The following is a 144,179-nucleotide window of genomic DNA, read 5'->3' as shown; positions in this document are numbered from 1 at the left end:
AAAAAGTTTGTTTTATACATAGTGTAACGCCCCAAAATCCCAATTTAGAAAATCCTTAGATTTAGAGTAATTTTTTTTTAAAACATTGCGCAAGCAAAAAATCAAAAGGGGAAAACAGTTGGACATTCTGAGTGGTTACAGGAAGAATCAACAAATAGAAACATTTTATTATAATTGATTTACAAAAACATGAGACCAATAGGTATACATTATTTTTCTTCTTACAAAAGTCTGTCAGACAAGGGATTTCCAAAACCAACTGTCAAGATCACCAAGTTCTAGAGTGTAGGTTCAATTTTTTGACGCACATCGATCGCCATCACACCACAAGAAGTCATTCATCTGTATCTCCATAAAACGAGGTCAGGCCTCTTGAGAGGTGGTGAGATAAACCATTCACAATATGCCATTTTCAGGAAAGCATGAAAATGATAGCAATTATAACATGATTCAAAAGTACGTAGCAGAACTATGTCTAACATGATGAAACTGTTAAAGACATGCATGCGAGCATATATATGCATCGTGCAACAAGTACGAGAACTAGCAAGAGTAACAATACAAGCTATGTGTATCAAGATGAGACAGTTAGAAACATTTAACCAAGGTAAAGCGTCTCTAGAAACGTATCATAAGGTATATACTGAGGAAAGCACATGTAATTACACATTCCTAACATAAAGAACAAGAGTAATTGGTAAGTCTGAGTCAGTATGTAATAGTTTTCTACTTATGTTCTCTCTTGCTTACTCCTTCGGGTACGCGAAGGAAACCTGCATATGTAACCAATTTCAATCTACATTCTTCAAGGCGAATCGATTCGTGAAATGGGCGATCGGGCAGTGACTTATAGCAACATTCCCTCATTCCGAGGTACTTAGGCCTATCTAGCCTTGTATTCCCCACAAAGCAACACGAACAACACACAAATATCTAGCCCACCCATTCACGTGCTCTAACACAAGTCAAGAGTAACATTTCGGTGGTGAAGGCGACATAACACAATTTTATGTCTTATGGGTATTATAACGTGTGATCTCACTCACGAATGTGGGACAATCGTCCAACGCAACACATATGAAATTTAACATTATCAACTAGGAAATGTGCCAATGCCCTACGTGGTGTTCAATTCCCAACCCTTTGTAGGGATACATCAAGTGTGTACTGTGCGACATCCATCCATGTATTAATCCACATGTAACACACTAGACAAACATGAATAACGCACAAGGACAACTATGATACTTAATGATAAGTAAGCAATAGTTGAGTCTAGTGACATGGTGTGCTAGAGTGCGAGTGCAATGACGTACAACGTGTTTCCATTATCTTTGCACATATATAAATATGTAAATTTATAGCATCTACGCTTGTCGCATACAGTTTGTAATTGCATTTGTGAAAATATGTGCGAGTGTGAAGTGTCATTGGTCAACAACTAACGATACGCAAGCAACTACGCATTTTCACAAGTTATGACAATATAAGCATACGAAAAAAACCCATAGTGAACACATTTATTGCGATGTTGTCATACACATGTCAAGATGTGTCAGTGTACCAGTAATACGCAACAAATTTGTGAATGCCATAAGTCATACAAGTTGGATCGTGCCGTGACAAGCGCCCAAAACTAAACTTAAGCGAAGACCTTGATTGCCATACTTGCGTGCAAAGGAATGACACAAAAATCAAAACGCCAAGGTGCATGAATCTGAGAAATAATGGGGCAGTGTTCAGTTGTCACTGAACACTCACAACCCATTGCCAACATGGCAGGGAAACAGACTCCAAAGCAGCCCGCAACACAACTCCTTGGGGTTCACAATGACAATTTGGAAAGGTGTAGCTACCCTAACATGGTGTTCTTTGTCCCAACATCGAGACGCATCAAGTGTACGTAGGACAATATGTATTCATGTAGTGTGAAACGTAGATGAGTTGAGTTCTAATATAGCATGTTGGAAAAATACTATCATTTATTTCTACACATGAGGACGAGTATGTTTCTTTGAGCCATAGTGTGTTCATGTGCATGTGGTGCTCTAATGTCATAAAATAAGCTCCAATCTATTCGGCACACATGCGAGAAGAATATCTTACGCAATAAACATCATGCGTGCATCACACGTTGTATTGTGATGTTTGTGCAAAAGTGAGCAAGGGTGTAGCTACGACCGCTTACAAGCATTCTCGATTTTCAATACGCTCACGCCTCACCATGTATGCTATGCGGCACATATATTCTTTGCGCAATAATTTGTATAAGTGTCATGGTGTGCCAAGTGTGAGTTCACAAGAATATAATATATTCTAAATTTCCTCGCACAACCCTCAAACGTAAATGATAATATTTGCGTGTCTCATTTCCCTTCACAACATGTAATTATGTGCAAGTGCCAAATGACAGTGGTCAACCATAACAATACGCAAGTAATCACACCCTTTTTTTGATATTTGCAATTATGACAATTGAAGCATATCAACATGTGCCATATTACACGAATTTATGCATTGCATTTGGTGACAATATACGCAAGGGCAATTCACTAAGCACATCTCATGGTGATGTCATTCACATGCAATATAACGACGAATTTCGCATACCTATGTCATGATGTGCAAGTGGTGTAATTCACAATGACCTTGCAAAAATCATATTAGCGCTCATATATACATAATCAAACACGACACTTGCGAAATAACTAAGGAGAAACTCACGAGGTGTAGTCATGACGGTCTAAGAGTGGTGCAAATACCAACAATGGCCACAGAAACTTCTACAACGAGAGCAAACTAGGTGGGCAGCAAGCTGCCACTTGCTATCCACCTCCCTGTTGTCGCAACATTGCAGCAGAGAGCATCAAAAATGCCAATAAGGCCAGCACAACAGGCCCGGTTTGAGGCCAGCGTGCGACAGCCTTGACCTGACCCGTTCGGGAGCAAGCCACGGTCGGGGCCAACAACCTAGGTCTGGACAACTGGTCCAGGACTATGTTAGCAGCGCAGAGTATGTGCAGGCCACATGCACGGTCTGGACAAACCAGACTGGGTATGGCATTGCCACACCCAACAACTTCAACTGAACCGAACTCGGTTCAGTTGCTGCCGGCACGGGTGGTCTGGGTCTGGACCGACTGGTTTAGACCCACGCCAAGGTGCTCGGGCTCTGAGCCATGGTCTAGACTGGGGTGTCCAGACCTGAGGTGATGCTGTCATACCATTAAAAAAATGGAGAAGAGGACGCAACTCTCTTGCTGCAACCAAGTTGCAGCAGGCTACCAGGCGCCAGCCACGATGTCGCTGCAAGGGGAGGTGACCCCATTCGAGGCCCTGCTCGGTCCAAGGTGACCTCGTGACAAGTCTGGACCAAACTTGGTCTAGACCGTGTTAGGCCGGAAGGAACAAAAGAGCTACAACAACTTGGGTTGAGGAACGACTATAGCATGGAGAGGGGAGAAAAAGAGAAAAAGGGGTCAGCCTCCAAGCAAAAGAGAGTAAGGCAGCAACCCAGCCATTTTCCCTTTCAACTGGAGCTCCACACGGTAGCGAAAAAACTGTGGGAATCCCTATCTCAAGGGAGAAAAATGAAGCAAACTAAGAAGGAAACACACCATGCATCGTGTGTGTGTGTGAGCATGGGAGTGCAAAGGAGAGCATACGATGGATAAAAATGCTAAAATACTTCTAATCCACCACAAGAACCCCTTGCATGCAATGAATGCAATGCTATTTGGGCTTTGTGGCTAAACCACATGCTACACCTTCAAACTGATAACATGAAAATGAAAAATCTCACCTTGGTTCGATAGGAAGAGAAGAGACGTCTCTCTTCTCTTGGAATGAAGAAGCTTCCTCAAAATCGATTCACACACACCATAAACACTCAAGGAAACTCTGTTTCTAGAGGAGAAAGGAGAGGAGAGAAGAGAAGAGAAGAAAAGAGAGAGAGGCCAAAACGGCTAGAGTTTCTCTCTCTTTCCCTTTCTCAAAACCTTATAAAGCTTAGGGTTTGCATTAGACGACTGGGATTAAGAGGGAGAGATGGACGATCCAGCATGCTCACGCCCCCCCCCCCCCTTTCTTTAAAATTTGAATTCCTTTTTCAAAAATGCCCGCCCCCTCTTTTTGGGCGGTATTCACAGTTTTTTGACTTTTTACAATATTTTTTTTTAGTCTTTTCAAAGTGGCATGGGCTGAACTCTAGAGTGCGCCCATGCCCCTAGGCCTGACGTTGGCCTTGTGCCAACTTCTTCAAAAATTCTGAAAACCACCTTTTTTAGCTTTGTAAAATTTCATTTTGGCTTATTTTAAAAACCTCTTTGTTTTTTTTTTTTTTTTGAAATTATGCTTTGATCTTTAGAAATATCCCTTCTAATTTTTTATAAAACCTAAAAATTTTCATAAACCACATTTGAAGTACAATTTTATAATGAAATGGGTTTAAGCCCCTTTTTAAAAATCTCAATGGTTCGATTCTAATGAATATATATAAATATATATATATATATATTCACTCTAGGGTATCATATTCATATATATATATATATACATATACGGATATGTATGCATACATACACCTATATATATATTGAAATCCCACCATAATTTGAATAATTTTCTCAAAAAATTCATGGGTCTTACACATAGAATGACAAGTTTCTTATGAGTATAAAATTTGAAGATGTCCATAAGTACATTTATGATGATTAGTGTAACAACTAATATCATAATTCTCTGACATGCGAGTTATGTCCCATAACTAAAAAATTAATCTCATGTTTGATGCATGATATGAAAATGAAAAACAAATAGCAAGTGTATTTTTTACCTTCATGTGATATGAAAGGTGATTGAGTAAGATGGAAAATAAATGACCTTTAAGGCATGTGAGTCAAAGAAGACTTAATTATCAATAAATAAAAGTCTTACAAAGAACGTATGAAAAATCCGCAGAATGCATGACTTGTATATGGGTAATAAAAGCCTTATGAGGTATGTATGAAAAACTTGCATAATGCATGACAAACATACAAAGTATAGGAATGCAAAAACCCAAAAGTAGGAGCAAGCTTGGTAACACATAATGTCCCTTATGGCCAAGTGGGAGATGTAAGGACGTAGTTATAAGACAATCGTTGGGAGACCACTCTAACGATTGCATTCTTTCTTAATGGCCTTAATAATTTAGTGTCAAGGGTTGTGACTCTTAGGGTTGAAGGGACTTCTCCATTGGACATGTACTAATCCATCCCCCTTTTAAGAATATAAGAATAGTCCTAAATCCCAATTCTAAATATGAAGACAAATGTATGTAAGTGCATACAATTATAGATTTCTAAAAAATAAGAAATCAAGGAAAGACAAGAGGTTGTTAGAGAAATTAAGTATTCGTGGCAATCCTGTGCGTAACTGCTCACGTTCAACTCTGGGTTCGCTTGTCTAGTAGGAGCAGTTAGTGCACATCACCTTGTGTTGGGACGTTGCAAGTTCAAACCCCATGGTATGATTGTATAACTGGTAGGGGTCTGCCTAACCCAAGCTTTCTTTGTCGAAAAAAAAAATCTTACACTATTGGCCCTATCATGGTCATGATTTTTTCAAGCAAAAACTTACATGGTGCTTAATTTTTCACCTAATTTTTTCATGTAAGAAACTTAGAAACATGGTTTTGACCAAGGTGCCTAATTTTTTAGGCAACAAAAGGAACAAATTGTTATAAAAACTTATTTGGCTAGATTTGTCATATTTTCTAATTCACTGACAATCTCAGTATTATGCCCAAAAGCTAGTACCATCTATGTATTTATTGTTTTATTATATCTATAATCCACTAACAAATATGGTTATTACATTTAATGTCAGTACTCTATCAATGTTTGAACGTCACCTTGATCCTTAAATCACTCAATTTATCTTTGTTTAGTCATGTAAATCAACTATTTTTTTTCTTTAAGAATATAAGATGAGTAACTTATTATAAAAAAGATTAAAAAGTTTTATATACGTCGAGGTGCCCATTTGAAATGCATTAAGAAACTAGGTAGTTGAACGTAATAACTGAAAAGTTGATTGGATCCTTTAGTGATTTAAGCGAGCTATATTTTCCACTATATCCACCAAGGGACAAAAATTGCTATAGAAAATTCAACATGCATTTTTTCATTACTTGCAATTGAATTGGACTAGACTTTTTATTTACTTAGGGATACAAACTTACTTGGAACTTTAGAAATCCTTGAAACATCTTTGTTTTTTAACTGTTTTATGCATCTAGTTGAACTCGGCTAAACTAGAAGGGTTGCATGTGGTTCACTCAAGCTCCTCTCTACGTTCAACTAGTTGGACCAATACAATGTCACCCGTGCATGCTTGCACATGCTTTATGATGATTGGCATTTGCATGTCATGTCCATATAATTTTACATTAATATGATCATTAGTTGTTGCTCAAGAGTGCTCTGCTCATTTGGCTAGGAGACGACTCATAATATTACTAAGTTGAAAGGATGTCATGAGTTCAAAATTTACAGTGCATATCTCTCGCTGCATGGTTGGTGAATGCCTTTTTAGGGGACCATAAAAATGGTGGATGGTTACCGTTGTTGTTGAACTTGCTTTTGGGAAAAATGTATCAATAGCTTAGTTGTCATGAGAAGTTCGTAATTTTAAAGATATGGTATTTATTAGCAAAGGTCTAGTTTTTTATGATATATGCCTACTTCTTTTGTCATCCTTTGATAAAAAAAAATTCAGATTTAAGTGACAAGCCAACGACTTGAAAGAAGAATCAATAAAAGATCTCATGACTAGCCTGATTTACTTTGCAATTTAGACATAAATGAAATTATGATATTAATTGGATAGAAACTGGTGATGTTTTAATAGACCTTTACTATATGTTAGACAACAAAAGAATTAACCTATGCCTTAGAAGATAGAATATTAGATGCCATATTAGATTATTAGACATCATTCTTAGCATTATGATGTCTACCACTACAAGAAATGACCTCTTTAATGGTGTGCCTTATATTTGTGCCAATAACGAGGCACCTTTACTCGTGTAAAAAATATGCTCATGCTAGTAAAGAGTTGTATTATACTGACACAACATACATTGCTCCTTTATTGGCATGAAATATATTCGCGTCAGTATAGTTAACACCTTTACTGGTATGAAATATGTTCGCGCCAGTAAAGGTTTACTGGCTCCAAAAAAATTTGCATCAGTAAAGGCTTTAACAAACATTAAAAAAGAAAGAAGGTTTGAGGTCACATCACTCGAACCTTCTCTCTTTCTCTCTCTCTCACCCCGCTCCCTCTCTATGTGGCCCCTGCCCTCTCTCTCTTGCCCCCTCTCTGTTTCCTTCATGTTGTATTCACCGACAAGGTAATTTTTTTAAATATGATTTAGATTTTAGGAGTTTTACATATTAATGGTTTATTTTATGATTTATTTATTGAATTCATACTAAATATATTTTTCTCATATATGATTTAAATTTTAAGGGTCATATATATTAATTACTTATTTTATAATTTATTTATTGAATACATGCTAAATGTATTATTTTCATATATGACTTAGATTTTAGGAGTTTTATATATCAATTATGTTTTTTATAATTTATTTATTTAATATATACTAAATGTATTTTTTTTGTATATGACTTAGATTTTAAGGGAATTGCCTATATTGTAATTTATTTATTGAATACATACTAAATATATCTTTTTTCATATATGGCTTAGATTTTAGGGCATTTAAATATGAATTATCTATTTTATAATTTATTTATTGAATGCATGCTAAATGTGTTTTTTTATATGTGACTTAAATTTTAGGGTTTTACATATTAATTACCTATTTTATGATTTATTTATTGAATGCATGCTAAATATAATTTTTTCATATATGATTTAGATTTTAGGGTTTTACATATTAATTGTCTATTTTTTTAATTTTATTTATTAAATGCATGCTAAATGCACTTTTTTCATATATGATTTAGATTTTAGAGATTTTATTGAATGCATGTTAAATGTATTTTTAGTCCTTTAAGGATTTTTTTCTCAAATTTACTGAATATATGTATATAGTTCTTTAATATTTCGTACACAATATCTAGTTAGACAATAATCTTTGAACTTGCGTATATTTGAAGAAGTGTGCAGACGTTATGGACGATAAATTTTGTGTCCAAATTGAAAAAAAAAATGTAAGTATTTTTTTAAGTTGTTTTATATGCAAGTTAAGATGGAATTTGGATGCAATGGCTTGTCCTCGATGAAGCTCACTATTTGAATAGAGTTAAAAAATTCTTAGATACAGCTCAACACAATAATGTAGTGTAGAAAAGAAAGATTAAGTGTCCATGTCAAACATGTTTTAACTTCTTATGGCATTATGGCAGTCATTGCAAGATGTGTTCCATTATATAATATGCAATAGATTTTTAGGAAGATATGTGAACTGGCATTTTCATTGTGAACCTATGAGATCACAAGTGATTCGTCAACTAAAACACTATATATATAAAATACCAGTACAAGCTACACTGACACGGGCAACTCTGGCGCACTTACTGATGCTTCATCATCATCTATGATGACCTTTAATGGCATTTTCTCCACATTTACTTAACGATTTTTGTGCCAGTAAATGTGAAATGTTTTATAGTGTGCAAAGGAAACTTGTTTAAAGCTACCTATAGAACAAGGAAACTATGTTATATGATGTGAGATGAAGCCAGAAAAGTCAGGGTATGTGTGAATCAATTGTACTTCCAATTGATAGAAAAATGAGTGCTTTAAAAGAAGAAATAAACAAGAGAAACACACGTACAGTTAATTTTAACTTGGTTGGGCCCGATATATACCTACGTCCACCATGAGACTCCTCTCAACACTCAATGAGGAGCTCATAGATTGCCAAACTTTCATATATATGGCACAAGAGGTGGTTGAGATAAAGTTTTATCAACATGTCTAGCCTTTCCATTTTACAAGAAATCATATCTTTTATCTTTCTTTTCTAATAAACTTAACAATATATTTTTCCTTTTCATGCACGACTTGGCAGCCTCTTTCCTTAGCCGTAAGACTCCTCTCTAGAAAACCTAGCCTTCTTCATTACGAAGAATATCTCTTTCTAATCTGGACTTCATGAGATCTGGATTGTAGCCAATATAAACCCGGACCAATATTTCTAACAAGCTTTCCCTAGCTATCAAAAAAAAAACTCATTATTTGTTAGATCTACACACCCTTTTCTTGCCCCCAATTTCTGGTAAATTTTGTTGGCAGTCATTCCAACTTTCTAAGATGGTTGTCATTCCAAGGTGCCACTGATGCTTTTTTTTCTTGATGATGAGGAACCCTCGCCGAGAACCATTCAACTTAATGGACCCATCCTCAGCAAGGCAAACCCCAGGTGGGGCGCACGACTACCTTGCCAGTGTTGTGAGAGGCTTACGCCTCAGAGGCGAAGCACAAGCTTAAGGTACCGAGGCGTTGTATGAGGCCTTTGCAGGCTTGAAGTGCACGCCTCGCTTCTAAGGCGTGCGCTTCATGTACAACCCACAAAAATAAAAAACACAGGGGGGGGGACGAGGGTTTCTTTTAAATCTTCATTCCTCCCCCCCTTTCCCTTTTTGTGCCTCCCCCAAACCTCTTTAAAAATCGTAGAGGGGAGGGATAGCTTTGTCAGAATCTCAGCTTGCACCTCCCTCCTTCTTGTCTCTCACTCTCAGCACTGATGACCTCGCATCTGACGCCTCTCAGGGGAGCCGATGCCGCCTCCTTCCACGTGTTCTGATCAACGTCGCCTCCTTCCAGAGAGAGGTGGAAGGTACGCACCCTCTCTGCCTCTGTCTTTTTCTTCTCCTTCTCCCCCTTTTCTTTTATGTTCGTCGGAAGGTTGGCAGGGGGCCGACGGCCCCCTGCTGTGCCTCACCTCTCTCTGCATACATCAAGGGAGCGGCAGAAGGTTAGCGGCCCCCTATTGCACCTTCCACCTCTCTCTACCTTTCTGTTTTCGGCAGGCATGGGCTTGCCCCCTGCAGCTTTTGGAATCTTGGCAGGAGAGGGGAGGGGAAGGTACCTAGAGAAGAGTTTGTCGATAGTAGAAAAGATGATGACACCAACTTCAGCATCGCAAAGAATGGAGAGTTCTTGGGCTTTCTTGAACAACCCTCTCCTCCTCTTTGAGAAGGTCACTTGCCTCACTGTGATGTTGTCGATCTTCTTTATCTGGATCTACTCCCCCGCCATTTCAGGAACCACACAAACCCTGGAAATAGAGAAAGCAAACCACCACTCTAGAGAATAATAAACTGGCAATCGATGATACCAATACCACCAACAAAAGTCGTACCTCTTTTCTGAGTTGATTTGAGATTTCTTATTCATTCTCGATATTTATCAGCAGTGATGTTGTACCTCTTTTTTCTTTTCTATAGTTTTTGTTTTCTAGTTTTTTGTTTTCATTATTTTTTTAAAAAAGAGAGGAAGATAAGTGTAAATCAATAGAGATAGAGAGGGAGATTTCTATTGCGATGTAGACTGTCCAGTCCATATTTTCTTCCTTGCTGGCTTGGCAGAAAATGATATAATTACCGACGTACTAGCATTAATGCAACTACTTATCTCTCTTTTTTTTTTTTACAAAACTTTCTTACGATTTCAATTCCTATTATCTTAGATCACACACTTTGTTTAAAATATGTATTGATAAATAAACATATTAAATAAAATAAAAAATAAAAAAACATGAGAAGAGAAGCTTTTGACATTTTTTTTCCTTTACCTTTTTCTAGCATTGATCAAGATAAGCCTGTCTGTTATGAACATAGAGGAAACCAAATCCATCTAATGACTTGAGAGATATGGGTCACTACAAAAAAACTGTTAATTAGCAACGAAAATTTGCGACGGATTTTTTCCGTCGCAAATTTGCGACAGATTAGCTAGAGAAAACTTTCTTAATGAATCTGTCTCTAAGTAGCGACGAATTAGCGATGAAAGTTGTTTCATCGCTAATCCATCGCTAATTAGCGATGGATTAACAACAACAATTTTTTCGTCTCTAATTCTCAATACAAGAAAACATTTTAGCTAGGGAATTTTTCCGTCGCTAATCCATCGCTAATTAGCGACGAAAAAATTCTGTCGCTAAATCCCTCGCTAATTTTTTATTTAAACTGAGCGCAAAATTTTCCCTCTCTCCCCGTTCAAAATTTAAATCGACCGCGCTCGATTTAAACCGACTTCGATGATGCAGAGTGATTGCTGTGCAAGTCAGTTCATGGTGGACGGTGATGATGCAGAGTGATCACTGGAGGACGACGACGCCGATTCACGAAGAACGACGACGCCGATTCACGGAGGACGACGATGCCGGTTCACAGAGGACGGCGATGCCGGTTCACGGAGGATGACGACGCCGGTGTCAGAGAGCATGCCAGTTCACGGAGGATGGCGATGCCGGTTCACGGAGGACGGCGACGTCGGAGAGCACCAGTTCACGGAGGACGATACAAGTCCGACGACGAGGCAGAGCATTCGTTCTGTGCAATGCCTGTCGGGCGCGGTATAAGTTCGGCTTATTGCTGCCAGAATACCGCCCGACAGGGATCAAATTTTTTTTTTTTTAAATGTAGCGACAGATTTGCGACGAATAATGTTCGTCGCTAAGCTGTCGCAAATTAGTGACAGAATTAACGACATATAAGTTTTTTCACTAATTAGCGAGCAAAAATTCGCGATGGCCTCTATCCATCGCTAAACAGTTTAGCGACGGATAAGCGATGGATAGAGGCCATCGCTAATCCATGATTTTCTTGTAGTGGGTACACAAGAAATGGAAGCTACCCATATAAAATTTTCATTATTTTATTAATATTATATATTTTATTATTTTGATCATGAAGCTTACGCTTCAACGCCTCGAGGCTTATGCCTCGCTTCATAACAAGCTCAATGCCTCGCTTCGCTTCATCGCATTTAAGAACCTTGTACCTTGCCTTACGTGGCCCATATTTAAAAGCTACGGACACACCCATGCATCTGCGGGGTTTGATTCAGATTCTCCATCTCAATGCCTTCACAACCACCCCACTGGCCATGCTCGCGACCAATATGTGGCGCGGGCATAGGGCCCACATGGCCTTGGCATGCGGATACGTTCACAAGAATAGCATCTTAGGAGCTTGTGGTGTAAAATAACAGTGGGTGTTTTGATGGGGATATCCTCATCCACACTCAGATTTGCAATTCCCTGTTTGCACTTTTGTGAAACTTCCATGGTTTCTTTTTTTAATTAGTTAATTACCGAAGCAGGTTATATGTTCCCCCTCCGAACAGGGGAGTTAGCTACATCTCATGTTCGGGGGTCCCAAAGAGCACCATGTATGTAAGCATGTGCGTCTCGTATCCCCATGTTTGTCAACATTAATTAGTGTTGGAGTTTAATGCAATTACAAAGACTTAAGTACCCTCTCCTCCATTGGTGCAAAAAAAAATGACAATTCTTGAAAATGAGTGGTTGTAAAGACTTAAGTGCCCTGAAGATGATTATTTAAGACCCAGTCTCTGCACTGCAGGATTATCCGAGAAAGAAATCTCCCCTGGAGGAGGCCATGAACATCTCTCTCTCTCTCTCTCTCTCTCTCTCTCTCTCTCTCTCTCTCTCTCTCTCTCTCTCTCTCTCTCCCTTCTTTTTCTGCTTCTGTGCACATCCAGCAGAAGATCCTACATTGCTCCATTAAGCACCGACTGACCTGCACATTGACTGTTGTGGAGCCGGATTCAGAGTTTTTACCCTTACAGGAGGAGGGTTTGGGGGCTCCTCTCAACGTGGATAGCATCGTTCAACTTGATTCATTGTGGAGTCTGATTCAAAGTTTTTGCCCTTATAGGAGGAGGATTTGGGGGCTCCTCCCAGCGTGGATAACATCGTTCAACTTGATTCGTTGTGGAGTTTGATTTAGAGTTTTTGCCCTTATAGGAGGAGGGTTTGGGGGCTCCTCCCAGCGTGGGTAACATCGTTCAACTAGATTCGTTGTGGAGCCTGATTTAGAGTTTTTGCCCTTACAGGAGGGGGGTCCGGGGGATCCCCCCAGCACGGGTCCCGGGTGTCGTGGTCAAAAATTGCACAGGGTATCGTGGTGAGAAAGACATATTTTTGTTCCAAGCATGGTTGGAAGAAATCAATGGAAAATCCAACAAGGAGCATGCCATAATCAAGATGTGGATGTCAAGCGAGAATGGTGTTGTGCAACTCAAATAACACAGAATAATAATGGTCTGGTTTTAATTAAAATGGGGAATGAAATGACAATAAAAATCGCTGAAAATTTACAGGAATAAACTAAACTCAATAACAAAGACATCATTTTTTACAGATTTGAAATATGACCTCCAGTTAGGGAGATATGGCCCTGACAAGTTGGTCCTAATTCGGGTAACGATTTACAGCGATTTATTTACTGAATAACACTACAAATCGCTATAGCGATTTGCGAAAGACACTACAAATCGCTATAGCGATTTGCGGAAGACACTACAAATCGCTATAGCGATTTGCGGAAGACACTACAAATCGCTATAGCGATTTGCAAAAGACCCGAAAATACTACAAATCGCTGTAGGAAAGCCCGATAATACTATAAATTGCTGTTGGAAGTTCCAAAAAAAAATTGGTCCAGAGGGCGTTGCCCCCCGAGCCCCCCACCAGGGGCGCCCCCATTGGGATCCGCGCCGGGTGGGTGGGGGGGGGGAGCCCCCGGACCCCCCTCCTGTAAGGGCAAAAACTCTAAATCAGGTTCCACAACATATCAAGTTGAATGATGTTGCCCACGCTGGGAGGAGCCCCCAAACCCCCTCCTGTAAGGACAAAAACTATGAATCAGGCTCCATAACTCATCAAGTCGAACGATGCTACAGTTAGTTTGTTTCGTCGGATGACCATCGGATCGCCGACTCACCATCGGATCGTCGGCTCACCATCGTTTCGCCGGATTACCATCGGCGAAATGATTAAGGTTCGTTTCGCTGAGTAGACTTTGAAGAGTCAATATCTGAAATTCCACTAGAGGGGGGGTGAATAGTGAAATACGATGCAAATCGATAAAATAAAAAATAAGGCAATAAGGCACAACACAATAAACACAAGATTTATACTGGTTCGGCCGAGTTACTGACCTACATCCTGTCCCCAAGTAAAACACTTGAGCCTTCCACTATAACATCCGAGTCACCGGATAAATAGTACAACACCCTCTTCCTCAGAGGTCTACTTCTCTCAACAGAGAAGGGAAACACCATCTTCCTCAGAGGTCTACTTCTCTCAACAGAGAAGGAAAACACCCTCTTCCTCAGAGGTCTACTTCTCTCAACAGAGAAGGAAAACACCCTCTTTCACAGAGGTCTACTTCTCTCAACAGAGAAGGGATACAACAGAAATCAGAAAGTTACAACACTTTCCTATAGAACCTTCAGAATGATATGCAAAGTATGAATGCACGTATGAAGATTCTCAGAATGATCTTTTTCTTTTCTTACACACTCTTGTATTTTTCTGAGAGCTTTTCTTGACTTTTTCTCTTTCTTTTTCTCTTTTTTTTTCTAAGCTCTTTTCTCAGAGTGTCAAGCAGGAATTTTTCTTGTTGAAAGCTTGCTTGTCTTTTCACACTGTTGTGTTTGTATATATATAGTCTTTAGAAAACTAGTCTTTTTGAAATGATTGTCCTTTTGGGATATGAGAAGTCAGGTCATTTCAAAAACAACTTAGTGTGAAAAAGATAAGTGTACTATATTGCTTTTTCAAAAAGTCTTCTTTCCATACGAAGCATTTTTGGAGTACACTATTCGTTGGTGTATTTTAAATGAGTTATTCTTTGTATTAGGTCTTTTCTCATAATAAATGTTCTGTAGGATTTTTGAACGTTGAAGTGTAGTTTATCATGTAGTTTTGTCTTTACTCAATTTAATGGTTTGTAGTACATTGAACGTTGGAATATATTCTATCATGCAATTTTGTCTTTAGTCAATTTAATGAATATTAGTATATTAATATTTTTCTTACAAGTCGTCACTTATAATAAATGTATGTAAGTGTGATAAATGTTTGTTGAGTACTTTATTTATAAATGGTCATTTCTTAAAAGCTTTTTAGAATAACATTTAATGTTTACAGAAAGAATGATGACTTTAAGTAAGTCGACATTCTTGAGTGTGGGTTTTATTTATAAATAAATAGTCATTTCTCAAATGCTTTTTGAGGTGACATTTAATGCTTAAAGAAATAAATGGTCATTTCTTATTTTAATAAAATAATATTTATTTTCTCAAATCGTCAATTCTAAAATGAATGGTTGTGAAGTACACTAAATGCTTGAGTAATACTTATATTACAAATAGTCATTTCTCAAATAAATGCTTGTGTATTATCTTTTCATAATTCGTCTTTTCTTACATAAATGTTTATGTATTATGAACCAAATTTTCTTACGTAAAAATTTGTGTATTATGAACTAATGCATTTTGTCTTTTCTTACATAAATGCTTATGTATTATGAACCAATACATCTTTTCACATTTTGTCTTTTCTTCATAAATGCTTATGTATTATGAACCAATACATCTTTTCATAATTTGTCTTTTCTTACATAAATGCTTATGTATTATGAACCAATACATCTTTTCACATTTTGTCTTTTCTTACATAAATGCTTATGTATTATGAACCAAAATTTCTTACGTAAATGTTTGTGTATTATGAATTAATTCATTTTGTATTTTTCTTTCATATTTGAAATCATTAGCTTTTATATCTTTTCAAGTTGTCTTTTTCATAAATGCATGTTAGAAGGTACAATTAATGCTTTTGAAATCATGAGCTATTATATCTTGTCAAAATGACTTTTTCATAAATGCTTGTAAGAAAGTATAATTAATGATTTGTTTCAAAAAGGTGTTTTTTAAAAGTACAATAAATGCTCTGACTACTGCTCTTATTCTTCGATCTTCTGAGTGGTCAGTGTCATTTGAGATTATGTGTGACGCGTCAGATTACGCGGTTGGAGCGATTCTCGGTCAGAAGATTGAGCGACGATCTCATGTGATTTATTATGCTAGTAGGACCCTCTCTGTTGCGCAAATGCATTATACCACCACAAAGAAGGAATTACTAGCCATGGTTTTTGCTCTTGAGAAGTTTCGATCATATTTGTTAGGCTCCAAGGTCATCATTTACTCAGATCATGCAGCATTGCGATATTTGATGAGTAAAAAGGATGCCAAACCACGTCTCATTCGATGGATCCTTCTGTTACAAGAATTTGATCTCGAGATTCGAGATAAGAGTGGATGTGAGAATCTTGTAGCAGATCATTTATCCAGACTGACAGTGGAGACATCCACTGATCAGGGGCAGATTGATGATTCATTTCCGAATGAGCAGCTCTTTCATGTCAAGCATTTGCCTTGGTTCGCGCATATCATCAACTTTTTGGTGACTGAAGAGTACCCTTCGCACTGGAACCGCAATGAGAGAGATCGATTTTTCTCGCAGGTAAAGCACTATTTTTGGGAGAAACCAGAGTTGTTTCGATTATGCCCAGATCAGATGATTCGGAGGTGCGTTCCTGAGGAGGAGTATGACTCCATTCTATCATTTTGTCATTCCTTGGCTTGTGGAGGCCATTTTTCTAGTCGAAAGACCGCCGCGAAGGTCCTCAAGTCAGGATTTTGGTGGCCGACACTGCATAGAGATGCCCATGATTTTTGTAGGAGGTGCTTGCGCTGTCAGCAGACAGGACGCATCGCCAAGCGTGATATGATGCCCTTCTTTCCTATTTTGATTGTGGAGATTTTTGATGTGTAAGGCATTGATTTTATGGGTCCTTTCCCGCCTTCGTTCGGATTTATTTATATTCTAGTGGCGGTTGATTATGTCTCCAAATGGGTCGAGGCCGTGGCCACCCGAACCAATGATCATAAGGAGGTGCTCCGATTTATCAAGCACAACATTTTTAGTCGGTTCGGAGTCCCTAGAGCGATCATTAGTGATGGTGGTATGCACTTTCGTAATGTACAAGTAGCTTCTTTACTTAGGAAATACTCGGTACATCATCGGATTGCCACACCGTACCACCCACAGACTAGTGGCCAAGTCGAGGTCTCCAATAGGGAGATCAAGCGAATTCTTGAAAAAACAATCCGGCCAGACCGCAAGGACTAGTCTCAGCGCCTTGATGATGCCCTTTGGGCCTATAGGACTGCTTTCAAGACTCCGATTGGCATGTCCCCATATGTAAACACCCCAAATTTTCACTCACCTCCCAACATTTCCACAAAGAATCATCATTCAGCCTTTGAAATCGTTAGGAGGGCAAAATGGTCATTTTCTGAGCCCGGACCTTGCAAAAGTCTAAGTTTCATCTGCAACTCTCAAAATTTCTCTATTTTTAGCTCAGATGTTCAAAATTTTGTTCCTGACAGAAGACAGGAATCTCCAAGTCTTGGTTCAAGATTATATTGCATAAGACATGGCATTGCATATCATTGCATGAGCATTTCATATCACTGCATTGCACAGCATGTCATTTTGAGGTCCAGAACTCTTGATTTCAAAATTTTCAATCCAGATTAGAATTTTAACTCTTTTCAAAATGGATTTCAAAACCCTGGGTCTTCAAAGTTATCAATTCTTCCCATTTTACCCCTAGGGCTCTGAATTTCAAAATATTTCCTTAGGAAAACAATCTGGATAATTTTCAATAAATTTCAACTCAGACTTTGCCCTTTTGTCAAACAATTTCAAATATCTTCCTTTTACAAAATCACCCTACAGGGGCCAACTCTTTTCAAAATTTCCTGTTTTACCAATTAGTCCAGATTTTATGAAAATTCCAAAAAGAGGCTTATTGTCTTGTCTTTATTTCAATAAAGAAGCAATGTGGGACCCACACTGAGGTGGTGTCACACAGGCTTTTCTTTTGAAAATTTGAATTTTGAAAAACCCAAAAATATAGGAGCCTTGTCCCCTAGATTGGCGCCACTTGTCTTTTCTCTCTCCTCCCATTTACTTGCCATGTGTCAGCATAGGGTTCACCTAGAGTTGGCGCCACATGTCACCTTCTTTCTTCTGCCATCCTTTGACACGTGTCAGTGTGGAGCCACCTTAAGATGCCGCCACATGTCATTAGTCATCCTCTTCATTTTATGCCATGTGTCAATGTCTACCATCTTCACCCTGTGCCATATGTCATTCCAAGGTCACCATGAGATGCCACGTGTCATGTGTTGTCCTGTTCAGAAAAAGTAGAACTTGTCTCCCCTGAGGTGGCACCATTTGAATTATGTCTCCTGCAAGTGACACATGTCACTCTCTCCTTTCCTCAGGAAAAGCAAGCGACACGTGTCAATCTCTGCTCCTTTCAGAAAAAGCAGAGGACACATGTCTCCCTCCTATTTTTCTCAGAAAAGTAGATGACACATGTCATCTCCAGCTTCCTTTAGAAAAAGTAGAAGACACATGTCACTCCCTGCTTTTCTCAGAAAAAGCAAGTGACACATGTCACCCTCTGCTCTTCTCAGAAAAAGCAAGGGACACGTGTCTCTCTCTACTTTCTTCAGAAAAAGCAAGTGACACATGTCACTTTCTGCCTCCTTCAGAGAAAGCTAGAATTCAAATGTTCAAACACCAGTCTGAGATGGCGCCTTCTGGGAGTTCCCTGCAGAGAGAATCAAGCAAACTTTTAAAAAATTCCAAATCCCCCTGCTGAGGTGTCTCACCCACAAAATTTCCATTTTCTTTTATTTTTCTCAAAATCAAAACACCTTTTGAGGTGGCGCCACCTGAGGGTTCCCTGCAAAAGACAAATTCGAATTTCAAACCCCTCAGATGACACCCCCTGAGATGGCGCCACATGGAGGGCTCAGATCCAGCATGTTTGAATTTCAAAATTTTTCAGAAAAGTTATAAAAACAAGGGTTCACGCCCAGCCTAAGGAGATCATTTTTTTTTAGCTCTTGTGAACTTGGAAAATCCGACCTAGCCTTCCTAACATCTGATTTTGAACCTTGGAAATTGTGCCCCCTTTGGCGCATTGAAGAAGGTGGAGTAAAGTTCGTGCCGTGGCCAATCCGATTCCAACAGAGCTCGATTTTGGCGGACCATTCGAAGCTCGAAGCGAAGGACGAAGGAAGCTCGTGATAGCTGCCCCTTTCAAGAGCTCCTACGCTGCGTAACGAATCAAGGTGCACTTCTTTTCCCCTTGATGTGATTCTATAATCCGAATCGGGAGTCGTTTGAAGAAAGAGCTCATCCGAGGGATGGATTGAGCTATTCTCATAAAACGATATATATAAAAATGTTTTGTTATGCTTCCTTGATGATTTTTAACATTCATATAGTTAGCTAGGTTTAATTTGCATTTTATTTCATTCATTTAGCATATTTCATGAATTAATTAGGATTAATTTAGCATTTATTTCAATTCTGCTTATTTTCAGTAGGTCTCTGTTTTTGTCAGTCAGTCCACACGTCATTTCATGCATTTGTTTTTTATTACAAATCCCAAAAAAATCACGGAATGCGCCCTTAGGTGTCCCTAAAATTTTGCCAAAAATTCGGAGCCATTTAAATTTGTTTACTGCGGTAAACATTCAAAATGGAAAGTCGGGTTTTGTTACCAGGCATACGTTTTGAAAATCATTTGCCAACTTGTAAAATCGAGATATCCCTCATGGGAGATCCGATTTTCGATCCAAAAGATGTTATGAACTCAAGAGAATGTCTAGTTTTTAATATGATTTTTTCAGATTTTTATGATTTTTTTTATGTCTGACAAAAATCCGAGAGTTTGGGACACGTGTCAGAGCCTAATTTGGGCCTCTGAGATCTTGGATCGACTTAGGGCTATGGTTTCTCTTTGTGTGTTGCTCCAAATCCAAAACTGTAAAAAGTGAAAGTGGTGTCCGAGATGTCCTCTGTTTGAATCTGAAAGCCTGTAATTTTTAGAACAGTGTTGACCCCTGCTTCGGATTTTTCTTGTCAGCCCCCTGTTTTGCTACATTTGTCTATTCTGTTAGTTTAGGCAGAAATAGTTATATTTTTATCTGTGTTTCCGTTGATCAAATGCCAAAGTCATAAACATGAAAGTTGTTCATGTAGGTGTCGTGCATAGCTCTGATTAATTTCATAAATTTCCATAGCTGTTTTATATTTGTTTGGCATTTTACATCAGATTAGGGTGATTTTTACCTCTGTCAGAACTAAATCCCTGTTATTGAACTCACCATGGCTCAAATTCCGAGGCTGTAAAAACCAAAAATGTTCCATTTCGGGTCTTTTAGCATTCTGCAAAATATCATAAGTTTTTATGGTGTAAATCTTGCATTATCATATTAGGCATTGCATTTGGTTCGGATCCATAGGCAAAATCCATCATTTTTAGGACTTTCCTTGAATTTTAGCATTTAAATCATATCATTTCATGATTTTTAGCATTCTAGGTTGTTTATCAGAGTGTTTAGATGCTTCATACCGAATTTGGTGCAATTTAGAATCCATTTGAGGTTCGGATCATCCATAATACCAAAACAGGGTCCCGCAGGACCCGGATCCAAGCGAAAAACAAGCGAAATTCATTATTTTGGATAAATTGCAAAATGTCAAATTCTGATTTTACAGTCTTAGTGTGTTTAGCAGTATGTCATCATGTCTCTTACTGCATTTCATCATCATTTGATTCAATTTGAATTTCGAAATCTCAGTTTTACCAAGTTTTCCTTCAAAAAACCCTGATTTTAAAGGTGTAACTTTAATTTTAGGGGTATTTTGATCATTTTGACCACCAATTCCGAATTTCAAACTATTTTCTACTGAATTTCTAGCATTTTCATCATTTCAAAATATCAAGGAAGCATGAGAATAGGGTTTATATCCAATTAAATCCAATAATTTCATAATATTATTGGAAAATCTTGGAAAAACCCACATATTTGAGCTAACTTTATTTCAAGCTTGGCAGGGACATTCCAAAGAAGGAGCTGAAGTCTGCAAATTTCTTTTATTTCCTTTATTTAGTGATGTAATAATGTAAATTTTGGAATAAGAGATTTAATTTCCTGCTTAGACTAGGATGCATATCATATAGTTTGAATTTATGCAATATCCTGTTTCTATGATTCATGCATTTTATTTCAAAAGCACTATGGATGTTCACGAATGGCACGTGCACCAACTCTTAGGGAGTTGATGGACTCGGTGGGATCCATATTTACGGCCCTAGTCGGAATATGGACGAGACCCAGATCCATCATCTTTCTACTAGTCACATTGAGCCTACACTCTTAGGCTATCTTAAAATGCACATCATATTTCTAAAGTTTTCAAAATCATGTGCATCAAATCAACTAAATTTTGAACATATTCATGGCCACAGTCAGAATATGTGAAGGATTTATCTTGACTTAATGCATATTTTTCCAACAAATCTCTTAGAAAATCTTTTCAAAGTGCATTCATTCACTTATGTCATTTGCATCATAAAATCATAGATTTTCTCAAGATTTTCTCAAGAAAACTTCATTCTCAAGAAATCGATTTCTCAAGAAATTCTAAGGATTTTTCAAAATCGGTTTTCCAAAGACAAGTTTTTCCACAGTTTTCCCAGGAAAATGATATTTTCTTAAGATATTCAAAAGAGTTTTCCAATCTTTCTTCAAGATCCAAAATTGATTTCCAAGTATTTCAAAAGGTAAAATTCCCAGGATTTCGATTCCCCAAGTTTTGAATTTTTTTCTCCAATGAGTTTTCCTATAAATCTTCCATCATTTTCCTAAGAAAACTCTCAAAGTCCAAGTTTTCCTAAGAAGTGTTTCCCTTTTCAAAAGGTTCATCTTTTCTCAAGAATCACTCCCATTTTCCCAGGATTTTCAACTATTCCTGATTTTATCACATCTTTATAAGCTTTCTCATGTTTTCAAAAACCCTTTTATATGAGTTTCCTGAGAAATTGACTTTCAGCTTTTTCCTGAGAGAATCTTTTCAACTCCAAATATTTTCTAAGCATACATCATGTTTTCCAACTTGCATTTTCCAAAATCTCATAGCACATGCCTGAATTCTCTGTGCATTTAGGATAGAACATGATTTTGATGATTTAACTAAGTCAAGCACAATTTTGGTCCTTGGTTCGATTACCCCTGTTAAAGGCGGCAGAAACGGTCGAACCTCGTACCGACAGGTCGAGCCCCATCCCATGGATTTTCCCGCAAATTTAAAAAACGGAGGCGAGTATTTCAAAAGCAATTTCCAAAATTCGGTCAAGTTTGAATCGCGAAAGCGTTTCCTCTTTCTCTCTTCCGCAAGGAAGGGAAGACGGGGGAAAAATTTCGCGACGATAACACCATACCGATTAGTTTTTGGGAAACCATGCCACCTTCCTGTTGAATTGGAGCATAGGGCATATTGGGCTATCAAGAAGTTCAATTTTGATATGGTCCAAGCTGGAGCTGAGAGGAAGTTGCAGTTGAGTGAGCTTGAGGAGTTGCGCAACGAAGCCTACGAGAGTGCCAAAATATACAAGGCTCGAACCAAGCATTTCCATAATCAACATATTGTGAGGAAGCAGTTCGAGCCTGGTTAAAAGGTGTGGCTTTATCATTCACGTCTCCATCTTTTTCCAGGGAAGCTGAAGTCCAGATGGGATGGACCATTCATAGTCCATAGAGTTTTTCCACATGGAGCGGTAGATCTTTTGGACCCTCGAACGGGTAGCATTTTCAAAGTTAATGGGCAGCGACTGAAGCCCTACATTTCTGATATGGTGGTGCAACAAGACATTGAGGCTATTAACCTCGTGGATGCATGAGGGGGAGCACAGGTTTGTATGTTGTATTTTTAGTAGGATCTAGTAAATATCATAGATGGTTTTTCGTTATTTTGCTTTGCTTTCTTGTATCTCATGAGTGTTTTGTTAGATCAGGTATGCACTCTTGTGTAATCGTAGGACATGCATTCATATGTCATCTCAGGTGACTTCTGCTCTTTTCTCCCAATTATTTTGTTCTCAAGTGCAACCTCTTAGTTTCATACAAGCATGGGGGAGTGCCACTGAGGACAGTGTCATTCAAGCATGGGGGAGGGTGTAGTTTGCACACCTAAACTTTTCATGTCTTTATACTTGCATTTTTTTATGTCAACTCATTAAAATTAGGCTTTTAGGGAATGAGTTTGAACTTATATGACTGCTTTGCAACATCTAACATTTTTAGAGAATTTTTAAGCCCCACAAAAAACTTTTTCTAACACGAATCTAGAAAATTGTGATTGTTTATGTGGATTTCAAAGAAATGATTATAGATGCATGTTAGAGTTTATTTTGAAACACAAGTATGGATATGCACAGTTTTATTGAAAAACTAAGCAAATGAACAATATTGCGTTTATGAGCTCAAAAAGTGAAACGAGCATACGTTTAGTTGTTTGATATCTTTGTACTCCCTAGTAGCTGAGCTTAGACACAAGTTGAAGTGTTTGAGTCCATGTTGAAAAGGATAACGAAGGAAGTCAATTCTTTGTCTACGTTGATATCTGTGGCCTATTTTGTTCGAGCAAGTAGAGCCTGAGGGGTGTTTACACCTGGTGCCCTAAAGCCATCTGGTTTCGGAGTCATCGGCCTGAAAGCTCGTTACATGGACTTTATAGAGAGCCTAATAGATATTGACATTGCACATGACAGAGAAGTAGACTATACGTAAACTATAGAAAATTGAAGGTCTAGTGACTCGAGCAATTAAGTCTGAGGGATACTTTGTATCTGGTGCCCTAAGGTCGTCTGGCCTGGGAGTCACTGACCCAAAGCTCGCTACACAGGTCACAAAAACTGGAAATTGGGTATAGTGCTCAGAAAAAAAAAATTTTATTGAAAAATGTGGAAAATTGAAAATCAAGAAAGAGAAAAGAGCGTAAAAGAGAAAAGTTCATTGCTTAAAAGCAAATATTGAGAAAACCTGTGCAGAACACATATGAGTGAGGATAAGTAAATAATGATATGTATGTATTTGAATTTCTAAGGATGAAACATAAATGATTATGCTATTTAGAAAAGTGAAAGAAAATATTTTATTTTGTGGTGGCAAGTAGAAGACTCTAATCCTGTTTTGATGATGCAATGGCATGAAATATTTGTGGAAACGAACTCCTTAACTGCCTAATGCTTTGTGTTTTAAAATTCTTATGCATACTTGACACAGATGTTTGTGGGTAGCATCACTGCAAACCCTCACGAGACCTTACTCATCCACTGGGGTAACTCAGGGGTTGAAAGGGCTTGTTGCATATGCTAAATGCAACCGTGATTCCTACGAAAGTGAGTTAGGTTTTTATTGTGTCTAGTTTAGTATTTTTGCTTTTGCTTCAGTTTGCATGAGGACTAGCAAACAATAAGCATGGGGGTATTTGATCATGCATAATATTTGCATTTTATTAATCATTATTTATGCATGATCCGTGTTAAAAATCGCTCTAAAAACCCATTTTTATTGTTAGTTCTGAGAAATCGCATTGAATCAAATTTTATCAGAAAATCGAGTTTTCAACGCTTTCTCTACGGTTTTAGTATTTTTATTAGATTTAGATTTTATTAATGGTAGTTTAGTTAGCTTAGGTTTGTATTAGATAATTTGTAATTTTTAATTAGTTTAGAAAGTTTTCTTTTTAGTCAATAAAATATGTTTTGCTAAAAGTGAGTCTTTTGAAAACTATTGAAAAGTGTGGGACTGGTTTTGAAAAATTTGCTTTACCCTAATTTAATATTATAAGTAGTCTTCTACAGCAAAAAAAAAAGTGACGTCTCTCTCTCTTTGGGATTGATGCCTCTCTCTCTCTTTCTTGTTTTCCCCCTCTCTAAAGGTCGATTCCCCCCTCCTTCCTTCTCCCACTTCTTCTCCCTTTTCTTGTCTTCTTGCTGTAACCTCTCCATCACCGACTATCTCATCCTCTTCATTGGAGAAGTGCTGCAACAACCCAGGATCAACCGTTGTTCTCTCAAGCAGTCTAGCGGAAGCACACGGTGAGTGTCCTTTTGCTTTCCTTTCCTTTTCTTTTTACGTGTGTCAGCACATTCTATTTAAAATAAAATCAAAATAAAATTATATATTGAATTCTTTGTCAGTTTTTTTTTAGGGTTAATGTGTTTTTTTTTTTTTGATAAGTAGGTTTGATGTGTGGGCTGCAGTCATTAGTCTATTTTGTTCTTATTTCCATTGGTAGTTCGATCTCAGCCTGTCATAATCTTTTAATGTTCTCGTTGGTTTGCGTATTAGTCTTGATGTTTCTTAACCCATGTGTTTAATTGATCGGCTTGCTGTTTCTATATCTGTTGTGTTTAGGTTAGTCAGTCTTAATGTTAGTAGTCATGCGTTCTAGTGATTTGCATTTTGTGCATCGTCTGATTGTTTGTTTAGGTTAGTTAGAGTCCAAATCCCATGCCAGTTTTGTTAGTCAGTATGCATTCTTTTTAGATACAACCATCCATTATTAGTGGGTTAGTATTTTGCATCAGCGTTTTTTTTTTGTGTTGGGTGTGTTCCTGGTTCTTTCTAGTTTTAATATCATTCATCATCCACACAACAGCTAGAGTGAGTGGTGTTGACTGTTTACGGTTTAATCCACACATGCGTTACTAAATTAGGGTCTTGCATCTGTTTGAGTGATGGTATTTTGTTTTACTGTGTTAGCATGCTTGACGTTCCTTTGTTTGAGTGTTTTATTTCTCATTATAGTGTGTAATAGATAGTGTAAGCTAACATGTGATTCAGCATTTGTGATATTAGTTAGTCCATTGAAGTATGTGCTGCAATACACATGATTTTGTGAGTAGTTGATTTAATATTGGTTACATCAGTCACATTCATTTGATTGCATTAGTGAACGTCTTAATTGATTATTTCATCAGTTCATTTCTATGTAGGCAAATTCATTGTTAGGTGTTGTTTGCATAAGCTAATTCATTAGCTTGTAGTTGAATTGCTTTGTTCGCGGTTATGTGTCATATTAGTGGGTTCATGTCTTTACATGTTTTTTTGTGATTTTTCATCATACTTTCATTTCCTTGTAGATTTTTTTTTTGTTTTGTTTCTGCGTTGTGGTTTATTTTTGTGTCGCAGGAAATTGTTTAACGTGTGATAAAGCTCTTTGTGTGCCTTCGATGTACCCTCTGAGGTCCCTCCAGGCCCTCAGTTCAAGAAAACATGCATTATCTCAAAAAGAGACGAGAAGCATCGAAGCACTGAAGACTTTTACCTTTTCTTTTAGATTAGAATTTTATTTCATCTATTCAATTTATTGGGTTGTAATAAGGCCATTTTATTCTTTTATTCATTTAAGCCCTCTGCGTAGGGCAACACTCTTTAGTTAGTTAATTATTTAATTAATTTTTTTATTTTGACAATAAAGAGTAGTTTAGATTGTGTGTTTGAATACGAAGTATTTTCCGTTCCCTAAGATCGACCCGGACTCCACTACTTGTGCGAGCCGGTTTTTTTATTTTTGGTGTCTGGCTTTCACTGGATTTTCATTAAAAATATTATTTTAAAAAGGGTTTTCATAAAACTCACATCACTAGCAGAACCTGCTCTGATACCAAATGAAATTCCACTAGAGGGGGGGTGAATAGTGAAATACGATGCAGATCGATAAAATAAAAAATAAGGCAATAAGGCACAACACAATAAACACAAGATTTATATTGGTTTGGCCGAGTTACTGACCTACATCCTGTCCCCAAGTAAAACACTTGAGCCTTCCACTATAACATCCGAGTCACCGGATAAATAGTACAATACCCTCTTCCTCAGAGGTCTACTTCTCTCAACAGAGAAGGGAAACACTATCTTTCTCAGAGGTCTACTTCTCTCAACAGAGAAGGAAAACACCCTCTTCCTCAGAGGTCTACTTCTCTCAACAGAGAAGGAAAACACCCTCTTTCACAGAGGTCTACTTCTCTCAACAGAGAAGGGATACAACAGAAATCAGAAAGTTACAACACTTTCCTATAGAACCTTCAGAATGATATGCAAAGTATGAATGCACGTATGAAGATTCTCAGAATGATCTTTTTCTTTTCTTACACACTCTTGTATTTTTCTGAGAGCTTTTCTTGACTTTTTCTCTTTCTTTTTCTCTTTTTTTTTCTAAGCTCTTTTCTCAGAGTGTCAAGCAGGAATTTTTCTCGTTGAAAGCTTGCTTGTCTTTTCACACTGTTGTGTTTGTATATATATAGTCTTTAGAAAACTAGTCGTTGTCTTTTTGAAATGATTGTCCTTTTGGGATATGAGAAGTCAGGTCATTTCAAAAACAACTTAGTGTGAAAAAGATAAGTGTACTATATTGCTTTTTCTAAAAGTCTTCTTTCCATACGAAGCATTTTTGGAGTACACTATTCGTTGGTGTATTTTAAATGAGTTATTCTTTGTATTAGGTCTTTTCTCATAATAAATGTTCTGTAGGATTTTTGAACGTTGAAGTGTAGTTTATCATGTAGTTTTGTCTTTACTCAATTTAATGGTTTGTAGTACATTGAACGTTGGAATATATTCTATCATGCAATTTTGTCTTTAGTCAATTTAATGAATATTAGTATATTAATATTTTTCTTACAAGTCGTCACTTATAATAAATGTATGTAAGTGTGATAAATGTTTGTTGAGTACTTTATTTATAAATGGTCATTTCTTAAAAGCTTTTTAGAATAACATTTAATGTTTACAGAAAGAATGATGACTTTAAGTAAGTCGACATTCTTGAGTGTGGGTTTTATTTATAAATAAATAGTCATTTCTCAAATGCTTTTTGAGGTGACATTTAATGCTTAAAGAAATAAATGGCCATTTCTTATTTTAATAAAATAATATTTATTTTCTCAAATCGTCAATTCTAAAATGAATGGTTGTGAAGTACACTAAATGCTTGAGTAATACTTATATTACAAATAGTCATTTCTCAAATAAATGCTTGTGTATTATCTTTTCATAATTTATCTTTTCTTACATAAATGTTTATGTATTATGAACCAAATTTTCTTACGTAAAAATTTGTGTATTATGAACTAATGCATTTTGTCTTTTCTTACATAAATGCTTATGTATTATGGACCAATACATCTTTTCACATTTTGTCTTTTCTTACATAAATGCTTATGTATTATGAACCAATACATCTTTTCACATTTTGTCTTTTCTTCATAAATGCTTATGTATTATGAACCAATACATCTTTTCATAATTTGTCTTTTCTTACATAAATGCTTATGTATTATGAACCAATACATCTTTTCACATTTTGTCTTTTCTTACATAAATGCTTATGTATTATGAACCAAAATTTCTTACGTAAATGTTTGTGTATTATGAATTAATTCATTTTGTCTTTTTCTTTCATATTTGAAATCATTAGCTTTTATATCTTTTCATGTTGTCTTTTTCATAAATGCATGTTAGAAGGTACAATTAATGCTTTTGAAATCATGAGCTATTATATCTTGTCAAAATGACTTTTTCATAAATGCTTGTAAGAAAGTACAATTAATGATTTGTTTCAAAAAGGTATTTTTTAAAATGCTACAATATATATAACATATCCTTTTATGAAAGCTTAACTTTTTGTAAATAAATGGCTTGTATGATTTCAAAGCATATAGTCTAATATGAAATATGCATGCTTCTGAAGGTTCTGTTACATATGACTCTAAAGAAGAAAAAAGTCTTCATCTTGAGGAAGCCGATCTTCTTGGATAATCTTTATGAATGTATGGCCCATCAAGCTTTTTCTTCAAAGTAGTATGATTGCATCAAATAGTTGCACTTGATCAAGTTGTCTTCACTCTTCTTAAGTGAAATAACCTTGCATCAAATACTCGTTAAATACATAGCACATCATATCCAGTCATAATATAACATATTCAGTTTCACATATGAAAGCATATCATATTTATCATATCTCATGAAAGCATATCATGTATTTATCATGTATCATATATATGCATCATGAAAGCATATCATATTTATCATGTATCATCAAAACATAGTTTCTCAACAATATCATCCTTGACTTTCTGGATGGAGGACATGTTTGTCCTTTTTTTGAACTGTTTGTTTTTTCTTTTTTGAATGAAGAGCATTTTTGTCATTTTTTCAACTTTGAAGAGTCAACATCTTCCTTGACTTTCTAGATGAAGGACATGTTTGTCTTTTTTTTGAACTGTTTGTTTTTTCTTTTTTGAATGAAGGACATTTTTGTCATTTTTTCAAACCATCGCTTTATGAGAAGAATAGCAAGAAAGGGTACTTAAGTCTTTGCAATCACACCAGACTCCAATGCTAAGTGATGTCAACATACATGGGAATACAAGCCCCATGTGCTTGTATACGTGGTGCTCATTCAGACCTCCGAACACAGACGTGGGATTTAGTGAATCATCGGGGGCGAACATACGCCACCCTCTCTTTAATTACCATGACATTGCTGGCCTATGGCTCAATTGTAGGCCTCGTTTGTATCATGTAGAATTTATTTTGTGCACTTCTGTCAAAAGGAAGAAAAAGAATTATTTTGTACATTTTTTTTCAAAAAGAAAAGAATTATTTTGTGCACTGATGATGGAAAGTAGCCCTTAGACCTGAGCCTAACCGCTGGGGTGAAGGTCCTCATCAGATAAGGAAAATTTCAGCCCACCCAACCTTGTCTTCCATCTGCTTTTCCTGCATCTGTATAGGACAGGTTGGTGATGGCCTTGCAAATGTCCTGATAATGTCACAATATCTCATCTTTTGAAAACTTGGGTTTCAAACTTTTTAGTGCAGCCCCAAGGTGGTTGGCGTAGTGGGGTGGGGTCTTAGCTGAAGGTTCTATTTTCATTGAGTCGCCCTTCTGCGCAAGCCAGCACATAGCATAGACTCCGGAGGCAGGTGTCCTAGCCTCGGAGTTTTATGCTGCCGGCACGGTGACCATAGTTATGGCAGGCTGAGCCAGTGCAATCAGGTCTTAGTGCAGGGAGCAGTTTCTTTCGGGTTATAAATTAAAACAAAAAAAACTTTTAGTGCACCTTTCGGGTTATAAATTAAAACAAAAAAACTTTTAGTGCACCTTTCTGGTGCCAAATACAAAGACGTAGGGTACTTTTTTCTACTACGGAACACCTTAGTTTTCACTTATGCTTGAAATAGTTAATGGTCACACATAAGTCGTGAAAAGCCAAAATGGATGACTTCTGACCAACCTAACATTCTTTTCTGAACATACGTTATACAGCTCTCTCTCTCTCTCTCTCATACCACATGCAAACACTTAAGATTGTAGATCTAAACTAAATAATTAGAAGTGTACCTATTCATCCTTTTTCTTCCCGGAAATATATTCCTCCCTTATGTTTCCAAAAAAAATTATTCTCAAGGATTCGTTATAATTTGATCAAACAGGGATTCATATTATAGATGTATGATTCTCAAGAGATATAGAAGTATTGCATATTTATTTCTATATCTTAGTTAGGTTAGAGCATTTGATATGTAACAAGGGGGTTTCTTTGGATTTTCTTAATTTTGATTTCTCAAAAGACTTTATTTTGATCTTTTTTTTATCCTGCTTTGTTGCTAAAGGGTCCCTGATCTGATTACAAAAGATGAATCTAGAGAAAAAAATCCTCTTAAACTTCTGATTCTTACTAGCTTGTAAAGTACCTGAGCCTGAATCTGTCATGTATCCCGAGCAGTAACCTATAAAGTAGCATGCCTTTGGGAAAAAAATTCATTTAGGACCGACCTTTTGCTCCTAATTCAGAAAAAAAAAATACCTCACACTTCTGAATTTCCTAATATGATCCGACCTATTCTTACCATTCAAACTTAACTCGTGTTAAAATCAGTCAAATGATAATAATACCCTCAGATGAGATTACTTAGAGATGATTACTTAGAGATGTCAATAGATCAGATTTTATCTGATATCGGACTCCATTTAGTTGCATTTGGTAGACCAAAACCATATCTGATTATAATCGGATGCGGTTATGACTTTGATTTTTTTGCTACGAAATCCGACAAATATCTAAATTTGATGGATATTCAAATCTATTTACATGTAAAAAAAGCAGATTTGGTATGAGCTTTGACCCGTTCAAATATGAATCTGTTTAGCCAACAGCAGATTAGTCTGATATGGTATTGGCCACTTCCAATCCGAATCTGAACTGTTTACATCCCTAGAATTACCTATAATTATCTTTTCTATGATCATTTTCTCCAGAAGGCTACGCAAAAACTAAAAAAGAATCACGTTTATCAAGACAACGGAGATTAACCTGAGGTCTCTCTCTCTCTCTCTCTCTCTCTATATATATATATATATATATATATATTTATATATATATATGGTAGTTTTTAGAAAAAGAGAGGCTCGCAGGTCGGTTTGGTTCGGGACCCAGGTGAAACTAGGCTTGGACCAGATTTTCAGGTATGGTATTGGGTCTGGACTCAGGTTTAATCGGGTCTACTATAAGAGAAAGCACACCCAGATCCGATAAGAACTACGTGAACCAGAGCTAGTAAAATAAATTTTTTTATCATTTTTACATTGAAATTTTGTGGGTCTTAATCAGAACTTGGGTCAGGTATAAAATTTTACAAACTAAACCTGAATCCATGTATTAATCGGACCTTCGGGTCTAGACCCGGGTCTTAATCAGGTCTTCTTATTTGTCACCATACCCCGACCCTATAGGGTTTGGTCAGGGTCGAGTCCCGGTAAACCCAACCCGTTGACACCCCTACTCATATCAAGAAATCCAAAGATGTCCTTTTATAGGATTAGTGTAAAAGTTGGCCAATAAATGAAAATTTTCCTTTTACAAGAGAAGAAAATTGTGGTTGCCTCGGCAACTTAGGACAATTTCATTAATTGGTGGAGATCTAAATCACTATATACCTGAGTACCAATCTGCAGTAAATAGTCATAAATGCTCGTTGTTTCATGTGGTTGTAAAGGCACCAGCAAATGGTACACATTTTAATGCCAATCTAAGCCAAAAATGAGAGTGGTGACAAGCGATACGGTTTTGTGTTACGTGTGGATCATAGTGACAAACGTTTTTTTCCGGCAAAAATCTTGTTTTTAAACAACTCGCCAGAAATTAAAAAAAAATCATAAATCTTGCATTTTTTCCGGCAAAATCTCGGCAATAAAAATTAAATTTAAAAAATATAAAAAATTTATAAGAAAATATTAATAAAATGTATTTAAAAATAAAAACACATGTTTTTTCACAAAAAATAGCTGTTTAAAACATAAATATTGTGTGATCTTTATGTTGTTTTTCATAAAATCTCGCGATATTTTGAAAATCTCACACCGTTTTAAACTTTGAGGCAATTTCTTGTAATATTATTGCAAGATTTTCATAAATCTAGTGATATTTGTCACTATGGTGTGGATTAATAACCAGGCAAAAATACAACTTCAAAACTTTGCATCTAAAAAAAGTAGAATGTCCTCCAAAAAGTTGTCCTTGAGTTCATTTTTCACTATAAGCATGTAATTGAATGTCATGTAAGCTGGTAGGGTCTGCCTAGCCCCATCCAGCCCATGAAATAGAACAGAATACTCTCATTAAGATTATCACAGTGACAAACATGGTTAACATGCCTCTATTGGGTCCGATTTGGTTTGGACCCAGGTGAAAGCAGACATAGACCAGATTTTGGCTATGGTATCCAGTCCAGATTCGGGTCTAATCGGGCCTATCATAAGAGAAATCATACCTGGATCCAATAAAAACTGCATGAACCAGACCCGGACCATACCACGTAAAATAATATTTTTTATCATTTTTACATTGAAAATTTGTGGGTCTTAATGGGAACTCAGGTCGAGCCCGGGTCTGGCATAGAATTTTAAAAAATATACCCTGATCCATGTATTAATTAGACCTTTGGGTTTGAACCTGGGTCTTAATCAGGTCTTCTTATTTGTCACCGTACCCGGACCCGATAGGGTTTGGTTCGAGGCATGCCCAGGTAAACTGGACCCGTTGACAGCCCTACTCTCTCTCTCTCTCTCTATATATATATATATATATATATATATATATATATATATATATATATAGGGAAACTAAAATATGTTTGCTGATATAAGTAGATATTTTCATAGTTTTTTTTTGCAAATCAAACCCTGCAGATGCATTTAGCATGGTTCATTTTGCTAGGAATCGATTGTTGGATCATCGTAATCGAATAAAAAATGCAATTTTTATGCTTGAATATTTATACAAATTCTAAACCATTGATTTTCAACCCTTAAAAGATCTTTCTTATACATCATAATTGGATGATCCAAGAGTCTATTTCTATAAAACCAAGTGTCTAGATCATATCCACTAGGTAAAACTTAAAAAAAAAAAAAAAATCCTATAAAAATCTTGGTTCATACCATTAAACATATTTTAGTTATATATATATATATATATATATATATATATTATAAAAGTAGATACAACCGTATTCGGTCCAGGTTTGGTATAAAATTTCACAAACTATACCCGGGTCCATGTATTAATCATACCTTCAGGCCCTGACCATACCCATACCATATAAGGTTTGGTTTGTGTCAGGTCCGGGTAAACCAGGCCTCGTTTAATCCCATACATCCAACGGGACAACTTTTGGGTGTCGCACGGTGTTCCACCTTTGTCCATGGAGCGGTGGTGTTTGGAACAATTGGGACAAAACCCATAAAATAAAAGAAATTAAAAAATTAAAGAAGCAAGGCACCTAGGACAAAAACTTGATTATCCAGGACACCTCTGCACTCGACCAGCAATGTCCACTTAGGATTGTTCTACACAATCTTTCACTTGCAATCAAACACCCATGAGGTATTCAAACATAGCCTAAAAATGTTTAATTTTAAAAATTTATACAACTCGATCTTGACTCGAGTTCCGATTATGCCACAAATTTTCAATGTAAAAATGATAAAAAATATTATTTTACCGGGTATGATCCGGGTTTGGTTCATGTAATTCTTATTGGGTCCGGGTATGATTTCTTTTATCGTAGACCCAATTAAACCCAGGTCTGGACCCAATACCATACCCAAAATTCTAGTCCAAGTCTGGTTCTACCTGGAAAACTGCACTAAGCACGAAGACCTGGTCACGCAGGCTCAACCTGCCATACCTACGAACGTCTAAAACTGTGAATCTAGGACCATATCTACCTACTTAATTGCATATATATATATATATATATATATATATATATATATATATATATATATATATAGAGAGAGAGAGAGAGAGAGAGAGAGAGAGAGAGAGAGGTAGGGGTGAGAAACGGGCCCGTTTGGCCCACAAAATGATGGGTCAACTAACCAGTCAAGAAGTCATGCCTCAAATACGTGGCCTGTGGGAAAGGGATTTCTTGCTTTCTTGTTTTATACATTGAGGATTCGGTTCTTAGGACACGTTTGGAAGCAAGAAAGATGTAGAAAAAGTGATGCAAAATAGAAAATTCGTACAGATTTTTCAACTCTTCCAACTGAGATAAACTTTTTTGCTGAAAGAGTTTTTCTAAAAAGTACACTTTTTGAAAGAAAACATTCCTGCATGAAGGGTGGAGGAATGTTCCCTTGCAAGGGAAAAATTATTTTTGCACTCTCCGCCGTCCATCTCACCATCACCACCACCATCTATCCTATCATCACCCACCACCCTCCTCTATCTCATTTTTTCACATTTTCTCACTCTATTTTTCTCATGCTAAACAAACTAGCGAAAAATTTTCTTTTGAAAAACTTTTCTATAAAAAACTCTCATAGGCAAAACTTTTTTTTCTACTAGAGTTTTTTTCACTTCCAAACTTGCTCAGAGTGAAGAAGAGGAATTAAAGGAGAAATATCATTTGATTGGTCAATCTTCAATAAAAGAGATCAGCAAAATTTTGCAGCTACCTGAGAAACAGAAAATTCATGAAAAATTGTAATCCCCAATGTAAATGTGTATGTACTAGCTTGATTGGTGTTGCCTTTTGGTTGAAAGACCTAAAGCTAACTATTGAGACTTTAACCTCCCAGTCATGTACTCTACCAAATAGTCCATGCATGTTTTGATCAAGTTGGTTGGGATAAAAAGAACCCTTTTTATTTCTATTTTTTTTCTATGAGAGGAATCCCTTTTACCATTTTGTACAAAAAAGCTATAACAAGCATCCATAGAGTACATTCATGACATAGATAATGAATAAATAAAAATATCACTTCAATTGCAATTACAAACTAAATAGTGCCTTGACATTACAAGGTATTTTGGACTAATAATTATTCTCCAAAATATCACCAATTGTGCAACTACTTCATGTCAATGCTAAACTAGAGAAGAAATAAAAGAAATTTGCTTAGTTTCGTATGAAAACTATCACATATTTATGAACAGTGTGTGTATATATATATATATATATATTCAAATATTATTTAATGAATGAAATTTCACAGGCAAATATTTACTCTTTTATATATATATATATATATATATCTGCCTTATTGGTAGGGTTGCTTAATAACCTCTTTGAATAAATCAGTTCGCACTCAGTGTGTTCCGCCATTCCTACCAATAAATCATTAGGATTATTAATATTCAATCTAATCCTCTGCAGTCATAGGTTTCGCCGTTGCCATAGCTTCTCTTTTCTTAATGTTGAGGTCTGAATTATGCAATTGAGCTTCTAATTTATTGTCCTCGAGTCAATCTTCTGAGTCTCTATCGATGTTCTTTATTCTTTTTTTATGAAATCCATCTAAATTATGAATGAAATGAATTATATTTATTACAGTATTGATGACTTATCTAATTGCCCTTTCTAATATGATTTATAGACCATGCATATTGAAATAATATAACATTGCCCTTCCCCTTCTCCCTTTCTCTAAAGAGAGAAATTCACCTGCACCCTCTATTTTGGCTTCACAACTTACATAATCGATCAAGATTCTTTACTTTACTGAAAAAGAATTTTAGTTGTTATATATATAGAGAGAGTTGGGTAGGTGCTTAATGGGTTTTTCTGCACTTTCTGTGTTTTTTTTGCAGTACGAGGAATCATAAATGTGTTGGGCATCGATCGATTTACGAGGAATCATACCTAAATCATGTGTTTTAGATGAAAAAAATGATATTTGGAGCCTCAAAAATTTACAAAGATTTTGGACCATTGATTTTTCGAACCTTACAAAAACCCACCCATGTGTCAGACTCGAACACTTCAAGAGCTGATCCCTATAAAATCAATTACATAGATCACATCTGTACGGACAGAATTTAAAAATAAAATAAAATAAACCTGAAAGACCAATTAAGCATGTATCATTAAGCATATTTTATTAAGCACCTACCCTCACTATATATATATATATATATATATATATATATATATATATATATTTAAAGAAAAGACAACGTTTGTGGGCCCCATCTATGAGAAAACAAGCGAGAAAATTTGTTTCACATGGAGGGTAAGGGCTTTACGAAAACAGTGGTTAATGAGAAAATAATTATCAGTGATGAATTTTTACAATTTTCTTTACATTAGATTCAACCATGGGAAAGTGCAGTTTTATGTGAAAATGGATCGTTTTAGGGATGAAATAAACGTGCCCTTTAGAACCTTCAAGGTGTTTTTAGTATTGTATCTAGGGGAGGTTTGTGGAGTCAACCATTCCCACCAATTCCATCATGGCAATGCTACACTAGAAAAGGAGAGAAAAAAACGCAGAGAGACGACCTATGAAACAATTCCCTAACAGGGAAGTAAACCTAAGCATGACCATGGACATGTTAAATTTAACACCAAGATGACACGTGAAGAACAAGCTCGTCCAATCTTCTCACGATAAAATAATATATCTTGTCCATTGCTTTGTAGGAGCTATCATGTAGCTAGCCAGCAGGCAACTAGAAAGGCATTATGTGCACATAGAAAACCCACAAAGTTTCTTAAAAGTTGATGATTTGCGCTTAACGGTGATGCAACCTCTCATAGGAATCATCATTTTCCCATATTTGAATTTTGAATTGCTTTACAGTAGTGCATGTTTATTTCAGGCAATTTTCATAGGAAATTGCAGGACTGACATCCCTTTTTCTTTCTTTCCCATCATCATGAGTGAAACAAACATCAAATCATGGCAGGAGAGTGTCATGTTGGCACAAGTGGGCCACATTTTTTCCCTCCACTTACCATTTGAATTGAGCTAGCAGGATCTGTTAGAAATATGTGCCAATTCTCATGGGAATAAAACAAATAAGCCCTAAAGGAAATATTCCTAGGTAGGAATTGGAAAAAGATCATCATATTAGCATCAACTCATGTTCAGTATCTCTACATAGGCTTCCCTGCAAGAAAACCAAAAGTTTCATCAACTTTTAGTAAAGCATGTATAACTGTATAATCTATTTTGTTTCCAAACGTAGGGTGTGTTTTTTTTTCATCCAATCAATTGCACATTCCACTATTCCTTGTAGAATTGTGGTTTTTTGAAGGAATATTCCTTGTAAAATTATGTTATTAATTTCCAAATCTAGGGATACTTTTATTATTCAGCTTTTATGATGTTTATGTTCGTTAATCCAAACACACTTTAAGAGTCAGAAGTTCAGTGTAGAAAGTACAAGGAAATCCAGGGGTTAGTAATATCCCATTTTAAGCAAAGGGTCTTGGGTTGGAATCCATATTTGTGTTGACAACACCTACTTGACTAGGGCTGGTAAACAAGCGTCAGGGGATGTTCGGGCTCAGCTTGTTTACAGTCATATAGTGTTTGGGCTTGGCTCGTCTGGATCGTGTGAGCTAGGGGTGGCAATCGGGTCGGGTTGGCGGGTCGGGTTAGCGTGTCAGCATACCTCAACCCGAACCCGACCCGTTTATTAAACGGGTCGGCTGTGGCAAACACGAACCCGACCCGTTTAATAAACGGGTAACCCGACACGACCCGCCAACCCATTTAATAAATGGGTTGGGTCGGGTAAACGGGTTTTCAGGTTCGCGGGTCGGGTTGGCGGGTTGACGGATCGGGTTGGCAGGTAGGCAGGTTGGCGGGTCGGGTTGACGGGTCGGGTTGGCGGGTTGATGGGTCAGGCAGACGGGTCGGGTTGGCGGGTTGACCCACCCGCCTAACCCATTTATTAAACGGGTCAGACGGGTTGGCGAGTTGGCATACCCCCAACCCGAACCCGACCTGTTTAATAAACGGGTTATACGGGTCGACCCATTTATTAAACGGGTTGGCTTAAGCCCAACCCGAACCCGCCTAAGAGGTGGGTTGGCAGGTCGGGTTGGCGGGTCGTGTCAGAAATTGCCACCCCTAGTGTGAGCCAAGCCGAACTCAGCTCATATGGGCCAGAGCCAAATGAGCTGAGCCCAAGCTGGCTTGCATAAATAAAACATTGTTTTTTATCAAAGGGTTCATAGTGAGAATAGAACCCCTGACTTGTTAGATACAAGCATACCCAATCACCCAGCTGTGCTAATATGGCACTCTATATAACATATCTAAATGAGTCTATACAAGCCGAACCCAGATGAACACCCCTTGTTGATGATGCTCGACTCAGCTATATATAACAAGCGAGCTCATGCTCGGCTTGCCATCCAAACGAACTGAATACGAACAATCTTCGGACAAACCAAACCAAACTGAGCCAAGCCATGAGTTGCTCGGTTCGTTTAACTTCTATCAAATTTTGAAAAAAAAGTAATGGACGGATGTAATCCAGTTAGACCTTGGTCCCCAGCTCATCAAATGCTTGTGACAATTCGGTGGATCTAACTTAGCGTATGCCCTAATCCAGTTTTGAATCCATAAATTATATAAAATCGGGCAATGGTTGAGAGAAACAACTTGATAAATTGTTGGGAAATTTTCATGTAGGTCCCCATCAATCTGGGGCAGGAATTCAATAAAACATTTTCATGTATGTCCCCATTCAATGAAAGATTTGGCAGCAACCCCATCAATCTGGTATGCAGAAATTCAATGAAACAATTGAAGCATGTGAATTGACTGAAATGCTCAATTCTTCCACATCCAGGGCCAGTAAAATTGATCATGGATTTATCATCATGCATTGGCTCAATAGATTCCCCTTCTCAAAGATGGTGATCCACCCTAACACTGTCTTGAATCATAATGCCTTGATGGTCACTAGTCATTATTGCTGAAGTCGCAAAATTTCGTTCAAGTTTTTAAAATTTTGGTTGAGTTTACCAGGTTGTGCAGATGTAATTAAAGAGAAGTGGAACATAGAGGTTGATGGATGTCCAATGTTCATAGTCACCGTTAGACTTGACAATGTTAAAAGACTGCTAAAATCTTGAAAGGCAGCAAATATTGGGGACATGGGTCAGCGAATAAAGGCCATCTTAGCTACCTTGGAGAGCATTCAAGCAATGGTAGATGCGAGAAACAGAGGCACTCAATTGTGACCTTCACCTAAGAGAGGAATCGCAATCTTTAAGATCCATGGAGGAGTCATGTTGGTGGCAGAAATTTAGATGTAGATGGATCAAAGGTGTTGAATAAAAAAACAAGAAGAAAGAAGGAAAGAAGGCAGCCACAATTAACGTGGTTTGGATACGTGATCCTACATCCACGACCAAGCAATCACGCAACAACATGGTTGTTTCACTTCATTAATTCTTTGTGCACCGATTTTACAAGGTATATATAGAGAGAGGCTGACAACCATAGGAATGCCAACTATCAATACAAAGAAGGAAACTAAAAGTGTTGATAACATAATGGAAACACCTAAACTGCTCCTCCGTGATTGCCTGGATACACCATCGACTTTCCATCACTCCCTTTAACTGGGGTGTAGACATTGTAGTAGCCCCACTTGCTTAGGACAGCGGTTAATTGAAGTTTTGTAAGACCCTTACTCAACCTGTCATCTAATTGATCTGAGCTTTGTGTATATAGCGTACTAATTTCTTCATTCTGCACTTTTTTTCGTACAAAGTGGCAGTTAATTTCTATGTGCTTCATTTTTTTTATGGAAGACTGGATTTGCCGCTATATGGATCACCGCTTGATTATCACAATGCATGAGAACAAGAGACAAAAAGTTGAGCCCAATTTCTACCAACAGAGTTCTCACCCAAGTTATTTTACTAGTTGTAGTGGCCATGGCCCTGTACTCTACATCAACTCGATCTAGAGACAACCTTTTGTTGTTTTCTCCTCCATAAGACCAGATTATCTCCCACATAAATGCCCAATGGTAGATCTATGATTCAAACTCCCGGCCCAAACTGCGTTTGAATATCCTTTGATGTCAACATGATTATTTCTCTTGTACCATAACCCTTGTCCTGGCACCTTTTTGAGATATCTTAAGATCCTTTCTACTATATCAAAATGGTGTTTGCATGGTTTATGCATGCGCTGACTCATCCAACTAACCGTATAGGTAATATCTGGCCTGGTCAGTGTCAAATAAATGAGTCTTTCAACTAGTCGCTGATATTTGGATTGGTTCATCCTCGACACTTTTATCTTTGTAATTGTATTCAATAGGAGTATCCATTGACCTACATCCAAGTTTTCCTGTTTCTTTCAACAAATCAAGAGTTTACTTCCTTTGTGACATGAAGATCACATTTTTTGAATAAGCAAATTTAATCCCTAGAAAGTATCTCAGCCTTCTCAAATCTTTTATATTAAATAATTTTTGAAGCAACTCCTTGGTAGCTTTTATATAGCCTTCATTACTACCAGTGATGATCATATCATCTACATAAATAAGCACCAAAGCCACATCATCTCCATTTTTATAAATAAATAGGGAATTATTGGCTTTACTTCTAATGAAATTGTTTTGCTCAAGGGCCTTGCTTAATTTCAAATGTCATGCACGTGGTGACTGCTTTAACCCATATATTGACTTCTCTAGTCTGCATGCCATGTTGAAGACTCTTGAGGATGTCCTAGGGGCAATCTCATATATACCTCTTTATATAAATTACCTTGTAGAAAAGCATTCCTAACATCCAATTGAGACAACGACCAATTATAATTGCAAGCCATAGAGATAAGCATACACACCATATTTATTTTTGCCACCGACACAAATGTCTCCTCATAGTCCACCCCTTGAATTTGCGTGTACCCTTTGACAACAAGCCTTGCATTGTGCCTCTTCACAGAGCCATCACTATTATATTTAGTCTTGAACACCCATCGGCATCCCACAACTCATTTTCCTTAAGAAAGTTTTGTTATATCCCATGTATGATTCTTATGTAAGGCATTTAGTTCTTCTTGCATCTCCTTAACCCAGATGGGATCATTTTTTGCCTCTTCATATGTGGTTGGTTCTGACTGGTTCCCAATGAAACTTAAATAGGCAAAGTATTCACTTAAAATATTTTTGTAATTCATATGTTTCTCAGGTGTGAGACAACACTATAGGTAACATAATCACTCAAATAACTTGGAGGCTAGCTGACACGTTAAGATCTTCTTAACCCAGGCATGCTAGGCACGGTCTCATGACTTTCATTTATCCTAGGTTGACCTTCAGTGTTGTTGGGAACAATTTTAACCTATTCACTAATAACCGGGTCATACCATTTGAAAATTGTCAATATGTCATCATAAGAGTTCACGCTAGGGAGCATAACCTCTCCCTGTCACTGAGCTTCTTTATAGTAATTTTTGAAGAATGATATAGATTCGTCAAATTTCACATCTCTTGAGATATAAACACGCTTCTCCTCCATGTTGTAGCATCTATATCCTTTCTTACTTGTTGAATAGCTGACAAACTTAGACAAACATGTATTTCTAGGCTTTTATACTAAGTTTGTCACATTTAGTTTTATCAATCATTACATAAACTGTACTTCCGAAGACTCTTAGGTGGTTTATATTAATCTTGTGGCCTTTGAGAATTTGAAGAGGTGACTTACCTTTTAATCGGCTGCTAGACAGACGATTTATGAGATAGCATGCGGTCATGATTGCGTCACTCAAAAATTGTTTAGGTATATAGGATTGAAAGAACAATGACCAGACTGTTTCGAGAAGGTGGCGATTCTTCCTCTCGGCAACCCCATTTTGCTGAGGGGTTTTAACACAAGTAAACTGATGTTTCGTGCCACTATTGTTCTCAAAACATTAAAAAAGGTGTTTTTAAACTCAGATCTATTATTCATCCATAGGATTTTCATCCGAGTGTCAAATTGAGTTCTTATCATATTGTAAAAGGAATCAAATTTTTTAAAAACTTGATCTTTGGATTTCAACAAATAAAGCCAGATCACTTTAGAACAATCATCAATAAAAGTCAATTAATATTTGAAACCATTATACTCTAGAGGCGCTGAGCCCCAAACATCAACATGAATAAGATCAAACTATTTTTCAGCCACATTATTAGACAAAGTAAAGATGGTTTAGACATTTTTGAATACTGACATACTTCACAAATACTATGATCAGAAACAGAAATATGCGACAACAAAATTTAGAGAGTTTTATTTGACAGATGGCCTAACTGTGAATGCCATAGCTTGCCATCCTTGGACATACGAGTTATCAATGCCATGGAGTTTCTTTGATCTATCACGTACAAGTCATTTTTAATCTTTCCTTCACCAATCATCTAGTTCATTGACCTGTCCTGAAATATCACTCCAAAAGGTTAAAAAATGGCATTATAATTTAAATCTTGAGTCAACTTTGATGCCGATAGGAGATTTGAGGCCAGATCTGACATATAATAGACTCTCAACTTATTTTCAAGTAGACGAGTTTCACTTGTTTCCTTGACATTAACGGTGGATCCATTACCTATGGTTACCAGTTTATGGCCATTTACATCTTTCAAATTTTCAATGTTAGCATTTGAACATGCCATATGTTCTGAGGTGCCAGAATCAACTATCTAAGTATTTAAAAAAGAAGAGGATGAAACTATACCTAACTCAATATTATTGAAGGCCGACGCGGCTGTCATAACTTGTGAGTCATTGATGCCCAATCCAAGGTTTCTAATCATTTCTGTAATGGTAGCCGAAGTTACCTCACTTTCTTTCTCTTTTGTTCGGACCATATGAGCCTTTATCAATTCCTTAAATTTTTCATTGCTACCGTTGTTGGGTTTTTCATGCAATTTCCAGCACTGGTTCTTTATTTGGCCTGTTTTTTTGCAATATGTACATATAGGAAGTTTCTCCCTCCTAGCTGTGGTATCTTCACATTTTTGGTTTGAGCTAGTATAGGCATTAAAAACCACCTTTTCACTCTGATCTTCCACTGTTTCTTGTTTCCTGTTCATAACTCTTCTACGAGATTCCTCCCTCATAATCATAGAGCAAACATTAGTCAAAGAAGGAAATTCAGATGCCATTAAGATTTGGCTACGCAAATGTTTATAATTGGTCCCTAGACTAGCCATCACTTGGAATGTTTTCTCTTGCTCGCAAAGCCGTTTGAGAGACAAAATCATGATAAGAACTGGTAAGAACCTCTAGCATGCTTTTTAATGTTCCCAAATATGCACCAAACGACATGTCATTCTTCTTATGCTCATGAATACATCGTAAATTCTTCTGCTATAGAGATCTCCATGGCATTCAATATCCATGACATGACCAGATTATTAGAACTCTGTCATTCTTCATATTTTGGATCAGTATCGTCTGATTGTGGGCATTTTCAGGGATATAGCTTAATTTGGATTTACCACTGAGATAAAGCCTCACCGATTTCACCCATGACAAGTAATTTGATCCATTCAACAAAATAGACATGATCTTAATATTCAGCGTTACTTGCTCATGAATCAGAAACTTTTCACCATTGCTGCTATGATTATCCTCATATCAGCTATTGGAGTTTTCTGCAACATCCGAGTTTGGTGGAGTATTGTTTGTGATCGGAAGAAGAAGCAGATAGCAGCACCAAGAAAACGATTTGCCTCAGAAAACAACTTGCAGTTTTGATACCATGTTGAATAGAAAACAAGAAGAACGAGCGAAAGAAAGCAGCCACAATTAACGTGGTTCAGATATGTAATCCTACATCCACGACCAAGCAATCACGCAACAGCGTGGTTGTTTCACTTCATTAATTCTTTGTGCACCTATTTTACAAGGTATATATAAAGAGACTGACAACTATAGGAATGCCAGCTATCAATACAAAGAAGGAAACTAAAAATGTGGAAAAATAATATATTGTTGATAACATAATGCAAAAACCTAAACTGCTCCTCCATGATTGCCTGGATACACCACCGACTTTCCATCAAAAGGAGATTGTAACTCTTCCTACTTCCATACACATATGACCCACCTCTCCCATGATGATGGGTCAATGGCAGACACATACTCAGACAGTACGGAAAGCAGCTCCAGATTACTTCTCAAGTCTTTTTTTTTTGTGAAACCATTGACTTGAATGAATTCCAAGGACAAGCAGACCGATGTCTCTATGCATATGAAATTCAGCAGCTTATGGCTCCGGTAGAAAATAGTGAAATCAAACAGGTGGCGTTCAGTATGGATGAAGACAGTGCGACAAGGACTGATGGATTTTCTGGGTCCTTCTATCAAGCCTTCTGGAGTGTTATTGAATATGATATTTGCATAGTAGTAAAGAACTTTAGAAAGCAACGAATCCTCCAGAGGATCAACTATACCCACATTGCTCTCGTTTCTGAAGATGGAGGGTGCCTCCAGCTTCGCTCACTTCAGGCCAATTAGTCTCTGCAACTTTGTTTATAAAATCCTAACATCCATGGTCCATCACATGCGAGGTCCCCTTCAGAGAATCATATCGGCCAATCAACGTGCTTTTCTGAGAAGTCGCTCTATCCATGATAACATCCTCATAGCCAATGAACTAGTTGACTCATTTGATCAACAGCAAGAAGAAAGCAGTAGTATTTAAAATGGACTTTGTTAAGGCATATAACCCGGTGGACTGTAGATTTTTAGAAAATTCTCTACTCTTCTTTGGATTCCTAGCCGAGTGGATATCCCTGATCATGACTTGTGTAACAACATCCTTCTTGATTATCATAAATGGCGAACCCGGAGATCAATTCATAGTGGACAGAGGTATTCGTTAGGGGGACCCTCTTTCTCCATACCTATTTATCATAGTTATGGAAAGGTTAAGCCAACGACTATCATGGGAGGAGGATCATCAACAAGGAATTTGGTAAGAATTGCTAACATGTGTTTGGATAGAGGGAAAAGCTCACTGATCTCGTCTCAACTTTTAGATTTTCTTCTTAAATTCCATAGAAATAATTTTGTGGATAGAGCTGTGAATAGAATTCCCTACCACCTCACCAAATCGGCGACTTTATCACTGGAACGTTGCTGGAAAGATCGTCCTCCGGATTGAGAACCAACCATGGAAAAGTTTTTATACATATTGTACAGTTTGTCTAAATACACGGGTAGGGGTCTGCCGTGAAAAGATCAGATGCAGAAAGATTGCATAAATATTTGTGCATTATGATCGCCCTCCATCTTGGGGAGAGGGCCTGTCACGTGTGGGACCCAAGACCTGATGGAAGGCGATGAAGTGCTTAATGCACAAAATTTGGTGCAATCATATTGCACCTGATCCGGACTTGGGTCTGCCTAACCCCAGCTTGCCTTTCCAAAAAACAAAATAATGTAAATCCCACCTTAATCAGGTATTCTAAATAGAACCCATAGTCATTCCAAGACCTAACTTTTACTAAAAACTGTCCAGTAGTGACCTTAGTTAATTGGATGAGTTACCAACTATAAAATCAGTAAACTACCCCCCATTTTGCACAATAAAATACTCTTTTTTTTTAAAGTAAAATAGAATTTTATTTATAGTGAAAGCGCAAGGCCTAGGACGATGAAAGATCAACCCCCAGCCTAGCAAAAACAGATGGACAATCGTTGAAAATGGGACGAGTCCAAGCCAGGTCCTTCCCCAGCCTGACCATTAAAAATATATCATTCTCTCCGAATGCCCCCCCCCCCTCAACACGCACCGGCGTGTTCATGGTCCGAATGAGCATCATGTATATAAGCACGTGGGGCTCGTATCCCCGTGTGTGTCGGCATCATAATCACCACCTTTTATGGCTTGAAATGGCCTTCAAAATCCTAAAATTGGGATCCTTTTAGGCTGCCCACCAAGCCGTGAACAGCCAACACCTCCATACATAAAACCATTTGCAGCATCTAGGCGGCAACCCTGGACTCAAAAGCAGGTCCCTAGCTGGACATGGACTTCTCACGAACAATAAGGCACTGGCTCCGCCAAGAAGCAGAAAAAAATGGATTGGAAGCAGGAATAAAACTATAAAAGATGCAATGAAGATTCAGCCTGCCAACCACACAAACCACTCACGCTCACCGGACCTCACTAAATTTTCATGAGTTAAGACCCCATCCATAATGACCAACCATCCAAACATGCATGATCTCGGTGAAGGCCCACACGCCCATACCAACTCCCCGGCAAGCGATACGAATCCATATCATCAAAAGGTAGGCAACCAAAAACTGGCCTGATACAGAATGAGACCTTACACACTTGGTCGAACCGTCGAGGGGCTCAGTTCCGTCCTAAATTTTGGCCAAACCCGGCACCACAAACACCAAACCCCCAAAGAAGACCGGGATCCCTCGCAAGGCGACCTCGCCCAAGGCGGGCTTGCAAACACTACTTAGATCTGAAGTACAGGGCGAGATCACCCTCACTCCTGCTAATAGACCACCACCACTTGAAGATAAATGCCTTGTTTTTTCAAAGAAAAAGTTGCATGACACCCAAGCCGCCCCTAGCAACCAAAGCCATATCGTTGTGATCACCAGTGCCTCCCAATAGAAAATTATGCATTATCAATCTTCGCCCCCATTTTAAATACCCACATAAAGTGGGAGGGTATGGCAGCAATCAAACCAATTAAAAACGATATTTAGTATGAATCTTAACCATGAGACCGTCTCTATTTGGCAGTTTTAATTAAAACTTTGGTTTTAAAATGTCTTTTCGAAAAAAACATGAGACCCTTTTTTTAATTTAGGGCAAAAGGCAGGTCTCTAAGTGGAATTTTCCCAAGAATGTGCATATCCTATACAAAACGCAACCATTATTGACATCCTAAGCCGGCATGGATGGGCTGCTTTATTCTCGCTGTAATTCTTTGCATGAATCATGTGACTGACTCGTGAGGGGTTGGTGTCAAAAACCAACAGTCGTCCCAAGCCCATCACCCAATTTTATTGTTATACTCCTAACCTTCACAAGCATATTCTTTGCATATCTTTTTGGTTGGTATATTTGCACTCAACTGCATAAAAAAAAGAGGGGGGTGTTACTTTACTTATAGACCCTTAACGCATATGGGGAAACTGATCTAGTGACCAGAGTAGATCAAGGTTGTTAAATGCGATGAGGCGAAGCGAGGCGTTGAGCCTGCGCTTCGCCTCTGAGGCGTACGCCTCTCACAACGTGAGACTCTCAAGCAAGGTTGTAAATGCGATGAGGCGAAGCGAGGCGTTGAGCCTGCGCTTCACCTCTGAGGCGTATGCCTCTCACAACGAGAGACTCTCAAGCAAGGTTGTAAATGCGATGAGGCGAAGCGAGGCGTTGAGCCTGCGCTTCGCCTCTGAGGCGTACGCCTCAGGTACTGAGGCGTATGCCTCTCACAACACTGGAGTAGATAAAGATCATAGGCATGAAGATTTCTTTAATATACAGTAAGCTTTTTGTTTTTCTTAATTTGTGCATGAAGCAATAAAGAAGCTAAGAATTCATGTATGCTTTGCCTATGCACAATACATAATTAAGCGTTGCTCCAAACGGGAATGCATCAGTTTGCAAATCTCTCTCTCTCTCTCTCTCTCTCTCTCTCTCTCTCTCTCTCTCTCTCTCTCTTAGTTGGTGTTTTTTTAGTGCAAATAAGATTGCACGCCCCACTTGTCTGGTAGGATCTGCTAGTGCACGTCACCTTGGGGCGTTGCATTGCAGGTTCAAAACAGAATGGTATAGTTGTATTACTGGTAAGGGTCTGCCTAACCCCAGCTTGCCTTTCAAAAAAAGAAGATTACATGCATAAATTCATTTTAGTTGATCTAATCACATGTTATGACTAGTAATGCTGCTTTTATATGCAATTTTAGTATCTAGAGATCTTTGCCCTTGAAAAAATCCCAAGAGCAATGGAGTTTTTGTTTTCAACAGAGAAAGCTGGGTTAGGCAGATATCCCTACCAGTTATACAACCATACCTTTGGGATTCGAACTTGCAACGTCCCAACACAAGGTGACGTGCAGTAACTGCTCCTGCCAGAATGGAGTTATTAATGCAGTCTTGTTTCTATTGAGAAGGAATATATTTTCTTTCCTTGTTTCATGTCATCCACCAACTGAGCAAGCCTATCATATTTTCTCTTCATTCTTCATGATTCTTGCAAATTAAGTGACTTATCCGAGACCCATTTTTTTTATGCACAATGATGAACCACATAAAAAACTTCACCTAGATTCTCAAGATGCAGCCACTGGTTCTTATGTGGAAGGTAGTGTGTGTGTGTGTGTTGAACTTTTTTCGTGTGGACAGAGCATTTTCATAGTTTTTTTTGTACAAATCTGACCGTGCAGATGTGTAAAGCATGGTCCATTTGTTAGGGATCAATGTATGGATCATGTTTTTTTATTTTAACTAAAAAATAGTATTTACAAAAAATTTTGAGCCATTGATTTCAAGCCTTAAAAAAACTTACATGTCGTAATTGGATGTTCCAAGAGCCCGTTCCTATAAAACCAAACATGTAGATAAGGATGTAAATGGGTGGGACTCTGGGCATTATCCTGTCTAGGGATGACAGTGGACCAAGAGTAAATGGGGCCCTGCCTTGCCTCGCCACATTTGGACCGGGGATGGAGGTTAAAATCAAAACCCATGCAGGGATGGACTTACGCTTTTCCCCGCCCCAATCCGTCCCCGTCTCCAATCCCCGCCTTGCCCCATTCCCGATCCTTCTTTAGGGATGGCAGTCGACCGAGAGAAAATGGAGCCCTGCCCCACCTCGCTCCGTTTGAACTAAGGATAGAGGACATGAAACGGGGATGAAGGCAGGGATGGAGGTTAAAATCAAAACCTATAAGGTGATGGAGGGCAGGATTTTGAGATGGGGTGGGGGTGGAGACCTTGTCCCTCACCGCCGCCTCGGTCCACTGCCATCCCTAACCCTGTCCTAGTTAATTAGGATTGACCTGATCAGATTTGGATTAGATTGAAAAGAAGATAAAACCAAGCCGGGTTACGACTAGCTTAAAACTCGGTATTTACATTTAATAGGTTCGGGTTTAAATGAAAAACCTAATACCAAACTCGAATCCAATTATTAATGGGATCCAGATTTTGTTACCGAACCCGGCTAATCGGATTCGGGACAGATGTCGGGTTACATCCGACCCGTTGACATCCCTGAATGTAGTCATGTAAATCATGTCTGTTCAGTCAGATTTAAAACATAAAACGAAAAAGAAATGAAGAACTAAAAAACTGGTACACATTATTGTGCAAAAGCTAGATGAAAGGATGCAGAATAACGGGCTCTAGATAATAAGAAATAAAGAAATGGGAACTTGGGATAAGGCTAAATGATAGATGAAGATCATCCAAATGGTTTTGGCTAGTTCGGATACTCAACAAATCCATATAGGTGGATCTAGAATCATCTACCGATCCAATTAGATGATTATTTGGATCAGAAAACGGGTCTTTCAATTAGATCCGCATAAAAATGTCTGAAAAACATAGTAATCTGATGCAGACTCCATTGCTGTTTCACTTACAAACGTAGGCCTGACCATCAAGCACAAGGTGCTGATTGATTTAGGATTTCATGATGGTCTTTTAAATCGGGTTCCAGTCCATTAGCTAAATCTCGGTTATGCAGGTTTGGTTGTATCCAGGTTCCAGATTCGAACCGAACCCGACTCGAACCTAACCTACAAAACCAAAGGACCTAAGTTTCCGGACCTAAACTCCAAACACCCATCCGATTCAGGACGATCAAAGAACCGATACTAATCACGGATCGGAGCAAAATATCCCTCAGAAACAATTCAAAAAAATCGAACAGTATTGGTTGTCAAACGGGTCTCGAGGGAATATTCGAGGTCCGTGGATATTCCAATTCCCTCGGCTGATCTTCTCTTTTTCCCGCTTGGGTTTTCCTCATTTCCTCCAAATTTCCCGTTTTTTCCTATTTCTCTTCTTCTGTTTTCCAGAAATCAATTTCCCGATTTTTCTGCCATTAAATCCCCCGTTTGCCAAACACAACTCTTCTCAGTTCTCACTTCCGAGCTCTCTTCTCCATTCGGAAGAGAGAGAGAGAGAGAGAAGGATGCTAGGGTTAGGATTTGGTAGCAAAGCTGGTTTTTTGTAGGGTTTTGCTGAAACAGAAGGTGGGGTGTTTGGTGGAAAAGAGAGAGAGGGGGGGGGGGGGGGGGGGAGGGTGATTGTCTTTTTAGAGCTATGCAGACGGAAGCGGCGGCGGCGGCGGCGGCGGACGGGAGGCTCCGTCACCAGGGGCCGACGAGGGCGCACCTCTCCGCGTGCTCGCAGTCGCTCAACTCCGGCGGCCTCGAGCGAGCCGGCGTCAGGAAGTACGCCAACTCCGTCCAGCAGTCGCAGATCGGCACCGTCTCCCAGCTGCTCGCCGGAGGTATCGCCGGCGCCGTCAGCAAGACCTGCACCGCGCCGCTCGCCCGCCTCACCATCCTCTTCCAGGTCTGGACCTTCCTCCCTCAGTCTCTCCATTTTCTTGGGCTTTCCTCTGTTCTGTTTCTTTCGTCGGTAATGATTTTCGAATTTAGAAATCTCATCTCTAGGATGGTAAATTGTGGAAAAAATGATTTTGGTCGTGTTATTGGTGGGAGAGTGTGATATCTGTAGCTTTTGTCTTGTTACTGATCTGTATACTATCGTTTCCTTATTGATTGTTGGGCAAGTCTATTATTAGAAATAGCAAGTGTGAATTGGTAGACTTGTCATTTTAGGGAAATTATTTGGTAAGTGATCAATGGAGTGGTGAGACTGATATCGTATAATAGCATGATCAAGAATTTTCTTGCAGAAACTTTTTCCTTTTTTTTCACTCAGTATTCTTAGGAAATTTGTTTCGTCGAGAGCATATAGGAAAAAACCAGTTTTGAGTTGAGCTGAAGAAGTTCAAATGGCAGCAATCTCAAGTTGTGTCAAGTGAAATGGAGGCGCACTAGTCTTTGCTTTTCTTTTTCTTTTTCTTGTTGTGGCGATTCTGAATAAGTGTTTATTTTGATTCAGAATATTTGGAAAAAAGAGGGAAAAGGGTATGTTGGGATAGTAGCATTTACGTTTTTTTTTCCTGGTCGTGGTGATTTTAAATGCTTGTTTTGATTCGAAATATTTGGATTTTGGAAAAAGGGGAAAATATACTGGGATAGAAAGAGGAGATGCCTAGGAAGTGGGTGAGACAGTGTGTGAAGGTTGTGGATACTTGGTGTTGTTGGAATGTTGGATTTTACAATGTTGGGCATGCTTATTCTGTACCAGTTTCCAGTGATTGGAGAGTAGCTACATGGCATGGAGTATGTCGTTAGTGACCACCGGGAAGGGGCTCTGGGTGTGAGGGTGGTTGGGTGGGGGTATGTAATCCTCTTTTTGGGGGTGACATCCTGGTTTGGCAGTTAAGACAACATGGTGTGAGAACAATGGTAGCCACATGTTTTGGTCGAAACATGAGGAATCTCATAAGCAAACTCATATGACTAATCTCATGGCATTGATTTTGAGTGAGGCCTACATTCAGGTATTGTGGGGCCCATGCAATGCTGACATGTGATTGTCATGCTGACATGTGCATGCATGCATGCATGGACAGAGTGATTTTGTTGAAGTAGCAGCTATTTGCTGATCAAATGTAGATATGAAGTAAATCGGATCTTTGGGGGCTGGATTTTTGTCTTCTCTTTTCCAACTGTTGTCCCTCTATTTCCCATCTCTTTTAATTCTAGTGTGAACCTTTTTCTTTTTTGGCTTTAAAAGGAAAAAGCCAGTCTTGTTGCAACAAAGACTGTACCCCAGGCTCTCTTTCACTCATTGTCCTATTTTTTCATGATGAATGTTACCATGCACAAAACTTGTTGGTCTTTATTTGCTCAATTTTTATCTTATTTTCATAATACTGTTCATGTTTTGAAGGATAGTATGATATTTTAAAGGGGTAATTCTGTTACTTCGCCCATTAAGGGCTTGGCCAACTGTATGATTATTATGCATCATGATGTACTGACTTCATTATACCAGCTTCAAATGTTCTTGCGGAAAAGGGGGTTATTGGCAAGAACTGAGAGATAATGTTTGTGATAGGACGTGATTTTGCAATGAAATGTCTAAGATATCCATTATGCTTGATGTTGTAGCAAATACTAGGTCAAAGCAAGATCCAGATGAACTCATCAAGATATCTTGCTTTTTCATTAATCATCGCCGTCAACGAAACACATATGGTTCAGATACTTTGTTGTGTGATTGATGTCAATCCTCAACATGTACAAGTTGTAAACGCTATCATTAGCATGATGGCATCACTCAGTGATTAGGTCTGGTACCTAGTGAAAGTTGACATTGATTAATGATTATGAGGAGGGTTTCCCATAACTTCTGTAGCAGTACCTCTAGATCTATGTTAGATACACATGGCCTGATGGTGTATGTTAACTGAATTGTATGAACATGTCATTTCCTCAGGTACAAGGCATGCACTCTGATGTTGCTACTTTGAGCAAGGCCTGCATATGGCGTGAGGCTTCTCGTATTGTTTATGAAGAAGGGTTCAGAGCATTTTGGAAGGGAAATTTGGTTACGATCGTGCATCGTCTTCCGTACTCATCAATCAGCTTTTATGCATATGAGCGATACAAAAACGTCAGTAAAATTTGTTAGATTTCTTGTTTTAATAGCTTTATTCCATTTGCAACTTTAAGTTGAGAATCAGACCTTTTCTAATTGCAGTTCCTGCAGACGATTCCTGGATTGGATACACATAGAGAAAATGTGAGTGCCGACCTTTTTGTACGTCTTACAGGTGGTGGTTTAGCAGGAGTAACAGCAGCTTCTGTCACATACCCATTGGATCTTGTTAGGACACGGCTTGCTGCACAGGTGATTTGTTTGACAACCTGGATTTTGCTGTATTAGATAATTGCTTGGAGCCAACTATATGAAAATTGAATGCCTCAGCTGTCCTATTAATTAAAGTGTGTCCATGTGGTACTGTGTACTTTATTTGTTCTTTCAGGCATGAAATGCTTTAGCAATCATCATGAGTAAAACTGTACATAGCTGCAATGTTGAGTTAGAGATTCTTTTTTAGTCAATTAATGATTTCAGACTTTAGATGGTTGCTTGTTTACAAATTACTTTTTTGTGATTCCTTATCCACATCAGCTTCATTCAGGGTTTACCTTTAAGTAAAGTTAAATTATCCTCTGTTGTATTAAGCTTGAATATTGGATAGTGAGAGTAGAAAATAGTAGGTAAGTTTTTTCCCATTTGATCTTGATAAATCTAGCCAACACTCAAATGATGTCGGTAGCAAAGTTTGGTGGCGAAGCACAGCATCTGGTGCATTTGTTGCGACACCATGCTATAATGTCCCATTAGAACACGCTGCCGGGCCAATTCCTTTCTGTAAGAAAGCCATATCAGTTTGGTTCTATCTCCTAGAGAAAATTCACTTTGATAGGCGAGCTACCCACCCGGTCTAATTTGATAAAGAAGTGATTCACTTTTCTGACCCTTGTATAATGTCCAGTGGAAGAAAGAAGTTGTCAATCCGTCTACCTCTTCTTTCAGAACCTTTCTGGTTTAGCTTGGTCGGATGTTGCAGTTCTGGTTCAGAATTCCACTTGTTTCTGGGAACTTATTCTTAGGTTGTGGATTATAAGCAAAAGCAAAACTGGAGGTTGATCTGGCATAGGTCGTTATTTCAGCAAGGTAATATCGCTGGGTGGAGAGAGACAGGACACTTTTGGGGGCCATTTGATTTCCCAAAAAAATTTCGAAGAGACAAATTTATCCAATATCTTTTGCATAAGGAAACCTTTCAATTTTGTTTGATTTAAAATAGAAAGATATTCTCAAAAGCATGCATGGAGACAGATTTCTGGAGGAAAAAAACCTTGAGAATTTGCTAGGAATCGCAACAACTCTTGCACATTTGTTAACTTTCATTCATAGTTCCATTACTGCTACTTTTCTTAAGACTTAAGTTTGCATAGTTGGACAACCGTTGCATCTCATGAACATATTTTCAGCTAAATGGCTCCTATATCATCTTTTCCTGGTGATCTTCTACTACTGTTTCTCTTTCTGTTTGTGGTTGAGTCACAAAGCTAACCAGCTGTAAGAGTCAAGGATCCTCAATTGTCAAAACCAGAAAACGAGAAAAGTTCAACAGATAAACCTGATGCTTGAGGAATTTTGGCTGATAAAGCCTGAGTATTGGTTGCTTGGAGACAAACTCTTGCCTATAATTAGTGAATCAGTCACTTGACCAAGTTCTAGATCCTTGCTATCAAGGTGATCTTTTCCAGACAAGGTATCAAGCCATAAAGGTATTCATTGATAAGCTCTTAATTGTAAGAAAAAGTCTGTTAATGTATTTTACTTTCACTTCTAAGAAATACATCAGCTACATAATTAAAAGCAACAAAGAATGTCTGGATGTTGAGCCTCACCTATGTACCTGGCTCACCTCCACATACATGAGCATCACCTAGAATCGTGAACCAAAGAATTGTTAAAAATGTGAAAAATAATAATAACCATTTAAAATGGTTTTTATTGTAAACATAGATTTTTCATTTACAATGGTTGTATGAAAAAAGAAATCTTTTTATAGTTGGAAAAAAACTGCAAATCAGAAATCTTGAGAAAGAGGAAAGAAGAACTTCAACCATGCAAAAAAAGAAAAGAAAAAAACATTGAGCCCATGAAAATAACTTGATGGAACTGAGGGTGGGTCAGAACACTGTGCTTTTTTTTACTTTTTTTCTCCTAAATCGTGAGTTTGACGGGTATAATTTTTTTTTCTTTTCTTTTTATCCCTTTCCCCTCCTGATTCTTGCAGTTTTATTGAAATTATTTTTGTGGGAGAAATCCTTTGGATTTTTCTATTTCACTCTATATGGTGATAGCGTGCAAGAGAGTGAGAAGCTATGTCACAGGGACTCTTCAACTAGGTGCCGCACCCACGTCGCACCCGCACCCGATGCGGTCAACTTGACCCTGGGTGCAGTCAACGCACCCAAGGTCATTTATGTCCAACTTTTGGACTTTATATATATATATATATATATATATATATTTAATTTTTTATATTTTTGCCGCACCCCCACACCCAAGTTTTTTGAAAGTGCTGCACCCCCGCACCTGCACCCGCACCCATGTGACATAGGTGAGAAGACCATTCATTCAATTAGCTATTTGCATGCCATGTGATATGTATTATTTCTTAGGGCTTATAGATTATGTTTGATAACAGAATAATTGACTACGTCTACAACCTGGCAGACAAATGTAATCTATTACAGAGGGATATCGCATGCGCTTTGCACCATTTGCAGAGATGAGGGTGTTAGAGGCCTGTATAAAGGTTTAGGTGCTACTCTTCTGGTATGCTACTCTTTTTCTTCTTCTTTTTTGTATTCAATCTTCTCTCTGTTGTGCTCTGGTGACTTGTATGAGTTGTGATTTATAGATTGGTTTTTCATGATACAGGGGGTGGGTCCCAATATAGCCATTAGCTTTTGTGTTTATGAAACTCTGAGATCTTCTTGGCAATTGCAAAGGTACCTAATCCTTTTCTGTAGGTCAACTCTGTGCATGTTTCACATTTTGTGATAGTTCTCTTGTATTATTATATTTTGACTTATTGTGTTCACAATAGGCCAAACGATTCTCCCATGCTTGTCAGCCTAGCTTGTGGAAGTCTCTCTGGCATATCTGCCTCAACAGGTATTCAGGAATAATTCTGGAATGATAATTCATTTAGTTCTTATGCATTCTATTTTCTTTTTTCATTTATTGTTTCAGCAATTTGAGCTACCTCTTTTAAGTAGGTTGTCTCTGCCTTGCATTTATATTCGGTAATTGGATTGTTGGAATCATCATGTCATTGGCTTGGTTTTTTACCCTTTTAACTATAGGCATCTATATGCGTGTCCATATTGCTCCTAATCTCATTGTGTTGTAGTTTCCTGAAGTAATGCCAGTCCTGTTTTAGCTTCTGTTTTAGCCTTAGGGGAAAAATAGTGCACATAGCAGCAGCCCTTCAATAAGAATGGACTATCATGAGCATGCACTTCTCATAAAGCTGAATGATGTGGTTCTTATTGCATATTTTTCTCTACTTCTGGATCATTTGTGGTGTTTGGCATCAATGAAATTTGCCTGCATATGTGCCTGAATCGGTTAGACATTTGCTCATAAAGCAGAGCTAGCATTACTGGACCCAGAAAGATCTGGCTGCAGAACAAAGAAAAGGAGATTTTTGAAGTTGCTGTTAGTGGCACCGATTTTCATAATGTTATTAATTTGGAAAGTTAAAGATTGTGCATTATTTTTCTTATCCATGTTGTCTTGGTTTAAAAGTTAGCTATAGTCTATCGCTCTTGCATTGTCTTCTTTAGCCAGAAAAGGAACATTTTTTTCTCCTTGGAATGCTGAAGCTTCCTTGTGTATGATTTCCAGCAACATTCCCTCTGGATCTGGTGAGACGGCGGAAGCAGTTAGAAGGGGCCGGAGGTCGAGCTCGTATTTATAATACAGGGATTTTTGGAACTTTCGCACATATAGTTCGCACTGAAGGATTGCGTGGATTGTACAGGGGAATTCTTCCCGAATACTACAAGGTTGTCCCCAGCGTTGGCATAGTCTTCATGACATATGAGACCATGAAGATGCTTCTGTCTGGTGATCCTGAAGAATAACCCCCATTGGATCACCTGTATACTCATGCATTGAAGTCTGCCTCTGCCACCATCGCTGTGTTCACAATCTGGTACAAGTTCTTGATAGTTAGAAGAGTTTTTATTGCATCGAGAGAAACCATGGTAGTAAGTTTTGTAATTGCTGCCATGAAAAGGCACATTTTCTCTTGTATAGATCCAACTATTGTTTTGAGTCGGCAAGTGTATCAATAGGCTATATTGGTGTTCATCTCTCCCCAATTTATCATTCATTCTTCAGCATCTTGTCTTCAGTTTCTCCTTGCCCTCACTATCTTAACCCTGTTCTGTGATGAAAGTACTAAGACATCGTTTTGTATCCACTTTGATAGTTAACTGGAAAGAAAATTCTGGATGAAGATTTCCCGATGCATTTTGCAAGTTTATAATATTGGCAACACATGCAGTTAAATATCAGACTACGTAGACCACCCTACCTTGTGTTTTGTATACTTTTGCATTGCGTTACATTGATAACTTGTGCCTTCATGGGGTTAATTGTGAGATATGCAAAATAGTTGTTGGAAAGTGAGGGCATCCCACATTAGTGATAATTGTCGTTGTCCTCTTAATCCACCATACAAAATAACAGCATACTTTCATGATTAAATCATGCAAAAGAAGCAAGCTTTGATAAGTTAAAACATATACAATTAATAATCTTCACCATCAACTTAACCCATGATGAGTTAAACCATATAAAAATTAATCAGCATTTTCATCAACCTAATCCATGATGAGTTAGAACATATAAAACTAATCATCTTCATCAACTTAACCCAGTCATATGAACCCTCCACGTTAGCATCATGCAAAACAAGCACGTTTGGGCGAGAGCATCCTTAAAAGGCTGAAGAGTTAGTGTCCACCCAATAAAATCCCCTTTTGGGTTTTTTTTTTCTCGCTAAAGTACGTTTGATTGCATATACAGCAGTGTCTGTCATCCACGCAATGCATGGGGCCCACGCAAATGCAGGACACACAGATGGGTGGGACATTGCGTCCCGTGCATCCCTTTGGGACACGTTTTGGTGTCTAGGGGAGTTGCGCCCTCCCCTCTGGAATAGGGGAGAACATGACACCCATGGACGCTTGAAAAACAAACCCAAAAAGGTGACATTGGGTGTCCTTGTCTAGGGCTGTCTGTAGATAGGACAGGACAAGACAAAACATAGTGTCCAAGATGTGCCACATTGACCGCAGCCTTGTTTCAATGTCTATAATGTAAAACTCAATGAGGACAGTATCCCATCGACTTCAGCCTCGAAGGCAAGAGATAACTTTTGATGTCCAACTTGCATGCTTTAAGCTGACCCACCTAACTACATGTGCAGAGTCCCTATGGGAAAGGTCCTCTTCTGGGTTGAAAATCTAAAAACCATGGAGTGTGCAAGTGATTGATTGTTGACACGGGGTATATTCTCCCATTAGAAAAGAAAAGATTATAAACAATTTCAAATCCACTCACTTGTTTTTTTCTCTTTTCCTGTCTCAATCCATAATATATGAATACCTTCATAGCAATAAATTAATGTTTGGAGATCCAGTTACAAACAAATCTGCTGGGATACTTACCTTCAAAAAAACAATGAGGCACCAATCCAGCACTAGGCTTTTTGTCATTAGTTAAGCAACCAACATGGCTTAGTAATATCATACTCCACTTACACTGGAAAATTTCCTGTCATGTGAATGTGGTTGAGAGTCCCACGCAGCCCATACCGGTTCACAGCTCTATTAGCAGCTCTGAATCCTTCTCCATAGGCTGTTGAACTGTCATGTGCTATCTGATGCATGAAGAAGTTGCCTAGCTTCTTCTCTATGTCATTTTTGCCTGCTTTCTTTGAGGAAGAAAATGATGAGAACGAGGAGAATGCACCTGATGATGTTGATGGCATACTACTTGAGCCTGCCATGACTTCTGATTCAAGCCACATATGTGAAAGCACTTGACATATTCCTTCTTCAACCTCTGGGCTTAAATTGCGGTAGCCTGCACTATCAAGAAGTTCAAAATGTACCATATTGTATGACCACAGACAAAGGTCAGAGAGAGAGAAAGAGGTGGGGGTGCATTCAAGTTATCAAACATAAACCAGAAAACATCTTACCCTTAAGGCGCAGCCACCCGTGCATCAACTCATGAGCTAAAATAGAGCCTGTGAGCAACCTGCATGAATAAATAAGTGATGCAATTGCACATCCCAAAAAAAACAGAGGCACATTTTCCACATAGAACTCTTATAAGTTTAAGCTTGAACCCAAAATTATTAAATGCTAGTGCCTGCTTGGCCAAGTCAGACCAGACTCTGTCACCTTACCTAGCCCTGGCCGCCTGGCCAAGGCTAGGCACCAGGATCCAGCCTAGTTGATCCGGGCTAGCAACTATGATCTACTGGGTAAGACTTTGCTTAGTGCTTCATTTGTAAACTATGAAACCATGGTTTCTAAGCACGGGGATTAATGATTGTTAAGGTTCAGAAAGGGGGCATTTGCGTTTGTTCTTGACAGATAGTAGATCTGGACAAAACGAATATATCATCTAAAAAAATAACTCTACAGATGGTTTGGTTTATATTTTGTCTCACAGATATGACATTCTTTGTGATAGTTGATAAGCATGATATACATGAATCGTTACAGTATGATTTGTTATGCTTATTTGAGCATATTGTTGTGAATAAGTGCATGCATATGCATGTGGGTAGGGCGCTATGTGCATAGTTATGTGGGTTTTGTTATGTATTTATGTCTACACTGTTTATTATTACCTAGTCATGCAAGTATGCCTTTATTTACATTATCATAGTGTACAAAAACCATGACTAGGCCTCACTGTGATGTAGCAAAATGTGCTGAAGGCCTCACTGAGTCGACCTAGCCATCACTGGCAATTAGGAAGGTGGACCTTGCTGTGCGAGGTTTTAGGCATCCTACATGTTTTTTCTCTGCAGTACAGGCAAGCCAGTGAACCAGGAAAGGGCTAATTCTTTGCACTTCTAATTTACAAAGCAATCATGAGCTTAAAAGTAGATTGATACCATACCATTATCATGAACTTTAAGCTTAGGTTGAAACCATAAAGGTTGTAGGCTCGTAGCCCTTGATATACAACTTATAGAACCAAGCATTGTCTAGGTTAGGCAGGACATGCAAGACCCATCAGCTAAGCCACACAGTGCTTTAGACAACCTACATGCACCATTGCCCAGAAATTTTGTTTAGTAGTTCCAGCAGTATATGAAACAACAAAAACTTGGACATATTGAGTTTTCAGATTAATGTTAATTCATGTTACTTAGAGACCTTGATGGTCACCAATTAAGCTTTTGGACCATATGCTTCTGAGTGTTAGTGTACATTTAGGTAGTTCTTTAACCAAGTACCGTTTAACTGTTCCGGTTATATTCAGCCATTGTGCAAGGATGTCATATTGCTATAATTTGACAAATGACAGATATTACTCAAAAAAAAAAACTCATCTTACATGTAAGAGAAATTTGGAAAAATGGCATTGAAGTGCAGACATATCAATCAAGCTTTCTGAGAACAAAAATATATTAGCTATGGTGATTAGTGGAAGTTTTAGCATAAGATAATAATCTTCAAGAAACTATGATCAAACTTAAATTCAAGAGAATATGATCAAGCTTAAAAGCTCGCAATTTCATTCTAATTCGGAGGGAAGCCAATCAAAGCAATTTTTAGGTTTTTGTGAGATTTTTCGAAATATAAAAGCCATAAGACTGGAAATGGACAACTGCTAAGACCTGATTATTTCTCTATGTGATAGGAGCCGTCTTTCAAGTAACATAATGGGAATCCACCATAGAATGAGCTTTTCACACAGGTTCGCAAGATAAACCAATAATCATTGCATGAGAAAGAAACTACCTTGGAAGACCATAAAGAATGAGAATGGCTGTCACTTCACATCTTCGAGTCAATTTCTGTGGTTGAGTTTTCATATCTATAATTCGATGCCCTCCAATTTTTGGCTTCTTAAATATCTAGAGAAGAAAAGATTAATGCTAAGCACAGTAATGAGAATTGGAATTGACATTCTGAGATAAGAATCAAATATAAAAATAGAAATTTCAAAGGTGGTATAAGTTAAAACATCTCATACAGTGCTGATTGTTTGCTCCTCGGAAAGGCATAGACCCCTTGTCTCGGGCATGTGATGATGTCCCTGGGTGCACAATATTTGGATTTATAACAATACGAGAAGTAATTCAAAAAGGAAACATAAATCCAAAATAATTTTTGAACCTTCTCGCCTTCCATAGCATCATTGAGAGCCTGCCTTTCAACTAGAAGCATGGGAATTTGTTGATCCAGTTTCATGTTCATCCCTTCATAATAATCCCTGATAGAATGGTAAAGTGGTTGGCACTCACCAGTATCCATTACAGCAGTTTCCAAACACTCAAGGCATAAACTGCGCCCATCTTCCAAAGAAATAAATCTTGTATTCCTTGACTATGTGGCAAATTTACGTGTCAGTATCATAAAATTGAAGACAATTCATGAAAGCAATCATATGCAAATAAAAAGGAACTCATGCAAATAAACAAACAAAGTAAAGGATAAAAGTTGAATACCTCCATCCGCTCACAACTACAACAGCGAGGTGTATTGTCATGCTCATGTGAAGGACAATATTTCTGGCCCCAGAAAGGATGGGCCCTATACTCAATTAAACCCGCTCTGTTTGTTGGAATCTGTATGAAGGTGATGCAAGAAAATGTAATATGTAATCAATCACATTTTATAGTTGAAATTTGAAGAGAACTGTAACTCATCTTTGTCCGAATGAGAACATCTCAAACATAACTCATGCAGAGGTCAAGATTCATTTCAGTAGTCAAGACAACACTCCAATCATTTCAAAGTTAATAGAAAATGCGTAAAAATAAACTCTGCTAATTTGACTGTAATGAAGCACTGAACTTGCGAAAGCCTAAATTTCTTCTACAATAAATTATATTAAATGAAGGGAAGTAAGCATTCAATTTATGGCAATTTTGCACTGCAATGAATATTCTAATCAAGATAAAGAACACAAGATGATTATTTTGCCAAAAAAAATGCAAAAAATCATGTTAAATTATCAAGTATGGCATGCTAAAAAAGTGAAACTTGCAACGCTAGTAGCAACCACTAATATTACCAAAATATACTTATGAGAATGGCTACAAAACTTAGCTTCAGTTACCAAAAGCTCATGCTGACAGGACATGTAGCTTGTAATTTTTAGTAGCAGTTGTTAAATGTTGTATGCTTCCTCCTTTCAGTTTACTATCAACAAGAACATCTAATATTCTTTTTCTTTTTCCTTATAATTTGCTGCATTGACCTTTTACTCTATTTATTTATTCTTCTGTCTTGTATCACCCTTCTGTATATGAATGCATAACTAATGGGTAAAGGCATGCAACTCCCAAAAATCTATCCCAGACAAGCCGGGCCATGGGCAGGGGCTGCCCATTCTTTTGCAAGGGACAAACCACCAGCCCGGTTTTATTTATTATTATTATTTTTTTTTACAGGACCAGCTCTGACCCATCAATGGGTCAAGCCAATGTTGTCAATATCGGCCTGTATCGGCCGATACTTATCGTATTGGCAGAAAATAGATACGATACTAACTTGAATCGGCTAATTTTTAATAAATGTAAAAACATGATTATAATTAATTTTTTAATATTATTTTAATAGTTTTAACGTGTGTCACGTTCTGATTGACACAAATATTTTTTAGCCGATTCAAAACAATTCACTTGAGAATCGGTATCGACCGATTCACCTGAATCTTTGGCCAAACGATTCAGGGACAATACTGATACTGACAACATCGGGTCAAACTGGCCCCCAAGAACCAGTACAGGCCCTGACCATCACCTACCTAATTTGTTATTGTAAAATGTAAAATTAGTGAATAGTGATTTTTGTTTGAATTTAAGGTGTTGATACCAATTTTCGTGTTTTGCATCTAATAAACGTATATTAAACTAGTTATATATTTATATAAACAAAATCCTGTTTTAGATTATATGATCAGCTTTTTAAAGACAAAAAAGTTTATTTCGTTGACACCAATATGATATCAGATCAGTTTTACTTTTGAGTTCTAAAGAACTTAATCCACATCATAAATGTTTCCTAGACATTTCTCACATCACACTCCACATGAACCTAAAGAGCCTTTATTTTTTGTCTTTTGCTTCCTGTATGGCTTCTCCATTCAGCCTAGAAGCCTCACACTTTAAGAACAATCTTGGTATTGTATCTTTATGTATTCTTCTTATTGTAGTTTAGATTCCCAGCAAGATCATGCCTTTCTGTGGTTTCCATTCACTGTTCTAAACTTTCGCTAGAAAAAAAATACCTATCATCAAACTTCACATTATATACACTCCTGATTCCTGAGTGCAATGTTTAGGACAAGTAGCCATGTGAAACTTTTATTACAAATTCTAGATTGAAGCGGTTTAAAAGGATAGTTTACTTAATCAAAGTCGAGCTATCTTCCTTTTTATCCAACTACATTTGCTTTTGATGCTTGTGGCTCATATCCTTTTTCTTTTTCAGGTTGTTGTCCACATGCTTATATTTCTCTCTGAAAGAGTAGTGGTTCCAAGACCGCCAATTGTTAATCAAAAGCAGCCTAAAGTTGCAGAACACTTGGTGAAAATCATGTTGTGTTCTGGTACACACACATGCCATAAAACCAGGCATCATAACCAACTGCGTAAACCAACCAACTAATCACCCCTTTGCATATACACATTCCACTGATTTTATTTCTTATGATATGCTAACACAGATTTTCAAGCTTTACTTCTGACCATAGGGCCATACTACATCAATCCTTGGACTGATGTAGATCATGCTACCATGTATGCTGAAATAGCAACAATAATCATTTGGAAACAGTTTCTAAGCAGTACTAATTTGAAAAGTAAGCATCTTATTCTATCATTTAAACCAGTTGGAACTTCAGGGTAAATGAAATGATAATAACAGGATATGTTGATTACACTTACAAAGTGGTGACAGACATCACATTTGGGATGATGCAACTCCTTATAACAATGTTTATGATATGGATCACAACCTGACAAAGAAAACTGTGAAAAGGAATTTCCTCATTAAAGCAAATCCTCTTGAAAGACCTCATTGATGCTAATTGTGGTGTAAACATTACTGACGTAGCCATATATGACTCCACCACTGAATGGTACACTATTAATTAACAACAAAGACAAATATATATATATATATATATATGGAGTAGAGCGTAGGTGCTTGAACATTAGGTGCTTGTGATACATGCGTGATGGGTTTTTCAGGGTTTTTTCATTTTATTTTTAAATTCCGACCGTACAGATGTGATCTATGTACTTGATTTTAATGGGATCAGCTATTGAAGTGTTTGATTCAGACACATGGGTGGGTTTTCATAAGGTTCGAAAAATCAATGGTCCAAAATCTTTGTAAACTTTTGAGGCTCCAAATATCATTTTTTTTCATCGAAAACACATGATCCAAGTATGGATTCCTCGTAAATCGACCATGCCCAACACATTTATGGGGTCTAAACTGCAAAAAAAAAACACCAGAAGAGCAGAAAACCCCATCAAGCACATATCACAAGCACCTAATGTTCAAGCACCTACGCTCTACTCTGTGTATATGTATGTATGTATATATTATAGAGATACAATACCTCAGACTCAGTGATTGGCTGATCACAAGCATGGCAACGGAAGCAGTTAGGATGCCAAAAAGCTCCCATGCAGCTTAAGTAGCGACCAGAAAATATTTCATGCTGACAGCCACCACAAATTCTGCTAAAAGATAGCAATATTACTAAAGACACCGCAACATACATAATTCCCAAAATAGAATTAAAAATATGCCTTTTATAAATTAATTTGTGGTATTTTAAAAGTTTCTAAGGGAAAAGGATTTGGTGAAGTTGTTAAAGGGTAAAGCATGTTATGCCACTCAAGTGAATCATATATTAAGTTAGACATTCTCTTATTGGTGAATGTAGTTACTAGGCAAATCAAAAATATAAAATACAAAAATACAAAAAGACTGGTGTGCCCCTAATGGGCACAGCCTATTGCATGACAGTGAAATGACTAAAATACCCCTAATGGGTATTACCTATTACAACATTGTAATATATATACAACTTAACATACTCTAGGTATACCTATTAGATTAGTAAATATATTTATCGTATATTTTAAGTTAGATTAGGTTTTTTGGTCATTATCAAAATGACTAAATATTTTATTTATGTTTTTGTTTTTTTCTTAGTCATTTTTTAATGACCAACTAGTTGTGTTTTGTAAATAGACATTAGAATTTGTTTTAATGGCTAGTTTGAATAGTCAAACTAGCTGTTGGGATTTGCTTTAACAACTAGTTTGACTAGTCAAACTAGCCGTTAGGACTAGCTCTAATGGCTAGTTTGACTCAGTTCCATCTTCCTCTACTATATATTGTTCATCCTTTTGTTGTATAGGTGAGAGGGGATGGATGTACATATGATGTGTGTTTGAGTGTTTTGCAGTGTGGTTCATTTGTAATTTTTGTTTATTTTGTTATTAATAAAAATTATTTATTTCATTTCTTGGTGTTCTTGTGAATATATAAATATGTTGTTTCCTTTTTTGGTTAAATAAATTATGTTTGTGCTTTAGTTCCTTTTTTTGTTTAACTTTCAGTTGTATCTCGGGTTTCATGCCACTTCATGACAATGACCACCATAGAATGTGGATGAATAAGCCAGGGAACAGTTCAGAACTTAAGGCACCACTGAACTTCCTCTTATTTACCCCATTATTAGATGGAAATCTCTTTTACAAATGTCAGCCATTGCCTAGCTTATGGAGCATGTATGATTTTTTTTCTGTATATGAAGATGAAAAAGGTAGAACTTGTTATGAACTGCACTGAAAGATACATGGTGGGAAAAAGATGAGCTTTGAAAAGTAACCTATATCCTGGATGAAGAAACTGCATAGGAGGATATGGTGGATAAGAAGACTTGTCCATGCTTTCTTGAATGGCCCTGGCAAGATCGTCATCACTATGAGCTTCAGGCCTGTATTCTGAATAAATTTTAATAACCATTACTAATGTATATTAAGTACTTGTTAATGCAAAAAAAATGGTTTACATAAAAATATAGAATTTTTAAAGGTTTTCATGACAATTTTGCCAACATGAAAAGCAAGGAAATTAGTAGTGCTGCAAGATTAATCAATAATAAAATAGTGCTAGTTGTTCAGTGCTCACTATTACGTTTCCTGAACTCTTCATCCAGCGAAAGTGCAATTGCATGGTCTAGCTCCTCATTCTCAGTTCTAGATCGTCCCTCCTGACCAAAATACAAACCAAGGTCCAAAGAATCCAAGGGGAGAAAATAACATCTTAAACATTAAATCCACTCTAAAAGTATGAAGATGATCAACTGCAGGAAACTGTTGCTTGCAAACACTTCCAATATGTTACACCTCAAGTTCTGGTTTGCCTGGATGATCCTTGAAACAAGCAACCAATCTCTCAAAGACTAATTTTTTACAGAAGGTACTGGATATTTATGGTTACAACAGTTTTCAGGCACAGAACCTTAGATCGTCTGTATAAAATCTCTAGATGTGCCTTAAAATGGACCAGGTACAAGTCACAGCAGGAAGGTCACAGTGCATAACTATATCAAAGTATGCATTTACAAATAGAAAGAAGACAGGTTACAACTTACCAAAGAATTCACTGGGGCATGCCAAGATACATTCTCGTCCCCTGCAGCCCTAGGACATCGACCATTTGTATTCCTGTGATTTGACCCCTTGAATATCTTGCTAAGCCACCTTAGTAGTCGAGACCGCTTAGGAATGCAAGGTGGATTACTGTGGCCTAAATTATACACACAAATAGGAAAAGGAGAATGGTTAGCAGGAATAATGCAATTAACCTAGTTGCATGTGCAAAGTGTAAAAAAAAAACATATATTTCAGTTAATCTCCAACAACACAATCCAAATGCCTTCACATATAAGAGATTTCACTACAGGAAGACAGAGAAAATGGTTTAGAAAACAAGATAAGATGGAGATGTTTTCACAATAAGTTCATCCACAAGTCAATACAGTTTATGGATCATATGCACATAACTTTACGCACAAACAAGCAAGTACGTGTGTATGAAAAAAAAAACCACCTATAGGGTTGCATTGCACTTGTACTTTATCTAAGTTGGACAGACAAAATAAATACCTGATCACCTTTTGCAGTTCGTACTTGGTAGTAATGCATGCAAGGATTGGGGGGAAACATATATAGACAAATGATCTCAACAATTGGAAAATGACAAGCTTTTAGCATGGAAAAGCTATTGATTTCTCAAGAACAATATGCATGAAACCACCATTAAATTGGCAATTAGTTTAAGATAAGGTTAAGATAGGTAGGATCAAGGTTTAGAAAGGCTTGAGTTAGAGCAAGGCATAAGACTGAAGGTGTTTTGAGGCCTCAAAATAAAAAACTTTTTAATCAAGTTTTCAAATAATTTGATACTTCAAATACTCAAGACACAATAAATGCACAGTGTTTATAAGCTTTACACCACAAAAGAAGTGCAATAAATGCACAGTGTTTATGAGCTTTACACCACAAAAGAAGTGCAATAAATGCACAGTGTTTATAAGCTTAAGGAGACAACTCCTTACTGTAATACATACCTTCATTGGGCTCACATAGCCCTTATTTATAAGCACTTAAAGAGACGTTGGGCTATTCCCAAGGGCTCTTATTAGAGACGTTGGGAATCAGCCCAACGTCTACCTTTTAAACTGTGTACAACAGTCAGTGGCTGATGGTTGTACACTGTACTGTGTACAGAAATATTACATAAAAGAACAAAAATAAGAAATGAAAAAAATTACAAAAATAAGAAAAAATAAAAAGGAGGAATTACAATCATATTCAAAACATGAATATGCGTAAAATATAGAAATGACTAAAATACCCCTACAGCTAAAGAAATATATATTTTTTATATATAAAAATATATATATATATATATAAATATATATATATATATATATATGTATATGTATATGTATCTTCTTTTATATATAGAAAATACATTGCCTTATGAATTACAATTTAACACATATAACAAATTGAACACTCCTAAGAGCATTTTTAGGACTTAAAGTGATTATCTCAATTCTTTTAATTTTCCAAATTATGATTAGGTTTATAAAATGGAAAAAATCATTAGGGCATTCTTATCAATTTGGAGGCCAGACATAATTTACCAAAAATGCAAACTAAAAAGGCCTCAAAACGAAAACACCCCACATTGCAAATGGGTAAAAATCTTTATTCATATGCCATCAATAATAATTAAAAGGATAAGAACCTTTTAGTTGATCCAAAAATATTAAAAGCCAATATCATGATCTATTAAAAGAGATGAGACTAACAAATCTGTTTTTCTGAAGGAGATGAGACTAACAATTCATTCATATGTCATGTAATACTTAAAAGAAAAATACTTTATCATTTACAATAAAAATAGAGATGTTAGTATAGCTGTGCAAAAGGATGGGTTTTAGCCTATTCAGAACTTCAGTAAAGAGGATAACCATACTGATCGGAACTCTTTAGGATTTCTTATTTTATTGGGAAAAAAAATCCATGTATTTATGTCTTTTCATCTAATTCATAAAGGACAATAAACAACCAATAATCACTCTCGGGTTCTTTTTTCCTTTTTCTTAAATTGAAGCCTTATTAAGAGAGGATATACCTCCTGGTGGCACATGCCTTGAAGCAATGCACTTGCCTATTAGCACCGTTGCCTAAGAGGTGAGGCTGATTAAGAATGCCTTCCCTTGAGCCATACACCTCATGCCTCAAGAGCATCTTTTTAAAACAGTAGGGAAGGGCTACTGCCCCATCCTATAATGTTAAATACAACCAGGGCTTAGGATGACTATTAGCTAACAATAGAATTTCTATAGCAGTACAACAGTCTGGCCTAGAAGAGATTAAACCAATGGATGTTAAGTTTAGGAATGCAAAATTTTAAAGGGCAAAAAATTAAAGTATGCAATGATCATGAATCATGCTCCTCTAAGGGCCTCACAGTCACCAATGGCTCATGACACAAATAGAACCAAGAAATTATCAATCTGCAACCAGCCATTCAGCACCAAGCAAATGGGAAATAGTGTCCTCGTGCAATTTGACATAGAAAAGCATGCACATATATTGTCATAAACTAGTTACAATCTACTGGAAAACAAAACAGAAATGTTTTTGCACGTAGTTGTTCATTTTATGAATCCATAAAAACCTATAGAAAAAGCAAGGACTTTGTTGCACAAAGAGGAGTTGGGTGGAGTCCCAGAATTATGAACTACACATAGGGATGTCAACGGGTCGGATGTAGGCATTACCAAATCTGACAATCAGATCTGACCTAATTGGATTTGGATTCGGATTCATATTCGGGGTCAGATGGAAATTTTTTAAACTGAATGCAGATCCGACTAGTCTAAAGCCTGAAATTTACACTTAGCTGGATTCAGATCTTAGTCGGATTCGGATTTCAATGCAAAATTAATATCAAATCCGAATCTGATTAATCAGATTAGGATTCGGGTTGCATCCGACCTGTTGACATCCCTAACCACACAAGTTCTTTCACAATAACCCATGGGGTCAATGCCAATTCCATAAGTATGCAATGATCATGAATTGTGCTCCTTTGAAGGCCTCAAAGTCACCAATAGCTCATGACCCAAAGTGATCTACAATCAACACTTCATGATCCCATGATCCAAGCAAATATGAGTGTCCCCATGCAATTTGACATGGAAAACCATGCATGAATATTGCAATAAACTAGTTATGTTCTACTGGAAAACAAAACAGAAATGGGTTTTTGTGTAGTCTTGACTTTATGAATCAGAAGGCCTAAAAAGAATGCAAGGACTTTATTACACAAAAAGAAGTAGTATGGAGCTCCCAGAATTATAAACTACACAAGTTCTTTAACAATTTTGTGTAATGATGGTATTTGGAAATGAAATAATCAAATGATGTCAGTGAACAGAGATAATTCAAAATTTTAAATCATTCCAAAGGTAAGGTCCAATCATCAAGTACCATGAGGAACATTCATTTTGTTCTCTTCTTTCGGTCTACAAAGGAACTTATCAAAAGATACAGTACGTTGACATAAAATCAAAGTTATGAACAGAAATTCTGCAAGAATTTAGATCAGATAGTGACGTGAATATCTATTGCTAGTGCATTTCCCAATAGCCATTGATGAACAAAGTTCACATGTTGGAGAATGGGTCAAGGATTACGACAAGTATCCTTAAACGTACCTAGTTCACGCTTAAAGATGTAACCGAGGCATGCCCAAGAATGGCAATGTACCACTTTGGATGTGAGATCATGGTAGAGAATGGTGAAACTTGCATATAGCTTCCATCAATCCCACTTATTTGTCTTCTTTGAGGATGGAGACTCCTACCCAGCTCAATTCTCCTCCCATCTTTGATTTACCTTTTTCTTCCCTAAAACACTGCACAGTCTCTGTTTTTTCCTTTCAAAAGAAAAACAAAAAGCGATAGTTCTCTCCATCGTTCCTTAGTATCTTTGGCTTCTATTATTCTCTTCATGACAATTTCACTGTCAAGATAATCGACCACAAATCAGACTATCATAACCCACATGAGTCACCATGTACCAACGTCTATGCAACCGCCCGCCACCTTAAAATTTCATGTAGATGACAAAAACCATCTCAAAATCCTCTGCTACTATCAATCCCAACACATGCAGTTCATATTCAAGAAGGGTATTCTTTACAAAAATTTATCTGCCCAACTCAAAATTTTGCAGTTGAAACAACCAACGATCAAATGATTCCATAAAGGTCCTATTGATTGCAGACCTTACAAGCATGCACAATCATCTTGCAAATATTGGTCGTCCTGAATCTCTTCCTGGTCATCACCAAAAGGCGATACAACAACTGTCTCCTTAATTATGGGTTTTACCAATTCTATTTCACATCACCAAAGACAACATAATTCTACACAAAATACTCAAATTTCTTGAGCCCAAATCTTGCTCTTCTTTCAAATACGAATAGGTGAAAACAGTAACGAACTTGAAGAAGAGATTATAAATAATCCGCGATTAATCAACAACATAATCCCTTAATCACAGTACATCTTAAAATAAATAAGAGAGAGAGGTCTCACCGGAAACGCATGGCTGCATGAGATGATTGACACCGGAAGCTGCCATTCTCGACAGAAATTAGCTTCACCGGCTGTCTGGCAACGGCGACGGAGACAAATCGAAAGAATTCTTTATGACATACGCTTCGGACGATGAATCGGAAAGGGTGAGATCGATCGAGGGACGAAGGGTGTCGGTTGGGAGGAATTCCAAATATGCACAACTCTGTGTCGGAGGGAGACAAGAGAAGAGAGACAGGGGAAGAGGAGGAGGGGACGGGACCATGAGGGGCCCAAGAAGAGATAAAAAAGGAAGGGAATATTGAAGATGGAGTGGGAAAAGCAAGAGATTCTTGCTCCGGAGGCATTCTCCAATCGCTGGACTCCTAGAGAGAGAGAGATGCTGATTCTTAATGTCGTAGAAAAAGAGAGGGCGAGGTTGGGTTTGGGGTGGGCGGGAAGTTTCTCTCTCCAGCCAAGTTTTTTGAAAGCGAGAATCAACCCAATCGGGCTGGACAACAACGGTGCTCTCTCTCTCTCTCTCTTCCAATTCAAAATGACAGCAACGTACTTTCTCTCTCTACAGAATTGTTTTCTTATTCTCTCTCTAAAAAGGAATTGTTTTCCTGTTCTCTCTCTCTCTCTCTCTCAAAATCTTGTCCACCCAATAGTATTTTCCTAATCAAAATGGCAAATGGCAACACTGGTGAATTTTCTCTTTCAAATGTAACTTTGACGAAATTGAGAAAGTAATGACCTCACCGACATCTTGTCAAACTTATTTGATTCGGTGATCGACATTACAGTAAAAGTCACTTTTTTCCGCAACTTGACAAAGGCGAATTCTCGAGCGATCCTTAAAGATAGGGGAATTTTTCCAATAACCACCAAGCTTTTATTAGAATTAATTAATATATCCTCAAGGTTTTCTCATTTTTTCAAGTGCCGTTAAATCTTCTGATGTCAGCTAGGCAAATATTCCAGTGACGAAACTACCAAGTCTGCCATTAAACTTTTATAACTTTTAAAAGTATAAAAAATCTTGGCATTATATCAGCTTTTGAAAATCCACCAATATTTATTAATAAGTTTACTTTACAAAAATGACTAAAACTCTTTTTTTTTCGGATAATCCAAGGAAAAAATCCCATCATCAACCATGCATTGGTTGGCCTTCTGTTAGTAAAACCCTTGAGGTCCACCCTACCCACTTGGGAGTACAATCAGCTTCCACCTTGCGGCAAAGGACAACCCCTGTGAGGCTTCAAACTCATGGAGTCCCATCAAACTAATGCACATTTTGCTTCTAACCAAACCGAGCCTTCAAAGTGTAAAATTTATAGTGGACACATTAACTATGATAAAAAAAAAAAATTTGCCCCAAGGGGTGTTGGCAGGCCTTGCTGCTAGACATCTGTCAAGGTTCGAGGTTCGATTCTCATGAGTATCGCTCATCTGCACAAGCCAAATCGTAGCATAGGCCCCAGGGGTAGGGGCTCTAGCCTCGGAGTTTTACGTTGTCGGCATGACGACCGTAGGTATGATATGTTGAGCCAGCACAATCAAGTCTTTGTGTTGGGTGCAGCTTCTTCAAATTATAAATTAAAAAAAAAACATGATAAAAAAAATTGGTTGGTATTTTCAAAACTACCATAGATAATTAATAATTATGTCAAGATTGTTAGTGGCAAAAGTTTGAGGTTTATTTAAAAGTGTAAAACCTATAGTGGACATATTAAGTATGCTAAAAAAATGGTTGGTATTTTTAAAACTACCAGTGATAATTATGTTGAGAATTTTTTTTATTACTTTCAAACGTGGCAGCAGGGAGATGAGTGGATGATTTTCCCATTTTTTAAACTCACAGGGTCGGCCCTGGGAATCGCTTTTCTCATCAGAAAAGAAAGGGGATTGCTTTGGATGTGCTTATTCCAGGGAAAAAGTAACCCTATCGTAACGTGATTGACATTTTTAAGCACTTTGAGACAATGATTGTTTAATGGAAGCATCTATGCGGACCATGGCCTTGTTGAGAAAGGTGTGCTAGAAGGGTCGGCCAAAGTTGAGGTGGACCCATCTTGTTCAATTGGTGCTTGAATGAGTTCATTGTACACGTGTCATGAGCTCATTTGACCCAGACCAGACATCTACCAAACCAAACACTGTAAGGTCAGTGTTTGGTGATAAAAAAAAGGGGTCCGATTAAAAATTGGGTCTGACCCAGAGAGTCGGATTAATATATGGATCTGGGTATAGTTTGTAAAATTTTATATCAAACCCTGGTCCGATCCCAGTTCTGACTAAAACCCTGAGTTTTTTAATATAAAAAAGACAAAACAATATTATTTTGCTGAGTATGAACAAGGACTGGTTCATGTAATCCATACAGGACCTAGGTGTGGTTATTCTTATATATGGCTGACCTGATCAGACCGATACCCGCACCTCAATGTAAGGTCTGGTTTGGGGCTCACCTGGGTCTGAACCAGATCTGACCAGTTGACACCCAAGGTGGAGGTGGTGATGTAGACTGCAGATCAAGTAAAACGGTGTTTTAGATTGCTAACATGAAACACAAAATAAGATTGACAAGATGGGTCTTAATTACATGCATCTATTATTTTCCCAACAAATATTTAACATTTTTTTAGTTTATTTTATTGACAGCATATATCATGAATGAAAGAAATAACACATCTAACACTAGTTTATCTTTTAATAATTAATAGCATCTCCCTTCAATTGAACTCTAAAACCAGTGTAGTTTTGGTTTCACAGACCCAAGGGGTTTGGCATAGTAGAATGAAACTTAAACCGTTTGACGGGCAGTTTAGGTTTAAATCCCATGGGTGTCAACCCCTGCGTAAGCCGAAGCTTGGCGACTCCCTGAGGTCGAGGAGCAAGCCCTCGGAGTTGTACACTGACATGAATAGAGACCGTGAATACGGTTGGTTGAGCCAACTCGGCTAGGTCTCTGCACTTGGGGCAGTTTTTCCAAGTAAAAAAAAAAAGGCTTGGTTTCTCATGGGTGTCACCTCTTGCGCAAGCCGAAGCGTGGCGACCTAAGGACGAGGAGTAAGCTTGCGGAGTTTTATGGTGACATGACAGTCACTCTAAGTACGACAGGCAAAGCCAGCGCAGTTAGGTTTCTGTTCGCGGGGGTGGTTTATCCATGTAAATATAAAAAAAAAGGTGTGGTTTCTCAATTTCTCGAAAATCCGGCATACATATTGAAAAAAAATTATGATCCAAAGGTCAGTTTCTACTAATCCAAATATGTATATCACAAGCAGAGGACTTTGGCTTTTCTTATTTTATATTGAATGCATCCATCTTTGACAACAATGTGGATATCACTCATTGACAGTGTCCCAAGTAAATTTTCATGCAAAAGAAGACAGGAGGAACCTTTGACAGAGTTGATGCAATATTACAATGGATATGCTGACACTACAGTTTTACACTGTGATGCTCAAACAACAATTAATGGTCGCTAAATGGAGCATCTGATTCCTCAGTACTAGAAAATGTTTCACAACTGGATTGGTTCCCCACTTAGGCAGGTGCCCTACGTATTGTGGGTCAAGATACCAATTTCCTTCACCAAAATGGAAAACGTGCTGCAATAGTTAAATCCGAATCGAACCATTCCTTGAGCTTGCTTTGCCCATGTAAACGAACCGAGCAGCTTGTGACTCGGCTCGTCATGAACTCGTTCGTTCGTGATTGGTTTGTATAGCTGGTGAGACGAGCCACGAGCAGCTTGTTTAACTTAAACGAGTCAAGTGCGAACACAGAGTATTCAAATCAGCTCAGCTCAGCTCAGGTGAGCTTGTATAAATGATAAATAACTAAATGTGTATCTATATATTAATAATATTATGTAGAATATATATTTTAAGTGTAATATATAAAGAGAAGAAAGCTTAAAATATATATACACAGGAAGAATGCATGGAAAATGTATACGTACAATATGAATTATTACATGTAATATATAAAATATATATGTTTTAAGTGTAATAATTAAAGATTATATATACTTTATGTATGCATAACAAGGAGTATTTTTATACAAAACTAGATCATGTTCTGCTCTTCCAATTCCCAGCCCCCTTGGGTTTTTTTTTTTAGGCATTTAATCTTCTCTTATAAACTTTCTAAGCGTTATTTTCCATAAAAAAAAAAAACTACACTCGCCTCAAAGTTGACCAACTCAGGATGGGCACAGGTAGGTCCGATTATCTCTTATTTGCAAATCTGCTAGCAGACCACCTCAACAACTCTTCCTTCAAATTTCTCTTATATATGCTTTTCATTCTTTATTAAAGTAAACTAGCAGTGTTGTGAGAGGCGTACGCCTCAGTACCTGAAGCGTACGCCTCAGAGGCGAGGCGCACGCTCAAGGTACTGAGGCGTTGCTGTGATGCTCCCCTCATCAACCTCCGACCAGTTGTGACCACCGACCACCGGAGTTGCTGTGCTGCAGCTGCTGCTCAGTCTTCTTCGACCACCGGACGACCGGCATATCCCTCGCTTCCATACCAGCTGGGCGGGTGGTCCTTCTCTTACTGCCTCCCCTCCCACCGCTTCACTTCCATTCCAGTTGTGAGAGGCGTACGCCTCAGGAGCGTACGCCTCAGAGGCGAAGCGCAGGCTCAACGCCTCGCTTCGCCTCATCGCATTTAACAACCTTGTAAACTAGTGACTTTCCTCCATAAATTACTACTGCATGGGCAATCTAAAAATAGATGCACACCCGTTTCATCCTTCCTATTCTTACTGATATGAGATGCAGGTCAATCCGATCCTACAAGTCATGGATCTGGATCAAGATGCTGAGGTGAAGTCTCCCAATGAAAAGACTCCTAATGCAAATGAGATGGTTGCTGAGATAAAGTCTATTATCGAGGAGAAGACTCCTAATGCGAATAAGATAACCAACCCGGATAGAACACCTAACCAAATAGAGGTTCATCCAAAGAAGGATTGTAATCCAAAACCTCATTCATCCAAACGAGGATTGTAATCCAAAATCTCATGTAGTTCTCTATATGAAAGAACCTCCCCTCTGAAAAAAGTTGAGAGAGAGAAATAGTTAGCATTTACTTGGAATTGGCAAGTGAATTTCCTTGAGTCTTTCATGAGTTAACAATTTATTATCTTACAGCAAACCTTATGGTTACAGCCATAGTGACAAAAGTTAAAAACCTCAAAATATCGGCAGCCAAAAACTCGCAATTGAATTTTTTTTGAAAATCTCGTGTGCTTTTGGGCAAAATATCAGCAATAAAAAAATATTTTTTTACAAAAAAAATATAAATAAAACCCACACATTTTTTATGATAAATAGACAATAAAAACATAAATATCACATTTAAAATGCGCTATTTATGTTTTTTTATAAAAAACTTGTGAGAAATTGAAAATATCGCAAGAAATTATTGTTTTTAACTTTCGGGTAATTTCTCACGATATTTTCGCGAGATGTGTCACTATGGTTACAGCAGAATAAAACCTTTACACCAAATTTTGGAAAACAAATACGATCGTGTACCTTTTTCTCTTACTAAATTCCAAACAGCGAAATCTTGTGACTGAGTCCACATGAGAGAGCTCTAAAATCTAAAATGTTTGAGGTTCATGTAAATTCTAAAATGAGTTCAAACTATATATGCTGCGGCGGATTAATTACTGTAAAAAGTTTCCAATGTACATAAACTGCAGACTTGGACCATACCCGGTAATTGTTTTTTTTATCTTTTTTACATTGGAAAATTGCAGATCTTAGTCGGAACTCGGGTTGGGCCCAATAATAGTATGAAATTTCACAAACCATAGCCGGCTCCATATATTAATCGGATCCTTTCAGTCTTACCCGAATTCTAATCAGACCTCATTGTTTATCACCAAACCCTGACCCTATAGGGTTTTGGTACAAGTCAGACCCAGGTCAAACCCAACCCATTGACACCCCTACTTTCAAGCAGTTAATTAAAACCCCAAAGCCTCTACTCATGCCTACCAAAGCGCGTACTGTGGCCTTTAAGACAAAGAACGTGCACCCTGTGTACTAAACTCTGGACACATATTGAATGCCTTAATGGCTTAATCTGACCCACCTGGCGAGGTGGAGCAGATCCAGTGATCCGGCCAGCACTGGACCACACAAAACACAGAAAATTGCTACGCCCTATACCGATTTTCTGTGTTTTGTGTTGTACATAGAAAATCGCTAACTCGGGTAGTGATTTTCTGTGTTTGTGTGATCCAGTGCACTTTACAAAGTGTGCTGGCCCGATCATCCCACCCCGCCCGATGAGGTGCATGTTTTTCTCGAGACTTGGTGGCTAGGACCTGGATGACCTAACGGCGTATCGAATGGACGCGTAGCCAACTCGCGTCTAGCTAGTGACAGTATATCAGGTGAAATCACATTGCATACTTTGAGTGTGCACAACTCCAGGTTGGTCGCAGAGCTGGTATTAGTATACCCTATAGGGCTGGCAAACGAACCGAGTAGTATCTCGTGATTTAATTAGCTTGTCAAGCTTATTCGTGATTGGTTTGTAAATTGAGCTACGAGCATCTCGTTTAGCTTAAATGAGTCAAGCCCAAACACAAAGTGTTCGGCTCTGCTTGGGTGAGCTCGTGTGTGTGTCTATTTTTATATGTAATGTTTTTACACAAGCCAGCTCATGTTTGGCTCATCTCATTCAGGTTCCAGCCAAGCTTGCGCTCAGCTCTGCTAAACACAAGCACAAGCCGAGTCATGAGCTCAATCCACTAGTAACGAGCTGAGCCCAAATATGCGCTCGTTCAGCTTGTTTACCAGATGCTCATACCTTGCTCGCCGAGTTTCATGTTAGCCAAACTGAGTTAAACTGCGAGCAGCACCATTTCCTTAAACATCTCCTTAATTCCCTTTGTTTGTTAATCCACATTTTGTATTATGCATGGAAAGTTATTCAACCAACCACATACCAGTGGAGTTCGAACTTGTGACGTCCCATCACATGGTGGTATGAACAGGCCTGACCTGTCTGGGTTGGCTAAAGGCGGTTTGTAAAAAGGGAGGGGGCCCTAATTCTCCCAGCCTGGTTATGAAAAAAAAAACTGCTTTAATGGGAGTTATCCTCAAAGACGAGGGTGGATTTGGAATGGTTGAGTAAAAGGACAGGATGATTTTGTGATTAAGAATAATTAGGGGATTAACCTATAATTAAGATAAGGATGATTTTGGAAAAAAAAAAACTCTTAGGAATAAAGATCATGTCGTGCTCAGCTCGGCTCGAACTGAAGACCATGGACCTGAGTCAGTGAGTGCTGCCCACCAGGGATGGTAATTAGAGCTGGGAAACGAGCGGCTCGGTTTGTGCTCAATCGGCTCTTAGAGAGCTTATCTGAACTCAAAAAATAGGCTGGGCGCACGAGCCAAACAAGAATATCAGGTGTTCAGCTTGGTTCAGCTTGTATAAACTTAGTGAGCAGTAATAAATATGTTTACATACATTTTATGTTACATGGTGTACTCTAAACAAAACAAATGGTTGAAGGGATTGTCCTGCAAAAACAGACTTAGAGTTCAATACCTACAGATTTCAACATTCAAAAATATGCATTCTTTTGTGAATGAGTGAAATTGAACCCAGACCAACAAGCCTGTAGTTTAAATCCTATTACTTCCTGCGCAGAGTTTACACGTGTGTGTCTGTGTGTGTGAGCGTGAAACAAGCAGGATAATACCCGATACAAAGATTTGAATCCATTTCCGAATAATCGAAAGCAAATTCGGTACAGTAGAGTTTGAATTTGGGCCCAAATTCAAATGATTAATGGAACTGACAGAAAAAAAGATCAAAATTAAACATGGGTTGTACATGAAAAAACCCGGTGTAGGGACTCAGGATGAAAGTCCATGTCCAACTCAGGCTCCCATACTGCCCAATCCGATCTGATAAATAATATCAGTACGTTCAGAACCAATTGGGAATTGTCGGGATGGCTCATTGATTTTATCCAGATCCATGTGGTTGGATCAAAAGTGATGATTGGATTTGATCGTCTGCATGCTGGAAATCCATACATCGTATTTGGGTTGGGCCATCCAGATCTGAGACAAAGCTCTCAAAGAATATAGAATTGCAAAGTTTGAGAGCAAGGATAGGGTAAAGTAAAAAGCTCATCTAAGCAAATTAAGCCATCATTACTACTGGATTTGCCTAAGCATTAAGGAATTAACAAATAGATGGAGGAGATTTCCAGAAATTGTGAACCACGAGTAAGCTGTGAATATTAAGGCTGGTAAACGAGATGAGCTGCTTGTGGCTCAGCCCTTGTTCAGCTTGTAAAGAGCTCCTTCAAACTCATGAAATAGGTTAGGCAAGCCAAACATGAATAGCAAGTGTTCGGACTCGTTAACTAGTATGCATATATTTCTTATGAACATGTTTGATTCAATCTTTCTAGGAAAGAGAGACCCAAGGGGTTTGGCGTAGTGGGATGGGAACCAGACCGTTTGATGGGCAGTTTAGGTTCAAATCCCATGGGCATCACCCCCCTCGTAAGCCGAAGCTTGGCGTAGAGGGGTAAGCCCTCGGAGTTTTATGCTGACATGGACAGAGACCATAGAGCCAGTGCAGCTTGAAAATGCATGAAACAAACACTCACTTATGGTATGAGCAAGCCCCATGGCATTTCGAATCTCCATCTGCTCCTCTTCCGGGACACCTTCGGCACAAATTTTTGCACATGCAGCACCATCTTTTGAATGAGGCTGTTACAGTTGAACGGGACACTGAGAAACTATCCCCCCTTGTACTTAGCTTTTGCCCCTCATTTTATTTTCTAAATAACTATGAGGAACCTCGTTGCCTTCATTATCAACCATCCTGTCTTGTGCTTGGCTTTTCCACTTTTTTTATGAGCTGGAACATGTGTTTCTAGTTTTTCATATCTAGATCCAGAACAAGAGAGGAACACAGAGCTGGGTTTCGGTCAACATCGGGCCAACAGTTGCCGGATTAAACGTTCAACCTAGTAGCCTGATCAACATTACCATTTGGAGATGATGGCTCTTCACCACCTGGCAGAATATTTGGCGAGAGCAAAACCATACACTTTTCGAAGGCTCTTCACCCCATATTCGGCTCTTGAGGCGGATGGTTGTCCCTTCTTCCCAACAGAATCCGATAGACAAGAAAGAATCGAAAGCAGTCCTTTGCACGTTGTCTTCTTCATTGCATTGGATGCCTTTATCACCTACACCAATAATCCCCAGCTAGCTGCAATCCAAACCTCACCTGTGCCATGTCTGCTAAGCAAAGAGATACTCGAGCTGTCGTAGTCTTGAGATGGCCAAAGTGAGCCTAGGTTGGGTCTGGCCTTGAATTGAAATTGTTATGATGTCTGTTTGTTTGATCTTTCTGTTGGATCTACGTCTTTCTCTCGCTGTTATAATTGCCTCATGCAGGATGATTTCTCATCACCCTGCCTATTAATGAATGTAATATTCATCTTGCTCTCAAAAAAACATATTACCAGTTTACAGAAATAAGTCTCAAAACTCAAATTGGATCCAGAATTGCAAGACGCTAAGTTGCTGTTAGCAGCATATATATATATATATATATATATATATATATATAGAGAGAGAGAGAGAGAGAGAGAGAGAGAGAGAGAGAGACTCATATAGTATTACAGGAAACAGTTGATGTGATCGAACTTCATTTTTCCAAAACCATCATGTATTGTCTAACATCAAGAGCTCCTTCCAAGTGCACAATGAAAGATAACAGGTTCCGAGTCCTTTTCTCAATAGATATGAGGCCCTATTGGTTGAAAACACAATTATAGATAAATTCCCTGGCTAACAGGATACATATAGAAAGGAAGGGAAAGAGGGTGAGAGGATACATCGACAAAAAGCTTTACAGATGCAATGCTACATATGTAACATCTGAATCTTCTAAAGATTTTTTAATTAAGCATATGTACGTTATTGCCTTTACTTAAACATGCTACAATGGCACAAGCTGAATAGATTATGTTTATCAACAATACCAGATCAGGTATCAAGATCTCCATTCTTTCAAGTGAACCAATGAAACCTTCCTGTTAAAAGTGACTCTTCGGATTCTGAGTTACCAGGAAGCAGTGAATTCCGCATCTGACTAAAACCTGCAGAGAAGCCAAGATAAATAAGTTCAACGACTCAAAGTTGTCTCTTAAGCTAATGCTTCATCAAGGTAAGTCCAAATTTCTCTCAAATTCAGCAAAACAGAATCTGGATACGCTAAGATACCCTACAGATCACGTTGCACAGCCATTAACAGCTGTTTTTCGCAATAATTAAAAAAAAAAGTGAAGCATATGCTTCAACAGGTTTGGGCAACTTAAACATCATCTGAGACTGTCTACAACCATCACAGCCAGCATTCTCAACGCTCCCCCCCACCCCTCTCAATTTCATGCGTTTGGTTCTTTCTATACATCTTACACATATCCGTTGTCATCATGAGTTTGTATCACAAACCTCACCTAGAAGCATACTGGAAGGAAAGCTAGTCACTCTAGGCAGCATCTTGCTATATATATATATATATATATAGAGAGAGAGAGAGAGAGAGAGAGAGAGAGAGCTTAGGTCAGTTTGGGCAATGTACATTCTGTCCCATGCATTTCTTGTATGTCTTACAAATGTCAAAAAGCATATTCTAGATAGGTCTCCCTGCGTCCTCGAATGATCTTGGAGAAAGTTGCTATAGAAGAAGCAAAAGCAAGCTTATTCAGCCATTTCTCGTACCTACAGTTCTCCTCATATTACAAAGTCAACCTTTACATGCCATGTCTACTATTAGTGGGACAAATACTATGCCATGCAAGAGAAAGATGGGGATACCATAAACGGGTACAACCAAGATAATGGAAAAGCTTAGGGAAGGAACATACTCTATGCAGTCAAGGTTGCTAGTTGATGCCTAGGCACGAGGCTCCCAAAAGGCCTATCGGGTGACCAACCGAGAATAGTTGGCTGTTGGCTAATCAAGAAAATTTAAAAGGTACTAAAATAAAATGAACAAAAAAATATTTCAACATCAAACATAGATTATTCTTACATAGTAGATAGTTACATTTCAAAGAATTTAAAGATTATATATATAAACCATAATCACCTATATTGTTCAAAGTAATTTCTTTGTGAGAGTTTTTCTCGGAGATATTTTAGAAAAATCTCAGAAGCTTTAAAAATTGAAAAAAAATATAGTGAATAATAAAAAAGACAAGAATAGTAGGTTTTGTAGTTTTTTCTTACAAAAATATAAAAAACAACTAGAAAAGCTTTTAGAATATAAAAGAAACAAAAAAGATACTTAAGATTTATAAAAAAAAGTTTTTGAATATCTCAGGAATATATCAAGAAAATATTGTGATATGTTCGATTCTGGCAGTATTTTAAAAATATCGGGAAAATCTCAGGATAATATCGGCTGACCTTGAAATACTGATAATATATTATGACATTTTCAAAATATCGGCAATATCAATGACACTGATATAAACATGCTATCTAAGAAAAAAAAACAGAAAAAGAAGAAAAAGAAAAACAAAAGGGGCAGAGGAGAGGAGAAGCAAGGGTGGAGGAGAGATGAATAAGAGAAGGAATGGAGGAGAGGAGAGGAGAAGAACAAGATGAAGATCAGAATTTTTTTTATATGAAGATCCACCTACTTATTGTTATAAATTACAAACCAAGGACTTGAGAGAGAGAAAGAGAGTTAAGTAGTGAAAATAGTGAAGAAAAGGAGCCCCTTATGCAATTTCTTCATAAGTGATTCCAAATTGAACTTGTAAGTAGCATAGATAAAGACAATTTCAACAACATAAAATGCAATAAAAATCGAAATATGGCTGGCAGACCAGACCTAACAATGTTAATACTTTTATAAAGCATCTACTTCTGAATATTTATTTCAATAATCAAGATAGCCGATGACTTACTCCACTGTTATTCACTAGGTTCTCTGTTTGTGTCTGTGTTTAAAGATCTGGGTCTTTAGTGGAGGTTAACACCAGAGATATTTTATTACATCTATGGATAATACAGTTTAAAAGATGCTTTAAACTTTGAAATTACAGATAACATTCTGTTTTAAACCTTCTGACCATCAATATGTGGAACCACCATGGCATTTCCATTTTTTTGTTAATCCACAAATAAATGTGAACTTGTTAACATCCACTAACAACCATGGAAACTCGGTTTGTGTGTCTGGGAAGATGGTAAGACTAATTGTATAATTGAGTGACTTCCATGGATGAATTTGTGCATCTTACAACATGTATAGAAGCTTGCACACAGACAGTCCCCCCCCCCCCTGGCCGAGACATACACACACACAAATACAACGGATAAATGTTTTTATTCACATCAGAGTTTGCATGCTCTGGTAGTTCCATTGGAATTGCCATGAAAAGGCAATCTAGATCATACAGTTTGATGAATTGGCCGTTTCTGAACTGCCTTTGTTTCTTAGTCCCCCTTTGCTTGTGAGAATGTATAATGACAATAGCTGTTCATTTTCCTTGGCTTGATTTTGTTCATCAGGCTGAGCTAAATGTAATGAAATATGTAGAAGCACGAAACACTAGCCACTAAGGGCTAAAAATATCACAATCATACAAGTGCACATGCACACGTCCACAATGGGACAATACAAAAGTCAATAAGGCAAAAAAGAAATACACAAGAATGTAAAAAATATCAGCCTTTATTGATCAAATGCTTAACACAAGCATTGCAAGAACAAATGGGGTTTTAACCCTTATTTATACACAACAACACACATAAAGGGGAGGCCATTGGGAGCTCCAACGACGCTTTGGTCCAATGACCAAAGAGCTCCTAGTCTTTGGTTAAAAGACAAAAAGAAAAATAAAAAGTAAAAAAGGGCTGTCCCTAGTGGACAGAGTTTATTAAAAGGGGAAAAGACCAAAATACCCCTGACTCAAAAAGAGAAATTATATATATTATTTTAACACTAAAATGGTTAACCTACCAGCCCTCCACCTTCTTCTGATCACACATCAATGATGAAGTGCTACACAGAAGGCGCACAAGAGGCAGCCAAGACGAACCAAAGATGAAATGCTGACTGCTGCTGGTCCCACTTAAAAAAGCCATCACCTAAATTTGGTTGAAGATGGCACATTTGGGTACATGAACACCTAAACATAGCTGCCTACCATCTAAATCCATCATTCCTACTAGAAACTTTCCACTAAACAATTATAGGTAGGCCTGTGCACTGCCAAACAATCCTAAACCTAGCATTGCATTGACTTGGAGAGGAAAAAGAGAAGAAAAGCAGTGAGTTTCAAAAGTATCATTCCCAACTACAGAGCAATCTAAACAGTATGTATAAGTGAAGAAAATAAAGCTCGATGGTAGGGAAGTTTTTGAAATTCTTCTTAATACTCTTTTTCTATGACAGTGCCAGCTACTAACATCAACATGCTGGTGTTAGAAAAGCAAAGCTAAAAGCTGAATGAGCAAAGAAGAGAAAAAACAACACTTAACAACTACAAATCTTTTCCTATGCACAGAATTAAAATTGGCTTTGCAACTTCTAGAGTCAGCAAAGATATCACTATAGGGCAGGCTCCATTGGGTGTCAGGGGGGGTGTCTGTGTCCAAATTGAACCAAAACCAATTGACAGCAGTGTGACTAAAGAAAGTATTTATCATGAAAATAAAAAGATATTCAGCTAGCTAAGCCTCTAGTAGATTAACTAGAAAAGAACAAAGCACAAAATGTAGACATTTAGAAGCAAAAGAATGAGTTTGAACAAACCTTGATTGCAACAGGCAGCCTTCCAATAATGAAATCTGTCATATTCTTGTTGCCATGAACATTCTTTGCTTTTTCTCTTCAGGCTTAAGTATTTGAAAAGAGCACATAAGAGTTTCATCAACATTCATCAGTGCGCCAGCATTGTCAAACTCGCCACAATAATTAGGTGCTGAGAATACTGTAACAAGTTGCCTATCTGCAAAAAATTCATATCCATCCTCCACGACCTGCAACAGCAAACCATCCTCACTCAACAGAAAAGCTAATCACATTAAAAATGTTGCAGATGGTAGCAGACAAAAACCTGATGAGCACGGCAGACAAGCTCAAGGCCATGCTTTGAAAGAAACTCAGAAACCTTATCTGGACCAAAGGTGTAGGAAACTCCTCTGTCATTCATCCCCCACCCTTGTACATCTTTACCAGGGTCAGACCAAAGCAAATCACAAAGCAAACCAGCATCTGGGACATCTGTTGGGCGACTTAATTTTTTTACCTGATCCAAGTTTGTCAGATCAGGTGAAAGGCCACCATGCATGCATAATATTTTGTCATCGATGAGTGCAGCCACTGGGAGGCAATTAAAACAGTCAGTGAAGACTTTCCAAAGCCGTACACTGAATCTTCGTTTGCATTCATCATAAAATCCATAGATACGGTTAATTGAAGCGCATTCATGGTTTCCTCTCAAAAGAAAGAAGTTTTCTGGGTACTTAATTTTGTAGGCTAGAAGGAGGCATATAGTCTCGAGACTCTGCTTGCCCCGATCCACATAGTCTCCCAAAAATAGATAGTTAGCCTGAGGAGGATACCCTCCAGAATCAAAAAGCTTCAAAAGATCAGAATATTGTCCATGTATGTCACCTGAAAATAAAAAAAGAATGCAACTTACATCCTAATGTTAGATAGGGGAGGAAGGCAGGAGAAGAAAATTTTAACAAACTTCGATTTGTTTATGACATAAAGAAAAGAGCTTCACTTCAGTCATTATGTGGAACTTTAGAACATGTTTTTTAGGGTAATATTAAATTTCTAACCCACAAAATCTTTTTTGGATGCCAATCTCTGCATTGTGAAAAAAATGCAAAATCTCAAACATCTAACAATCCCATGCTATTTTGTTACGACCCTCTCTAAGGCTGCACTAGTAGTATCGGTTTAGCTAGCTAGGAGTAGGGTCAGCTGGGATTGAATACATGTAATGATAGGCCCAACTACAGCCTTGGGTGAGACTTTGGGGTTTTATTAGCCATTCATAGGGTCATGGATATGGGTCATCATTATGATCCTAATGTTAAAGAGTGGGTTTCAGATCAATACTGATGTAAACGGGTCACAAGTATCAGTCAATGGGCAGATCGGGAAGGGAGAGGATCTGACCCATAGAGGGGCATGTTAGAAGCTATCAATAATGTTTCTTCCTTCTAACAAGGAATATTGAAAAGTTAATGAGAATTTACCCATCTTGGGTGTTTGGGAAGCTGTTTCTCCTCGAAGCGAAACACTTCTCTCTCTCTCTCTCTCTCTCTCTCTCTTTCTCTCTCTCTCTCTCTCTCTACCCTTGTTACAATCGAGGATTGTAACAATTGGTATCAGAGCGAGACTGATCCTTGCTGCAATCAAAATGATTGGAAATCGATGACAGTTTATTGACACCCTTCAAGAGTTTAGCTCGCATCTGCGTAGAATGCTTGAGGAGGTGAATACAATCAAATCAATTTCAGGCATCAAAGAGATCAAATTCCTTTTCAAGTGCCTCTATAGCTATGTGAGGAACCACATCACTGAAAATATTGATTCGTGGGAAGCAACAAGCTTAAACGACATTGATTTAGCTTTTGAAAAGATGGAATGAGCACTTCACATGTCGAGGGTTCTAGAGGTCGATGCTCTCATTGAGAGTCTCGATAGCTTGGCAGCGGAAATAGCTAATTATAGCTTAGAGGTCACCGCCCACCAAGTGCTTGATGAAAAACCAACCCAAAAAGAAGACAGCTACTATGGAGTTACATGCAGAATTGTCGACAGTAAACCACCTCTACCCTACCGGTATGGTTGCTACACAAACAGGTCCCTTCACAGTTCCAGATGCACAGCAGAGACCTATGGTTACCACTGCAAGGGTAGATATTACGCCTGGTGTACACCTGCCCATCCTGCCAGGCCAGACTACGTTGCACCACCACATAGTGCCTCTTGTGTTGCAGTTGCTAAGGAGTGCAAGGCTCAAACTTATGCACCTATGCGGGAGCACAATACTATTGTGCATGATGCTTATGCGACATTGCTAGCCTTGGTCATGACCTTTTGCTTCACCCCCAGTGAACTCATCCCTGAGAACACCGCACAACTCTTGCCACATAGCCCACACACCACAGGCATGGTCCTTGCAATAGAGCATCCAAACATTTGGTTCAAGTCCCTACAAGGGAAACAAATTGCAACCTTCAATCCAGGAGGCGGAGACCAACTAATGTTGGAGCATGTGGTTGTTGGGCTGGACATTGCTGACTTGGAGGGTAGGTTGTGACGGAAAACTCATTCGCAACATATGAGAACTAAACTAATTCAATTGTTGACGGAAGCCCCTATGGACGCACACCAAGTGTTTGATCACTTTCCCGAACAAGAACATGCCACTTGGAATGGTATGTGTTGTAACTGCAAGTTGCCCACCAATTGTATGGTGAATGGTCCAAACCAAGGTTGCCAAACTAGGAAGCGGAAGCGAGAAACGATGCATTTTAAAATGAATAAGAAGCGGGAAGCGAGGAATAAAAAAAAAACAATATAAGAATTGAATGTGAATTGAAATGAAACACAAACAAAAACTAAAATAAAAGTGACTATTATTAAATTTCATGATTTTTTAGTGTAAGAATTATTTTTTTAACAAAATCTAAAAGTCATGATCGTCAATTTAGAGAAAGCACGTGGAAGTGAGTGAGAAGCGTGAGAGAAAACACAAAAAAAAACATGAAAAAGTAGAATGAGAAATCATATAAGAAGAATAGATGAAGCGCACGAAAAGCATAGGAGAAGCATGGGAGAATCAAGATTCCCATCAAGTTTCAGAAGTGAAGAGTATCGCGCTTCCGAAGCGAGTTTCCGGGAAGCGGGCTTCCCGCCTATCTAAGAAGCATCCGGCAACTCTGGTCCAAACAATTTGTGGTGTCAAAGAATGGAAAAATCTCAAATTTCTGCCAATTGTCAAGACCCACGCTAACGGGCGTCAATAATATGGCACATAGTTTATGCAAACTGTTGTTCCACAAATGATTGCAACATAAACATGCGACCATGTTGTGCCTTCTTGTGGGAACTAGTTTGTCAATATATCTGCAATGTCACCATGATTGCATCCTTGGTTGTGTGTTTGATTTAGACATCTGTATAGTCCCATCACTTGGAAGTATGCATGGAGAAGGTGAAAATTTAGAATGTTGAGAGTCAGTGTTTTTAAGAATAGCAGAATGTGACAAAATTTCATGGAACTCAATGGGCTCCAAGTGCAACCAAAGGGGAAGGGCCAAAAAAGCAATTGAGCTACCATTTCCAGGGGAGCAACATGAGTGCCATGCCAATGATTTGCAATCAGCATGCCCACAGAACTCAGTGCCATAAATATTGTCACATACTGAAGAAGTTTCTATTGCAATGACCTACATCAAGGAGTTTGCTCATCCCTCAACCATTCAGAGTCTCAGACTACTCTTCCAGCCCTACTCCCTGCCACAACGGTCTTGTCAGTTGTGCCTAGTGAGGCTAGGTTAGACACTTGTGTTCAAGAGCCAAAATATATTTATGGAACATCGCCTAACTCAAATTCCTTGCATGCTGCAGTTAAACATTATATGCTCCTTGCTATTGCAGGGATTTGCTACAAGACTTACCTCCAGGGAGTGTGGCCAGTATCAGTTGGTAGAGCTGCAATTGTCCATGATATAATCAGTTAATTGGGTTCAGATGAGAATAAAAAGCATACCTACTCTATCGTCTTGGATCCTACATTAAAGACACTAGAGAAACTAAATGGCACCCTACTCCCATGTATGCAGCGGGCTATGTAGCTGTAAATGTAAATTACAATGATACCTGCAATTGCTATACTGAAGAGGCACATCATCTGGTTGATTGCGACATGGTGATCAAGTGGATCCTGAAGAGCAGTGAGGAGTCCAGAAATGAATTGGATACTAATAAATTCAATGCATTTCCAAACTTGTGAAAAAAGACCAGGAACACATGCATATTATTTGCATGCCGCTTGCAACTTTGAGTTTTGTTGTCATTATCTTGGCTCAGGGTCTGATTGGTGGGAACAAAAGGATGGCCCCAAGGCTATCATAAGACTACAATTGCAAATCATTCAAAGAATGCAACTAGCTTGACTGGCTCTTGTCGATATGGTTATGATAGCAATGGGAAAGGAAGTCACTGGACAGAAACACTTCACGCCAAGGTTGCAAGAGCATATCAGAATCAGCAGCAGAAGGGACCTAACAAAAGTAAACCTTCTGAAAGAGTGTATTACGGAACCCAAGAAAGTAGTCAAAAAGCAGCTAGCAAAAATTTAGATATCGGGGGGCAGCATAACACAAAACATCTCACTCAGGTGACAATGATTTTGAGGCTCCAACCCGAAAATAATGAAGATCAGGTGGATTGTTGTGTTGATAAAGACTTCATGTGTTTGCATGCAAGCTAGCAATCATAGACTCTCTTCGTACTATTCTACAGCTATGTCACATGGTTACGGTTGGGATACAGGAATATGCCATTTTTATAAAATTTTCAATATGACGTATATAAAGGGATACATAACAACAGTCAAAATGGAGTATCCATGTGACATAGTTCTATAGGGATGTAAAGGTTCCAATTGGGCAAGAGTGAGGATTGTTATTGATACATCAAAAGGGCTTGATTATTTACACCAACCAGCTCAGCTTCATGATACCCCCAGTGACCTAAAACCCAGCAATGCTTTACTGATTATTGGAGACACAATTGAGATGGCTGACTATGACCTATCCAATCAGGCACCAGGTAATGGAACAGTGTTATTTTTGCAATATGTCAGTTCAGCCAGACTTGTGATAGACAAGATGAATGCACTCTTTTTTCAACACCTCAGTTGCAAGGACAGAAACTTGAGTGGCTGCCACGACAGTAGCAACAGGTGTTCCTTCAACAACAATTGCAACAACTTGCAGCTTCTTAGCTACACAATCTCCAAAGGCTGTCATAACAAGTGCTTGCCAGGCTGCGAGACAAGGGAAGGGCTGCATAGAATCACTAAGAATTGGGACAGTTCTTACAAGCAGAATAGATAAACTACTTTGCAGCTCAAGGCCATGTATTCTGAACATAAATGCAGGCTTAAAGCATCAGTTGTGGTGACATCACCACCCCGAGTGCATCTTGAAATCCTAGAGTTGAATGGACAATATTTTGGAGATTATGAAACTACAGTACCCCTCGCAAGCACAGCAGGTTGGGGCACACACAAGGATAGCACTAGAACCCTTGGTATGACCAAAGAATCAAGTGGTGCATGGGCAGGCCAAATTGTTCACTCTTGTGAAGATGTCAATAGGCTGTTGTTGCTAATCTACTTTTTATGGCTTCACCATTTCAAGAGACTGTTTCAGTTCTCCCAGCTTAACAGCTGGCATGCTGAATAGCCTGAACACCTCTTGCAAAGGAATGGTGCTTCTTGCATACTGCCAACTACTGCAACACAATGCCCCTTGCACTCCATGTTCATTCAATGTATGCATCCCATGCCTTGAGAACAAAGCATCTTTTATGGGGGAGGGAATTGTTATAACCTTCCCTAAGGCTGCACTAGTAGGGTTGGTTTCACTAGCTAGGAGTAGGGTCGGCTGGGATCAAATACATGTAACGATAGGCCCACTAGAACCTTGGGTGAGACTTTGGGGTTTTATTGGCCATGCATAAGGTCATGGATATGAGTCAGCAATATGATCCTAATGTTAAAGAATGGGTTTCAGATCGATATTGATGTAAACGGGTCCCGAGTATCAGTCAATGGGCAGATCGGGAATGGAGAGGATATAACCCATAGAAGGGCACGTCAGAAGCTATAAATAATGTTTCTTTCTTGTAACAAGGGTTATTGAAAAGTTAATGAGAATTCACCCATCTTGGGTGTTTGGGAGGTTGTTTCCCCTCGAAGTGAAACACTTCTATTCCTCTCTTCTCCCTCCCTCTCTCTCTACCCTTGTTACAATCGAGGATCGTAACATTTGTTATGATGGTATTCAACTAGTGTATGATAACCTATGTCACAGGGATTCGGCTAGCAGGGTGCCGCACCCGCGTCGACGCAACGCGACGCGGGTGCGGTCAACCCGACCCTGGGTGCGGTCAACGCACCCAGGGTCATTTTGGTCCAATTTTTTGGACTTAAAAAAAAATTGCCAAGATTTTTTTTTAATATATGTCACAGGGATTCTTCAACTAGGTGCCGCACCCGCACCCGATGCGGTCAACCTGACCCTGAGTGCAGTCAACACACCCAGGGCTATGTCACATGGGTGCGGGTGTGGGTGCGACACGGGTGCAACGCAATTTTAAAAATTTTGGACACGGGGACTCGGCTATATATATATATATCCAGTGTGTGCATATATCTATATAAATTTTGGACATGGGGACTTGGCTCGTGACTCTTCTGAGTTGTCTCAGATCCTGAACTAACCGAGTTAAAATAGTAGTATAACTGGGTTAGAACCAAACTCGGCTGAGTTTATCATTGACTCGGCCGAGTCTTAGCTACCATGAGAATAAAACATCATCAAGGTATTAATTTAAAGCATTAACTAAAAGCATGTTCTGGTAAATGCATTAAACATCTTTTGCAGTTTTGCTAAAATTCATAACATTAATTAAAAGCATTAAAAGCTTTTAATTTTTCAAAGCTAGATTTGAAAAAGAGAGAGAGAGATCTCGGTGGATGAGAAAGTGTTGCTACTCATGGATGAGAATTTATTAGCTTTTATAAGAGAGAGAACTAGGTGGATGAAAAGTGTTGGTACTCGTGGATGAGAATTTATTAGCTTTTAAGATTGAGAGAGAGAATTAAATGATAATATTTAAGAATAAATTTTTTTCTGGGGCTTATGTTTGAGACTCATGCTATATATATATATTTTTACAAAAAATATATAAAAAGATCATTTTTTTTTGTTTTTTGCCCTAAAAATGGATATTTTTGGACTCAGTCAACATTGACCGAGTCCAAAACAAGGATGGACTCGGCCTCGACTCGTTGACCGAGTCCGACTCGGCATTGACCGAGTCCGGGCCGTGTCCGAGGCCGCACCCGTGTCGGGGCGTGTCGACTCGGGTGTGGCGCCTCCCTAGCCGAGTCCGTGTGACATAGACCCAGGGTCATATATATATTTCTGCATCCTCGCACCCGGGTTTTTTGGAAGTGCCGCATCCCCGCACCTGCACCCATGTGACATAGATGATAACTTAGTCCATGTATTCACAATACATCAGCTGAATAGAGCCCTTCAGGCCATTATATTGAATAACAAGAAAGACCCATGCTTCTAAACCACCAAAGGGCTTGAATACCCCCATAGAAAAAGCTGCTTCAAAAACTAAAAGCCTTTTCTAGAATGACAACAAAGAGGCTAATGAAAAAAAACATACAAGTTCTCTATCCATTTGCCAGGATTAAGGATTACATTTCTGCAGTAACTGGGAACCTGTGCAATCACTTTTTATACAAAAAGTACAATCATAATTTGCCATTTTTGTTTTAAGCAGAAATCAAGTATCAAAACAAGCTTCCAAGAGAATGCAACTTCTACAGGTAAACAATCACGTAATTTAAAGCCCACTTCAAGTTTATACACTGAAATGCCTTGCAAGAAGAACTATGATAGAAATTACTGGAAGTCAACAAAGAGTTACTAGTTCAGAGTGAGGTTTCCATCTGGTTCAAATATTCGGTTTCCTCAATTAAGAAGTGAATGTATAAATTAGCTTCAAACTCTTACTTCTAGCACGCGAGCGCAAAGATTGGGCCTGTTTTGAAATGGTTTAGTTTGTCTTTCTATAGGAATCAGTGTAAACTTCGAAATAAAGATAAAAAGGTCAAACTTTCACTTGATTCTCTCAAGCAGAAAATCATTAGCATCCAATGACTACTAACAATCACAAACAACCAACAACAATCACGAAGTCGTACAATCCACATACAGATACACCAATCCAAACCCAAACAAAAAAAATTAACCAAGTAAAATCAACCATCCGCGACACAGACCAAAACCGAAGCAAGAATTCGTCAAGTGAGAGATGATCAACAATAAAAACCGCAGTAAACTACGAAAGAGAGACGAAAAACAAGGGGGGTAAACTAAAAACTTTCACTTCCTCTTAAAAAAAGACTAACTTTCACTCGATTCTTTCAAGCAGAAAACAATTAGAATCCGATAAGCACTAACATTACAAGAAACCGATGGTAATCTCAAAGGCATGCAATACGAATTCGAATACACCAACCAAACTGCCAAAAAATGGAAACTAACACGCAATATCAACTACTTAACTCAGACTAAAACCGAAGAAAGAATTCGAGAATCCAGAGGTAGAGAATCGGCGTACCGCAGATCTTGATCGGCGCTTCGAGCTCCAGGAGATTAGGCTGCTTAAGGAAGACCTCCCGAGAGGTGGTGCAGAGCTGACGGATCTGAGATTCCGTCAGGCGGGCCTGTTTTCCGGCCCTAGACGACGATCGGAGCTCGAGCAAGCGGTCGATGATCTCGCCCAGCTCGGCGGGGCCGATCTCGGGGCCTTGCTGTGCCATGGCTGCCCCGATCAACTCAGACGCATCAAATTTTTTTCCCTAAGATCGCTGGTTTCTTGAAACTCCAGGGTTTTAAACTCCCTTTAGATTGTCCCTCTATCTTCTCTTCCTCCTCCTCCCCCTTTTTCTCTACTTCTTGCTGCAGGAAGAAAATAAGCGAGGAGGAAGGAAGGAGAAAGTATTTATAGGAGAGGAGAGGAAGAGGGGGAGGGGGAGGAGGAGGAGCGCGTCCTGCAACCGCCGATCGGCGTTACGCACCGTCGCCGTCTTCCAGCCATTGGATCTCAGGTGTGTCTCTGGTATTACGACAATGCCACTGAATTTTCAGATTATTTGAATACTGCCATTAATCCTAAGGAAGGGCGCAAATGGGTCGGTGTTTTGATCCGGATACTGACCAGATCCATGATCGTTTCGGATAATCCGTGTCATGGGTAAGGTATCAATGGGTCGGGCTTGACCCGGACTAGACCCGTACCAAACCCTATAGGGTCAGGGTTTGGTGATTTAAAAAAAGAGAGGTCCGATTAGAAACCGGGATGGACTCAATGGGTCCTATTAGTTTATGGAGCCAGGGATGGTTTGTGAAATTTCATAGCAGAGCTAGGTCCGGCCCGATTAAGACCCGTGATTTTTCAATATAAAAAAGATTAAAATATATATTATTTTACTGGGTATGGACTAGGTCTGGTTCATGTAATCCTTACGGGACCCGACTATGGTTTTTCTTACAGCAAATCAGATAGGGTCTGGGTCCGGACCTGATACCAGCACCTCAAAGACAGATCCGGATTTGGACTCACCTGTTTCCAAACCAGATCCGAATTAGGGGTGTCAACGGGTCGGACATTCATCAAAATGGGTTGGTCCATACCTGGATCAGACTGGGAGGTGTTAGTGTTGGATCTGATTGGAACTATCGTAAGAAAAACCGTACCTGGATCCGATAATGATTACAAAAAAACAGACCCAGTCCATACCTGGTGAAATAATGTTTTTTAAGTTTTTTACATTGAAAATTTCCGGATCTTAATCAGAACTGTGGTTGGGTTCGGGTTTGGTATAAAATTTTGTAAACCATACCCAGACTGTTTAATAATCGGACTTCATGGGTCAGACCCGAATAGTTAATCGGACCCCTTCTTTTGTTACCAAACACAGAGGCTATCAGATCCGGTACAGGTCAGGATCGGGTGATACCCGACCCAATGACACCCTTAGTCTGTATACAAAATATCCGGTCTAGAAAAACATCTATGCCATAAAATTCATTTAAAAGAAAAGCCGTTTCTGACGTTCTGACACCCTCGAGATTTCCATTCTCCACCTGGACATTCTCAAACGTGGCAGAACTTTAATCCTTGCTTTGACGTTTACGTATTATCCATGGTGAGCACGGCTATTTCCCATTTCCTATTTTTCAAATTTTGAAAGTTCGGGCGCCGGAGAAGAACACGTCATCAGCCACGTAGGAGGAAAACAGCGCGAGCGGGGCCGTCGGATTCGTCACGATGCCCTAGCCTATCGACGGCGGAGATGGCGTCAAATTCAAACGACAAACCTCTCCCGAGAAGAAACCGGACCTATAAAATACTGGGTCCGACGAGACCTCGAGGGGTCTGCGGAGGAGAGAGAGAGAGAAGAGAGAGAGAGAGGAATCCGAAGCAGCCGCCGGAGCCCAAGTTTGTACGGATTCTTTGCGTCTCGGTGGAGGATACCTCAGCGTAGATCACTAAATCCGGGACAAGCTTCCGGCCGGATCTTTTATTTTTTCCGTCGGATCTCTCGTTGACGTTCTGGCCGGAAAGCGATGGGGTTCGCTTCCTTCTCCGGGAGAGTTCTGTTCTCGTGCATGTTCATCCTCTCGGCGTGGCAGATGTGAGACTCTCTCTCTCACGCGAAAAGACACTCACATTGTTTCATTTGTGAAAGATCAGATCTGTTTTTTCAGTGTCTTGCCTCTATGTTATTCCGTTTTTTTGTCTTTGTTTTTCATTGTTTATTTCGTAACGTGCAATTTGTGGAGTTTTCTTGTTTTTGCTGTTTGATCTGGTAGAAGTTTCGTTTCCTTTGTTGTGCCTAGTAATTTCTTGATTTTCTTGCGTCATGTGCTTGGTAGTGGTATCGCGAGTTCGGATTTCTCCTTTCTGGAGTCATTGTCTGTTTTTTTTTTGGTGTACTTGTTATTATGGTGTTATCCTTCTGTTATTGCTTCTTTAAAGTTGGGGTTGATTGATCGATGTTGTGGTAGGAGATATACTTTCTTGGGACCGTTAGTCTTAAATGGTTATGTAACTTGACTGGTATTGGTTTCTAAGTACCGTTTAGATATGATTCGGACTCACAGGTTAATATTCAAGGCCCTCAACGTGTTGTTTCTAACGGTTAAACCAAGTGCTTAAAACAATATTTAAGGAGTTCAGAGTATATGTAAAGTGAAGGCAAAGTGGATCCAGAAAGAAGACTATGCAGGTGGCGAATTTTGTTTGCTGCTCTAATGATTTGGTAGATATCATATGATAGACATTGGATAGGCAGTTAGGCTCAAACCTTCTCACAACATGGATCCCCTGTGAAAATTGAGTGTCATGTGCACTGTTACATATTTTAAGAAAGTTGTGTAGATAAGTAGAGGCTTTGGTGGGGAATAAATACTCCATCTATTTTTGTGCAGTCAAATGAAACAAAGTGCATATTTGAACCCAAAAGTGCACTGCGGAATGTTGCTATGTTGTGAAGTTTCCTTTTGGACACCTGATTTTCTTGGATAATCGAATATAAGCTGTGTTTCATATGTCATATACCTTCCAGTTGCCTTTTCCATGGATATCTTATAATACTGAATTCCATTAGGAGCCATCTCAAATGGAGGAATTTGGAATGTCCTCGCATGATACCGCCAACTGCACACTTACTAAAACAAAAGCCTTCATAGAAAACATACACAAATTTTTATTTTTGTGATAATTATGTTAGACATGTGCAATCTTTGTTGTGTTTTGGAGATGGCAGTTTTTGAGTTTCAATGAAGTTATGTCATGGAATTTGTACATACCGGTACAATGTGAAAATTGTTGGTATACCATGGGTTATTTAACTTCTAATGTTCCATATTTTTCTCTATCACTTTCCTTAAATCCTTGAATTTTTATGTTTTTTACTGGATTTTTGAGGTGAATATGGTGTGGTCGGTGAGAAAATGGGATGAAAGTCACTGGCACCGATATCGGCGATATTTTGAAAAATATTGTAAGAAATACGGATATTTTAAGGTAGCCGAGATTAAAGGTAATATCTCGTGATATTTTTAAAATATCGCTAGAACTCAAAATATTATGAAACTATCACGATATTTTTGGGAAAAACTCTTTTTTTTTTCAAGTTTGCATTTCCTATTTTTGGTTTTTATATTTTAAAATATATTTCTGTATATTTTTAAAAGAAAAATAATGCAAAACATATTATTTTCTTAGTTTTTTTGTTATTTATATTTTTTCATTTGTAAACTTCGGAAATATTATTGAGATTTATCAACTTTTGAAAATCTCTCCGAGAAATACCCTCACAGAGAAATTACCTTTAACGATAGAGGTGACTATGGATGAAACATGGTCGTCCGTAAGAACATCGATTATTATCTGTTTATCAACTTTTGTATGTTTGATAGCTAAATATGCATATGATGTAAACATGTCATGATTTATGTTTTCAAATGACAGGCTAGGATTGGCTATAAACACAATCAACGTAGAATGTGCCAAAGCTGACCATGCATGATACAAAGTTAAGCATTTTGGGAATTAAGGAAAGTTAGTAACTATGTCACCTGGGTACGGGTGTGGGTACGCCACAACAATTCCAAAAAATGTGGGTACGAGGATACGACTATATATATCACATAAATACAGAATAAATTCAAAATAAACTGAATATAATCTATATATATCATATATCTAAAATATATATTATATACTGAAACTATAATTATAAATTATAAATTGAATACAAACTTGTATGTATGGAGGGTAAAACGGCGTGTCTCGGTGTTGACACGGGTACGGAGGGCAAAATGGAGTGTCTAGGTACCATAGGTCACTAACATTCTCAATCATACAGATAACCAAATTATAATTATAGGGAAATGGATTAATAGTTGGGATGTGAAAAATCTTTCATAAAACTTTAAAGACAAAGCTTTCAATCTCTTTTGCCTGGCAGGTGTGAACAATGAGGGTGTCAATGGATCGGTTCTGACCCGATCCTGACCAGGATGGGTTACAGATCCCCTTCTTTGTATCCTATAGGGTCAGTGTTGGTTACAAAGAAGGGGATCTGATTATCTATCATGATCAGATCCCTGATGTTCTATTATTAAATGTGTTGGGTATGGTTTATGAAATTTTATACCAAACCCGAGTCCGACCCAAGTTCTGCTTAAAATCTGAAAAATTTCAATGTAAAAGACTTTAAAATTATTATTTTGCCAGGTAAGGACCGGGTCTGGTTTATATAATTCTTAAATGCTCCAGGTGTGGTTTTTCTTATGAAAAATCCTGTTGGACATGAATCTGGATCTGATACCCACATTACTTAGTGGGATCCGGGTTTGGACTTTGGACCCACCCATTTTGGCACCCTTAACACCTTAGTGGGATCCGGGTTCCAGCGACACTCCTTTTTTGGTATTAGAATAGAGAAGAGGAAGCACCTTGTAAGAACAAAAAGATGCAAATGCTACATCTGTGGGAAAGAGGGACATTTTGCAAGGGAGTGTCCAAATGAAAAAAGAAGCATCAAAAGGACGGCCATTTTTGAAGGCCTTGAGTTTCCAGATGACTACGAAATCGTCTCTGTAGACGAAGGAGAAGCAATGAGCGACGCAATCTTCTCAGTCTCTGAAAATGAGGAGAATGATGAGTCGCTGGAACACCAGTTACAACCCCTCAGCCTCAACATGATTCGAAGACTGGGAGAGGATAAGATTGACAGTTACAAGCTCAGTATTCTACTAAAACCTAATCAAATGGATTGTAACCACAACTGGCAGCACAACCAAGTAGTGGAAAACTCAACATGTTGCTGCAAGATCAAAACAATGAAGAGGGCAAGAATCCATTGCCCAATCTGTGGAATTGTTGCATGTGGCCTCTGCGGACCACATTACTTCAACCGAAATGTGCCAGCTGAACCTGTTCAACATACGCCGGAGGAGCCGGCAAAGTTCAGAAAAATAATCAAGTCCCAAATTGATTATATCCAGTGGTTAGAAGCCGAAAACACACGGCTTCAGAAAGAATTACAGTACCTTAAAGATCAGCTACTGATTCAAGGAGCTTGGGTTAAAAGACAAAGGCAAGCAGATAGATCTAGTTGAAGGTATAGTAGAAGAAGATTCTGACGAAATCTTCGTTCTCCAGGGAGAAACTTCATTCGCAGCGGAGTGTGGTGGGGGTGTTAAGGGTGGTAAGACAATTCGAAACCGCCTCTATAATTTAAATGTTACATTTGAAGTCTTTGGCACTCCAACATTTACTGTAAGAGCAATCCTGGATACTGGCGCAACCACCTGCTGTATAGATGAAAAATCTATACCATCATCAGCACTGGAAGCTAACACCTTCACAGTACAGTTTACAGGTGTTAACTCCAAACAGAGCGCCAACAAGAAGCTGAAATATGGAAAGATGATTATTGGAGATAACATCTTCAAAATTCCATATACATATGCGTTTCCTATGCAGTTAGGAGGCGAGATCCAGATGATCATCGGCTGTAATTTTATAAGAGCTATGCAGGGTGGATTAAGGATAGAAGGAGACATTATCACCTTCTACAAAAATGTAACCACCATCCAAACACAGCAAACAGCGCAGATCTCTGCGTTTGCTCAAGAGATTGATGATCTGGAATACATACAGTTACAGGAAGCAGTCCTGTACTCTGCTGGACCAACACCAGAAAACTTTCAGAAGAAGTTCAATCTATTGATCCAAAAGCTGAAAGATTCAGGATACATCCGGGATGATCCATTAAAGCATTGGTCCAAAGACAAGATAACTTGCAAAATCACTTTAAAGAATGCTGATTTTCTTATTGAAGATCGACCTTTGAAGCAAGTCACACCACAAATGAAGGAGTCATTTGCGAAGCACGTAGCGGTGCTGCAACAACTTGGTGTAATCCGACCATCACAAAGTCAACATCGGACCACCGCCATCATCGTGCATTCGGGCACCACACAGGACCCGAAAACAGGAATTGTTACCAAAGGTAAAGAACGTATGGTCTTCAACTACAAACGGCTGAATGACAATACAGAAAAAGATCAGTACTCCTTACCAGGTATCAATTCTATCATTAAAAAGGTCGCAGGCAGCAAAATCTATTCAAAATTCGACTTAAAAAGTGGTTTTCATCAAGTAATGATGGAATCTTCATCAATCCCCTTAACTGCTTTCTGGGTGCCCCAAGGATTATATGAATGACTTGTAATGCCATTTGGTTTGAAAAATGCACCAGCTGTCTTCCAAAGGAAGATGGATAATTGTTTTAAAGGAACAGAAGATTTTATTGCAGTATACATAGATGATATCCTTGTCTTCTCTCAGACAGAGGATACTCATGCCAAACATCTTCGTATCCTTTTAGAAAAATGCCAGCAGCATGGCCTCGTCCTTAGTCCAACAAAAATGACAATCGGACAAAGGAAAATGGAGTTCCTGGGCGCAATCATCGGAGAAGGTGATATTTTCTTACAACCCAATATCATCAAGAAAATCCTGGAGAAAACTAATGCGGAACTCACTACTAAAGCTGGTATGCGTTCATGGTTGGGCATACTAAATTATGCCAGAAATTTTATTCCCAACCTTGGTAAGTTATTGGCTCCCCTGTACGGCAAAACAAGCCCTACGGGAGAAAGAAGGATGAACGAACAAGACTGAAAGCTTGTTCGGCAGATCAAGGAGCAGGTTAAGAACCTGCCACCACTATCCATCCCACCAGCAAATTGCTATATGGTTTTAGAAGCTGATGGATGCATGGAAGGATGGGGAGGGGCATCAAGTGGAAGCCTCAAAAATATGATCCCAAAACATTGGAAAAGCCGTGTGCTTATGCCAGCGGCAAATTTGATCCTCCAAAATCATCAATTGATGCAGAGATTCATGCCGTGATGAACAGTTTAGAAAGTCTTAAGCTTTATTATCTAGAGCAGAAAGAATTACTAATTCGAACAGATTGCCAGGCGATAATACGCTTCTTCAACAAGACTAAGCTTATTATCGAAAAATAGAAAAAGAAAATATAATAATATTAAATAATATATATATATATATATAAATATAAATACAGTATACATTTTAACAGTCCCCCTCAAACTTACGGTACAATGAGCGAAAGTTTGTCTAAGAGGAAATGAAATCTGGGAGTAGCGAGAGGCTTGGTGAAGAAGTCTATTAATTGATATTCTGATGTAACATATGGCAGATCAATGGTTCCATGTAAGTATTCCTCTCTGACATAGTGACAGTTCATCTCAATGTGTTTAGTGCGTTCATGAAATGTCCGGTTGCTTGTAATGTAGATCACACTTTTGTTGTCACAACACATCTTTGAAGCTTGCATTGTTTTAGCTCCCATATCCGCTAGCAATCGTTTGACCCAAACAACTGAAATGAAATGGGGATCTTTGAAACACGAGCTTTGATTAACAAGAGCAAGTGTATAACCCTTAAAAAGTGTATAATTGGAAACAAAATAAAAATAAAAATGTATTCTTTATTGATATGAAAAACCAATTGCTTAAGAAGCATTGGAGTAAAATACAAGAGGGGCTGCACCCCTTTATATACACAGCTGAAAGAGGACTCAATAGAGCTTTTGGGCACAGTCCAACAGCTCTATTTAGAGCTGTTGGAATGTGTCAGTCCAACAGCTCTATTGCTAGTCAAGTCTGGACAGGACTTGACTAGCAACAGTCATTCTAGTTCAAACTGAACTAGATGACATAAAGACAAAAAATAAAAATAAAGGAAAAAAATACAGAAAAGAAAGAAATGAAAAATATATTTATATATATAATAATATAATATTATTATATATACATATATGTACAATTTTACATTTTAACACTCCCTCTCAAACTTACGGTACAATGAGCGAAAGTTTGTCTAAGAGAAAGTGAAATCGGGGAGCAGCGAGAGGCTTTGTAAAGAAGTCTGCTAACTGATATTCTGAAGTGACATATGGCAGATCAATTATCCCGTGTAAATATTCCTCTCTGACGTAGTGACAATCCATTTCGATGTGTTTGGTGCGTTCGTGGAATGTTTTGTTACTAGCAACGTAGATCGCACTTTTGTTGTCACAACACATTTGTGATGCCTTTGTTGCTTCAACTCCCATGTCAGCAAGCAGTCGTCGGAGCCAAACTACTTCCATGATTGTGGTTGCAATGGCTCTGTATTCAGCTTCGGTGGATGAGAGAGATACCTTCTGCTACTTTTTACACCTCCACGAGATTAATGATTCCCCTAAAAAGACACAAAAGCCAGTGGTTGAGTGTCTGTTATTGGGATCACCTCCCCAATCAACATCAGTATATGCAATTAAATCAAGAGAAGAGGAGGAAGATAAGAAAAGTCCTCGTGAAAGAGAGGACTTGATGTATCTGATAATACGCATGACTGCTCCCATATGAACAGAAGTAGGAGCATGTTGAAATTGACTTGCTGTATGAACAACATGTGCTATATCTGGTCTGGTAATGGATAGATAGGAAAGTGCCCCGACAAGCTGTCTGTAAGGAGTAGGGTCTGCAAGAAGTTCTCCATCATCAATCTTCATTTTAACATTAACAACTTCTGGAGTGTCAACTTTCTTATCATCAGTAATACCAGACCTGAAAACAATATCAAAAGCAAATTTAGTCTTAGATAATAAATACCCTCTAGGAGAATAAGCAACTTCAATGCCTAAAAAATATCTCAACAAGCCCAAATCAGTCATTTCAAAATGAGATTTAAGAAGTGTTTTGATTGTTTCAACTCCCTGTTTATCGCTTCCGGTGATGATCATATCATCCACATAGAGAAGAAGCACAATGATCCCTGCATCAGAATTCTTAATAAACAAAGCAGTGTTAATTAAACAGAATTGAAAACCAATATCAATCATAACACGACTAAACATATCATACCAAGCTTTTGGTGCTTGTTTAAGTCCATAAAGAGCTTTTTCTAAGCGAAGGACTTTACCCTTAGGAATACTTAGACCAGGAGGGGGTTCCATATAAAAAAGCATTTTTGACATCCATTTGAAAAATAGACCATTTTTTGATAGAAGCTAAGGCAATTAAGGTTCGAACAGTAGTCATACGAGCCACCGGAGCAAAGGTTTCTTCGTAATCAATCCCATATTCTTGGGCATAACCTTTGGCTACTAAACGGGCTTTATATCTTTCAAGAGTACCATCGCTCTTGGTTTTAATTTTATAAACCCATCGACATCCTATAGTTTTCTTCCCTGGAGGAAGATATTGAATATTCCATGTAGAAGCCTTTTCAAGTGCATCTAATTCAGCTTTCATGGCTTCTATCCATTTGAGTGAATTAATGCAATAACTGCCCTATATGTGGGTGAGAAAGACTCGTATGATACAAACTTTTCTGGAGGCCTCGAGATTCGGGATGATTGTCTAGTTGGAATGTTAGAATATTTCTCAAGTGCACATGGAGGATTAGACTCTTGTCGCCTGGAATATTGAATACTGGTATCTCTATGAACTTCTTCATTTTCAACATTAAGATCAATAATTCTTTGATCATCATCAAAGTTACAGTCAAGGTCATATTCATCAGATGTTGATGTTAGATCTAGCAAAAAGGAGTACTCAGTGACGTCTTTTAATTTTCTAAAATCAAAGAAGCTCTCCTTTTCAAGAAAGGAAACATTTCTAGACAAATATAGTTTATTAGTTTGAAGTCAAAACATCTGTAACCTTTCTGGTTTTCAGCATATCCTAAAAAGGCACAGGGAATCGCACGAGGGGAAAGTTTATCATTTTTGTCAGTAAATATGAAACATTTGCACCCAAATATTCTTAGTCTAGAGTAGTCTGGAGAAATGTTCATAAGTTTTTCAATGGGAGTTATATTTTGTAACGAAGAAGATGGCATCCTATTAATGAGATAGGTGGCAGTTAAGGCAGCTTCTGCCCAAAAGTCTTTCGGGACTTGATTTGCTATTAATAAAGTCCTAGTGGTTTCTATAATATGGCGATGTTTTCGTTCTGCCAGTCCATTTTGTTGAGGTGTATAAGGACAAGATCTTTGATGTGTGATGCCATGCAATTTAAGATAATTTTGAAAATCTGTGGATAAAAACTCTCCCCCTGAATCTGTGCGAAAAATAGTAATATCATTTTGAAACTTGTTTTTAACCATATTATGAAAAGTTTGAAAGTATGAAAATACTTCAGACTTATGTTTGAGAAAGTACATCCACGTAAGTCGGGAGAAATCATCGACAAAAATAACATAGTAAACAAATCCTCCTTTAGAAATTACTGGTGCAGGACCCCAAACATCCGAGTGTATTAATTCAAGTGGTCTTGAAGAGAAAAAGTTTCTGTTCTGAAATGGTAATCTTTTCATTTTGCCGAGAATACAATCTTTACAATCAAATGATTCAGAGTTACAAAATTTCCCTAGATTTGGAAAATGTTGGATTTTGGCTATATGTGGGTGACCAAGTCTCTTATGCCACAGTTCCAACTCTATTTTTTGAATATTATAACAAAAAGCTTTCTTCGGCATTTCCAAAAAATCCATGTAATAGAGTCCTACTTCTCTATGGCCTTCCCCAATCAGCTTGCCTGACTGGCGATCCTGTACCCAACAACCATGAGAAGAAAAAGAAATATTACACCCATAATCAGAAATTTGAGATACAGATAAAAGATTTAAATTTAATTTGGGAACATGTCTAATTTCTGGAATAAAAAAAATTTTTGTTTTATAAATTTTTTCAAAATTTCCTATTCCTTCTATTTCAAGAGAAGTCCCATCAGCAGCAAAGACTTTTGACACACTTGTTTTATTTTTAACACATTTGGATAGACTTTGATTATTTGGGGTCATATGAAAAGATGCACCAGAGTCAAGAAGCCAAGAAATTTTACCTAAATCAGAAAAAGATGAGGCTGCTGCGCCGGTTGAAGCTTCAGATGAGGAAAAGGCACCTTTGATAAGAGGCTGAAGAATCTCCATTAGTTGGGCCAGGGAAACTGGTGCATCCTGATCTTTAGGCTCTGATCCAACAATTGCAGCTCTTTTTTCTCTCAGCTCCTTAAGTTTGGGACATTGTGGCCTGTAGTGTTCCGGTTCATGACAGTGATGACAAATAACTTTCTTCTTATCATAGTTACCATTTTGTCGGTTAAAGTGAGGAGGCCTATATGATCGAACATGATTCCCTGGTCTAGACACGGCTAAAACGGAATCATCTTCAATTTTTAAAGAACCTTTCCGGAGACGATTTTCTTCCATTGTTAACTCTTCAATAGTTTCAACAATAGAAGGAATTTTTCCCCGGTGAAGTAGGGCCGATTTAGTGGTTTCAAATTCCGGCCTTAATCCAGTGATAAATTGGTAAAAATGTTCAGCATCGAGTTGTTTATGACGAAGCTCGATGTCTTCGGCACAATGCCACTTTGGTTCTAAAAGGGAAAGTTCTTCCCAAAGTTCGGACAACCCATTGTAATATTCACGAATAGTTTTGTCTCCTTGTGTCATCATTCGAACTTTTTCTTGGAGGTTGCACACGTGTGCAATATCTTTAAGGGAATACATATTCTTAAGGTATTCCCATGCCTTATCGGCATGATCAAATTTGGCAAGACTTGAGCATTTTTTAATGTCAACGCTATTGATAAGCCATGACATTATCTTCGCATGAGATATTCTCTATTCTTTCCATTTCTTCTCGTATGAGGCAATAGCCTTGATTTTCTCTTCTTCCGATAGAGGGACGTCTTTATCTCCCTCCTTTTTAGTAAGAGATAGCTTAGGTTCCGAATCGGAACCATCCACAATCCCCCATAAGCCTTTTCCCCATATATGGTGCTTCATGATTGAAGCCCATGTTACATAGTTCGTATCGCTTAGTTTCATAGGCATGATGGTGACTTTATCATTGTCATCCATCGATTACAAGGAGAGAAAAAATAGAGATAGAAGAGAAACAAGAAGGAAAATGATAAAACACTTCTCTTCAAGTGGCACGGAAACCGAGGCAGCTTTTCCTCAAGATTTAGTACTTCCGCGGCTCTGATACCATGAAATGAAATGGGGATCTTCGAAACACGAGCTTTGATTAACAAGAGCAAGTGTCAAGAATGACACTAAAGCATAACCCTTAAAAAGGGTATAATTGGAAACAAAATAAAAATAAAAATGTATTCTTTATTGATATGAAAAACCAATTGCTTAAGAAGCATTGGAGTAAAATACAAGAGGGGCTGCACCCCTTTATATACACAGCTGAAAGAGGACTCAATAGAGTTGTTGGGCACAGTCCAACAGCTCTATTTAGAGCTGTTGGAATGTGTCAGTCCAACAACTCTATTGCTAGTCAAGTCTGGACAGGACTTGACTAGCAACATTCATTCTAGTTCAAACTGAACTAGATGACATAAAGACAAAAATAAAAATAAAGGAAAAAAAATACAGAAAAGAAAGAAATGAAAAATGTATTTATATATATATATATAATAATATAATATTATTATATATACATATATGTACAATTTTACATTTTAACAACAACCTCCATAGTGGTGGTTGCCATGGCTCTGTATTCAGCTTCGGTAGAGGAAAGAGACTTTATGCTGCTTCTTGCACCTCCACGAAATTAAGGCTTCACCTAGGAACACACAAAAACCAGTAGTTGAATGTCTATTATTGGGATCACCTCCCTAGTCAGCGTCAGTATATGCAATTAAATTTAATGAAGATGAAGCAGACAAGAAGAGTCCTCGTGAAAGAGAGGATTTTAGGTATCTAATAATACGCAAAATTCCTCCCATATGCACGGAGGTGGGGAGCATGCTGAAACTGACTGGCTGTATGAACTGCATGTGTTATATCTGGCCTAGTAATGGAAAGATAAGAAAGAGCTGCAACAAGCTGTCTATAAGGTGTAGGATCATCAAGAAGTTCTCCATCATCAATTTTCATTTTAACATTGACAACTTCTGGAGTGTTTATTTTCTTATCATCTGTAATTTTAGACCTGGAAATGATATCAAGAGCAAATTTAGATTGAGATATCAAATACCCCCGAGGGGAATAAGCAACTTCAATGCCTAAAAAATATCTTAATAAACCTAAGTCAGTCATTTTAAAGTGAGTTTTAAGAAGAGATTTGATATTTGCAACTCCCTGTTTGTCGCCTCTGGTGATGATCATATCGTTCATATAGAGAAGAAGAATAATGATGTCTGCATCAGATTTCTTAACAAACAAAGCAGTGTCAGTTAAACAAGGTTGAAAACCAATATCAAGCATAACATGACTAAATCGGTCATACCAGGCTTTTAGACCCTCTTTAAGACCATAAAGAGCCTTTTCTAGACGAATATCTTTACCCTTAGGGATACTAATACTAGGTGGGGCTTCCATGTATACTTCTTCAACGAGATTCCCATTCAAGAAAGCATTTTTGACATCTAATTGAAAGATAAGCCAAGTTCTAATGGAGGCCATGGCTATTAAAGTTCTAACAGTGGTCATACGTGCCACAGGAGCAAATGTTTCTTCATAATCGATGCCATACTCTTGGGCATATCCTTTTGATACTAAACGGGCCTTATATCTTTCCAGGATCCCATCACTTTGTATACCCACCTACAACCTATAGGTTTCTTACCTGGAGGGATATCTTGGATCGTCCAAGTATTGGCCTTTTCTAGTGCATCCAATTCTATTTTCATGGCTTCTATCCATTCTATATGATTTTGGCTTCAGAATAGGATGATGGTTCAACATATGATTGTATTAATGTAATGGTAGCCCTATACGTGGGTGAAAAAGATTCATAAGACACAAATTTTTCTGGAGGTCTAGAAATTCTAGACGTTCTTCTAGGTGAGACTTCAGAGTATTTTTGTAATGCACATGGAAGATTTTGCTCTCTACGTCTTGAATATTGTAAACTAACATCCCTATGGATTTGCTCTTCATTATCATCATTTTCAACAACAATAGGACTTTGATCATTGTCAAGGTCACATCCAACATCACATTCATTGGATTTTGAAGTTGGATCAATTAAAAACGAGTAGTCAGTGGCATCCTTGGATTTTTCAAATTCAAAGAAACTTTCTTTTTCCAAAATGGATACATTTCTTGACACATAATTTGTCATTTTGAAAATCGAAACACATGTAGCCTTTTTTATTATCAGCATATCCTAAAAAGGCACATGGGATTGCACGAGGAGAGAGTTTGTCATTTTTGTTGGTGAAAACAAAACATTTGCATCCAAAGACTCTTAATCTAGAATAATCTGGAGTTAAATTAACAAGCTTTTCTATTGGAGTTGTATTCTTTAATGAGGAAGATGACATCCTATTAATGAGGTAGGTGGCAGTTAGGACCGCTTCAGCCCAAAAACTTTTTGGAACTTGATTTGCAATTAGCAGTGTCCTAGTAGTTTCCATAATGTGCCGATGTTTGCGTTCGGCTAGGCCATTCTGCTTTGGAGTGTGTGGACATGATCTTTGATGTGTAATACCATGTAAATTGAGATAGTCTTTAAATTCGTTGGAGATAAACTTTCCCCCTGAATCAGTGTGAAAAACGGAAATATCATTTTGAAACTTATTTTTAACCATTTTATGAAATATTTGGAAGTTAGCAAAGACATCAGATTTATGTTTAAGAAAATAAATCCAAGTATGTCTAGAAAAGTCATCAACAAAAATGACATAATATGTATAACCACCTTTGGAAATAACTGGTGCGGGGCCCCAAACATCTGAATGTATTAACTCAAGTGGTCATGAGAAAACGAAAGTTCTACTAAGAAATGGTAACCTTTTCATTTTGCCAAGAATGCAGTATTTACAAGAAAAATTTTCAGAATTAATTTTTTTTTCCAAACTTGGAAAATATTGAATTTTAGACATATGAGGATTGTCAAGTCTTTTGTGCCATAAATCCTATTCTAATTTCTGAATATTATAACAAAATGCATTCTTTGGTAATTCCAAAAAGTCCATGTAATAGAGTTCTCCTTCTCTATGGCCTTCCCCAATCAGCTTCCCTGACTGACGATCCTGTACCAAACTAGCATGAGAAGAGAAGGATATATTACATCCATAATCAGATATTTGCGAGACAGATAAGAGATTCAAATTAAGTTTAGGGATATATCTAACTTCTGGGATAATTTTTTTTTTTGGATTTTTGAAGATTTTCAAAACATCTTATTCCTTTTACTTCAAGAGATGTGCCATCGGCTGTAAAAACCTTTGACACACATGAGTTATTTTTATGACATTCAGATAGACTATTAACATTTGGGGTCATGTGAAAAGAAGCACAAGAATCTTAAAGCCAAGGAAAGTTACCTGGACCGTAGAAAGATGCAACTGCCGCTCCAGTTGAGGCTTCGGTTGAGGAGGATACCCCTTTCAGAAGAGGTTGAAGGATTTTCATCAGTTGAGCCATAGATACAGGTGCATCTTGATCTTTTGACTCATATTCAACAGATGCAACTCTTTTTTCTTCTCTTCTTTTTAACTTTGGACATTGAGGCCTATAGTGCCTCGGTTCATGACAATGATGACAAATAACTTTTCTTTTATCAAAGTTGCCGTTTTGTCTTCCAAAATGAGGCGGCTTGTAAGTACGAGTATGATTCCCCGGTCTAGATACAGTTAAAACTGAGTCATCATCAACTTTTGGAGTACTTTTTCTAAGTCTATTTTCTTCCATAGTGAGCTCTCTTATAGTATCAACAATGGAAGGAATTTTTCCACGATGTAACAGGGCCAATTTGGTGGATTCAAACTCCGGCCTTAGACCATTCACAAATTGATAGAAATGTTTTATATCGAGTTGCTTTTGGCGAAGCTCGATATCTTCGGCATAATGCCATTTGGGCTCAAGAAGAGCCAACTCTTCCCAAAGTTCGGACAACTCATTATAATATTCTCGAATAGTTTTATCTTTTTGAGTCATTGTCCGAACTTTGTCTTGTAAATTGCATTCATGTGCAATATCTTTAAGAGAATACATGTTTTTGAGGTATTCCCAAGCCTTATCGGCATGCTCAAACTTAGCTAGACTGGAGCATTTTTTAATGTCTATGCTATTGATGAGCCATGACATAATTTTTGCATGCCCTATCCTCTACTCTTTCCATTTCTTTTCATAAGTGGCTAGCGCCTTACTCTTCTCTTCTTCCGTTAGAGGAACCTCTTTATCACCCTCTTTCTTGGTAAGAGATAGTTTATGTTCCAAATCAGAACCATCCACTATACCCATAAACCTTTTCCCCAAATGTGGTGCTTCATAATCGAAGCCCACATTACATAGTATCATTTAGCTTCATAGGAATGATGGTGATCTTATCATTGTCATCCATCTTTTACAAGGGTAAGAGATGAATAAATAGGAGGAGAGAGAGAGAAAAATAAAAAGAAAAGAAAAAGAGTAGACAAGGGAATAAGAGAGGATACAAAACCAAATTTTTTTGTAGCACAAGTTCGCCTTTCTTCAAACAAATCTTCTCTAGCCAAGAACAAGATGATGAAACACCTTTTGTAAATGTGGCACGGAAATCGAGGCGGAAGCACTTCAAGATCTAAGGATTTCTTAGCTCTGATACCATGTAATGAAATGGTGGTCTTCAACAAATGCACGAATAACTCACAAACAAGTGTCTATTGGAGACACTACAAGCATGGCCCTTGAAAGGGTATAAAAGGAAGAACACTTGAAAAATAAATAATACTTTATTCATGAACAAAATGCTTAAGAAGCATAGTAATTTACATTGAAGGGGTTCATCCCTATATATACAAAAAAAGTGGAAGAGAGATTTGAGCTCTCTAAAAGAGACGTTGGACTGTAGTCCAACGTCTCTTATTATAGCTGTTGGACTACAGTCCAACAGCTATTTGCACAGATAGTCAAGTTCCAACAGGAACTTGACTGGATCAAATATCTAGTTTCTATTGAACTAGATGCTAAAAAAGAAAATAAAGAAAAATATAAAAAGAAAATAATAAAAGAAAATATAATAATATTAAATAATATATATATATATATATATATATATATTACAGTTTACATTTTAACAGGTTACAGAACTATATGCATTCTAGTAGAAGCTGGACTTTAATGGTAATGGATGGGGGTTGTTCACATTGCAGGCATCCTTTGTGGCACGATAATTTGTAGGTAGTGATTTCATGGAAGGAAAGTTGCATACTCTCTCCTTCTTTTGGGAAATACTGTGCAAGTATTTTGGCACAAATTCACTAAGTTGATCACAAACATTTCATCTTAGTGTCTAAATTACAATCTAAAACTTTTACAAGGCATTAATGAAGTTGGAACTCTTGGTTGAGAAGCATGCTTTATGTATTTGAATTTTGAGCTGTCCTTTTGAATAAAAGAGGAAGCAAATGGTTCAGTATTTCGAAGTGGTGATTCTCCTTGTCCAGGTGGTCTATTTGGATGCAGAAATAGAAGGTTTTTTTGGCAATCTGATTGAATCCTCTTGAGGATCCAAATCTCCCTGGTGATATGGGTCATTCGAGACAGTTGAGTTGGGATTCAAATTGAATTGGGAGCTATTGTAGCCAATTATGGCTTTGTTCCTGTTTTTTCTTGTGATGGCACCTCATCATCTCTGCATTACTTTATTCTCATGTGGTTAATCTAGTCATCTTTTTTCAAGAAAAAGGAATTGTTCTGAGAACTCAAGTATATCATTGATATTGTTTAAACTTTAAACAGTTTAACTAGTGCAATATCCTATTTAGCCTACAGTTAGTTATTATATAAATACTGGGATTCTGTATGGGATTTGTTTGTGACATGGTCAAAAAATGAAGCATAGAGCATATGTATGTTTTATAGTCAATTGTGCAAAAACTAAAATTGTTGAAATGATTACTCGACAGTGTTTCTTTTGCTTGAAACCATGACTTGCAAGTGTTCCTTACATCTATTGATTGGCCTGCTGTGCGAGAGTTTAATTGTGTCCAACACCTTGCTTTAAATTAGATAATTTAATGGCCAAAAATAGTTTGCTTATGCCAAAACAAACGTAGCATGAACTTTATAAGGTCAATTCCTCAAATGTCAAGTCTGAAAGCTTTCTAATTGGATGGTGCTTGTTGGTTGAATAGTTGGAATGCACATCTTTGGCCAACGGTTTTGGGATCAAAAAACGTGGTAGAACTTGTACTTTTTTGCTGAAGGGTAAGAAATTGTCTGTCATGTGGCTGGTGAAATGATAGCTAGAGAGACGATTTACCTGTGTTTTGTTGTCAAATGAGATTATTCAACTGGTTTGGTTGATTAACAAAATCCAATGCATTCATTCAGAGTTCTATGTGGGTTTGATATTTTTGAATTGGATCGGTGAAACATTATTGGTAAAGTCTACCATAGAACTTGTGATAAATAGGTAGACAGGAAATTGGAGCATGAAGGTATTCGTGTATGATGGAATTGGGTGTTTAATACAACACTTTCTATATTGTTTCCCTTACAAAAAATTGGTGTCTACCTCAATGTTGAAACACTTTAATCATTTTTAGGTCACCTGTTCATTATTCTCTTTTATTATATCTGTTTGGTTGGAGTTTGTCTCTTTGATCATGTTCTGTAACATATCTTTTGTATTGGTATTGGAGAGGGAGGAACAAAATCATCAAGACACTTCTATGAATTCAATGCTTCTGTAGCTTTCAAAATTTAAATGCCTATCTATAAATACTGAGAGCAATAACTGTTTCAGGCTGAATGATTTTGGCACTGACGGTGGACCTTCAGTCAAGCAATTTGAACCCAAGTACAACTTATTTAAAGGCCATCTCACAAATTTTCTTGGAGTTCAACTTCCACAAATTGAGGTGAAATGTGTTCTGCAAAGGCACATTTATGATCGGTCTGTATTTGGAAACTGAGTTCCTTTTTCATATGTTGCAGATTAAACATCTGGTAGCTGCAGCTATTGCTTTAAAGGGACTTGGTGGCATTCTCTTCATCTTTGGTAGCTCTTTTGGTGCATGGCTTCTGGTATATTTTTTTTTTCTTATTTATTTTTGCTCATTAAGCAGAATTTGTTGTTTCCTTTTTTTTCTTGGACGTAAATTCTGATTCATGTCCCAGTTATTGCTTTTAGCTTGCTTCCAGGTTTTTATATGCATTCATATTTTTCCTGTCCTAGCTGGGAAAAGAAAAATTTTTCCTGGGAATATCTGCAGTTTCTTTATAAAATCAAGTTGAATGAACTGTGTGTGCAGTTGTGCTAATGTGTATGGACTGATTTTCTCTGAACATATTGTAAAAGAGAAATACAAAACGTTCTGGGAGGAAAAAGATGGTTGTTTCTGGCAATGATCATTTGTGTTTTTAATATCAGAATGCAGTTCATATGGCCATATAAAAATCTAACTATAGTTCTTTTATCAATATTTATCTGATGACAAACTTTGATATTTGCAGCTTATCTATCTGGTGATTGTTACACCTGTTCTTCATGATTTCTACAACTACGACTTTGAGAAGCCTGAATTCATGCCTGCTTTTTCTGAATTTGTTCAAGTAGGCTCTGTTTATTCATAATTATTTTTTCCATTGAACCAAACAGCTCTTTCTCGTGCCTTTGATTGGCTATATCTGCCCGGTTGTTAACTTTTGGATATTTCTATAAATTTCCAGAACTTAGCTCTATTTGGGGCATTGGTATTCTTCCTTGGAATGAAGAACTCGTTCCCAAAGAAACACAAGAAAAAGGTTGCGAAGACAAAGACCAACTAGTTGGCAAGTGCGTGCAGAACCAAAATTTTATCTTTTTTGTACCCTTTTTGTAATTTTTTAGGTATGATTTGTCACAAAGCCTTCGAATTAGGAAATGTGTTAGGTTTCTCTTTCCAGATGAACATTCTGTTGGTTGTTTATTTTTTGTGCTAGTTCGCAAGGAGGGCCTAGTCCTTTACCTGATTCTTGAATTTTGCCATTATATTGGTTTGAATACCATAAGCTCTCTGCGGGGCTGTCACAAATATCTGGCTTTATTCAATTGGCTGCTAACTTCCATTATGTAAGATCTGTGGTTGAAGAAATTATATGGTAGCCTGATAATCAGGTAGCGGGCCAAAACCTAGCCTGTTAGATATGTGGGGGCTGAGTCTGGGTTGGCCTGCGGGTTACCGGGGCTGGCTCGATGGGCTTAAGTTATTTATTATTTTTTTAATAATGTAAATATTTAAAAAGTTAGCTATTGCATGATAACTTGGTAATTATTATTATTTACTTAATTAGTTGCATTAATTTTATAAAAAGTAGAAAGATAATTAGTTTGATAAATGGGAAGTTAGGAACTTGTTAGTTATTACTATTTACAAATGGATTTGGTTCAGGCTAAGCTGGACTCAGCCGCTTCACATTGGCCTGTTGGGCCAATGCACCGGGCTATGGGCTGCTCTTCAAACCTGAGCCCGTTAAGAACCGGGCCAGTTCACTTAAAGCCCTGTGGGCTGAGCCCTATACGGGTGTGGGCCATGCCGACCTGATGCTCACCTCTAGTGTCGACCCTGAATCGACTTTCAAACTGATTAAGGGATTCGGCCTCGACTTTCAAACATGACATGTGTCACAAAATATTAAAAATATTTAAAATCATTTTAAAAATAAGCCAAATCGGCTAGGGCTGGTAAATGAGCTGAACAAATCGAACTGAGCATGTTTGGGCTTGGCTCATTTATTAGTGGCGCAGATTTGTGACTCTGGCTTGTGTTCTTGTTTAGCCGAGTTGAGCTAAAGCTCGGCTCATCCCTAAATGAGATGACCCAGCCGAACACTTAAAAACGTTCCATGTTATTTATACATGGAATATATGTAGTTTTTATACATTACACTTAAAATATATGTTATACTTAATAGTTCATATTTATTTTTATATTTTTATGCATCCTTATCTTTGTATACATATTTTTTTTTGCAATTTTCTTTTTATATATTACACTATATATATATATATATAATTATATATAGGAGCTCTCCCGAGGAACACACACACCTTGTGTTCATGCTTCACTCATTTATGCTAAATGAGCTGCTATGGCTGGGCTCGCCAGCTATACAAACCAATCATGAATGAGTTTGTGATGAGCCAAACCCAGCCGAGTCACGAGCTGCTCAGGTTGTTTACCAGCCCTATTTTTAAATCATTTTGTCACACGATAATTAGTCTCCAAGTAGTCTACTTGTCTAGGGATGTAAATGGTTCAGATTCGGATTGGATGTGACCAATACCATATTCCATTAATTGGATGTTGTCTGTCCAGATTTCAATTCAGTTGGTTAAAACTTATACCAGATCTGGTTTTTTACATGTAAACAAATTTGAATATTTGTGAGATTTGGTAGCAAAAATCAAAACCGTATCCATATCCGATTATAATCAGATATGGTTTTGGCTTACCAAATGCACCTAAACATAATCAAATTCAATCGGATATTAGATAAAATCTAATTCATTGACATCCTTATACTTGTCTGCGACTATTGGTAGTGATGTCAACAGCTTTTTTTTGGATCGGATATGTGGCCAACTCTTAATTCATTTTATTAATTCAGTAAAGAAATGATTGTCCTATTAGCTGTCGGATTCAGATTCAATTTGTGGTTTTGCATCCGAGTCCAGACCGAATACAAATCTGTCAGATATCCAAATCTAGTTATGTGTAAATGTTCCTGATAAGCTTTAATGTACTAGTGGAATCCAAATTCAGTAGTACCCCTTTCCCATCCAAATCCAACCCAGAATCTGAGTAGCCCATGATCCAGTTAGGTTGGATTTAGTAAAGTCGACATCTGAACCCTAACCATGACAGTTCATTCATAGGGTTCAAAATGGCTGGGCTCAGTCTGATTTTCGATCCTAATCCAATGCATTATTTTGGAGATGGGACATTAAATGGGATCCAAATATATATTAGATCCAGAGTTATTGAATTGAATCTTTTTGGATTTGGACTAGGATTTCAATTGATATTTTCTGTTGGTTTTATATCTGGATCTCAATCAAGTCCTAGCCTTTTTAATTTGCGCTCAACCTTTTCTTCTTTCTGTTGTTACCTATGTTGGGATTCGGCTTTGTTAGATCTAGTTTGGATCATCATGTCTAAAATTCATATTCAACCCAATCCATCTGTACCCTTATTCATGGGCTTGTCCTCTTTGTAAGAACCAATCAGGCAGTAAATTCGCATGCTTTTATTCTTTGATAGATCTTGCACTTTTCTGTGTATAGATGGTGGAGACTTTCCAAATAGTTTGCTGTTGTGAACAGGTAGAATTATGTTTGATATGGGGTTTGTTTGGATCAGTTTATCTCAATGACCTACTTCTGTTAAGAAAAACTATAATTATGGTTCAGACTAGGGCTGGTAAACGATCTGAACAAGATGAGCTTGAAGTGTTTAAGCTTGGCTCATTCTTATGGCGAGACAAGCCGGGTTAAAGCCTGTATCAGCCTAAGTTAAAGTAGCCGAGTTCAAGCTGTCTTGTTTATAGAAAAAATACATTGTTTTAGAGTGGGAAGAAATATGATTACAAAAAAAATAAATGTAAAACAAATTTAAATTAAATATATTTTTTACTATCGAATGAGCTTATATGAGTCAAGCCAAGTCGAGTACCTATTGTTCATATTCAGCTTGCCAAGCCTATTTTACGAGTTTGAATGTGCCCTTTAGGAGCCGAGCCACGAGCAGCTCAACTTGTTTCCCAGCAGTAATTCAGACATAAGGCCTGGTAGAGGCTGAGAGGTGCCACATTGACTGTGGTCTTGTTTCAAAGTCCGTGGTAAAAAGCTCCACGAGTACTCCCACCTACCCACTGAGTCTGGAATCTAAACAGCTCGGATTTGGATTGGATGCGGTCAATACCAGATCCGGCTAAACAGATGTTGCTTAAAAGGACTCATGCATAGTGTTTTGATTTAAGATTCCAATTGTTCCATATTTCAGCAGTAGCAAATCAGACTCAGATGGTGAAAAACTCATACCAAATCCACTCTCTTACATGTAATCAGATTGGGAGATCCATCAAATCCACATATCCATCGGATTCGGTTGCAGAGAACCAAAACTATATCCACATCCAATTATAATCAGGTATGGTTTCGGTTTGACTAAACTATATCGGACTCCAATCATCCAGATTGTTGATCCCGCTACAGTGAAAAAACAAGGGATGCTAAACAATTGGCAGAAAATGAAAGGTAGAAACAGATTTAGATCTGATATTTTAGGCTATGAAGCACTTGGAAAGTCCGTTGAAGATAATGTGAACAGGGGTGGCGTACTGAACCTGAAATTTTCTATGTTGGTCAACTTCTTTGGCACCATTGACTGATGCCGGTTTGGTGCAGTTCCATAAACATAGGTCCACTAGGCTACCACAGTAACCTTTTGGTATGACTGACCCTTTTCATAGTTTGGCTAAGGGATTCAGGATCTTTCCTTAATGCTCTTTGTTATAAGTTTTTTCTGGTTATTACACCGGAAAACCACACCCGGGATCAGAGACCTGGCCGCGCTGGTCTTAGCCTGCTTTTCCTGGGGTTGCAGTCCTGATGATGTAAAACTCTGAACAACCCCACTTGGATATAAGTTGTTTATGCATATGAATTGGAAGGACCCAGTCTGCGAGCAAACCCACATCGCGATCTAGGTCCAGGACTGACACAAGGGCCTCAACCAAGGACCCCGGATGGCGGTGTTTGGATCAGGTCTCATTGGGTGAATTGACAAACCAAAATCCATTGAGTTGTTCAAGTGCTTGTTCCTAACAAAGTGATCATGTATCCAGCCTCTTGTTTTTCATAACAGGACAGCGATCGTAAGTACGGCAGGCTGAGCCAGCGCGGCTAGGTCTCTGTGCCTGGTGCGGTTTCTCCAAGTTTTGTTCATTCCTTTAGTGTTAGACATCATCTTATTTTGAAACTGTTTGGCATGTTTTGGCAAATTTCCTTTCTGTAGGTTGCAAGGAAACAACCACAATTTCCATCATTCTTATCATATTACTTGGATCTTGTACTGAACCACAAATTTGGTAAAGTTTGGTGCATTCTGCACAAAGGAGAATCCCTATCTATGCCAACTCTTGGTAAAGTCAAGCCATACTCCAAGGACTGCATTCCACTAACGCCTTTGATCTAACGGTGGGGATTCCAGTTTGCCCACCATTCTAGTTTGGCAGTTAAAGTTAGGGTTGGATCGTGACCTTTAGTCCTAGTCCGTTTACTAGCCAGACCAGGTCGGCCGGGGCTCATATGGGCAGCCAAAGCATGGCTAATCATGGGTTGAGAATCGAACATCGTGCCGGGAACCAGCCTGAAGTCCACCCTTAGTTACAGGTAGGGGTGCCAATGGGTGGGGTTTGACCCCAACCGACCCGTACCAAACCCTAGTAATATTTCAATATGATTTTAATGGTTTTAACATGTGTCACGTCCTGATTGGCACAAAGCATATTTTTTATTATGTTTTAAGCCAAGTCAGAAACGATTTACTTGAGAATCCCGGACAATTCACCAGAATCTTTGGCCAAAAGATTCAGGGCCGATACCGATACTGACAACATTGGAAAAAAGTTGAATAGAATATATATATATATATATATATATATATATATATATTTTAGTTTAATCAAGGTCAAGTCACAAGCCCATGTGAGATATGTCCTTTTTTTTTTTTTATTGAAACTGGCAAGGGAAACTTATTGGCTTCACTTGCAATATGACCAAATTAATAAACACATTTTAATCCACCAAATCAAATCCATTATTTTACACGTAATAATAACACCCATAATAGTGATGATATTTTGGTGGAGGAGCTTAGATTATTCAAGTAATCAATAATAATAGTTATGGGTGTCAATGAGTCGGGTTTGGCCCAAACCGTACCATACCCTGTAGGCTGTAGGTATGGATGGCAGTGAACCAAGCGGGGGACGGCAACAAGGTCACTACCCCCCGCTCCATCTTAAAATCATGCCCTCCATCTCCCCATGGGTTTTGATTTTAACCTTCATCTCCATTTCATGTCCTCTATCCCCGGTTTAAACGGGGCGAGGCGGGGTGGGGCTTGTTTCTCCTAGGTCTATTGTCATTCCTAAAGAAGGATTGGGAACGGGATGAGACAGGGCAGGATGGGGTAGGATTAAACGGGGATTGTGATGGGGATGGGGCGGGGAAAAGCGTAAGTCCATCCTTGCCTCATGTCCTCTATTCCCAGTCCAAATGGGGGCAAGGCGGGGCAGGGCTCCGTTTCCCCCGGTCTACTGCCATCCCTACCTGTAGGGTCAGGGTTTGGTGATAAATTAGAATCGGGGTTGAACCCAAAGAGATCAATTAATATATGGATCGGGATATAGTTTATGAAATTTTATACCACACCCAGAACTGATCCAAGTTTCGACTAAGATCTGCAATTTTTCAATGTAAAAAAGGATAAAACAATATTATTTTACCAGGTATGGTTCAAGTCTGGTTCATGAAATCCTTATAGAATTCGGGTATGATTTCTCTTATGGTGAGTCCGATTAAACCTGGGTTTGGACCCAATTCCATCATCTCAAATCAGGTCCGAATTTGGTTTCACTTAGGTTCGAACCAAACCTGACCCATTGACACCCCTAATAATAACAGCATGACAAGTACCATAATAATAATAATAGTAGTGATAATAACAGTAATCACCTATTAAATGCAACTTAGCTAGAATCCTATTATGAGATCATGTGGAGGGTGTGTGTGGGCGAGGTCTTATAGATGCCGGTACTTCCTTAATTGAAGGACCACCTGCTAAGGAGAAGGGGGGAATCACCAATGATCTTGCTCAGCGATTAGGTGATACATTGGGTCTAAAATGTTTAATTAACTATAATCTCAACAAGTAATTCCATAGTTTTTTTTTTTTTGAAATAAAAACTATGGAATTACTCATTGTTTTTGGATGTCGAGGAACTCTTGCCGGAGCGAGAAAAATGCCGAGTGCGGCCCCACGACCACCCTGCCTTACGTGGCCCACCTCTGAATTCCATATTTATAATTGAACTTTTTGCTTATTATAACCTTGGCTAATGCCGTTGAAAAATTGTGCCATGTGATATGAGCTCCCTCATCCAGAAAGATTTAGTGAAACCTACAATTATAGGCAGCACATGCACGTTGACTCAACAACTTTTGCCTATTGTATAGGCAAGCTGGGGTTAGGCAGACCACCGCGGATGGCAGTGGACCGGGCCCCCGCCCCGTTTGGACCCGAGATGGAGAACATGAAACGGGGGGTGGAGGTTAAAATCAAAACCCGTGTGAGGATGGAGGCAAGGATGAACTTACCCTTTCTCCTGCCCCGCTTCATCCCCGAGCATTCTTTAAAGATGGCAGTGGAAAGAGGGAAAATGGGACCTCGCCCTGCCCAATTTGGACTGAGGATGGAGGACATGAATAGAGGATGGAGGTTAAAATCAAAACCCGTTCTCGGATGAAGGCAGAGACTTTGAGATGGGGTGAGGGTGAAAACCTTGTCGCCCACCCCCGCCCCGGTCCACTGCCATCCCTAACCACCACCAGTTATACATCATACCATTGGGATTTGAACTTGCAACTTCCCAACACAAGGTGACCTACACTAACAGCTCCTACCAAACAAGCTGAGCCTCCTGGGTACTTCGTATCCAAACTTGTTCAACCCATTTCTCACATTCTAATAGACTAATGATGTATTTTCTTTTTTAGCATAAAGTTTTCATGTAAAGATTTTTTTTTATATATATACTGAAGGAAAACCCTCACCAAGAACTGGGTCACTTAATGGGTCCACCTCCCGGCGAGGTAAAACTCCAGGTTGAGGAAAATGATCCATAGTTTTTAGTCATATCTATTGTTAGTTTCCTTACAAATTATCAGTCGTGTTGGTGGCTTTGATCAGCTTTACTTGTATCACATACTCTTAGCTTTGATACATTTTGTGCTTTTTCTTAGCCGATTAAATATTTGTGGGGGAGTTGCAAAACCAGTGTTTGGCTTTTCCTTATTCCATGAAATCCCTCCATCACTGCTGTTTCAAACAAGTGTTTCAACTCTTATTTAAATTAATATCGAATTTTTGGATTGACCAAGAAACTAAATTGACGGCCTTACGGACCACTATTTGACTTTAGCCTGAAGCACTCTCTATATATAGTGATTGGTAGCTGCAAAATCCATAGGTACTGAATTCATGGTTAAAAGCGTGTTGATGAATGGCCAGCCCCAAAACAAAACAAAAAATCATGTTTTTGATGAGTTTTTCAGCCAAAGGGGTATTAGCGACGATAATACAAAACAAAAAATCATGTTTTTGATGAGTTTTTGAGCCGAAGGGGTATTAGCAGCGACAATACAAAACAAAAAAAAATCATATTTTTGATGAGTTTTTCAGCCAAAAAGGTATTAGAGGCGACAATTTCGTCACCACTAATGCTTCGGGCAGAAAAAATGAGCACTAGCAACGACAAAAAATCACCGTTAATCACATTGTTCCGCAATTTTTGTCGCTGTTAATGCTCGTTTGAACATTAGCTTGTCATCGCTAATTCTCTTATGGAGGAAAAAACTTGTCATTTTGATGCTATCTTTTTTGCTCGTGCAATGAACGACCAACGGGATTGACAACCGATTTAGTAACTAAGCATTTCGCAGCTACCAATTTTTCTATATATATATGGTCAAACACCCATATCATTCCAAGCAAATCGAACACTTTTTGTGCTGCAAAAAAATTTTTGCTTCTTTTACAATCTTTAGCCGCGGTCAAGAACCGCCGCTAAAACGTTTTGTAACATTTTTTTTGGCGTAATGCGATTGGCTGCACCTGCGTGCGTCCGACCCCATTATACTTCAGAGGCGTCCAACGATACTCTTTAAAAAAGCCCAAGAGTTTACTTTCGTCAAGTTTGGTGTTAAATGTGCTGTCAAATTACCTTTTTACTTTTAATATCATATTTTAAAAAATGCGCCTAAAAAGAGGAAAAAAGACTTTGAAGTTTTAACTCATTCTGAGTTAGTGATAACCTAGGTTAATGGATGGGAGTTGTATTTTTTTTATTAACTGTACACAAATTTAGGTGCCTTTTTTAAAATTTTGGAAACATAAGTGCGTTTTTATTGATGGCCAAACTTTATGTTCTTTTTTTTTTTTTAATTTCAAAAGAGGGAGAGGGGTTTGTGAAAGCATTACTTTTTTTTTTCTTTTTAGATTAGACTCTGTAAATGTGATCTACATAGCTTGTTGAGTAAGAACCAACTCATTGATTATGATTTTTGTTATATATACAACAACAGCATGCAAAGTACCAAAATTTACCCATAAAATTTTTTATATTTTTATGTAAAAAAAAAAAAGTAAGTAGAGGGTTAATTTTCACTGAACGGATTACTCCGAGCACATCTATGGTTCAGATTTGATCTGACCAGCACCTACATGTTTCTAACTAAAGGGTTCAAAGCCTTGTTTGATGTGTGGTTGTTTTTTTTCTTTTAGTTTTTCGGGCTTGTTTCTAATATTCTTCGGTAGGTCTTAATTAATTCTCCCCCCCCCTTCCTCCCAAAATAATAATAATAATAATAATAATAAATCAAATGAAATTATGGTACTGGGTTCAAAAAAGACTTTAATCGGACTCACCATAAGAGAAACCATATTCGGATCTTATAATAAGGATTTCATGAACTAGACCCAGACCATACCTGATAAAATAATATTTTTTAATTTTTTTTACATTGAAAATTTGTGGATCTTAGTCAGAACTCGGGTCAGGACCGAGTTTAGTATGAAATTTCATAAACTATACTTGGCTCTATGTATTAATTAGACCCTTCGAGTTTGACCCAGATTCTAATAGAACCTTCTTGTTTATCACCAAACCCTAACCCTATAAGTTATGGTATATTCAAACCTGACGCATTGACACCCCTAATCGAGTACCATCAGTATGTGTGATTTGGATTTGGATTTGAATCTAGATCCAAAGAAAAGGTCCACAAAGGATAAGAAAATGGTTTGACCTACCTGAGCCAAACCCTGACCATATCTTATAAAATAATATTTTTATTATTTTTATATTAAAAAATTACGAATCTTAATCGAAACTCAGGTCGGGCCCAGGTCAGGTATGAAATTTCACAAATCATACCTAGCTCCATATATTAATCGGACCCTTCGTGTTAAACCCGGATTAATCGAGCTTGGTACTGGTGGGACCGGGTGAAACCCGACCCATTGACACCCCCTTGACCTGAGGCTTAGGCGAAGAAAGGTCGGTGCGCGGGAAAAGCCTAGCCGTACGCGTACTCGAACTGATTGCTTAAACGGTGCAAAAGTAAGAGGTTTGAGATCCGCCCGACGTGTTTAAATACCGGTCGCGGTTGTAGGAAATCGCATCCCCATCTAGATCGACGCTTCCCGCGGGTGGAAGCGAGAAGCGAGGGAAGAGCTCCCTGCCCGACTTCTTCTCCGACGATTCCCGCCCGAGATTGCAGCAGAAATATCTGTGTCCTTCTTGGATCTCTTGTCTGCTAGGTGAGAATCCGGCGAACCTTCCTTCAGCATCCATCTTCCGTCGTTTTTCCCGGGAGTTTCTGGCCCTTATTCTTAAAATTCCGGCGAATTCGTCTTTTAGCCGTCCTGATTTTTTTTTTCTGGAACGCGACGCGAAATTTGTGCGTTGATTTCTAAAAATCCGTTGCAATGCAGTTTTGGACAAAAAATTCTAGCTTTGCTTTGTTTTGTGTGTCGAATTCATGTGATTTCTTGTTATCGTTGTTGAGCTTGCAGGAAATTCGGTTCGTTACTCCTTGAGTACTTCAAAAAAGCTCTTTTTTAGGGCACGCTTTGTCTCACCTCGGTGGATCTTTTAGTTGAGTGTACTTACTGCAAATTTCGTAATTTTTTGGCATATTTTGGTCCGGCTTTAGGGTGTTTTTCTTGCCGTTCTGCTTTTTTTTTTGGCAAGTTTGAGGGCGTAGGCCGCTCATTTGGAACGGAATGGTCCTAACTTAACGGATAGAGAGGAAGGATATCTTGGATTGTTCATTTTTTGGGATAATTTTTCTTCCTCAACTTTTTGTTGCTCTAGTGTGTTCGTTCCTTCTTTTGCTACATTGATTTCACATTCTTATGGAGGGTTTTCAATCTTCTGTTGGCTCTAGGAAGTTTATCCTAATCTCCTTTGCGTCCTTGAATTTCAGATCTGGTATCGATTTGGTTTCTTTCCTAAGAATTTTCTGGTAGTTCATAGAGCTCAAGGTGAAATTCGAAAAAACATTTCAGTTTCTGCTTTTCTAATACTTTCTCTCCTATGAAACCTATGGTAGGCAGCTAGGGTTCTTCAATTACTTAATTTAGTCACTAGAAATTTATCTTTTATTTTCTTTGCTTTTTCGGATATCTTGTCATTTCTAAATATTTGTTTACTTTGGGAGTAATTGAAAACAAAACCAGCACACACGAAAACACCAGATTTTACGTGGTTCGATGTATTTAGCACCTACGTCCAGGATGCCTAACTCCACTCAATGATTCAGACGGCGGAGTCTTCCACTATAAATAGATTTACAAGAGAGAGATGTTTTAGGAGATTTACACCTTGCTTAATTTATCTCCTAAACATAGCAACCACATAAGGAGACTTAGGATTTTGGGAGATCAATTAGATCTCCTCTAGCTTTGACGCCACCTTTGGTTTGTTATCTTCATGGGGACCTTCCTTGTAGGGATTGTAGAATCCTACCTTGTGGGACTTCTTGATCTTAGGAGGAAACTCAATCTCCTTGTCTTCTTGGGTTTCTTTTTCTTTGCAGGTTCCCAAATTTATACACCGTCTTTCATTTCCTTTTTTTCTTTTCTTTTCCAATTCTGATGTTTTTGGTTCTCAGCTGAGGATGGCTTTATGTTTCCTTTGTGCGCGTTTCATCGTCCTTTGGACATTTCTACTAGTTTCTTAGCTTATTCCCTTCCAACAACTGTTAACTTTGGCGTGTTCCTTTATTTCAATAGGATCCAAAACTGAATTCTGAAGCCTCACAAATTTTCAAAGTAGATTGTTATTTCGTTTGAACTTTATGTATATTACTCCATGGCCTTTTGCTTTTAATATGCAGTGTATATCTTTTTGGTGCTTGCCATTCTGTATCGCATTTACTTTGTTGAAGATGTGATGTTTCTTTCAGTTACCCTTTTTTCAGCTTCCTTTAACACCTGGTTTTATTCATTCAAGCTCTTCTCTAACACTTGGCTATGAATTCCGTCTTTCACGCTCAAGTTTGTCTCTTTCTTCCTTTGGTTGCTTGTATCACTAGCATTTCCGCTCAATTCTGTCCTATCTTTGAAACTTGAACCTATGCGTTAACAAGCAGCTATTAACTTTGACAGCTTTCATTTATCCAGTGAACATGATCTTTTGATCACAATTTAAGCATCTGTTTCTTCAGGTTTTCCAATAAGGCATGAATTCTGTTTCTTATTACTGAAATTTTCATTGAGTCAATTTTGAAGGAGGTTCAGATTGTTTATTTGTGATCATTGAATAATACTGGTTTTCTGACTTCTGGCTAACTATTACCCTTCCATAGGTCTTCAAATTCTGAGCTTCTTGGAATAAATTCCATTCAGTCTTGCTGCTCAGAACATCATCATGAAGGCTCTCATTCTTGTGGGCGGTTTTGGGACTCGTCTGCGTCCACTCACTCTAAGTTTCCCAAAACCTCTTGTGGACTTTGCCAATAAGCCAATGATTCTCCATCAGGTATATTGGAATTTGTAGATATTTTTGTCTTTTTTTTTATTGCATTTTTCATTTTCATTAATTTCCTCTTGGAGATCTCTGAAATCTGAGATTCATTTTGGCGAATATGCTCATAGATTGAGGCTCTAAAACTTATTGGAGTGACTGAAGTTGTGTTAGCCATCAATTACCAACCAGAGGTAAAACGAACCCATCAAATTTCTTCTGTCATTCTAAGAGCTATATAATTGTTTAGCTGGTATACTGAAGACTGGAAATTCTGTTCAGGTGATGCTGAGCTTCTTGAAAGATTTCGAGTCAAAGCTTGGCATCAAGATCACCTGTTCACAGGAGACTGAGCCGCTAGGGACTGCTGGCCCGTTGGCACTAGCAAGGGATAAGCTGATTGATGGGTCCGGAGAGCCCTTTTTTGTCCTCAACAGTGACGTTATTAGTGAGTACCCACTGAAACAAATGATGGAATTTCACAAATCCCATGGGGGAGAGGCATCTATCATGGTCACCAAGGTATCCGTATATAGATTTTTTTGTCTTTTTACTTTTTCAATTGCTATTTGCATCATCTCTGCACATTTATGACTACTACATCCAGATTTTGAGCTTATGAAAAAAGTACTAATTGCATCCAATTTGAATTTTCTTAAGTTTCTTATGCATTTCTTAACTGAGAATATCTCTTGATCAGGTTGATGAACCATCCAAATATGGGGTTGTAGTTCTTGATGAACAAACTGGAAAAGTCGAGAAATTTGTGGAGAAACCAAAACTTTTCGTGGGAAACAAGATCAACGCTGGGATCTACCTGCTTGATCCCTCGGTTTTGGATCGGATTCAGTTAAGGCCCACCTCAATCGAGAAAGAAGTCTTCCCCAAGATTGCAGCGGAGAAGAAGCTGTATGCTATGGTATTACCAGGCTTCTGGATGGATATTGGGCAGCCAAAGGATTACATCTCAGGCCTGAGACTCTATCTGGAGTCTCTTCGGAAGAAATCGTCTCCTAAGCTGGCCTCCGGCTCTCATATAATGGGAAACGTTTTAGTTGATGAGACTGCACAGATTGGTGAAGGCTGTCTGATTGGTCCGGATGTGGCCATTGGACCCGGCTGCATTGTCGGGTCGGGTGTCAGGCTCTCGCGCTGCACTGTGATGCGAGGAGCACGCATCAAGCAGCACGCTTGCATTTCCAGCAGCATAATTGGGTGGCACTCAACTGTTGGCCAATGGGCACGCATCGAGAACATGACTATACTCGGGGAGGATGTCCATGTCTCAGACGAGATCTACAGCAATGGAGGTGTTGTTCTCCCGCACAAGGAGATCAAATCAAATATCCTGAAGCCTGAAATTGTGATGTAGCTCAATGGATGACCAGTGGGAGAGATATGACAAGGGGTGCATAGCTCACTCAATTGGAGTTAATTAATGATCTCTGTTTGGTCTGGTTTACTTCCTTTCTTCCTCAATTGTAAAGTAGTATTTATGAGAGAGAGAGGGTTTGGTGTTTGCTGGATGTAAAGGAGGATAATAGTTTTCTTGTTGAATAGTGATGTGCTGTTTGTTTCATGGTGTATTGTGTGTGTGCGTGCACGCACGTGGGCATGTGTTTTTCAGATGATTTGCACTTGAGGCCATTTCACAGAGGAAACCACGTTTGATGTTGAGTATTGACGTGGGTACGCAAATTTTTTGCAGTAGGATGTGAGGACGGATTTTGTTATTATTTTATAGATTAAAGAATTTTTTGATATTTTGATAAATATATTACACTTGCTTGGGTTTCTTGGGTGGCAGCAGGCATGAGGATAAGGTGCTGACCCCTTCGTCTGAAGTTCGATTCTTACTGGGTGTGTGGGTGCCTTTAACTGGTGAGCTCCATAAAGGCTTTGGTGTCGGTGACCAGTGGCGGAGCCAGGGGTGGGCATGGGTGGGCAGTCGCCCACCCCAGAATTTGAAACCGAAAAAAAAAATATTGTGCTTCCAGCGATATTTCGTAAAGAAACAAAGAATCTGATTTTAACTCTTGTATGCTAATGCCTACCGCTATGTGTGTTTTAATTTGTCTGGTGTGTGACAAACAGAAAATAAGTGTATGTTTACTTTTAATCCAGCAATCAGTTCTGGATATTATCGTCTGTGATGTGTTGTCATTTAGATGCAGTTTGTTTTAGGTGGCGAGCACTCGCCCAGGACAGCAATCAGCAAGTGGTGCTGACACGTTTATGTCTTCTTGTGGCAGCGATATCACATACACCTTAAGCTTCCACCTAATCTGGACCCGCGTCTGTCACTCCCCGAGTTCGAATCTGCATTCAACCGGGTTCTGGATTGTGCGTTTTAAGTTTTAGAAGCTGCTTTCGGAAAGCAACCTAATGTTATGGTTCCTTGCTGTTTATTTGAGCTGAATGTATGCAAGACTGATCTCAAATGATTTGAGTATATTGTGATAAATATTGTTGATTTTTTTTTACATTGATAACCAATAGATTTCAATATAATTCAAAGACTTATTTAAGTTTTATCTCTTCACCAACGACTGTGCCTCCAACCAAATTTTTTTGGCTCCGCCATTAATCCGAATAAATGGATCGTCCTTCAAGACCATAGCATTGTCCCTGAGACCCGAGGTCTGCCCACCCAACGAAAAACTTCTGGCTCCGCCACTGTCGGTGACCTTGCTCAGGGATTACCTCACATGGGGGTGTGTCCATTAGGGGGCGTTTGAATGGGCGAAACACTCACTGCATGGGGACCACGCTCTCCCATGAAAATGCAGGGCAGTGTGATGCTGCTGGCAGGCGTCCCGCAAACGGTGATTTACCATCCCACGATGCTTCACCCCTCCCCATGGAACATCTGTGGCAGAACACCGTGTGGCATGCACCTCACTTTAACTCAAAAAAAGGGAGACTTGAAGGCTAGACTCTCTTTTCCCGTCTCAACCCCTTTTCCTCTTGCTGCTTCGGGTGTGAGGCCATCTCCTTTTGCGCCTCTCTCTCACGCACAATCAACCCCCCATCAGTGTAAGACTTCTCTCTTTTATGGACGACAGTAAAACGAATGATTAACTGTTTGCTCTCGCACTTCTTTTAGTCCGAGAATGTGTTTCACAAAAAGACCCTACTTGTTTCTTGGCAACAGATTGTTCTTTCGAGGCGGCTTGAAGATTCTGGCTCTGAGAAAAAGGAGTATCGTTTTAGTCTTGAAGTGAGCCTGGGTCGCTTCCACATTTCCATATCCTTGGGTTACGTTTGTTAGGCAAAAATATGGTAGTCTACCTGACTTATTTCTTTCAACGCCCAATTCAGTGTGACATTCATCCCTTTGGCTGGAGTGACCGTAGATGCTTCGCGCCTTCAATGGAAGGGATCTTAGGCCTGTCTATGGTCGCCCGTGGCTTCACTGTGCCATTGTGAGTGGAGATAGGTTCTCCATTAAGCAAGTTTACCATTCCTTGTTGCCTTTCGGGATGGACTGGTTTTCCACTGATTGTATATGGGGTAAGGGGCCCGCTCTAAGGGCCAAAGCTTTGGCATGGCTAGTGGCTCTAGATCGTGTTCAAACCCAGACTAATGTCAGAAAATGGGGGCTTCAATTTCTTAGCATGTGTGTTCTTTGCGAGAAGGCAAAAGAGGACACAACTCACCTATTTTGGTTTTGCTCGGTCGTTCTACACCTATTTTTTCAAACTTGGGTTGCACCGTCTGTTCAAATTTGCCTGAGTTCCGTTATTCAGGACCTCTTGCTTGGTCCCATGATTTTACGGCACAAAAAAAAGAGAGATTATTGTGGCGGGTATGGTTGTTTTCAGCATGGTGGGTGATCTGGACTGAAAGAAACAACTTCTTCAAGGGCATCAAATTCAACTTTGGAAGGCTTCGTCAGCGGGTTATGTCTGATGTGTATCTGGCTCTTCAATTATATAGTAGAGACGGTGGTTTGATCAGCTTGTACTCTGAACTGTGCAGAGTCACCATCTAGATTGTGGCTGTCTTACTACTATGTTCTTCTCTCATCCAATATTCTGTTGGATGTATTTTGGTAATGTTGAATGTTCAATCTCTCTTTTTCTCTCTCTTAATCATGGAGAGCCAACCCTTATCAGATTTTAGGTTTAGGGTTTGCTAAATTCAATTTTTTTTAGGTATGCTTAGATTTTAGGATTTTTTTATGTTAATCTCTATTTTTGTAATTTAAAAGTGTTATGCTAAATCTAATTTTTTTCCGATATATTTTAGACTTTAAGGGTTTTGTATTCTAATGCATATTTTTGCAATTTATTGAATTAATGATGTTAAATCCAATTTTTTTTTATAAGCTCTCAATTTTAAGGATTTTGTTTTTTAATCATTATTTTTATAATTTATTGAGTGAATAATTCTAAATCTTTTTTTTTAATTGCTTTAGATTTAGGAATTTTGTATTTTAATCTCTATTTTTTGCAATTTATTGAGTGGATAGTGTTAAATCTTATTTTTTGTGTCTATGCTTTAGATTTTAGGGATTTTGTATTTCAATGCTTATTTTTGCAATTTAGTGAAGGAATGGTGCTAAATCCATTTTTTCGGATATGACTTAGATTTTTAGGGTTTTGTATTTTAATCTCTATTTTTACATTTTATTGAGCGAATGATGTTAAATCTGATTTTTTAGGTATGCTTTAGATTTTAGGGATTTTGAATTTTAATTCTTATTTTTTTAATTTATTAAGTGAATGATGCTAAATTTGATTTTTTTTTTGTATACTTTAGATTTTAGGGATTTTGTATTGTAACCATTGTTTTTTCAATTTATTGAGTATATTTTATTCTTATTTGTACAATTTTTTGAGTGACTACATGTTAAATCCAAATTTCGTTTTTGTTTATACTTTGAATATGATTTTTTTTATCAAAATACTAAAATTTTAAACATGTGTCCAAGTTATCCACAAAGATGACGCTAGACACATGGATAGTAGTGTTCTAACATGGCCATGCAAACAGTAGACAAGAACACATTGTAATGTCTAGGATAGTGTCAGAATAGAACTGAACATAACAGAACAGAGTGTTCTTGTCCATCAGTGTTCGCGATTCAAACACTCCCCATTAAGTAACCCAGTTCTAGGCGAGGGTTCCTCGTCATCAAAAAAGATATTTTGATTTTATATTTACTATTCAAAAAATTATTAAATTTATTAAAATAGTAAAATATTCTCCGCACGTGTTAGGTGTAGTTTCGTGTCCCTAAACATAAAGGCAGTCCCTATGACATAGTTGCACATTTCTAACTTCTATACAGTGGGTTTAAAATTAAATTAACTCGTATTAAAAAATAGTTATTTATGTTAGATAAATATGACTTATTTTTGTAAATTTTGAAAGAAAGTTATCATTTAATAATATTTTTTTTTTATCTTTACACAGAGAAACCGCTCAAAAGATTCAATGACCGAGCCGCGCTGGCTCTGCCTGTTGTACTTACGATGGCTGGTCCTGATAGCGTGAAACTCCCTGGGCTTACCCCTTGACCACACTAGATATATTCTGATTGGCCGAAGACACCACCAGGGGGTGAACATGCCGAGCTTAGGCTCAAAAAGCTCGGGTCATTCAAAAAGTATGTCTTCAAGCTTGAGCCCAACTTGAACACCCAACCTACAAAATTGGCTCGGCTCAAGTTGGAGCTTGGTCAGCTCGACTCGAGCGGAGTTGATTTGTTTCAACAAAATGTTTTCAAACAAACGTAAAAGGCAAGATTCGAACCCGGGTGAAACCACTTTTTGGGAATTTTAAAAAACAGAACTTATACATATCCTAATATTTATCATTACACAACTACAAAACAAGCTTAATTGAGCTTAATCGGGTTTTAATGGTTAATTAAACTCAGCTCGTTTATGTTTTAACGAGCCTGAGCTCTTGTTCAAGCTCGGCTTGTTTACTTATCCAATTCTGTTCCAAATCCTGATATCAAATATAAAAGTTTCACATGCCAAAGTAAATTGACTGTTTTTAAATTATTATTTACCCTTAAAAAAAGGTTAGTTTTATCATCTCTCGGCAGAACCATTTTTTCCATATTAAATTAAATTATTATTTATTAATTTAAGGGTAATCAATAGTTGAATAATTTAATATCATCTCCACTCCAGAACTATCAGTGAAAAGAAATCCAGTGGGCTCTAGTCACCAAGATTTTTCCTTTTCCTCATTATTAATGTGTCATTTAAAGCAGGGGGACCATCTATCCAGCTTTCCTGTCATGAAAATATTTGATGTGTTTTTCTTTTGCTCTCTCTCTCTCTCTTATATATATATATGAACTGAACATATTAGGCCTTATTTTTTATTTGTTTTGAAGAGTTTTATGACAGATCTGAACTGCTAGATGTGTTTAGCATGTATCAACTCTTGGATCATGTTTTTTTCAACAAAAAATATGATTTTATGAGCCGGAAAAAACTGATAACTTCATAGTCATTGATTTGGATCACCGGAAAAACCTGTATTCCGGTGATTCAAAAGCTGGTTTCCAGCTGAAAAAAACCTATAGATCACATCTATGGTGTTAGATATGAGAAAACCCCCCCAAAACACTATTTTTTCGAAGGCGCAGAACAGGGAAGAAGGAGAAGGTGGGCAGAAAGAGCGCATGCATAAAAGTAGCCGGACCTGCCATGTTGACTTGAAATATCAGGCAAAGTCAGCGCGGCAAGGTTTCCTATTGTGAAACTGGTTTCGCCGTGTAAATATCAAAGTAAAAAAAAAAAAAAAAGGCTGGCAATGGCCATTTCATTTTCATCAGGGCAGCCAAAATCGTGTGGTACCAAGCATATAAAATCTTTGCTTCAATAGGAATATAGACATTGTCCCTATCAAGTTGGTAAGGCAAAACGGTAGGGCTGGGCTGGTTTGGAGCTGCATTTGATTACACCCTAGAATGGCCCAGCCTGAATAGTGAAATATGCGGGGATGCCTTTATCATGCCTAAACCTGGATCAAGATCTGCTTGGATCCTCCCACCTGACTCTAACCACAATCATGCTTAACATTATTTTTTTAATGGGCCCGCCTCATTGTGAGGTGAACCACTTGTGGGGTCACCGACACCTAGGGCTGGAAAACAAGCCAAGTCGCCCGTGCAGTGGCGGAGCTAGGAGTTTTTTGTTGGGTGCGCAGACTTCGGGTCTCGGGAACAATGTTATGGTCTTGAAGGACGATCCATTTATTCGGATCAATGGCTGAACCAAAAAAAATTCGTTGGAGGCACAGTCGTTCGTGAAGAGATAAAACTTAAATAAGCCTTTGAATTATATTGAAATCGATTGGTTATCAATGTAAAAAAAATCAGCAATATTTATCACAATATACTCAAATCATTTGAGATCAGTTACATTCAGTTCAAATAAACAGCAAGGAACTAGAACATTACGCTGCTTTCCAAAAGCAGTTTCTAAAGCTTAAAACACACAATCCAGAACCCGGTTGAATGCAGATTCTCGGGGAGTGACAGACGTTGGTCCAGATTAGGTGGAAGCTTAGGGTGTATGTGATACCGCTGCCACGGGAAGACATAAACGTGTCAGCACCACTTGCTGATCGCTGTACTGGGCGAGTGCTCGCCACCTAAAACAAACTGCATCTAAATGACAACACACCACGAACGATAATATCCAGAACAGGTCAGGTCCAACACTAACAGTTTTTCAATTCCAAGCATGCGTTATTGATCCTCAAACAGATTGCTGGATTAAAAGTAAACATATAAAACACAGCATACAATATTTTTTTTTTCGGTTTCAAATTCTGGGGTGGGCGACTGCCCACCCCTGGCTCCGCCACTGCGCCGGTGGCATGTTGGACTCATAAAGAGCTCATTGAAACTCATAAAATAAGCACCGCAAGCTGAATACAAACACTAGGTACTTGGGCTCAACTCTTATAAGCCTGTTAGGTATAGTAAGAAATATAATTTTACATGTATTTTTTTGTAGTCCTATTTCTTCTAGCTAGAAAATAGTGTATTTCTTCTATAAACAAGCAGGCTCAAACTCATCTCATTTAACTTGGGCTGATTATGAGCTCGAACTCGACTTGGCTGGCTACATGAATGAGCCAAGCTTGAACACTTCAACCTCATTTACCAACCCTACCGAACACCCAAACGTTTTCTGGTAGGAGTCAAACCTGGGACGAAGGGGGTCAGCACCTTCTCCCCAGTCAAGCTGCACCTCATGCGGCCGGTGTACAATCATGCTTAACATTAAGACCAAATTTTGAAAGTGGTAAAAACTTTCACAGAAAAAATGAATTTCCAATGAGACGTGGCTGAGAAAATTTTCAACTTCAAAAATTGTTCATACGTACGCGTGAAAATCGCTAAAAAAATTTCATATGAATAATTTTCACTCATGCGGAGCAACATCGGAGGATTCTGATTTTCGAATTTCAGACAGAATATTAACTATCCTAATTTTCCCACATCAGACGTGGCCTAAATTTTGGCGATGTGTAAGCCTATAGATACTTGTGGCCAAGAAATACCTTCAAAATGAGCTACAATTGATAACTGATCTCCACCATCCATTTTAAAAATGATGCAAACAAGGATGGGGATTGTTGGACAAGTTCCCTTCCTCTAGTTCTATGCAATATGAGCATAGTTCTATGGTCTGTATGTACACCAACGTAGCTCAGAACAGTATGTCAATATCCAAGGGCTAGCACGACACAAGTGTGAATAGTTGAAAGAGGTGTAAGGTAGGCTTTGCCCAAATTTGAGGACACCATGGAATGCAAATTCCAGCCAGACAAGTTTTTTGTGGTACGAATTACAGTTAAAGTAACAAAATGGTAAGGACACATATGGCTATGGATAATTTGGATCCCACCCAAGTCCAAGAGGTCTGACCCATTTAAAAACTGGACATGGACCTGCCCAATCACGAGTCATTGAGAATCACTAGAAAGGAATCCAAAGTTCTTGTGGTGTGACAGATGACAAGTAATGCTTAATTAATCACATCGTTCTTTTAAGTTTTTAATTGAAACCTTTCTTTGTGGCACCTACTTTTTTTTATCATCCGCCAAATAAGTACCATATGGACAGAAAATGACTTGTACTTACCACAGACTAGGACACTAAGACAAATTCATATCACGTCTTTATTTAATGAAGAATCTTGTCTTTTAATAAGAAGGTTTGGTTGAATGATCCTATTTAATTGCAGTTTATAGATTCTGCATTCACTGGGAAATTCAATAAAATAGGTTAATTTTCAAAAGCCCATCAAAAGTTTGGTCCTAATTTATACATCCAGCATGGTTTTTCCATTTTTCATGAATCCTGCCTCCATTTCTGTAACACACTTGGTTTATTCCATAGTCACAAGTATCATTATCAGGATTTTCTTAGCAAAGGAAAAATATTGTGATCAATATTTCTCTAACACCTTTGATTTTAAAAATTCGTTCTTTGAGAAAAATCTTGAAAAAATAGAGGTGTATTTAAATCTTAAAAATATATGAGAAGATATATGTGAAAATATAAAAACGACAAGCAATATAAAATTTATATAAAAATATAAATATTGCATTAATAATGTTATAATATTGTGATAAATATATGATATTTTCAAAATAGGTGATATTTTGTAAAGTTCATAATTTTTTGGGATTGCATCGGATTTTTAAAATCTGACAATAAAATGGCAAGATTTTCCAAAATTTTTTTTTTTGATATTTGTAACTATGGTTTGTTTAATCTTGAGCTAATGTTGATTATGAAGTCAAAATTATTATGCTACCCATATAGAAATATATATATATATAGCTCTCTTAATCTTTTTTACCTTTAAAACATACTATATATTCATTATTCTTGAGATCCCCTGCCCACTGGGGAGTACACCCAGCTTCGACCTTGCGGCAAGGGACACTACCCAGGGGTTTTGAACTTGTGACGTCCTGTCAACCTGGTGACATACATAAGTCGCCCCTACCAGATGAGCAGAGCCCTTGTGGGCCAGGCATTGGAGATTACTAAAAGGAAAACAGCACTTTTATTTCTTGATCAGTGTTATTGCTTAAGACAAAGAAATTCAATGCATGAATGGGAGTTGAAAGCTAACTTATCGGGTTATTTGCTTAAGATAAAGCAAAAAAAAAAATCGGGGATGAAAAATAAGAAAACTATGGTGGATATGTAAACCAAAAGCTTCGTGGTCATTGAAAATTATCCACTAAAATGTGGATGCATACGAAGACAAATGATGAAATACCAATTTCCTTCTTGGGGATGCAGTATGTATTGCTTAAAAGATTTCATGTTTTTTTTTTATATTTACATTGATAAACCACCTCTAGGATTAGAGACTTAGCGGCGTTGGCTCTGCCTGCCATACTTATGGTCATAAAACTCTGTGAGCCTAAACTGATGCAGGAGTAGGAACCATACACTACCGGGTTCTTAGGGTCCATTTGATGCATCTTAATTATTCATATTTTCTTTAATTATGCTACTTAGATATTGGGTTTATGAATCTTGTTCAGTTTACAATTGTAGGGTCAATGAATTGATTCCCCCCTTGTTTTTTATCTGGATGAGTCAGTTTTGGGTGCCTTTGAACCAAGTCACATTTATTTGGGCCTAGTTCAGCCCCATCCTCAAGTGTTTGAGCTCAATTATGGGATCTTAGATCCAACTTTTATGGGTCGGAACCTAGGTTTGGCCCAAACAATCATCTTTATAGCTATGTTTGGTTTGTGAACCAATCCGAATCAAATCCCACCCCATTATTTTGGCCTGAATAATTAGGTTGAATCTAACCCAACCTTTTTCATACCAAGTCCAACCATACTCATCCAACCCAATCCCATTGAAATTGAATATTGCTCCAAAACTTTCATACCAACACCAAATCTAAGTCTTGTCCATAATCCAATTTAGTCCTACCCAAAATCAAACCCAAAATTTAAACCTAAGCCAGACCCAAACTCCTCCTCTCAATAACCTAAAACAGGTCCCAAGGCCGCCCACCTCCACCAAGATCCAACACCAGTCAACACCTATGGATTCAAAGTAAAACTTCTAGAGTTTGATGGTCTATTGTATGTGAAGATATTTTTTTATTGGATCCAGCAATACTTTTGAATGAACAGTTCGAGTTTGGCCCATACCTTGTTTGAGGATTCGTTCATTTTTACTACTACAACAACCACCAACGGATCAAATCACTATTCCCATGCTACTTGGATATTTTCTGAATGTTTTTAAGAAGTTGCATTAAACCATTGTGTCCTACTCGTGGAGCGGAATTAAAAAAAATGCAAGCATGACTTAAAAGCAAGTTTTCTTCAACCCGGAAAGAATGATGCAGGAGCAGGAGTGAGACACTACCTGGTCCTTAGGGTCCATTTAGATTCATCTTAATCATTTATGTTTTCATTAATTATGCTAGTTAGATATTGGGTGAGTTTTTTTTTTAGGTTTGCTATATATATATATATATATATATATATATATATATATATATATATATATATATATATATATATATATATATATATATATATATATATATATTCATTGTAAAGAGGAAAAGGAAAAGTTGATGAATGAAAAAATATTATTTATGTTGAATTTATGCAATTTCTTTTAATATTTCTTGTTTTCCTCGGGTTTTGGGCATAAAAGTAAGGTAACGTAGCATTTTATCATAAATTGATTATGCAATGTTTTTTTTTCAAATTGGTGTCAGCCCAAAATACCGAGTTCACAGTTAGACACAATGAAAAATGCAACAACTTTTTAGCAGGATTCAAATAATCAACAACCAAGAGGGATATACTCTATTTATAAGGTTGTTTCAGCCATGGTCAACTACGTAGAGTGATAGTGCCAAAAGTTAAAAGTTGCAAGATATCAGCAGCCAAAAATTCGCAAGAAATTAAAATATTTTTTAAAAAATTGCATTTTTGGCAAAATCTTGGTAATAAAAAACAAAAAAATATTTTTTATAAAGAAATATAAAAAAATTAAAAATAAAAACCACATGGTTTGTTCACGATAGTTAGCCGTCAAAAACATAAATATCATGTTTAAAATGTGATATTTATGATTTTAACAAAAAACTCGTGAGAAATTGAAAATATCACGAGAAATTACCATTTTTAACTTTCGAGTAATTTCTCGCAAGAGTTTTTATTTGTCACTATGCCTACAGTTAACGTCCAAAGGTTATATACTTTACTTGATGATCTATGAATTATGTTGACTAGCATTTGACGGTGCAAGTTTGAGATACTTCAAGAGCCTGAGAAAGTAGATGAGAATTGTTTCCTTAGGCTGAGGATGGGAGAAAACTCTCACAATTGTGAAAAACTGAAAATCATGTGTCAAGGTCATTTTAACATAAAAAAATGAATTCATGATTGCAAACATCATGAGGAAAAACGGCCTTCTTTCTCACATGAGAAAGTGTTTCGTAGGTTGCAGAAGTGCCCTTAATTATTGATTAACCAAGGGCAGAGTAAATGGCCCGTCAATGTGGACTGTACTTTTAAAGAAATATTCTCTACACACACCAAGATCCATTGTATTATCTACTAGTGGTTAACTTAGGCTAAGGAAAAACAATGAAGATGGATAAATCAGAAAAATAGCACATTTTCTGAAATGTCTCACAAATTTGTCCTCTTTATCTCCAAAATTTGGATTCTCAACTTTTTTAGAATATTTTATTCTTTTGCAAATATACAATATTTTTAAATCATTTTTGCAAATGTCCCAAAAATGTCTGAACCTTTTTTAAATAAAAAATTTTACATAAGGGCGCAGATAAGATGACTTTCATAAATGCATGAGGACATTCACAAATATAGGAGTATTTAGCAAAAGAAGGTTTGCAAATATAGTATGACCTTCACAAATCATGCATGCAAATGTTCCCAAAATGTATGAACACCCTTTTACTAAAATTACATAAGGGACACGAGCATGAGAACATTCACAAATGTGTGAGGACGTTCACATGCGAAGGTGAGGGGACACAAGAGATGAGAGAAAGACGAAAGAGAGAGATGAGAGACGAGAGAAAAAAGACCTTTGCAGGTAAATGTCCTCACACATTTGTAAACGTTCTCTTGCTTGTACTCCTTATGTAATTTTAATAAAAAGAGGTTCACACATTTTGGGCACATTCACAGACATGATTTGCGAAGGTCCTACTATATATATTTGTGAACCTTCTTTAACTAATCTTCGCATGCAAATTTCTTTATACATTTGTGAATGTCTTCCTGCCTATGCTTCTTATGTGATTTTTTTTAGTAAAAGGATGTAAATGACTTCACACATTTGTGAACGTCCTTCTGCCTATGACCCTTATGCATTTTTTTCATTAAAAGGAGGTTCACAGATTTTTGAAACATTCGCAAAAATGATTTGTGAACGTCATGCTATATTTGTGGAAGGGCAAAAATTTCCTCAAAGAGCCAATAATCAAAATTTTGGGCATGGTGAGGATTTCAAGAAATTGTAAGATATTTCAAAAAATATGTTATTTTATAAGGACAATACAATCATTTTCGGTATTTAAATCAAGTATTGTTTCTCCTGCTCTTTAAGTGCAAATGAGACGCTCCAAAGGGGTTTGGTACAGTGGGATGGGACCTAGGCATCTAGGTAGATGATCTAAGTTGAAATCTCATTAGTGCCACCCCTTGAGCAAGCCGAAGGATAGCAATCTCCTTGGGCAAGGGGTAAGGCCACAGGACAGTGACCATAAGTATTGTTTCAATGGGACAACGAGCATGGCTAAGTCTCTGATCCTGGGGGTGGTTTCTCCGCGTAAATATTAAAAAAAAAAAATGTAAATGGGACAATATATGACGTGAGAGAGGTTTAATACAAGGAAACAAATCAAAAGCTTAGGTTTATTTCATAGAGGCATAAATTATGTTAAGAGTGCATTCAATTGGGGCTTAGCAAAAAACAATGAAGATAGAATTATTTAAACCAAGTACTGTTTCAATGGGACAATAACAGTATTGAAAATATGATGCATGAAATCGAATCAAAAGCTTAGGTTTTTATTTGATAGAGATACAAGTTAAGTACTAACTAGTTCAAAAGAGATGATATTTTGCCAACACATTCTTCATGGATGAGACACTAAATAATTATTCATGGTGGACAATGAGATTTCTCATGTATCAATCTCACTTTATTTGTAGCTAGTTGGCATATTCTCAACTTGAAGAATCTTTGTTTATTTTTATTTTTTTAATCATCCGTACATTTGATATGAACAATGCTCCTGCCACCTATGCATTTCTTATAAGAACCATATTTTCAAAACACATCGCTCACCTAAGTCAATACCTTCAAAGGGTATGTTTCAATTTGAACCTTAAAGTCTAGCAACATCCAATTGTTAGTGAAGATGATCAGCAACTCCACACATCCCCAACTTGGACACTTGAGAAATGCTCTTACATCCATCAGGTTGTAAGATCTTTAATTCCTACTTGTTAGAGCTCAAAAGAATACTATGAATTGATGCTTGGATCTTATTTGGGTGACATGACCCCATTGCACTAATTTGAACCACCTAATACAAGTCAACCATTTATTAGGGATGGCAGTGGACTGGGGCAGGGACAAGGTCTCCACTCCTGCCCCATCTCAAAATCCTACCCTCCAATATCCCTGCCTCCGTCCTCACACGGGTTTTGATTTTAACCTCTATTCTTGTCTCCATCCCTGCCTCCGTCCTCGCACGGGTTTTGATTTTAACCTGTATTGTTGTCTCCATCCCTGCTTCCATGTCTTCCATCCCCAGTCCAAACGAGACGAGGTGGGTGCCGGGGGCCGGGGGCATTTTTTCTTGGTCCACTGCCATCTCTAAAGAAGGATCAGAGACAGGGTGGAGCACTCCATCCCCACACGGGTTTTGATTTTAACCTCCATCCCCCGCCTCCATCCCTATTTCAAGTCCTCCATCCCCGATCCAAACAGGGGCGAGGCAGGGCGGGGCCCGTTTCCTTGGTCCACTGCCATTCCTACCATTTATAAGGGAAAAGGAAAGCACGAAACAGAGGCAGACCATGGGTCATATAAAAACCCCAACCCGACCCAATGAGACCTGCCCACACCTACCTAATAGGTCCAGTGATTGTGATTTATTATGGTCCTTTTTTCCTGGTAGAAAGAGATGCAACATTCCCATGCACGGCCATCACCAACAATCAATGTTGTCAGTATCGGTATCAAACTTTGGCCAACGATGCCGGTACCGATACTCAAGTAAATCGTTCTGAATTGGCAAAAAAAAATTAAATTTAAAATATTACGTTTTCATCACAACGTGGCACATGTTAAAGCCATTAAAATAATATTTTAAAAATAATTTTAAGTATTTTTTTACATTATTAAAAAATAGCCGATTCAGGGGTGAAGCGTATCACTTTTCTATCGGTACAATAGGCACCGATACTGACAACATTGCCAACAACAAGAGGACAACCGGTGCATGTGGACAGGTGATAAATATGGTGATGTGATGTGCCAACAAACTGCATTATCACCCTTTATTATTGATACATGAGGAATCCAACCATTCTCATGTGCGCATTCACACGTGCATACACACAGTGGATTACCAACTTGAGAAAAGAATGTCTCGTGCTAGTTTGCTGATATTCAAATGCCAATTTTCCTAGGTAAATAGCATTTGACTTGTGATTTGAGTCCAGGAGTCCCTTCGTGGACGGTAAAGTCTAGATTCACTGCCATGGAGTTCTTACATGTATAGAATGTTTCAGCCAAACATGGACCTCAATAGGGTTGAGACGACTTAATGGAGATCTGAATGGTCTAGATCCGGTTGTTCGCAGAATTTGGGACCTAATGATGTTTGGTTCGTCATAGGAATGGGAGCTGACAATTCCTCGTTCTCTTCCTTCTCAGGGAGCAAAACCGTAGTCCAACGCAGTAGACTTGATGGTCAAGAACAAGTGATGGAATGAAAACCCCGAAACTAGAAGCAGGTCCTGTTGTTCCCATCCAAACTAAGGAGTCCAAAATAAGTAACCAGAAGGGGAATCGTAAATGGGTGGTTACAAAAAAGATTAGGTTAACTTTTGGAAAAACAACTTATCTCAAAAAAAAAAAATTTGAAAAAATTACACTCCCACTTTGTACGTGGAAGGAAAAAGAATTTCAACCCTTTTCTTTTTCACCATGTCTTCTTAGTAGGGGTGGCAATCGGGTCGGGTTGGAAAGTCAGGAACATGACCCATTTATTAAACGGGTTGCATGTGGCAAACACAAACACGACCCATTTATTAAACGGGTAACCTGACAAGACAGGGTTAACCTGTTTAATAAATGGGTCAGGTCAACACGATTACACGACACGGCGACCCATTTATTAAATGGGTTGGAGGGTCGGAGTTAGGATTAGATAAGTTAATATATATATATATATATATATATATATATATATATATATATATATATATATATATATATATATATATATATATATATATATATAACGGGTCGGCGGGTTGATAGGTTCGTGTAAACGGGTTGACCCGCCCGCCTAACCCATTTATTAAACGGATCAAATGTGTTGGCGGGTTTGAGTTAGGGTTATATATATATATATATATATATATATATATATATATATATATATATATATATATATATGGGTCGGCGGGTTGACAGGTTCGTGTAAACGGGTTGACCCGCCCGCCTAACCCATTTATTAAACGGGTCAAACGGGTTGGTGTACCCCTAACACGATGACCCGTTTAATAAACAGGTTAGGCGGGTCGACCCATTTATGACACGAACCTGTTTAAGCCAAACCCTAACCCGGCTAAGAAGCAGGTTGGCGGGTCGGGTCAGATTTTGCCACCCCTACTTCTTAGTCAGGCAATCATTTTTCAAATAAACAACCCTTAGTCAGGCAATCTTTTTTTTTTCGATTATCAAGCTAAGATTAGGCAGGCCTTACAGTTACAAGATATCAACTGAATTACAAATCCTAAGCAGAAGGAAACCAGTCCGAGGGTTTATCTTTCCAAACCATATCACAATCCAGGACTCATAAACTTGCAAGATTGTATGGAATAGTATTACACTCCTTAGGAATCCATATGCATTTGCAGTGCTGTTTGAATTTAAAATGATTGACAATCTGGTCGTCAATCCTAACCAGGTTCATCTCACCCTCTAAAGCCTTGCTGAAAACCTGAACAACGTCCTTCCTTGAGGATTCAATTATCAGCTTTTGACACTCCATCTCACCAAGCAATGTTCTCCACCATTTCCACTCTCTTTCTCCTGCACTAAATCTCTTTACCTAACTGGAGAAAGAGTGCATTATGATTCCTCACGGTAAACCCTATTCTCCATTTTCTTTTGATAGCACTGAGGACTGAAAGTTTATTGTATCCATCAGGAGGAGGCTTCCATCGATTGGCAAAAAACCAGTTACCTCTTGTTGGATGATCCGTCATGAAAAACGGGCAACAAGTGCTCTTGAACACCATTAAGAATCTCTGCCACCAACTTATCCTCAGACATTACCTCTTGATTGAAGATTAAGCGATTTCTTTCCTCCCAAATTTTCCTAATCACAAGCTGGAAGGCCACTCACTCGCCACCCTCTATTAGCGAGTTTGTCCTGGAATTTCATGGAGCACCATTGAGATAGAGCTTGTCCCACGGAGGGAACGGCTTTCGTCCACTTACCAAATAAATGACAGGTCCATTTCCAAACTTTACGAGCCGCCCTGCCGTTCAAGAAAAGATGACTACCCATTTCTGCATGGTTTTCACAGTACACAACGACTGACCATGTGAAATCCAACCTGCAGAAACCAATTTTGAGTTAATAATTTGTCATAAATAGCTTGATGGCTGCTCTGGGAACATGATA

General features: G+C 38.1%; 5 protein-coding genes across 7 annotated transcripts; 3 read left to right on the top strand and 2 right to left on the bottom strand.

Annotated features, from left to right (window-relative positions):
• The first annotated feature begins 50,591 nt into the window (after positions 1–50,591).
• LOC149839919 (uncharacterized) lies at positions 50,592–57,358 on the top strand. The gene is made up of 7 exons (XM_090002908.1): positions 50,592–50,875; positions 52,877–53,053; positions 53,141–53,290; positions 55,703–55,804; positions 55,910–55,980; positions 56,079–56,146; positions 56,882–57,358. The coding sequence occupies exons 1-7, from the start codon at positions 50,621–50,623 to the stop codon at positions 57,118–57,120; spliced, it is 1,062 nt and encodes a 353-aa protein (XP_089859034.1). The 5' UTR covers positions 50,592–50,620; the 3' UTR covers positions 57,121–57,358.
• LOC149839918 (LIM domain-containing protein HDR3-like) lies at positions 53,309–71,714 on the bottom strand. 2 transcript variants are annotated; one of them, XM_090002907.1, is made up of 13 exons: positions 71,453–71,714; positions 66,923–67,077; positions 66,457–66,538; positions 66,155–66,269; positions 64,871–64,991; positions 64,188–64,271; positions 61,743–61,862; positions 61,411–61,620; positions 61,268–61,330; positions 61,033–61,148; positions 59,250–59,308; positions 58,807–59,131; positions 53,309–54,905 (listed from the first exon to the last, which is right to left on the bottom strand). In XM_090002907.1, exons 1-13 carry the CDS (start codon positions 71,496–71,498, stop codon positions 54,902–54,904), a joined length of 1,500 nt encoding a protein of 499 aa, XP_089859033.1. In that variant the 5' UTR covers positions 71,499–71,714; the 3' UTR covers positions 53,309–54,901. The 2 variants fall into 2 exon arrangements, with proteins under 2 accessions (XP_089859033.1, XP_089859031.1); XM_090002905.1 differs by lacking the exon at positions 53,309–54,905 and having other exon boundaries at positions 58,644–59,131; positions 71,453–71,710.
• A 9,432-nt stretch (positions 71,715–81,146) lies between these two features.
• On the bottom strand, positions 81,147–94,387 carry LOC149839917 (serine/threonine-protein phosphatase PP1-like). Its single transcript, XM_090002904.1, has 4 exons — positions 93,934–94,387; positions 85,589–86,148; positions 85,285–85,511; positions 81,147–81,610 (listed from the first exon to the last, which is right to left on the bottom strand). The coding sequence occupies exons 1-3, from the start codon at positions 94,133–94,135 to the stop codon at positions 85,323–85,325; spliced, it is 951 nt and encodes a 316-aa protein (XP_089859030.1). The 5' UTR covers positions 94,136–94,387; the 3' UTR covers positions 81,147–81,610; positions 85,285–85,322.
• Positions 94,388–95,747: 1,360 nt separating this feature from the next.
• LOC149839916 (uncharacterized) lies at positions 95,748–114,459 on the top strand. The gene is made up of 5 exons (XM_090004275.1): positions 95,748–96,013; positions 113,177–113,291; positions 113,368–113,457; positions 113,887–113,985; positions 114,103–114,459. The coding sequence occupies exons 1-5, from the start codon at positions 95,946–95,948 to the stop codon at positions 114,199–114,201; spliced, it is 471 nt and encodes a 156-aa protein (XP_089860401.1). The 5' UTR covers positions 95,748–95,945; the 3' UTR covers positions 114,202–114,459.
• Positions 114,460–123,877: 9,418 nt separating this feature from the next.
• LOC149839915 (mannose-1-phosphate guanylyltransferase 1-like) lies at positions 123,878–127,804 on the top strand. Of its 2 annotated transcripts, XM_090002900.1 has the most exons (6): positions 123,887–124,019; positions 124,275–124,356; positions 126,071–126,243; positions 126,360–126,422; positions 126,511–126,750; positions 126,929–127,804. In XM_090002900.1, exons 3-6 carry the CDS (start codon positions 126,133–126,135, stop codon positions 127,598–127,600), a joined length of 1,086 nt encoding a protein of 361 aa, XP_089859026.1. In that variant the 5' UTR covers positions 123,887–124,019; positions 124,275–124,356; positions 126,071–126,132; the 3' UTR covers positions 127,601–127,804. The 2 variants fall into 2 exon arrangements, with proteins under 2 accessions (XP_089859025.1, XP_089859026.1); XM_090002899.1 differs by lacking the exon at positions 124,275–124,356 and having other exon boundaries at positions 123,878–124,019.
• Positions 127,805–144,179: the final 16,375 nt, after the last annotated feature.

The sequence above is a fragment of the Nuphar pumila genome, chromosome 4 (genome assembly GCF_984573655.1).
Source record: "Nuphar pumila chromosome 4, dmNupPumi1.hap1.1, whole genome shotgun sequence".
NCBI classification, from domain to species: Eukaryota; Viridiplantae; Streptophyta; class Magnoliopsida; order Nymphaeales; family Nymphaeaceae; genus Nuphar; species Nuphar pumila.
The sequence above is the reverse complement of the archived record's forward strand: the minus strand, read 5'-3'. Positions and strand labels throughout refer to the sequence as shown.

What these genes read in the sequence shown, in the direction of transcription:
- LOC149839916 (XM_090004275.1), top strand. Translation starts at nt 95,946, where the DNA reads ATGGGGTTCGCTTCCTTCTCCGGGAGAGTTCTGTTCTCGTGCATGTTC. An exon ending in ATCCTCTCGGCGTGGCAGAT is followed by an intron (nt 96,014 to 113,176) that starts GTGAGACTCTCT and finishes TAACTGTTTCAG; the next exon opens with GCTGAATGATTTTGGCACTG. An exon ending in CTTTTTCTGAATTTGTTCAA is followed by an intron (nt 113,986 to 114,102) that starts GTAGGCTCTGTT and finishes ATAAATTTCCAG; the next exon opens with AACTTAGCTCTATTTGGGGC.
- LOC149839915 (XM_090002899.1), top strand. Translation starts at nt 126,133, where the DNA reads ATGAAGGCTCTCATTCTTGTGGGCGGTTTTGGGACTCGTCTGCGTCCA. An exon ending in CCATCAATTACCAACCAGAG is followed by an intron (nt 126,423 to 126,510) that starts GTAAAACGAACC and finishes AATTCTGTTCAG; the next exon opens with GTGATGCTGAGCTTCTTGAA. An exon ending in CATCTATCATGGTCACCAAG is followed by an intron (nt 126,751 to 126,928) that starts GTATCCGTATAT and finishes TCTCTTGATCAG; the next exon opens with GTTGATGAACCATCCAAATA.
- LOC149839917 (XM_090002904.1), bottom strand. Translation starts at nt 94,135, where the DNA reads ATGGCACAGCAAGGCCCCGAGATCGGCCCCGCCGAGCTGGGCGAGATC. An exon ending in AGCGCCGATCAAGATCTGCG is followed by an intron (nt 86,149 to 93,933) that starts GTACGCCGATTC and finishes TTTTATTTTCAG; the next exon opens with GTGACATACATGGACAATAT. An exon ending in TTGTCTGCCGTGCTCATCAG is followed by an intron (nt 85,512 to 85,588) that starts GTTTTTGTCTGC and finishes TTGCTGTTGCAG; the next exon opens with GTCGTGGAGGATGGATATGA.
- LOC149839919 (XM_090002908.1), top strand. Translation starts at nt 50,621, where the DNA reads ATGCAGACGGAAGCGGCGGCGGCGGCGGCGGCGGACGGGAGGCTCCGT. An exon ending in CATATGAGCGATACAAAAAC is followed by an intron (nt 53,054 to 53,140) that starts GTCAGTAAAATT and finishes TTCTAATTGCAG; the next exon opens with TTCCTGCAGACGATTCCTGG. An exon ending in GTTTAGGTGCTACTCTTCTG is followed by an intron (nt 55,805 to 55,909) that starts GTATGCTACTCT and finishes TTCATGATACAG; the next exon opens with GGGGTGGGTCCCAATATAGC.
- LOC149839918 (XM_090002907.1), bottom strand. Translation starts at nt 71,498, where the DNA reads ATGGCAGCTTCCGGTGTCAATCATCTCATGCAGCCATGCGTTTCCG. An exon ending in ATGCCCCAGTGAATTCTTTG is followed by an intron (nt 66,539 to 66,922) that starts GTAAGTTGTAAC and finishes TATTTTGGTCAG; the next exon opens with GAGGGACGATCTAGAACTGA. An exon ending in GTAGTTGTGAGCGGATGGAG is followed by an intron (nt 61,621 to 61,742) that starts GTATTCAACTTT and finishes TTTGCCACATAG; the next exon opens with TCAAGGAATACAAGATTTAT.